The sequence below is a fragment of the Pseudophryne corroboree genome, chromosome 4 (assembly GCF_028390025.1).
Source record: "Pseudophryne corroboree isolate aPseCor3 chromosome 4, aPseCor3.hap2, whole genome shotgun sequence".
In the NCBI taxonomy this organism is placed as follows: Eukaryota; Metazoa; Chordata; class Amphibia; order Anura; family Myobatrachidae; genus Pseudophryne; species Pseudophryne corroboree.
Genome location: NC_086447.1, coordinates 343872759 through 344016937, shown reverse-complemented (window position 1 = coordinate 344016937; position 144179 = coordinate 343872759). Strand labels below are relative to the sequence as shown.

Genomic DNA, 144179 nt, shown 5'->3' with positions numbered 1-144179 from the left:
CCGAGTGTAGGCAAGTCTCTCAAGTAGCTTAGAGAGACAAGGGAGCTGAGAGATAGGGCGGTAATTTGAGAGAGCATTAGGGTCAGAATTTTGTTTCTTTAAAATGGGAGTAATCACTGCATGCTTGAAGAGTGAAGGAAAAATACCAGTAGAGAGAGAGAGATTACATATGTTAGTTAAGGTAGGGATGAGCACCAGAGACAGAGCTTTACTTATTTGTGAGGGTAAAGGATCAAGAGGAGAGGTAGTAGAGAAGCAGGATGAGAAGAGTGATGATACTTCATCTTCATTTGTGGGATCAAATGAAGAAAGAAGAGGGTTCAAGTAAAGAACGGAGCAGGTCACTGGCTGCCGAAGAGCATACCATTTCATTTCGGATCTTATCAATCTTCTCCTTGAAGTAGGAAGCAAGATCCTGTGCCTTGATAGTGGCTGGTGGGGTAGGTGAGGGAGGATTCAGAAGTGATTTAAATGTATTAAAGAGTTGTTTGGGGTTGGAGGCTTGAGCAGAGATAAATATGTTTGTTTGTCAGTGTCCAGGGCATTTTTATAAGAATGGTAGACAGTCTTATATGTGAGGAAGTCACTTGAAATACGAGATTTACGCCACAGACGTTCAAGTTTTCGTGTGAGTTTTTGTAGTTGACTTGTTAATTTGGAGTGCCATGGTTGACATCTAGGCCTACGTGGAGTGTGATGGGTAGCTGGAGCCACTTCATCAAGGGCTAGTTGAAGTCTCTACTTGAAAACCCCCCCAGAAACGGTTGGTCTTATTGTGAGGTATAACTAACCACCAAGTGCAGAGTTGCCACTGGAAGCACAGGGGCTACACAGGCATTTTACTTATGGTTTAGGAGTCCATATAATATATAGCAGTGGCGTACAGTGAGGTAAGTGACTGTTGAAGCACTGGCTGATCACTCCCCCCCCCCCATCCCACACACACCAGAAGAAAAAAAGCACAAGGATCCCCTCATATAAGCCAAACCAGCACCAGACTGAACCAGCCAGGGGTATAATGCCATAGCAGGGGAGACACTCAGTGTGGGGTCCCCCTGCCATAACATTAAACACTCCCCAAACCAGTCAGCCCAGGGCTGGAGTTCCTCAGAAAGTGAGGACCCCAAAAGCGTTATGCCCCACACCCCTGGAGGCGGTGGGTGCGGGGGTTTATGGTATGCTAATATTGTTCTTTACAGGTGGTTTATAGGTCCCAGCAAGCCTGCCCAAGCATGTGCCCATTTTGAATTTTAAAAATGATGCAGAGGTGCCATTTTTAAAATGGGTATCCGCTGCCGAACTCTGCAGAATGCCTGGCAGGGACTGGAGAACCACAAGTGCCAGCATGCCCGGACATTAAGGGCTAGCTGGCACTCATAGTCTGCCTGTAAAAAAATATTAAAATAAAAACACAACACCTAATGTTTTAATAGTTAATTATACTGCATCTTCACCTGGGGATGGCGCCATTTTAGCTCTTTTTTTATGTCCGCAACCTCCCCAGGGCTTCTGAGGTCTTCTATCTCTGGGAGCTCTTGCCTGCTCCCTCCCTGCCGGCAGGCTGAAAGCCACCGCCTCGCACTGGCTTATATAAGGCAGTTGAGGGGGTGAGACGCTGATGCGGCGGCCATTTTGAATTAAAAAAATTACACAGACACATTTTTGAAACCGGTATCTGCTACCGAACTCTGCAGAATTGCTGGCAGGAACTGGATCCTCTCGGATCCAGGTCTGCTGCCAGCCACGCTATCTCCGCCGAGTCCCACCGCCACACCTAAACACTCACAACCTCCACCGTGTCTTGTGGAGGCAGGGATGACAGGGATTTAGCGGGTGATTGGGGAGGTAGGGGTGACAGGGACATAATAGGTCACATTGAAAAACATTGAACAAGACAGCAACTCCCAAACTACTACTTCCAAGTTTGGGGCCTGTTAACATTATGGCAGAGGGAACCCATGCTGTGAGTCCCCCTGCTATAGCATCAACCCAATGCTGTTTTTCCCCCCATCAGGTACTATGCAGTATTTCTGTTTGGATGGGTTTTTCATAATTTTTTAATTTCTATTTACTGTCAGTTTTGAACTGACAGCTGAAAGCCACGCAGCCGCTGCGGCCAGTGGCAGCGACAAACAACACCCGGCCAGCGCTGGCCGGGAGTTACTCCTGAAATACAAAAGCATCGCCGCTGTGCGATGCTTTTGTATTTGTGCGGGGTCGGCGCTGACATCCGGGGCGGACTAGCCCTGTGCTGGGCATCCCCCCGCATGTCAGAAAAGATGATCGTAGCTGTGCTAAATTTAGCACAGCTACGATCAACTCGGAGTCTAATTCCAGGTCTCTGTGTATGGATTAATAAAATCCCAAAGAAACCCCAGATAAGCAACAAGTTTTCTTAATTTGTGCATAAATATTTTACTGCAATCCATTTCATTTGGCTATTAATATACTACAATATCAGTGCCCTTTAGTGTTCATTTTGTCTTGTTCTTTTCAGTTTTGTTCTGACAAGAATATTCCAGGATGAGCAACTATTGATCATCAGTGGTGTAACTTGGGGCTGGGGGACCCCTGGCAAACTCTCAAAGTGGGCCTCCTATTTGATTTCTATAAACCCTACATGTGCAGCTGTGTAGGTGCCAACAGAACAGAGCCAAACAGGAAACCAACAGACAAGGAGGGAGCTGTGCAGAGTGCTGGCAAGAGGCACTCCCAGGGGACAGATATACCAAAGGGAAGCTCTGGTTGTACACACAGGGACACCAACCTCCACAGGTGGAACCCAATGACAGAGAAGCCTCATCAGGTAAGCTGCAAACAGCGGGGTCAGGTGGGCCCAGCAGATAGCAGCGCGGCAAACAATGATCTGGGTGTCCAGAAATACATGCCATGGCTTTGGCCCTACCCAGATGTCAGAACTCAGATGCCAGAACTTAGTAGGCCCCAGGTAATTTGCCAGTTCAGCCACCCATTAGTAACGCCACAGCTGATAATTTATTTAATTGTTGTTAATGTAATATTGTATAGATTTTATATATATATATATATATAAAATATAGTTAGTCATAGTTGTTGGTGCTTGTGGAACCGGACGAGGTCTAGTAGCTAGTTGGCTGGAATCCTGAGGACGGAATAGTGCAGGCTTAATAAATGACCTGCTCATACACGCGTGACAGGTTTGGCTGAAGTCTATGGCTGGCGGCCACAGGTGATTGTTCAACTACGGGGAACTAGAACACTGGGGATACCTGTGCAATGATAGTTGAGGGACACTTGTGGTGGAAATTGATAGCTGGAAGCTGAGATTGAACCAGCAGTACAGGATACCGGGATAGCTGGAAGCTGGGATTGAACCAGCAGTACAGGATAGCTGGAAGCTGGAATTGAACCAGCAGTACAGGATAGCTGGAAGCTTGAATTGAACCAGCAGTACAGGATAGCTGGAAGCTGGAATTGAACCAGCAGTACTGGATAGCTGGAAGCTGGGAATGAACCAGCAGTACAGGATAGCTGGAAGCTTGGATTGAACCAGCAGTACAGGATAGCTGGAAGCTGGAATTGAACCAGCAGTACTGGATAGCTGGAAGCTGGGAATGAACCAGCAGTACAGGATAGCTGGAAGCTTGGATTGAACCAGCAGTACAGGATAGCTGGATAGGATACTCTAATGCAGGCTTGCAGATATACTGGAGATTGTATTGACCAGTGGCGCAGATTTGCAGATATAATGGAGATAGGATAACCAGTGGTGCAGGTTTGCATATATCCTGGAGATGAGATCACCAGCAATGCAGGATTGCAGAGATCCTAGAGATGGGAGTCAGGAAGTGCTGAGATTGGTAATGCACTGTATCTTTAAGCAGGAGATTGCAGGAGCTCTCTACAGGCTTGAGGACAACAAAGCACTGACAACTTCCCAGTGCTTGGATCTGGAATATATACCCCTTGCTCTCTGGTTATAGGCTGAAGGGATCACATGTCAAGGAAACACTACCTGGTTGGAGAGTTCTCTGCAGAGTCAGCTGATCAGGAAGTAACATGCAGTACTCCAGGCTAGGCTTCAGAGTGTACTCAGGCCCAGCAGGCCGGGAAGGAGCCGAAGCCTAACTATCCTGAAATGGATGCTATGACTCAAAGCGCGGGACACCGGACGGACCAGCAAATAGCGGACAGCGCCGCAGGTAAGTGAAAGTGTGACTGAGAAGCGATGTAAACCTCCGTTTTGTGACACACACACACACACACACACACACACACACACATATATATATATATATATATATATATATATTATATATTGTGATAAAGCACTAGTAATGTGGTACTTGGCAGACATATATGACCCATCTGTTTTAAAACCCCAGGAAAATGTATATGATTACAAGACAGACTTGGTAAGACTTTTGGGATTTCGTACAAGCCAGGTAAGGGTTCCTGGGGTTATGTATGTGGAGTAAGGGCGGGTTTCATTCATTAGGCCCATTCCGGATCTTCAAGTCTTAAGCCTGAGAACAGGCTGATTAATGCTTGCAACTGTAGAGGCTGATAAAGGTAAGTCAGGGTTTAACTCAGTATCTCACTACCTGGGGAATAGGCAGCAGGCCTGTGGAGTGACACCATGATTACTGGCTGTGAGTATTGTGCTCATGCATATGTTTTGTGGTAGGGGCGAAAGGTCCTACCACTCTGAGAGAGGAAACCATTCTGTTTAATTAGAAGCCTGGACGGGCTAGTATTTATTTTTGTATTATGTTTTCAGTACTGCAGAATAAAACTAGCTACGGCTAGATTGCATGAAAACCCTGACTGGTGTGCTGTTTCCAGGCTGCTGTGTGCTTGGAAGTTCCCATCTAGCCCATGAGAGTACACTCCTACCTTGATCTCCTCACTATATCTATCTATCTATCTATCTATCTATCTATCTATCTATCTATCTATCTATCTATCTATCTATCTATCTATCTATCTATCTATCTATCTGAGATGTGCGGCGGACACTTTTTCGGGTTTTGTGTTTTGATTTTGGATCTGGATCTTCGCTCGTGTTTTGGATCTGGATTGGTTTTGACAAAACCACTCTTTCAGGTTTTTGTTTTGGATCTGGATGATTTTTGAAAAAAACATAAAAACAGCTAAATCATAGAATTTGTGGGTGATCTTGATAATACAGTATTATTAACCTCAATAACATTAATTTCCACTCATTTCCAGTCTATTCTGTCTATCGCTTCACAGTATTGTTTGTTTTTAGGCCAAAAGGTTGCACCGAGGTCGCTGGATGACTAAGCTAAGTGACACAAGTGGGCGGCACAAACACCTGGCCTATCTAGGAGTAACACTGCAGTTGCAGACAGGATGTCCGTTTTAAAAACTAAGCCCCAAAGAGCACATAATGCAAAGAAAAAAAAGAGGTGCAAGATGGAATTGTCTTGGGCCCTCCCACCCACTCTTATGTTGTATAAACAGGACATGTACACTTTAACAAACCAATCATTTCAGTGACAGGGTCTGCCATATGACTGTGGCTGAAATGATTGGTTTGTTTTGGGCCCCCACAAAAAAATAAGCAATTAATCCCCCTATCAAAAAAGAAGCAATTAATCTATCCTTGCACAAACTGGCTCTACAGAGGCAAGATGTCCTCATCCTCTGATTCCTCGCCCCTTTCAGTGTGTACATCCTCCTCCTCACAGAGTATTAATTCATCCCCACTGGAATCCACTTAGAATGCCAAATTGATTTCTCACAAATATTTTAAATACCCGCTCTAATATATATTGTAAATGCCTGCACCTCTTACTACCATATACGATAAAAGTGCGCTGTACATCGCAAAACACTGTATCCCATAAGAGAAAGCAATACACCCACACATTATCTGAGTTCCAAAGCTCATTGATGTATATATTTGTTGTTAAAAGGATATGGATTCAATATATATTACAAAGTACAGTATACCCATAGTTACATGAATACAACTCACACAGTAAACAGTTAGAACATACAATTACATACTGTTATATGCAGTCTCAGTTACATGCCAGCGATACAATTACCATTCCCTTAAGTTATATAGATTCGTCTTTCCTTATCACTCTCTCTCTCTCTGTAAAGTAATGCTGGGACTCCATCTTCTACTGAGACCAAAAAGCAACTAACTCTGAGACCAAAAAAAACAGGAACTACCTTCCTGTGTGACCAGCAAAATGTGTTAACTAGTTTCTGGGGGAGGGGTCTCTCTCTCATTCATGATTGAGTCACTAGTTTCTTTGTATGTGCTGAACATGCTCAGCCCTTGGGGACGTCCAAAGGGGCTGGCCTGAGTTTACTGTTTGGAACTTCTATTGTTTAAATAGAAGTGATTTTAGCTTTTATACATGTAATCATAATTATCCGCTGCAATGTCCCACAATTTAATAACAAGTATCAAATTAATCTACACACCAATCTGCTTGTTTTAATAGTAAACATGACAGGTGTATCTGGTTCCGTTCAAATAATACACATTCATGACATTAATTCATTAGGTAATTTTAAATCATCATGATGTCTGGCGCTTGATATTATTATAATTATGTACTGTATGAAATAAGTGTTGAATCCATCTCTGTGGCATGTCCGTGTAAATGCGTGTGTTACCATATTTTGCTGTGCTTGCTGCGCGTATTTGCAAGTATAGCGACTTAAGTGTGTGTAGTTTGTATGTTCTCTTTATGTAATATTTTTGACTTTGACACCACCATCACAGGTCCCTAAGTACTTTCTAGAGGCAATCGCTGGTAAATGTCTTCCAGTAGCGGATCTTGCTACGGGCAAGCAGGATTTTTGCCCGGGGCACCGCCGCCGTCCGGAGGGCTTAGCCGCCGTGGCAAGATCCGCTTCCGGTGCCGGTGCTGTGTGGTGGGCGATGAAGTCATCGCGCACCCACACTGCATTGTGGGAGCGGCACATAATTGACCTCTAGTGTCTATGCGGTGCTATGGGAGAGACGTCATGACGTCTCTCCCATAGATCCGAGGAGCGGCGCCAGAGGGCAGCAGCGTTCGGGAAGGAGGAGCGGGTATTGTAAGTATTAATGTATTTTTATTTATTTATTTATTTTTTTGTAAGTGGCGCAACTAGGGGACACAACTCTACAGGAGGCACAATTCTACAAGGGGCACAACTCTACAGGGGGCACACTACTGGGGGCAATACTACTGGGCGCACAACTCTACAGGGGGCACAGTACTGGGGGCAATACCACTGTGGCACAGCTACAGGGGGCACAGTACTGGGGGCACAGCTACAGGGGGCATAACTGACCATGCCCCTTCTCCATGAAGCCACGCCCCTATATTTTCACCTGGAGCACCACAAGTTCTAGATCCGGCCCTGATGTCTTCTTGGAGGAATTTATAATTCATTTAGATGAACGTCATCTTCTCCACATTTTGTGGAAGTAACCCCTTAAACCGATCACTGACAAGGTTACCGGCTGCACTAAACACTCTTTCGGAGTACACACTAGAGGGGGAAGGGGGGAGAGGGGGAAACTTAGGTAAAATAAAGCCAGTTTGTGTGAGGGCCTCAAAATTGCCTCTTTTTACTGCCAGTATACATACGGACTGTCTGATATGCCTACTTGGATGCTGTCACCCATATAATCCTCCACCATTCCTTCAATGGTGACAGCATCATATGCAGTGACAATAGACGCATCAGTAATTGTTGGCAGCTCCTTCAGTTGCAAGATAAAATGAAGGAGGAGCTGTTGACGGGTCACTTTCCGCTTGAGTTGACAATTTTCTCACCAGCAGGTCTTTGAACCTCTGCAGACTTGTGTCTGCCATAAAAAGTGATACAACGTAGGCTTTAAACCTGGGATCGAGCTCGGTGGCCAAAATGTAGTGCTCTGATTTCAACAGATTGACCACCCTTGAATCCTGGCAAAGCGAATGAAAGGCTCCATCCACCAGTCTCACATACTTAGTGGAATCTCAATTTCTCCAGCTGCTTCTGCAAAAGCCTAATGAGAGGAATGACCTGACTTCACGTGTGGCAAGTTCGAAGGGTTGGAGAACCTTGCACAACACGGAAATCATTCTTCACTGTGCTTGAGTCAGGTGCATTCCCCCTCCTTTGCCTATATCCTAGGTAGATGTATAGGCTTGAATGGCCTTTTGCTGCTCCTCTATCCTCTGAAGCATAGAGAGTGTTTGAATTCCACCTCGTTACCACCTCTTGCTTCAGGTGATGGCAGGGCAGGTTCAGGAGTGTTTGCTGGCACTCCAGTCTTTGGCACGCAGTGGCTGAATGTGGAAAGTGGCCTGCAATATTTGGGCCACCGACAGCATCTCCTGCACGCCCCTGTCATTTTTCAAAAATTCTGCACCACCAAATTAATTGTAAGTGCAAAACATGGGACGTGCTGGAAATTGCCCAGATGTTATGGGTATGGGTCATTAGGTTGACCACACTTAGGTCGACAGTCATTAGGTCGACCACTATTGGTCAACATGCATTAGGTCGACATGCAATGACCGTATCCTGATGTAATGCAACCACAATATTGGTGGCGTTGTTCGATATCACAAATTCCCAGGACAGTCTAAGTGGGGTAAGCCAATGTGCGATGATGTCCCTCAGTTTCCGTAAGAGGTTGTCAGCTGTGTGCCTCTAATGGAAACCGGTGATAAACAGCGTAGCCTGCCTAGGAACAAGTTGGCGTTTGTGAGATGCTGCTACTGGTGCCGCTGCTGTTGTTGCTGTGGGAGGCAATACATCTACCCAGTGGGCTGTCACAGTCATGTAGTCCTTATTTTGCCATGCTCCACTTGTCCACATGTCCGTGGTTAAGTGGACAGTTGGTACAACTGGATTTTTCAGGACACTGAGGACACTTTTCTTAATGTCCCTGTATAGTCTAGGAATCACTTTTCTAGTGAAGTGGAATGTAGACAGAATTTGGTACCTGGGGTACAGTACGTCCATCAACTGTCTAAATCATACTGCACTAATGGCGGATACTGGACGCACGTCTAACACCAGCATAGTTGTTATGGCCTCAGTAATTCGCTTTGCAAAAGGGTGACTGTTGTCATACTTCATCTTCCTCGCAAAGGACTGTTGAACAGTCAATTGCTTAGTTGAAGTAGTACAAGTGGTCTCCCGACTTCCCCTCTGGGATGATGATCGACTCCCAGCAGCAGCAGTAGGCGTACCACTCAAGGATCCTCCGGAGGAATCCTGGTTAGGAGAGGACTAATCAGTCATGCCAGTGACATGGCCTGCATGACTACTTACTGTACATTCCTGACTGAGGAGGAAATTGACATTGGTGGTGTGGCTTGCAGGAGCTTGGGTACAACAGGAAGAAGGGATTTATGTGTCAGTGGACTGCTTATGTGTCACACGCCAGGGGAAGCGGCTGCCGCGCTTACCCCTGCATGCCCGCTGGTCCTCCTGGCGGTCCCCGCCTTCGGTGGTCGTCGGGTCCCGGCGTCTGGCTGGCGCTGCTCCCGGCGGTTCCCCGGAGTGTAAGCGCCGCCATTGCACCCGGCGTCACGTGGGCGGGGAGCGGGTGACGTCCTCAATCCAGTCCGCCAATCCAGATAGGGCGGGGAAGCCCCGGCGCCTGAGTATCGACTCTACTTTGGTGGTGATCTCCAGTGCTCCTGTTGCTGCTGTACAAATCTCCAAGTGTTTCCAGCATCCAGCAAACCTCCCTGCACACCATTCTGTGTGCTTCCAGCGTCCAGTGTGCTTTTCTATGGTACGGCTCTCCAGTGTTACCAGCATCCAGCGAACCTCCCTGCACACCATTCTGTGTGCTTCAGCATCGCTCTCAAGCCTCACACCATTCCGTGTGTTCCCAGCGGTTAGTGTGCTTCAGCATCGCCCTCAAGCCTCACACCATTCCGTGTGTTCCCAGCGGTTAGTGTGCTTCAGCATTGCTCTCAAGCCTCACACCATTTCGTGTGTTCCCAGCGGTTAGTGTGCTCCAGCATTGCTCTCAAGCCTCACACCATTCCGTGTGCTCCCAGCGGTCAGTGTGCTTCAGCATTGCTCTCAAGCCACACTCCATTCCGTGTGCACCCAGCGGTCAGTGTTCCTCAGCACCGCCCTCAAGTTCCGGTCATCCTGAGAATCTCTAGCATCAACCACGAACTTTGGTGGCTGCTAATTTTTGCATGAGGAAAACCTATATCCGGCCATCTCTACTCCGACCCACCTGTGGTTCCTCTTCCCGATCATTGGAAGAACCCCAGAGTTCTCAATACTCCCAACCCAGGTCAGTGACATTATGCTCTTACCCAAAGTTTCTGAACTTTACAATGACTGCTGATGAATTCGCTGCAGGTGACGTATAAGGGAGGATGTTCCTAGGTGGTTAACGTCCTTACCCCTACTTATTACGGATTAACAAAGGCAACACATGGCTTGACACCTGTTGTCCGGATGTGTGGAGAAATAATTCCACACCGAAGAGGTGGCTTTTTTGGTATTTTGCCCAGGCATGACAATGGGCTTTCTCATCCCACGGACAACAACTGTCTCCGCGGGTGCCTAATTCAAACAAACCACATCACCATCAGAATCCTCATCATCCACTTCCTCCTCAGCGCCAGCTACACCCATATCATCCTCATCCTGGTGTACGTCTACAGTGACATCCTCAATCTCAATATCAGCAATTGGACTGACGGTGCTCTTCCCAGCACTTGCAGGGGGCGTGCAAATGGTGGTAGGACCCTCCTCTTTCCATACAGTCTTGGGAAGGTCAGGCCTGGACATCGCAACCGCGGACACACTTGGACTCTCCTTGGGGATTTGTGATATCTTTGAACGCACTATTGTTTTTTCCTGTGCTTTAACAAGCTTCATTTTTGTAATTTTTCGAGAGGGAGGAGGGCTTTTATCCTCACGATAAGCTGAGCCACCAGTCATGAACATAGGCCAAGGCCTTAGCCTTTCCTTGCCACTTCGTGTCGTGAATGGCATATTGCCAATTTTACGTTTCTCATCAGATCATTTTTTTTTTTACTGATTATTCATTTTTGCTTCTTGGATTTTACATGCCCTCTGACATTGGGCATTGGCCTTAGCAGACGACATTGATGGAATTGCATTGTCAATGTCATGACTGCTGGCGGCAGCAGCAGCTTCAGCACTAGAACTGGGAACTGGAAGTGGTTCCTGATCTTCCTCTATTTTTTCCTCCAAATTGTTGTTCTCCATTTCACAGGACAGCACCCCTTTATTGTTACAGCACACAGAACAGTGCCCCTTTATTTTCACAGCACACCTGTATTCTTACGGCACACGGGACCAGTGTGCTTTTATTTGAACAACTGCACCCCTGAATTTTTACAGCATACAGGACCAGTGTGCTTTTAATTTTTAACAACTGCTCTCCTGAAATTTTACAGCATATAGGGCCAGTGTAATGTTATTTTAACAGTAGCACCCCTATATGTTTTAGAGCATACATTAGCAGTGTGCTTTTAATTTTTAACAACTGCACCCCTGAATTTTGACAGCAGACAGGGCCAGTGTAATGTTATTTTAACAGCAGCACCCCTATGTTTAACAGCATCAGGAGGACAGCTACACCCCTGTACAGCTGCAGCACCCGTAACAGCACATGAAACACCAGTGACAGCCAGGACAGCACTCCTAATACAGCACAGGTACACCACAGTGACTGCAGCAACACCCCTACAGAGCACACACTAACCCCACACCACCACCCACAGAGTGACAGAGGTCTCCCACCCTCACTCTCCAAGTCCGAAGTGATGCACGGCTGTTTATATGGAATTCAAAGTCCGTGAGAATCCGAGAGCGGGATGATCACATTTTGCCTAATTTTTGTTTCTGAGTCTAGCGGGAAGTCCCAAGCCGGACTTGGTTCCGGGCTCGGAACGGGATGTTTGGGGGATTGGGTTCTCTGTGAACCGAACCCACCCATCTCTGATATAAGTATATATGTAGCAAGTCGCTTGATTAATAAGCAAAAGCTGTGAAGACTGAATAAATATAAAAGGATCTCTCGTGATACTGAATTTCTAGCAAACTGTCCTGGATGTGAGTCAGGATAATTTCAGTCAGTGACCAAGAATCCTGCAGCCATTATCCAGCAGCCACTCAAGTCTTTTAAGGCTGTTCTGATATGCGCAGTATACACAGATACCTACTCTACATGGATACACCGAGGGCCGGATTAATCCTTGGGGAGGGGGGCGGGGGAATTTAAGTCAGGGGGCCTGTCCCTACTCCGTTGGAATTTCAACTCATTGTAAAGCTCGGCGCCAATTGTAAACTATATAAATTATATTGTGGGGGGTGGGGAGGTATGTAACGGCCATTATAATCATCTTAAAAGTTTACTGCCTGTTACCTATTTGCACTGCATTAAATAAATTAACAGGAAACTGAATGCATGTAATAAATAAAATAAACAGGAACAGGATGTGAAAGCTGGGGGCCAAAGGCGAGCATGAGAGGGGCACATAATTGTGAAGCAGCATTTTATATATACACATATATATATATATATTATACAATATGTGTGTAGATCAAGGCGGCACTCTAGGGACTTGGATAAAAAGGAGTCACATCACCCACTAGTACTGTAATATTCGCTAGGCTGTTTTAGCAGGGCGCCGTACCCTGCCCGATCTAAAAGCGGTGTACTGCTAAAACAGTCTGCCCTGTGCCTTTGCCTGTGCCCGCAGTGTCCTGTGGGTGGGAAAAGTTGCAGTTGTGGATCACTGCCAGGTGAATAGATGCAATGCGTACAAATGCTGTGTGTACAGTATATATACACACAAAGTAACGGCGGCACTTGAGTAATGCAAATACACGAGAATGTATGTGAGTAAGGAAGGCACTGTGAGTGCCGTCTGACCTACATTGTGTGTGTGTGTGTGTGTGTGTGTGTGTGTAAATATATATATCACAATATATATCACATATATCTTAATAAAAGATTACCGGCTCAGCGTTCTCCGTTAAGAGCGCCTCCGGACAACTCACATCAACAGGTCACCTCCCCTCTTTCTGTCTCTATTCTCTTCCATACCGTGAGCACTGCTGCTGCCGCTGCCTGTGAATCTCCTCCTCCCGGCTCCCACACCGCGCACACACAATCCCCGTTTTGGTGGCTGCACAATCCAAAGTAGCAGGGGCCGGTCAGCAGGGGCAGTGACGATGCTGCAGGTGCTGGGAAAGGGGGGGAGGAGGTGCGCAGGCGCACAGTCTCCTAGTCTCCTCTAGCACTGTGGGACCCATTGGTGGACACATGTAAAAAGAAAACTTAATTGGAAAGCTGTATGTGTGCTTTGGCCGGGGGCCCTCGTGGTAGGGGGGGCCCAGGGCACTGAACCCCCGTGCCCCCCCAAAGTCCGGCTCTGGATACACAATAAACTAACAATTTAACCTTCCTAGGATGTTCCCATATCAGATACACCTTAGGTGTATGCTCCATTGCAACACCCCAGGAAGGTTAAACAAACAATCTAAAGAAGAGACTATTAATGATTTCAGGTACATTCTTACTCGTAAATTATTTTATGTTCGATTTTGAAATTAATATCATAAACAGAACGCAAAAACATATGGTCAAAATCGAACATCGAATTCAATTCTGTATATCGATTTTAAAATAGAATCTTAGTAAATGTGTGATATGATGAGTGAAAAAGAATGCCGATTGATTAAATTTTACTTGATTTAAATCGAACTTAAAATCAAATAAAAATTCGAACTTTAGTAAATATACACCTATGTCTCTCCAACCTTATGATACATATGCCCCAATATGTTTTTTTTTTTTCTCCAGACAAAAATCTTTTCTTGCGCTTATGGCCTGGTTGGGTCAGAGCCGGCCCTAACCAATATGATGCCTTAGGCAAGATTTTGGCTGGTGCCCCCTAGCACCACCGCTGGTTCTTCCTCTGACCTTGCACCTCTTTCCCATCACCCCTCACCCATAGCAGTCCTTGTACCCCCTATATTTTAAATAGGAACAGTTCGCACATTTGATGCACAGCCCAAAAAGGGGCATCTTCTTGCTGGGCAGGGGCATGGCCACACAATAGTAACCCCAATTCCAATTACGCCACACAGTACTGCAACTTTATTCACATTTTATCTTGCGATAGTGTCCATAATTCATATTACATCCCACAGTAGTATCACTTTACCTTATAAACGTTACTCCTCACAGTAGAGCCCCTTATTCACATTACATCACACTGAATGCTCCTTATTCACATTACACCACACCTTATTGCTCTTTATTCACATTAGACGACACAGTAATGCCCTTTATATTTACAACGCCACATAGTAGAGCACCTTATACACATAATGCCACACATTAGTAATGCATTTATACACAATTCCACACAGTAATGCCCCTTACACAAATGAGACACATTAATGTCCTTATAAACATAATGCACCTTACACATTATGACAACCTTTATTAATGCCCTTTTACACATAATGTCCCTTACACATATGCCACACATTATTAATGCCCTTATACACATAATGACACACATAGTGCCCCCTACACATTTGCTGCACATTATTAGTGCCCCTATACACATAAAGACACACATACAGTAGTACTCTGTTACACATATGCCACACATTATTAATGCCCTTATACACATACTGACACACATAGTGGCCCTTTACACATATGTTGCACAAAATTAATGCATTTTTACATGACACACATAATGCTCCTTACACATATTCTGAACACTACTGCACCATACTTCCCAACATGACCCTCTCCAGGAGGGACAGAATGCTCTGCTCCTGGACTTCTCTCAAAATGTATGCTTGCAATCACCTGTTCCGAGATACCTTTCTTATCCATTCACCTGTTCAAAACAGGTGATGGCAATCATAAATTAAGAGAAAAGTCCAGAAGCAGAGCATGTTGTCCCTCCTGGAGAGGGTCATGTTGGGAGGTATACTGCACAACCAACCCACTAACATGCACACAGCACTCACACTTCCACTAACACTGTGACCTCTGCCTCTGCTTGGATACAGATGTGTCCTCACAAATCTTGCATCAATGCTAACGTCGGGCACTTTTTTTTTAATGAAAATGCATCTTATTTGCATTGCTATGTGGCTAGGATGCACAAGCAGCTTCTGCTGATTAAACTGATATGCAGCATGCCAATATACTGTGTGAGACTGTGGCTGTATCTGCATATGAAATGCTACCTACAGAATATAGGCATGCCGCATATCATTTTAATCAGCAGAAGCTGATGATGCCCCTAGGCATATCAAATGCCCTAGACAGTTGCCTAGTTTGCCTATACCTATGGCCGGCTCTGGGTTGGGTGCAATTGTGTCTGATATACAACTTATGTAAACATGGCACATCTATCTATCTATCTATCTATCTATCTATCTATCTATCTATCTATCTATCTATCTATCTATCTATCTATCTATGTGAAAGCCCTCACTGCTCGGATGCCAGGGAAGGAGTGCTGGGAGGAGGGCAGCGGCACGGCTCTTCCCCAGGACTCTGACAGCCTGAGCCCTGCTGTGTACCAGGGGCTGGAGCTCTTCCACTGCAGGGAAAATGTCCTCCTCGTGTGGAGGAGCTGGGCGCCAATCCGCAGCCCTGCGCCAAACCACATCCCTGTGTGACTGTCCCAGCGCGCCCCTTTCACCATGAGCCCGCCCGCCATCATTTTAAATGGAGAAGGACGACTGTGCTGCTCCCTGCCTCTGGAGTCCTTTAATCTAGCTTATAAACCCCACAGATACCTCTCCTGTGCTTACTGTAATCTTCAACATTTCAGGTTTATGGGGTATATGCAATTCCGGGCGAATTGCGGCAATTTTTCGCCCGTTTTTTAATTCGACACAATTCGACCGTCGAATTCCGGCAGGTGGGTGCCGGAATTCGACATATTCAATAAAAAACGGATTCGACAGTCCCGCTGTCGAAAAACGGCCGATTTGCCGGATTTTGATTAGATTTTTAAAAATGTAAAAAAACGGTAAAAAACACGAAAAAAATTTGCGTGGGGTCCCCCCTCCTAAGCATAACCAGCCTCGGGCTCTTTGAACCGGTCCTGGTTGCCAAAATACGGGGAAAAAAATGACAGGGGATCCCCCGTATTTTAACAACCAGCACCGGGCTCTGAGCCTGGTCCTGGTGCAAAAAAATACGGGGGACAAAAAGAGTAGGGGTCCCCCATATTTTTTGGACCAGCACCGGGCTCCACTAGCTGGACAGATAATGCCACAGCCGGGGGTCACTTTTATACAGCGCCCTGCAGCCGTGGCATTAAATATCCAACTAGTCACCCCTGGCCGGGGTACCCTGGAGGAGTGGGGACCCCTTCAATCAAGGGGTCCCCCCCAGCCACCCAGGGGCCAGGGGTGAAGCCCGAGGCTGTCCCCCCCATCCAAGGGCTGTGGATGGGGGGCTGATAGCCTTGAGTAAAATGTAAGAATATATTTTTTTTGCAGAAGAACTACAAGTCCCAGCAAGCCTCCCCCGCAAGCCGGTACTTGGAGAACCACAAGTACCAGCATGCGGGGGGGAAATGGGCCCGCTGGTACCTGTAGTTCTACTGCAAAAAAAAAAACCAAATAAAAACAGGACACAGACACCGTGAAAATACAAGTTTATTTCACACATGCCGACACATACATACTTACCTATGTTGACACGCCGACTCTGGCCACATCTCCGTCTGTCGACGTCCGGGGTACCTGAACATAAAATTATACTCACCTAAATCCAGTGCCCTGTGATATTTGTAATCCACGTACTTGGCAAAACAAAAAAACGCATACCTGCTCCACACGGACTGAAAGGGGTCCCATGTTTACACATGGGACCCCTTTCCCCGAATGCAGAGACCCCCCGTGACTCCTGTCACAGAAAGGTCCCTTCAGCCAATCAGGTAGCGCCACGTCGTGGCACTCTCCTGATTGGCTGTATGCGCGTCGGAGCTGTCAGACGCGCATCGCACAGCTCCCTCCATTAGTTTCAATGGTGGGAACTTTGCGGTCAGCGGTGGGGTTACCCGCGGTCAGCCGCTGACCGCAAAGTTCCCACCTTTGAAACTAATGGAGGGAGCTGTGCGATGCGCTGTCTGCCAGCTCAGACGCGCAAAGCCAATCAGGAGAGTGCCTCGAAGTGGCGCTTCCTGATTGGCTGAAGGGACCTTTCTGTTACAGGAGTCACGGATGGTCTCTGCATTCGGGGAAAGGGGTCCCATGTGTAAACATGGGACCCCTTTCAGTCCGTCTGGTTCGGGTTAATGCGTTTTTTTTTGTTGCCAAGTACGTGGATTACAATAAAAGAACTGGACACTGAATCAGGTGAGTATAATTTTATTTTCAGGTAGCCCGGACGTAGACATTGGAGACGAGCCCAGAGTCGGCGTGTCAACGTAGGTAAGTATGTGTGTCGGAATGTATGTAATAAAGTTATACTTTCACGGTGTCTGTGTGATGTTTTTATTTGGGTATTATTTTTGCAGTAGAACTACAGGTACCAGCGGGCCCGTTTCCCCCCGCATGCTGGTACTTGTGGTTCTCCAAGTACCGGCTTGCGGGGGAGGCTTGCTGGGACTTGTAGTTCTTCTGCAAAAAAACAATATTCTTCCATTTTCAACAAGGCTATCAGCCACCCATCTGCAGCCCTTGGATGGGGGTGACAGCCTCGGGCTTCACCCCTGGCCCTTGGGTGGCTGGGGGGGGGACCCCTTGATTGAAGGGGTCCCCACTCCTCCAGGGTACCCCGGCCAGGGGTGACTAGTTGGGTATTTAATGCCACGGCCGCAGGGCGCTGTATAAAAGTGATCCCCGGCTGTGGCATTATCTGTCCAGCTAGTGGAGCCTGGTGTTGGTCCAAAAAATACGGGGGACCCCTACTCTTTTTGTCCCCCGTATTTTTTGCACCAGGACTAGGCGCAGAGCCCGGTGCTGGTTGTTAAAATACGGGGGATCCCCTGTCATTTTCCCCCCCGTATTTTGGCAACCAGGACCGGCTCAAAGAGCCCGAGGCTGGTTATGCTTAGGAGTGGGGACCCCACGCATTTTTTCCCCCAGTTTTTTACACCATTCCATTTAAAAATAAAAAATAATAATATTTTAAAAAATATATAAATAATACTTGTGCCTCCTAAATAGACAAACCAAGTACCTAATCCCTTCTAATATAAATAGATATGCTATTACCAAAAATAAAAACACAAAAAAAACACGTTTTTTAATTTTTTTATTAGATTCCGCCAGCAAAGTGTGGCGGATTGAAAATGACGAATTTACTGTCTAAAAGCACTGTTGTCGAATTTACAATCTTCAATTGAATATACTTTTGTCGAAATGCCGCATTTGTACCATTGCAGAAATGTCGAATTTGACAAATGTCGAATTTCAAAAAGTCGAATTTGGAATGGCCGTTTTTTGGGCGAAAATTACTGTATCGCATTGTCGATTTATTTATTTTTTGGGAGAAAATGTCCCGTTTTTCGACATTTTCGGGAATTCGACCGCAATTGCATATACCCCTATGTCAATAACATACTGTACAATACATACGTGAGTTAAATTTAGATTTTTTTTAAACTATTTTATTTACACTTTACATATTAATTATTTTAAAAGTTTCCTGATTTCAGTGTGAAATACAAAATGTATCTTTTTTCCAACTTTTCATCATGAATTTTCTTTTACATTTTTTTCTATGTCTATCGCTTTAAACAGTACATTATGATGTTCTGGGCTGTGAGTGTCATTGTTCCTTTCTATACTACGGGAGTGGATTACTAGATCTACAGTACACTACATAAGGTCTACAGTCAATAGGTCTACCACTAATGCATTAGGTCACAGGATCAAAAGGTCGACAGGGTCAAAAGGTCAATGCAAAAAAGGTAGACACAGATGATTTTTTTTTGGGGGGTGTTTTGTCACTTTTCTGCCACAAACAAGCCCCATTAGTGTACCACGTACCCTCTCATGGCTCACTTTGCACGCCATGCTTCAGGCAAGGTGCCTAACCCCGCTACTGCTGCACTCGGCACAGGTTACTATTCCCAATTGTAGTCCACGTGGATAATAAAGTATGAAAAAGTGAAAAAAACAAATGTTTTTTCTTTAAAAGTGTATTGACCATATGTCATGTCGACATTTTGGCCCTTTTGAATTGCCTACCTTTTACATGTTGACCTTTTGACCCTATTGACCTAATGCATGTCTACCATTAGTGGTAGACCTATTGACTGTAGACCTTTTTAGTAGAGATGAGCGGGTTCGGTTTCTCTGAATCCGAACCCGCCAGAACTTCATGTTTTTTTTCACGGGTCCGAGCGACTCGGATCTTCCCGCCTTGCTCGGTTAACCCGAGCGCGCCCGAACGTCATCATGACGCTGTCGGATTCTCGCAAGGCTCGGATTCTATCGCGAGACTCGGATTCTATATAAGGAGCCGCGCGTCGCCGCCATTTTCACACGTGCATTGAGATTGATAGGGAGAGGACGTGGCTGGCGTCCTCTCCATTTAGATTATAAGAGACTGAGAGAGATTTACTGGAGCTGACTAGGAGGAGTACTGTTACTGTAGAAGTGTAGAGACTGAGTGGAGAGAGTTTACTAGTGAGGACAGTGCAGTTTACTTTATAATCCGTTCTCTGCCTGAAAAAAGCGATACACAGCACACAGTGACTCAGTCACATACCATATCTGTGTGCACTGCTCAGGCTCAGGCCAGTGTGCTGCATCATCTATTATCTATATATAATATTATATATATCTGTCTGACTGCTCAGCTCACACAGCTTATAATTGTGGGGGAGACTGGGGAGCACTACTGCAGTGCCAGTTATAGGTTATAGCAGGAGCCAGGAGTACATAATATATTATATAGTGAGTGACCACCAGACACACAGTGCAGTTTATTTAATATATCCGTTCTCTGCCTGAAAAAAGCGATACACACAGTGACTCAGTCAGTCACATACCATATCTGTGTGCACTGCTCAGGCTCAGGCCAGTGTGCTGCATCATCTATTATCTATATATAATATTATATATATCTGTCTGACTGCTCAGCTCACACAGCTTATAATTGTGGGGGAGACTGGGGAGCACTACTGCAGTGCCAGTTATAGGTTATAGCAGGAGCCAGGAGTACATAATATATTATATAGTGAGTGACCACCAGACACACAGTGCAGTTTATTTAATATATCCGTTCTCTGCCTGAAAAAAGCGATACACACAGTGACTCAGTCAGTCACATACCATATCTGTGTGCACTGCTCAGGCTCAGGCCAGTGTGCTGCATCATCTATTATCTATATATAATATTATATATATCTGTCTGACTGCTCAGCTCACACAGCTTATAATTGTGGGGGAGACTGGGGAGCACTACTGCAGTGCCAGTTATAGGTTATAGCAGGAGCCAGGAGTACATAATATATTATATAGTGAGTGACCACCAGACACACAGTGCAGTTTATTTAATATATCCGTTCTCTGCCTGAAAAAAGCGATACACACAGTGACTCAGTCAGTCACATACCATATCTGTGTGCACTGCTCAGGCTCAGGCCAGTGTGCTGCATCATCTATATATATTATATATCTGTCTGACTGCTCAGCTCACACAGCTTATAATTGTGGGGGAGACTGGGGAGCACTACTGCAGTGCCAGTTATAGGTTATAGCAGGAGCCAGGAGTACATATTATATTAAAATTAAACAGTGCACACTTTTGCTGCAGGAGTGCCACTGCCAGTGTGACTGACCAGTGACCTGACCACACTGACCACCAGTATAGTTAGTAGTATACTTATATTGTGATTGCCTGAAAAAGTTAAACACTCGTCGTGTGACTTCACTTGTGTGTTTTTTTTTTTTTTATTCTATAAAAATAAAACTCATTCTGCTGACAGACAGTGTCCAGCAGGTCCGTCATTATATAATATATAATATATACCTGTCCGGCTGCAGTAGTGATATATATATATTTTTTATATCATTTATCATCCAGTCGCAGCAGACACAGTACGGTAGTTCACGGCTGTGGCTACCTCTGTGTCTCTGCACTCGGCAGGCAGTCCGTCCATAATTGTAATACCACCTAACCGTGGATTTTTTTCATTCTTCTTTATACATACATAGTTACATAGACATCTTCTCTTTATCAACCAGTCTATATTAGCTGCAGACACAGTACAGTACGGTAGTTCACGGCTGTGGCTACCTCTGTGTCTGCACTCGGCAGGCAGTCCGTCCATAATTGTATACCACCTAACCGTGGTTTTATTTCATTCTTCTTTATACATACATAGTTACATAGACATCTTCTCTTTATCAACCAGTCTATATTAGCTGCAGACACAGTACAGTACGGTAGTTCACGGCTGTGGCTACCTCTGTGTCTGCACTCGGCAGGCAGTCCGTCCATAATTGTATACCACCTAACCGTGGATTTTTTTCAGTCTTCTTTATACATACATAGTTACATAGACATCTTCTCTTTATCAACCAGTCTATATTAGCTGCAGACACAGTACAGTACGGTAGTTCACGGCTGTGGCTACCTCTGTGTCTGCACTCGGCAGGCAGTCCATCCATAATTGTATACCACCTAACCGTGGATTTTTTTCAGTCTTCTTTATACATACATAGTTACATAGACATCTTCTCTTTATCAACCAGTCTATATTAGCTGCAGACACAGTACAGTACGGTAGTTCACGGCTGTGGCTACCTCTGTGTCTGCAGTCGGCAGGCAGTCCATAATTGTATACTAGTATCCATCTCCATTGTTTACCTGAGGTGCCTTTTAGTTGTGCCTATTAAAATATGGAGAACAAAAATGTTGAGGTTCCAAAATTAGGGAAAGATCAAGATCCACTTCCACCTCGTGCTGAAGCTGCTGCCACTAGTCATGGCCGAGACGATGAAATGCCAGCAACGTCGTCTGCCAAGGCCGATGCCCAATGTCATAGTACAGAGCATGTCAAATCCAAAACACCAAATATCAGAAAAAAAAAGGACTCCAAAACCTAAAATAAAATTGTCGGAGGAGAAGCGTAAACTTGCCAATATGCCATTTACCACACGGAGTGGCAAGGAACGGCTGAGGCCCTGGCCTATGTTCATGGCTAGTGGTTCAGCTTCACATGAGGATGGAAGCACTCAGCCTCTCGCTAGAAAAATGAAAAGACTCAAGCTGGCAAAAGCAGCACAGCAAAGAACTGTGCATTCTTCGAAATCCCAAATCCACAAGGAGAGTCCAATTGTGTCGGTTGCGATGCCTGACCTTCCCAACACTGGACGTGAAGAGCATGCGCCTTCCACCATTTGCACGCCCCCTGCAAGTGCTGGAAGGAGCACCCGCAGTCCAGTTCCTGATAGTCAGATTGAAGATGTCAGTGTTGAAGTACACCAGGATGAGGAGGATATGGGTGTTGCTGGCGCTGGGGAGGAAATTGACCAGGAGGATTCTGATGGTGAGGTGGTTTGTTTAAGTCAGGCACCCGGGGAGACACCTGTTGTCCGTGGGAGGAATATGGCCGTTGACATGCCAGGTGAAAATACTAAAAAAATCAGCTCTTCGGTGTGGAGGTATTTCACCAGAAATGCGGACAACAGGTGTCAAGCCGTGTGTTCCCTTTGTCAAGCTGTAATAAGTAGGGGTAAGGACGTTAACCACCTCGGAACATCCTCCCTTATACGTCACCTGCAGCGCATTCATAATAAGTCAGTGACAAGTTCAAAAACTTTGGGTGACAGCGGAAGCAGTCCACTGACCAGTAAATCCCTTCCTCTTGTAACCAAGCTCACGCAAACCACCCCACCAACTCCCTCAGTGTCAATTTCCTCCTTCCCCAGGAATGCCAGTAGTCCTGCAGGCCATGTCACTGGCAATTCTGACGAGTCCTCTCCTGCCTGGGATTCCTCCGATGCATCCTTGCGTGTAACGCCTACTGCTGCTGGCGCTGCTGTTGTTGCCGCTGGGAGTCGATGGTCATCCCAGAGGGGAAGTCGTAAGCCCACTTGTACTACTTCCAGTAAGCAATTGACTGTTCAACAGTCCTTTGCGAGGAAGATGAAATATCACAGCAGTCATCCTACTGCAAAGCGGATAACTGAGGCCTTGGCATCCTGGGTGGTGAGAAACGTGGTTCCGGTATCCATCATTACTGCAGAGCCAACTAGAGACTTGTTGGAGGTACTGTGTCCCCGGTACCAAATACCATCTAGGTTCCATTTCTCTAGGCAGGCGATACCGAAAATGTACACAGACCTCAGAAAAAGAGTCACCAGTGTCCTAAAAATGCAGCTGTACCCAATGTCCACTTAACCACGGACATGTGGACAAGTGGAGCAGGGCAGGGTCAGGACTATATGACTGTGACAGCCCACTGGGTAGATGTATGGACTCCCGCCGCAAGAACAGCAGCGGCGGCACCAGTAGCAGCATCTCGCAAACGCCAACTCTTTCCTAGGCAGGCTACGCTTTGTATCACCGGTTTCCAGAATACGCACACAGCTGAAAACCTCTTACGGCAACTGAGGAAGATCATCGCGGAATGGCTTACCCCAATTGGACTCTCCTGTGGATTTGTGGCATCGGACAACGCCAGCAATATTGTGTGTGCATTAAATATGGGCAAATTCCAGCACGTCCCATGTTTTGCACATACCTTGAATTTGGTGGTGCAGAATTTTTTAAAAAACGACAGGGGCGTGCAAGAGATGCTGTCGGTGGCCAGAAAAATTGCGGGACACTTTCGGCGTACAGGCACCACGTACAGAAGACTGGAGCACCACCAAAAACTACTGAACCTGCCCTGCCATCATCTGAAGCAAGAAGTGGTAACGAGGTGGAATTCAACCCTCTATATGCTTCAGAGGTTGGAGGAGCAGCAAAAGGCCATTCAAGCCTATACAATTGAGCACGATATAGGAGGTGGAATGCACCTGTCTCAAGTGCAGTGGAGAATGATTTCAACGTTGTGCAAGGTTCTGATGCCCTTTGAACTTGCCACACGTGAAGTCAGTTCAGACACTGCCAGCCTGAGTCAGGTCATTCCCCTCATCAGGCTTTTGCAGAAGAAGCTGGAGACATTGAAGGAGGAGCTAACACGGAGCGATTCCGCTAGGCATGTGGGACTTGTGGATGCAGCCCTTAATTCGCTTAACAAGGATTCACGGGTGGTCAATCTGTTGAAATCAGAGCACTACATTTTGGCCACCGTGCTCGATCCTAGATTTAAAGCCTACCTTGGATCTCTCTTTCCGGCAGACACAAGTCTGCTGGGGTTGAAAGACCTGCTGGTGACAAAATTGTCAAGTCAAGCGGAACGCGACCTGTCAACATCTCCTCCTTCACATTCTCCCGCAACTGGGGGTGCGAGGAAAAGGCTCAGAATTCCGAGCCCACCCGCTGGCGGTGATGCAGGGCAGTCTGGAGCGACTGCTGATGCTGACATCTGGTCCGGACTGAAGGACCTGACAACGATTACGGACATGTCGTCTACTGTCACTGCATATGATTCTCTCAACATTGATAGAATGGTGGAGGATTATATGAGTGACCGCATCCAAGTAGGCACGTCACACAGTCCGTACTTATACTGGCAGGAAAAAGAGGCAATTTGGAGGCCCTTGCACAAACTGGCTTTATTCTACCTAAGTTGCCCTCCCACAAGTGTGTACTCCGAAAGAGTGTTTAGTGCCGCCGCTCACCTTGTCAGCAATCGGCGTACGAGGTTACATCCAGAAAATGTGGAGAAGATGATGTTCATTAAAATGAATTATAATCAATTCCTCCGCGGAGACATTGACCAGCAGCAATTGCCTCCACAAAGTACACAGGGAGTTGAGATGGTGGATTCCAGTGGGGACGAATTGATAATCTGTGAGGAGGGGGATGTACACGGTGATATATCGGAGGGTGAAGATGAGGTGGACATCTTGCCTCTGTAGAGCCAGTTTGTGCAAGGAGAGATTAATTGCTTCTTTTTTGGGGGGGGTCCAAACCAACCCGTCATATCAGTCACAGTCGTGTGGCAGACCCTGTCACTGAAATGATGGGTTGGTTAAAGTGTGCATGTCCTGTTTTGTTTATACAACATAAGGGTGGGTGGGAGGGCCCAAGGACAATTCCATCTTGCACCTCTTTTTTCTTTTCTTTTTCTTTGCATCATGTGCTGATTGGGGAGGGTTTTTTGGAAGGGACATCCTGCGTGACACTGCAGTGCCACTCCTAGATGGGCCCGGTGTTTGTGTCGGCCACTAGGGTCGCTAATCTTACTCACACAGTCAGCTACCTCATTGCGCCTCTTTTTTTCTTTGCGTCATGTGCTGTTTGGGGAGGGTTTTTTGGAAGGGACATCCTGCGTGACACTGCAGTGCAACTCCTAGATGGGCCCGGTGTTTGTGTCGGCCACTAGGGTCGCTAATCTTACTCACACAGTCAGCTACCTCATTGCGCCTCTTTTTTTCTTTGCGTCATGTGCTGTTTGGGGAGGGTTTTTTGGAAGGGCCATCCTGCGTGACACTGCAGTGCCACTCCTAGATGGGCCCGGTGTTTGTGTCGGCCACTAGGGTCGCTAATCTTACTCACACAGCTACCTCATTGCGCCTCTTTTTTTCTTTGCGTCATGTGCTGTTTGGGGAGGGTTTTTTGGAAGGGACATCCTGCGTGACACTGCAGTGCCACTCCTAGATGGGCCCGGTGTTTGTGTCGGCCACTAGGGTCGCTTATCTTACTCACACAGCGACCTCGGTGCAAATGTTAGGACTAAAAATAATATTGTGAGGTGTGAGGTATTCAGAATAGACTGAAAATGAGTGTAAATTATGGTTTTTGAGGTTAATAATACTTTGGGATCAAAATGACCCCCAAATTCTATGATTTAAGCTGTTTTTTTAGTGTTTTTTGAAAAAAACACCCGAATCCAAAACACACCCGAATCCGACAAAAAAAATTCGGTGAGGTTTTGCCAAAACGCGTTCGAACCCAAAACACGGCCGCGGAACCGAACCCAAAACCAAAACACAAAACCCGAAAAATTTCAGGCGCTCATCTCTACTTTTTAGTGTAGATCTATAGACCGGATTCCCTCTACTACAGTACACTCTGCTTTTGTGTCCCAGGGCTTGACACAGATAAGTTACACAGTACTTTGACATTTTGTTGGGCAGAGATGTAATTAAGGAAACCTTCCTGCAATTAAATAATACCTTCCTGTCAGCACCATTGCCATGTGATTGAGATCGAATACAATAAAACAACATTCATCACTTGATGGACAATATGTAAGACAAAAGTGAATTGTGAAATGAAACTCCATTATGATAAAGTCTAATTGGCTACAATAATTCAGTCAGCAACCCTCCCTTCTGTAATATGGCTAAGCCTGTGTGTTTATGATCGTAGATGTATATTAGATAAATACTGTAGATATATAGGTGGATGAAGGTATATAGCTATATGAAAAGCCAAAAAATACAAAATTTCCTTTGTATAAATGTGACCTAGATGATTAAGTTAAATAAATCAATATTTCTTCCACTAACAATAGCATCGATGTACTGGCTAGGAGAGATAGACGGCGACTGCGTCTGTTATTCATTGACTGCTTTCTGCAGTAAATATGTTCTTATTAATAAGACATATAACCTATGATGTCTTATTTCTTTCTAATACCAAAATAAATTAACCTTTCAATGCTTAACATAACATTTTGTGCAAAGATACTTATTGTAACTGGTATCAGCACACTTGTAGCTCAGGATATGTTAATCGATGCAGTATATTCAGGTTGGAAAAAAAATCCATGATAAATTCTTTATTAGTTGTCCATCATATACTTTTAATATTGAAAACGTAAAAATATATATATAAAATGTGTCATATATGTACACACACCAAAAAAAAATCATTAGGAAGCAATTTTGTCTCTTTTGGATGATGGAGATCTTACTAGACCCAATATAACCATATGAAGTTTGACTATGCAGCTTTACTTAATGTAACAGCAGCCAAACATTGTCCATTAAGTCCACTGCCAGAGTCTACTGCACATTACAAAGAGGTGTTGACTGCTGCTTGTTCAGGGGCAAGGAACTGGTTGCCATGGCTCACTGGATCCTGTCTTCTCCTTACCAGATTCGGCAGTGATGGCCCCCGTGGCAGGTGCTGGTCTCTTGCTGTTCAGCACCTGCCTCCTTAATGTTCTGTCCCCCTTGCCTCCTCTGCCACCCGGTGGGCGCTGGGGCTGGCTCTCTTCCAGGTTTGTACTTGCGGTCATGTGACTGCTGATGTCACACTGACATCAAATTCACATGGCTTGGCCTATATAAACTGCTCTGATTGTCTGAACTCACCTGCATTTTGACCTGCCCTGTTTGACCATCTATTTGCCTACTTGTCTGGTACAGCTTCCTGGCCTTCCTGGATTACGTCTCCAGCTCCCTTCTGAACAGGGCTTTTTTCAGAGAAGAGGATACCCATGTGCAGCTTCTATTGTGGGCCCCCTACTCCCTAGTAGCTAGTAGACTCTGCCATAGTGCCAGAGTCTACTGCGCATGCACAGGTCTCCGGGAACATGGTGCCCGCGCCTTGTTCCCTGGGACATCTACAGTGTGCTTGCTCAAATCACTCGGAAATGGCAGCGGTGGACATTTTCTAAGTGATTTGTGCCGCACTGCAGGGCTGTCACCGTAAGACTCCGGAGAGGTAAGTATACTCTATGGGTGCAGTGGGTGTGGTGGTGGCCCCCCCGGACCCAGGGGCCCGTGTGCACTGCACCCATTATATAAACTCCTATGCTTCTGACTTGCTTCAGTCCCCACCCTAGTACTGTGTTTCCCACTTGGTTTCAGAGTTTTACAGTTTGTCATTACTATCTTCTATGACTACCAGTCTGTACACAAGTAAGGGAGCAAAGACCTGTGTATCGGGGGCAGCAAAGACCAAGGGGTAAATGTAATAGCCTGTGAACTGTAGGCATCAGCGGGTTCTGTGTGGGTGTGCTTAATGTTTTAAAGTAGCAGTCATTAAAAAGACTAAACCAGGTTGGTTTTGTTTTTTTAATGATTGCTACTTTAAAACATAGGACAGGCTTGCACGGAACCCCCTGATGCCATTTACCCCCAAACCCCCTTGCAGGTGTTCCCGGTGAAGGCCACTGATGAGTTACACTCTATGCCTCTGCTCTGGGTCCTCACCATCCTTTGTGTATGGACAGCATCCACTCTATCCTCATGAATAACATGACAGTGGATTGACTCTATACAGCATCCCCATTTGCTGCCGAATCTGCTTCCTGTAGCTCAATGGCTCCTGTAGTTCAAGCCATTAGTCTTTTTTTCAATCATGGATACCAACCTCCCGAAGTTTGATGAGAACCTCAAAAGTTGCTGGGATTTTCTCAACCAATATTTTATACAGTTTGAATTACAAGCTGCCAACTTCCTGTTAGGAAACTCCTGTACAATTGCATTAGATCCCTAGAGCATTAGTGAGGATCTTCTGCCTTTAACAGCCACCCTTTGTTCCCTTAAGTTTTTATGTACACACCAGTACTTGGGATGCTGCTAGGTCCTAAGACTAAAGATGCTGGGGCTAATATAATTGACAGGAGATCGCTGTATATAGCTGGAGTAGTAGTATAAGGTAACAACAATATGACAAGGGCAGAGTTAACTGGAGAACTATCGTAAACTACTAGATATGCTTAGGACTTTGGAGCTAGCAGTTACAAGGATATTTCAGGGTAACAATATGCAGACAGTAGATGTGGTCATTAACCATAAGAGTAATACAAATTCAGAAGTGCAGCATAATAATTTAGCACTGATGGAATTCAAGGAGAGAATACATAGATCTGCACCACGGCTTAGAATGCAGTAGCAATGGTTAAACACAATGGCTCCTGCTGTTCACAATAGATATCCTTTGCAAGGGAGGTATTTACAGCTACTAATAATTACAACAGTAGCAATAAAGTATGAAACATGAGAACCACAGTTGAAGTTCATGGCTGAGAGATATGTCCAGTGTGCACAGAAATTCAATGTATAGATAGCAGTGGTAATTAGCCAGGGATTTTAGCAAGGCACAGGTGGAATTCAGAGCAGTTAATAAGTGCACAGATCCCTAAGCATTTACTAGGAAGCAACTAAAGCAAGATTCAGTAATGCAGGTATTTAGCTAGGAGAATAGCTTCAGAAAACACAGCTTGCAAATCAGGAACTTTTTCAAAGAACAGGGGCTGAATGACAAGGCTCCAACAAGAAACTTTCACCAGCACAGCACAGGACTGCCCTATAACAGGATCAAGGACCAATCACAAGGCAAGGAAAGACTGAACCCTCAGCAGCAGTCAGCAGCCAGTTTCTAAGCATCAGTGGGGACCAGGAAACATTGCAGCTGCCTGAAGTCCCAGTTGCCAAGCAATCAGCAGGACCATCAGCCAGTGTGGAAATAGTGGCATGGCACCCCGGTCACCTGGCAACGACCAGGGCCTGCAGTGAGGATGTATCGCGACTATGGCTTATAACATTTCCTAATGGAAAAGACAAAAGTATCTTATATTATTTATTTATTGTCCAGGCAGGCCTTGTCCTGGAACTCTCTTATGGGACTATTCTTGAACCTCCTTTCAGACTCTTCAGGAAAAAGATAGGGGCCCGGATATAATGCCGCCTGAGTTCGGCGACCTTGCGGTATGCCAGCCTAACTAGGATTTTTTAAATGGGCAATCACTTACAAGGCAAGGTTTTGCTTTGTAAGTGATTGCCCCTTTAGAAAAATGTCCGAGTTCGGCCAGCATCCCGCGCGGCCACCGAATGTGGGTGGCATTACATCCAGCCCCCTATCTTTTCCTGAAGAGTCTGAAAGGAGGTTCAAGAATAGTCTTTGCCTATAGTGCTCAGGAAATGGGAAAGCCTAACTAATCAGGTGGTTAGATTAGGCACAGTTTAATATACCCAATGGAGGGACATCTCATCACAGGTTTCTATTGAAGTTACTTTGTGGTTTGCCAACTCTCCTGAGTCCTTTATGGCTTTCTTGGATACAGGAGTGAATGAGACTTTCAACATGGCTGGGATAGTCAGGAAGTATGGTTTTTCTACAATGCCCTTACAGTCTCCCCTCAGTATACTCAGAGTTTACAGAAGTAGAATTCGCACTGGGTTGGCTCATTATCAGACTCGGCTTCAGTCTCTACTGGTGGGTGCGTTCCCTAAAGTGCTCATAACCTTCTTTGTGCTCCCTGACATGAATCCAATAATTTGGGGTCTGACCTGGATGTGCATACTCTTTACTTAGTGCTTGCAACCAGTAATACAGTACCTCTATGTAAGATTAACCTGACTTGTCACTAGTCAATCTAATTCCTTGCTCCCTTCTTATCAATCCTTTATAGAAGAAATATCCAGTAAACAAGCTGCAGAAACTCTACTCCTGCATCCAGAGTACATCAAATGAATCCTTAGGGAAATGCCTCCACAAGGTTGAGTGTTCCCCTTGTCACTTCCAAATACTCATGACTTAACAGAATACATCCAACAAAACCTTAAATGGGGTTTCATTCGAGGATCTTAATTTGATAATTTCCTGAAGGTGCTGATGTGTTTTGTTTTTTTTCTTCCAAAAACTACTCCTCTGTAGTGGCCCCTATCACAACACCCACAAGAAGTTCTAATGATAATAAAATATAGCCTCCTGAAGCAGAATACACCTTCTCTCATCTAAAGCAACTTTTCACATCAGCACCAATCCTAAGGCAACCAAATGCCAACTAACTTTTTTTCTTACAGGTGGATGCCTATTCCATTGGAGTTGGGGCTGTCCTTTCACAGAAGGATTCAGCTGGAAAGTAGACTGCCTGTGGTTTCTTCTCCCACAAGTTATCAGTGTTAAAAGAACTATGCTATTGGAGATAAGGAACTGTTAAAAATTATACTCGCTTTACAGGAATGGCAGCATTTATTGGATGGGTCAAATTTCCCTTTAGAGGTCTTAACTGATCATAAAAATCTACTTACAAACAGTGCATTATCTGAATTATCACCACCCAGGTGGCCATTGTTCTGCAACTGTTTTAACCCAGTTATTACATATCATACTGGTAATAAGAATCTTAAAGCCGAAGCATTGTCCCATTCATTTTGGATCACTGATAAAAAAGTATTTTTGAGAGCAAAACTATCTTGGATCCTGCTTGTTTCTTTTCCGTGGCAAAGACATTGAGAGTTCCTTCTGGGAAAATTACTCCAGTGTGCACGTGTATCATGCTTATCAGGTCACGTGGGGATAAATAAAAACTTGGATTTGATCCACAGACATGTTTTGTGGCTGTCTGTACATCTGGATGTAAATGACTATTTGACAACCTGTTCTACCTGTGCTTAACACAAGATTCAGCCTCAAGTTCCTATAGGTCCTTTACATCCTCTACCAATTCCTGACTGTTTATGGCCCCATATTTTCATGGACTTTATTACGTAGCTACCCTCCAGTCAAGGATTTAATATATGTGTAATATGGGTAGTGGTGGACAGTTTCTCCAAAGCAACCTATTTTGTTCCCTTAAAATGATTGCCTTTGGCTCCAAAACTAGCTGATACATTCATCAAAGAAATATTCTGGTTGCACGGGTTTCCTAAAAACATTATTTTAGATTGCCAAGTGCAGTTCACTGCCAAGTTTTGCAGAGCTCTTTGCAGATGCCTTTATGTTAAGTTAAACCTCTCCTCGGATTATCATCCTCAAAAACAAGGGTAAACAGAAAGGGTGAACCAAGACACAGAGAAATGTCATTTATGTAAACGCTTTATGTCTACATTAAAGTTTTCAATGTATTTCACATTTCCCTCTGAAAACCTTTAGTTCTCAATTGGTTTACCATATCCAAGTGTTCACTTTCTGCTCTCTTAGTTGAACACCTGGAGGAGTAAGAGGTGAACAAGATTATGGATTCTAGAATCTCCTGAGGGTGCATTCAATACTTGGTTGACTCCTAGGTTTTTGGTCCAGAAGAGAGATGTTGGGTGAAATCTATGAATGTCCATGTTCCCCATCTTCTGTGCAAGTTCCATACAAACTTTACCCTGTAAACCTTACCAGATCCAGCAGCTCTTGTCCCCGGCTGTGCTCTTTTCTGGCTTTTCACCTCTATCTCCTGTGACCACCAGCCTGTACACAAGGAATCCAGCCAAAAGGCTGCGACATGCATATCAGAAACCACAAACCTCAGACCTCCTTGTGGGTGTCCATGGTGAAGGCCACTAATACGTTAGACCAGTGGTTCCCAAACTTTTTTGAATCACGGCACCCTAGAGTATCAGAATTTTTTTCACGGCACCCCTAGGCCAATAATTTCTTATTGAGAAATTTAGAAAGAAATATTAAATTAAGTAGATTGTGTTTATAGGTCATCCTTAGGCTCAATTTTGTGGCGAGGGACAAGATTTGCTTCTGTTTGTCCCCATATTTTATGACTGACAGCCACCCGCACTAGTTTTGCCTTTTATATTGACCATAAATAATTTGAATTGGTCCTGGACCACCAACCCAGGGCACCCTTGCAAGTGTCCCGAGGCACCCCAGGGAGCCACGGCACACAGTTTGGGAACCACTGCGTTAGACTCTTCGCCTCTGCCCAACTCTTACCCAGCATAACCACGTTGCTCCTTGAGCCCCAATACAACTAGATACATCAGGTTATTAAGCTCATGGTTATGTAAGCTTGCGAGCAGGGCCTTCCTACCTCTATGTCTGTCTGTTTTTACCCAGTTTTGTTCTATTACTGTTGTTCTAATTGTAAAGCGCAACGGAATATACTGCGCTATATAAGAAACTGTTAATAAATAAATAATGTCAAAGGTATATAAACAGGGTGTGGTATGAAATGTTGACATTCAAAATGTCAACTTGGGTTTTATGTTGACATGTTCACGTGGTCATAATGTCTACATTGTGCATATCAACATAGTGGGGTAAATGTACTAAGATGGGAGTTCTATTTAAGAAGGGATGTTGCCCATAGCAACCAATAAGATTACAAGTATTATCTTCTAGAAGGTCCTAGATAAATGAGAAGTAGAATCTGATTGGTTTGCTATGGGTAACATCCCATCTTAAATAGAACTCCCATCTTAGTAAATTTACCCCAGTGTTTTTACAGTGTTTGAGACCCAACTGCAGCCTATACCTAATCCTAACCGCAACCTAACCCTAACCCTAGCCCTAAACCTAGCATTGACATGTACTGTTGACATTGTGGCTGTCCACATTCACAATGTCAACATAATGATCATGTGGACATTGTGAATGTCAACATTTTCACTGTCAACATTTCGACCATATAAACATTCTGGGGGGAATATAAATGTTTGAAAAGTCGGTTGGGCGTCTGGTTTTTCCTGTCTATTAGATAGGAAAAAACAGACACCCAACTGACTTTTCAAACATTTGAATTCCCCCCTCTGAATCTTGACATTTAAATCATGTCAAGATTCTGTTGTTGACATTCTGAATGTCTATCAGTTGAAGATCCGGTGAGGGCACCGTTGCCTGGTGATTAGCCAGTGGCTGCTGCAGGTCACAGTGGAGAAATAGCTTTTAGCTGGACTGTTGCTGGGGAAATAAGACAAAAGGAGCAGCCTCCCTCCCTATCCCAACACACAGCGGCTGTAGCAATTGTGCAGCAGCAATATCTGCTCTCTCCCTGGTAGACATGAAGCGCCGGTCTTGGGAGGGAGGCTGCTGCCACTCTGTTGTTGTGTCCCAACTACCTCCCTCCATCAGCATCCCAGCTGAGAATTATACACAGGATCACATCCTCCACTGTAATCTGCAGCCACCACCGGCCAATCTCCCGGCATTACCCCACCTGTATCCGCCACTGTCAGCATTCTGAATGTCGATATAATGATTACAAGCGATATAAACACAGATGCATCATTGCTTGGAGAGTGATAAATGGAGAAAGAAAAAGTCCTAGCCAATCAGGTCCTAACTGCCATGTCACAGGCTGTGTTTGAAAAATGGCAGTTAGGAGCTGATTGGCTGGTACTTTTTAACTCAACTCATTTTATCACTTTCCAAGCGATGATGGATCTGGCCCAATGTCATTAAAACATAGTAGGTCAATTAGTGTGCAAGTGAACATATGTGGCCATTGCATGAATGATCTGAATATATTATGTATAAAATGGCAAACATGATAGGTAGTTTGTTTGTTAGCTATCATTGTTATTATTATTTATTACCATTTATTTATATAGCGCACAGATATTTCGCAGTGTTTTACAGAGAATATTTGGCCATTCGCATCAGTCCCTGCCCCAGTGGAGCTTACAATCTATGGGGTAATTCAGAGTTGATCGCAGCAGCAAATTTGTTAGCAGTTGGGCAAAACCATGGGCCTAATTCAGATCTGATCGCTCGTTAGCTAGTTTTTGCAGCGCTGCGATCAGATAGTCGCCGCCTATAGGGGATTGTATTTTAGCTGTGCAAGTGTGCGATCGCATGTGCAGCCGCCCTGTACAAAAACAGTTTCTGCTCTTTCTGAATAGCTCTGACCTTACTCAGCTGCTGCGATCACTTAAGTCTATTCAAGCCCGGAATTGACGTCAGACACCCGCCCTGCAAACGCTTTGACACGCCTGCTTTTTTTCAACCACTCCCAGAAAACGGTCAGTTGACACCCACAAACGCCCTCTTCCTTGCGAACGGCTGTGTGATTGGTTTCTTTGCTAGAACCAGTGCACAACAACGATCTGCTTTGTAACCATACGGCGCACCTGCACATTGCGGTGCATACGCATGCACAGTAGTTACCTGATCGCTGCGCAGCAAAAAACGCTAGCGAGCGAACAGATCTGAATTAGGCCCTATGTGCACTGCAAGTGTGGCAGATATAACACGTGCAGAGAGAGTTAGATTTGGGTGTGGTGTGTTTAACTGAAATCTAAATTGCAGTGTAAAAACAAAGCAGCCAGTATTTACCCTGCACAGAAACAATATAACCCACCCAAATCTAACTCTATTTTACAAATGTTATATCTGCCCCACCTGCAGTAGCGGATCTTGCCACGGCCAAGCGGTACTTTTGCCTGCGGCGCCGCCTTCCGGAGGGCGCCGGCGCCATCCGGAGGGCGCCGCACCATGGCAAGATCCGCCACTGTACCCCCCGCAGTGCCCCCCCGCTGTGCCCGCGTCTAGTTTCCATTCATGGAGAGAACCTGTGCTGTGAGGTGCGCGATGACGTCATCGCGCACCGCACAGCAAAGGTCCTCTCCATGAAGGGAAACTAGACGGTAGCGTCTAGTTTCTCTTCATGAAGAGGACCTTTGCTGTGTGGTGCGCGATGACGGCATTGCGCACCGCACAGCATAGTGGCACAGACACTAGGGGTCATAATTGACCTCTAGTGTCTATGCTGTGCTATGGGAGAGACGTAATGACGTCTCTCCCATAGATCCGAGGACAGGAGAAAAGCGGCGCCGGCGGAGGAGGAGGTCTGGAATCAGGAGCAGGGATTGTAAGCATACTTGTAATTTTTTTTTATTTTTCTTCCAGCTGCGCTACAGGGGGCACAAATGGGGGTGTAACTAACCACGCCCCCATATGAAGCCACGCCCCTATTTTTTTGCCCGGGGCGGCACAAGGGCAAGAACCGGCCCTGCCCACCTGCACTGCATATAGGGGGTCATTCCGAGTTGATCGCTCGTTGCCGATTTTCGCAACAGAGCGATTAAGGCAAAAATGTGCATGCGCATGGTACGCAGTGCGCATGCAGTAAGTATTTTAACACAAACTTAGTAGATTTACTCACGTCCGAACGAAGAATTTTCATCGTTGAAGTGATCGGAGTGTGATTGACAGGAAGTGGGTGTTTCTGGGCGAAAACTGGACGTTTTCTGGGAGTGTGAAGAAAAAAGGCAGGCGTGTCAGGATAAAACGCAGGAGTGTCTGCAGAAACGGGGGAGTGGCTGGCCGAACGCAGGGCGTGTTTGTGACGTCAAACCAGGAACGAAACAGCCTGAGCTGATCGCAATCTGTGAGTAGGTCTGGAGCTACTCAGAAACTGCTAAGAATTTTCTATTCGCAATTCTGCTAATCTTTCGTTCGCTATTCTGCTAAGCTAAGATACACTCCCAGAGGGCGGCGGCCTAGCGTGTGCAATGCTGCTAAAATCTGCTAGTGAGCGAACAACTCGGAATGACCCCCATGGTTTTGCCCATCTGCTAACAAAGTTGCTGCTACGATCAGGTCTGAATTAGGCCCTATATTCCCTAGCACATTTATACACACACACATTCATACTAGGGTTCATTTTGTCAGAAGCCAATTAACCTACCAGTATATTTTTTTGGATTGTGGGAGGAAACTGGAGTACCCAGAGGAAACCCACACAAGTATGGGGAGAATATATAAACTCAACACAGTTAGGGCCATGGTGGGAATTCAACCTATGAACTTAGTGCTGTGAGGCAGTAATGCTAACCACGCCACCATCTGTATTGTTATAATGCTAGCAGTACTAGCTTACAACAACAAAAAGTGAATGAACTATTGTATATTACTGTATCAAGGGGATTCATTCAGCATCCCAGCTGTTGGGATGCCGGCGGTCATGTTACTGTCGTTAGATCACAGCTGACATCCCAAAGTTGAGTATCGGAGTTCAGGGTTAGGGTTATGCGCTAGTGGGGGAGTTAGGGTTAGCTAGGGCGGTTGTTAGACCTAACCACCCCACCCCTGGAGGGTTAGCCATAGCCCCCCCCCCCCGAGGGTTAGCCATAGCTCCCCCCCGAGGGTTAGCATAGGGGATCCCGACCCTCGGTATTTTAGATGTATTCCATCATTAGGGCAATTTAAAGACAATGCATCCATGGACACTGTAGAGATTTACATATTGGTGGGATGATTAGTAAGATATTGTCCTGTTTGAAAGAAGAAGAAAAATATTCTAAATATAGCATTTATTCCTTTCAATAATGTTTATGAACAAATATCTTACAGTAGTCTGAAACCTAAGCACGTTTATTTCTATATACAGAACAGACCAAGAATGAACTTACTGGAATTCCTTGAATTATGTATCTTTTCTGAATTATGTTTGTGCTTCTGAAATAGCTGGTCTTGTTTGTTTGATACACCTCAGGCATCTTAGCAGGAGGTAGGGTTTTTTCTATGTAGAACTCAGGGATGTTCTCTGGTTTCTGTAACCTTTCTGCATTTCTAGCCAAAGTAGGTGCAAAGAGATTAGTTAACACACAGGAATGTATGTGGCCAAAGCACTCACTTGGGGCTGGTTCTTGGAAGATGTGTTCTATTGAAATGACTCATATCTCTGTATCACAGTCTCCCTAGTAGGGGGTGATACTAATTATAATCAGTAATAATAATAATACAAAAGTAAGACATGTTTGTGGTATGATCACTCCCAGGATTATAAAGGATTTGTAAATAAATGTGAGGGCATAATCCTTATGAAACTAGGATATCATTTATTAAGAGGTTAATGTGCAGTTACAGTGTCACAAAAGAAAGATTAAATAAAAATCTTCTATATTCTTCTGTCCCAGACTGAGAGTCTAGGAAAAGTGCAAGAAGCCAGGCAATAGGTCCTATAGTCCATGCACATATTATAGTTGAATACTGCGGGCATGATGTAATGACGGGCCAGATGTAATTCCTTGTGATTGCCCCTTTAAAAAAGACCGCTTTCTTCCAGTATCCCGCACGGCCGCTGAGCTCTGGCATCATTACATCTAGCCCTGCATGTCTAGTGCTCTGTAACACATTGTGTGGCATTTATGAAAGCTACATGGCAGAACAGTGCAATTGCAGTTACTAATGATGATGGCTGTGTCGGCCAACGTAAAATCAGTGGGCAGTGCTTGTTGCTGCTTGCACGCACACATACCCCCACATTAGTAGAAATTATACTTGCATTAGCGTGAAAAGGAGTAAATCACTACAGACGCATTGCATGTGACTCAGAAACAGTGAAATCAGTATCACTCCATATCACAAATACTGTAACGGTTGTGGTCATGAAGGAGTGTAAACTAACTGGTAAATTAGAAGTTAATGAGGTTCTGGTGTTGCTTTGTGCTCTGTCAACTCAAAACTCAAATGTTCTCTTGTTTGGATGACTTTTACTACTCAGTAAAGCTGTTGCTGACAGTTTTCCGTTATTATATGTTCAAATATTTTTAGTGTTAACAATTAACTATATATACAGTACATGTTAATATTCAGAGAAAAGAAATCCCTACATAATAGATTATAAAAAAAAAAAAAAGCCTTATTATAGAAATAGTATCCTGACTGCAAATCAACCAACCATTACATGCCAATAGGATATACCGATTGCCCACCAATCCTAACACTGACAGAGAGTATTCAAGGTTAGCAGATGTCTGTTCACCAGGGCTGTATAACCTGTTGGTGACCAAGGTCCAAGCCTGGGCCTAGATTATCTAGCAGGTGATCTGCATCATGTGAATCATTGGGGATGGCCATGGTCTAAAAGAGAAGTTGCAGAGGTAGTGCTCTCCTTCCAGCACATTAGTGGCTGGTTCAATCCCCTGGAACCATCCAAAAATACACTACACCGCAGATCAAAGCTGTGTTCATTACACAAACCTTCTCCCCTTTATTTGATCTCAACCCCTTTCCTCCTATGTACAATAAAACATGCAATCTGAACACTGTAATCATATGGGCACTACTGTTAGCTTTTCTAAACTACATGCAGGGCTGTCAATGAGTCTTATATTATAGTAAAAGAGCGTTATCGACGCATCAGGCCGACGTATCTCGAGTTAGTGGACCACATCGTGTGTGGTCCACTTACATTTACGATCTGTGTCGCGCTCTCGGGGGTTGTAAGTAGGGTTTTCAGATCTTAGGAGCAGCAGGTAAGATCTGGCCCTGTCGCTTGCGATGAGGTTGTTTAACGTTAGATCACATGTGATCTATCTTTAGCACATCGTGAGTGGTCGGAGACCTGATCGTGAGTCCAGGAACTGCCGGTGGGAAGTTGAAGGGGTATCGCATGCGACACCTCGCCCCAGTGTATGGGGGCCTTTATGTATCCACAGTTCATTCAATATTCACAGACATAGTAGTGTGTAAAATGTTTGCAATACTCCTGTTATAATAGGATTTTAATTACCTACCGGTAAATCCTTTTCTCGTAGTTCGTAGAGGATGCTGGGGTCCACATTAGTACCATGGGGTATAGATGGGTCTACTCAGGCCTGCAAGTGGGCGGGTACGGTGTACCCGTAAGAATTTTGCCACGGGTACGCCGTACCCACTCCGCCGCGCCGCTCACTGGTCTATGATGCGCTCCCCGGGTCCCGCTGCTTCTGCTGTGCGCCTCCGCATCGCCGCCTCCCCTTCTCAACCTGCTGGGAGCGTGATCATGATGTCATCACGCTCCCGCGGCTGGGGGCTGGCTGGGCGCGGCGGGACTGAGGAGGCTTGAGCAGCGGCGCCGGCGGTGAGTTAGAGACACACTCAGGTCGGGGGAGCCGTTAGGTCAGCGCAGTTTGGTGTGGAGCTGGATATATATAGTGTGTAAGTAAGTATGTATATGTATATACTGTTTTAATAGTATATATACATATATACTAGACTAGTACAGACAGTGTACTGTCTGTACTAGTCTAGTATATGTATATATACTATTAAAACAGTCAGCGACCTGGGGCAGTGTATATAAATATATATATATGTGGGGCAGTAATGTGTGTATATCCACACCGACGGGCCGCCGCACCTCGCCGCTCCCCGTCCCTCCCTCCCTCTGCTGCTCACCGCCGCTGATGTGAGGGGAGGAGAGCGCAGCCTGCGCCTCTCCTGCCCCCTAGTATCTTCGTTTAATTCAGTGACGCCCGTGAGCCAATCAGAGCTCGCGGACCGGCAGCCAAGGCTCACGGATCGGCGCTGAATTGAACTGAGCCACCCGCCAGACACTGAGGGGCAGGAGAGGCGCAGGCTGCGCTCTCCTCCCCTCACACACACAAGACAGCAGCAGCGGTGAGCAGCAGGGGGGGGGGGGGGGGGCTTCATGTATACCTGGCACTGGGGGCATGTATACCAGGCACTGGGGGCATATCTGGCACTGGGGCATATCTGGCAATTGGGGCATATCTGGCACAGGGGGGACATGTGTATCTGGCACTGGGGGCATATGTGGCACTGCGGGGACATGTGTATCTGTCACTGGGGGCATATGTGGCACTGCGGGAATATGTGTATGTGGCACTGGGGGGGCATGTATACCTGGCACTGGGGGCATATCTGGCACTGGGGGATATCTGGCAATGGGAGGACATGTGTATCTGGCACTGGGGGTTATCTGGCACTGGGGGCATATCTGGCACTGTGGGGCATTTGTATCTGGCACTGGGGGCATTTCTGTATGTGGCACTGGGGGCATATCTGGCACTGTGGGTGCATTTCTGTATCTGGCACTGGGGGGCAATGTATATCTGACACAGTGGGGGCATTTGTGTATCTGGCACTGTGGGGCAATGTGTATCTGGCACTCTGGGGGCATTTGTGTATCTGGCACAGTGAAGCAATATATATCTGGCACTGTGGGGCAATGTATATCTGGCACTGTGGGCAATATATATCTGGCACTGTGGGGCAACGTGTATCTGGCACTATTGGGGTCATATGTGTATCTGCCCCTCCCCCCATATGTGTATCATGCCCCCATTTTCATTGGCCACGCCCCATGTGGATTTGGCCACACCCATTTTTTGGCACAGTACCCGTAAGACATTTTTTCTACTTGCACCACTGGGTCTACTAGGAGCCATTGTCACTTTAAGAGTTTGAGAGTATGGGCTGGCTCTTCCCTCTATGCCCTTCCTACCAGACCCAGTATAGAATCTGTGCCCGAGGAGATGGACATCTTCGAGAGAAGGATTACACAGATAGTGGCGAGATTCACACCAGCTCACACACAAGGCAACTCAAGCTAACTAGCTTGAAACATCAGCAACAGCTGAACAAGATTACTTACCAAGTAACAAGACAGTACTTACCTAGAACTAAGCAGTACTGAACTAAATAAACACTGCAGGATAACGAAGCGCTGGGCGGGCACCCAGCATCCTCTACGGACTACGAGAAAAGTTACCGGTAGGTAATTAAAATCCTATTTTCTCTTACGTCCTAGAGGATGCTGGGGTCCACATTAGTACCATGGGGATGTACCAAAGCTCCAAGAACAGGAGGGAGAGCGCGGAGGCTCCTGCAGAACCAATTGACCAAACTTAAGGCCCTCAGCGGCCAGAGTATTGAACTTGTGGAACTTTGCGAACGTGTTCGACCCCAACTAAGTAGCCGCTCGGCAGAGTTGTAATGCCGAAACACCCCGGGTAGCTGCCCAGGAAGAACCCACCTTACGAGTAGAGTGGGCCTTAACAGACTTAGGACACGGCAAGCCTGCCGTAAAATACGCATGCTGGAGAGTGAACCTGATCCAGCGCGTCTGCTTAGAAGCAGGACACCCAATTTTCTTGGGATCATACAGGACAAACAGAGAGTCCGATTTTCTGTGACGAGCAGTCCTCTTCACATAGATTTTCAGAGCCTTTACAACATCCAAGGACTTGGATGAAATTGAGGAGTTAGTCGCAACTGGCACCACAATAGGTTGGTTAATATGAAATGCCGACACAACCTTCGGAAGAAACTGCTGACGTGTCCAAAGCTCAAATCTATCTTCATGGAAGATCAAGTGTGGGCTTTTACATGACAAAGCCACCAACTCCGACACACGTCTAGCAGAAGCTAAGGCAACAAAGTGACAGCCTTCCACGTGAGAAACTTGACCGCAACCTCCTGTAGAGGTTCAGACCAGTCCTATTGGAGGAACTGCAACACCACGTTAAGATCCCAGGGCACCGTAGGCGGTACAAAGGGAGGTTGGATGTGCAGAACTCCCTTTAAAAAAGTCTGAACCTCAGGGAGGGCAGCCAACGGTTTCTGGAAGAAAATAGATAGAGCCGAAATTTGGACCTTTACGGATCCTAACCTCAGGCCCATATTCACACCTGCTTGCAGGAAGTGGAGAAAACGTCCCAGTTGAAACTCCACCATAGGAAACTTCTTGGACTCACACCAAGACACATATTTTTTCCAAATATGATGGTAATGTTTAGACGTTACTCCTTTCCTAGCCTGTATCGGTAGGAATAACCTTGTTCGGAATGTCCTTCCGAGCTATTATCTGGTGTTCATCCTCCATGCCGTCAAATTTAGCCGTGGTAAGTCTTGATAGGTAAACGGCCCCTGCTGCAGCAGGTCCTCCCGAAGAGGAAGAGGCCTCGGCTCTTACAGCAGTAGATCCAGAAGATCCGCATACCAAGCCCTTCTCGGCCAGTCTGGAGCAATGAGGATTGCCTGAACTCCTGTTCTCTTTGAGTTTGAGAACTCTTGGAATGAGTGGAAGTGGAGGAAACACGTACACTGACTGGAACACCCACGGAGTCACTAGGGCATCCACCGCCACTGCTTGCGGGTCCCTCGACCTGGAACAATACCGCTGAAGCTTCTTGTTGAGACGAGAGGCCATCATGTCGATTTGGGGTACGCCCCAAAGATCGGTTACCTCCTTGAACACCTCACTCCCCTGGATGGAGATTATGTCTGCTGATGAAGTCCACTTCCCAGTTGTCTACTCTCGGAATGAAGATTGCTGGCAGCGCCAATGCATGTTTTTCTGCCCATAGGATGATTCTTGTTACCTCTGACATTGTAGCTCTGCTCTTCGTTCCACCTTGTCGGTTTATGTAAGCCACTGTCGTTACGTTGTCCGACTGTACTTGAACGGCCCGATTTCTCAGTAGATGGGCCACTTGGAGAAGACCGTTGTAGACGGCTCTCAGTTCCAGAATGTTTATCGGCAGGCCAGCTTCCAGACTTGACCACCTTCCTTGGAAGGTTTCCCCTTGAGTGACTGCACCCCAGCCCCGGAGACTTGCATCCATGGTTAGAAGTATCCAGTCCTGAATCCCGAACCTGCCGCCTTCCAGAAGGTGAGGTACTGTAATTGCAGCCACCAGAGGAGTGAAATCCTGGCCTTTGGTGACAGACGTTTTCTCTGGTGCATGTGTAGATGGGATCCCGACCACTTGTCCAGGCGATCCAGTTGGAAGGACCGAGCGTGATACCTCCCATACTGCAGAGCCTCTTAAGGTCACCATCTTCCTCAGAAGGCGAATGCACTGATGAACCGACACCCGGGCTGGCTTCAGGACATCCCGGACCATTGATTGTATCACCAATGCTTTTTCCTCTGGAAGAAACACCCTCTGCACCTCCGTGTCGATGATCATTCCCAGAAAGGACGACCTCCTGGTTGGTTCCAAATGTGATTTTGGGATATTCAGAATCCAACCATGTTCCTTGAGAAGCTGGGTCGTGAGAGCTATTGATGGCTCCCTGTAGGGTAGCTCTGTCTGCCGGCAAAGCTGGCAAGCCCGATATGAAGAACCGATGAGGAGGGAGATCTTGAAATTCCATCCGGTACCCCTGGGACACAATATCTAGTACCCAGGGGTCCAGGCTGGATGACACCCAGACATGACTGAAATGTCTGAGTCTCGCCCCCACCGGCCCTACCTCCAGGCTGCGCTGTCCATTATCATGCAGAAGACTTTGGCGCACCTGAAGCAGGCTTCTGTTTTTTGGATTTTGGTTGGCCCCCTCTAAAGAAGGTGTTGGCCGGTTTGGTCTTTCTTGGTTTAGAAACCCGAAAGGACTGAGATGCAGGTGAAGAAAAAAGTTTCTTCGTAGCAGGAGCTGCTGAGGGAAGAAAAGGGGACTTACCCGCTGTAACCATGGAGATCCACGCATCCAATGCTTCCCCAAAGAGAGCCTGACCTGTGTAGGGTAGGGTCTCCACAGGTCTCCTGGATTCCGCGTCGGCAGACCACTGGCGCAGCCACAGTCCTCAACAACGGATGTGGAAGAAATTCATGCAGGCATTGAACCCAGGTCTTTCATGGATTCCACCATAAAATCCATAAATCCTGAGTGTTACGGAGAAACAATTCAATGTCCCTCTTATCTAACGTATCCAAATCCTCTAGTAATGTGCCTGACCACTTTACTATAGCTTTGGAAATCCATGCACAGCAAAAGTAGGACGGAGTATCGCCCCTGAAGCTGTGTATATGGATTTGAGAGTAGTATCAATCTTGCGATCAGCCGGCTCCTTTAAGGTGGTTGATCCTGGGACAGGTAAAACCACCTTTTTTGAGAGTCTGGATACAGACGCATCCATTTTGGGTGGGTTTTCCCATTTTTTTCTATCCTCAGGAAAGGGGAAAGCAACCAGAACCCTCCTAGGGATCTGGAATTTTTTCTTTGGATTTTCCCATACTTTTTCAAATGTAGCATTTAATTCATTGAAGGTTAGCAAGGCTTCTTATTGTCAGTGAAGTAAGCCTCCTCAACCTGTTCAGGTGTTGTGTCAGTAATATGCAACACATCTCTAATAGTCTCTATCATCAACTGCACCCCTTTTGCAAGAGATGCGGCCCCCCTGAGCGCGTACCCATCACCGTCTGCCTTGTCAGAGTCGGTATCCGTGTTTTCTTGCATGATCTGGGCAAGAGCATGTTTGTGGGAACCCACAGAGGGGGGTCCTGAGGTAACAGAACCAGACCACACAGCCATAGAATTCTGTAAAACCTGATATGCAGATTCATTCTGAGCAACCCTAGCAGAAATCTGAGAAATCATAGTTTTGATAGAGAATAACCACTCCGGCTTCCTTGCTGGTATCTGTGCTACAACAGTGCAATCTTGATTACATGGAATGAGATCATCCTGAGAGGACATGTCCTCAGCTGCATATGACACAGAGTCCCTGGACATAGCTGACTGGAGACCCCAAACACTATACACACACACACACACACACACACACACACACACACACACACACACACACACACACACACACACGGTAGGTTAGACAGAGTTTCCCCCCTGAGAATGGCAAGAGAGACACAGAGATCAGAGCCAACCCACTCACAGCGCTGTTATATATAAAGGACACCCCTTATCAGCGCCCACTGTGTACTGTAATAGTTGCACAGATCTAATTCACCACCTCCCCCCCCCCCTTCTACAACCCCCTGGTACCGCACAGGATAGCTGGAGTTGCTTGGAGGGACAGCTCTGTCAGCGTCTTTGTACAGGAACTGCAGGCAGGAAAATGGCGCTGAACGCTGCTGGGTCCGCTCTGAGGAGAAGCTCCGCCACTTAAAGAGGGCGCGTCTTCCTGCACAAATTCTTTATACTGGCCTGAGGACTCCGTCGCAAGGCGGGGGATTCCGTCCCCTGTTGAGCGTCTGAGTACGGAGAATTGTGATGCTAGCCTGTGGATTCAGTCTCTGGTTAGCGTCTGTGACCAGTGTAGGGTATTAAGTCGCTGGCTCAGGACACCCCTCAAAGCGCCAACACTGTGTGCCGCTGAGTCTTCCCAGAGCGCAGCCGCTCAGAGCTGCGCTCCTACCCTTGTGCCGCCATATCTCGCCTCTTCTGATCTTCTGGCTCTGTAAGGGGGTGGCGGCATGCTGCCGGGGTGAGCGATCCCCTGTGGCGGTGGAACATTCGATCCCCTTAGGAGCTCAGTATCCTGTCAGCTGAGATAGTGGCTCAGACCCCGCAGGGCAGACACTACTCCCCCCCCCCCCCCCTTAGTTCCTCGAAGCAGGGAGGCTGTTGCCAGCAGCCTCCCTGTAAAATAATAAACTCTAAAATAAACTTTTACTAAAGAAGCTCTGTAGAGTTCCCCTAGCTGTGACCGGCTCCTCCGGGCACATTTTCTAAACTGGGTCCGGTAGGAGGGGCATAGAGGGAGGAGCCAGCCCACACTCTCAAACTCTTAAAGTGCCAATGGCTCCTAGTGGACCTGTCTATACCCCATGGTACTAATGTGGACCCCAGCATCCTCTTGGACATAAGAGAACGTGGAATGAACTGCTTGTGCTCATTATATGAGGAAGCTAAAAGATTTCTGTACAGATCATTTCCCACATTAGCAAATAAACTTTGCAGGGAACAGTATTTCCTCAATATAGATCTGTGTTGGGTTTGTCTTCCGTAACAGCCAAAACTCACACTTTTCTTTTTCTTTCACAGTAAAAATCATGGGTGGTATGTACATGTATAGCTTTTTGATGCATTTTGTTGTGCACATATACAACCTCATCAGAGAAACAGTGAAGGAGCATTTAACTATTGTTATATAGGGGGTAATTCCAAGTTGATCGCAGCAGGATTTTTGATAGCAACTGGGCAAAACCATGTGCACTGCAGGGGAGGCAGATATAACATGTGCAGAAAGAGTTAGATTTGGGTGGGTTATTTTATTTCTGTGCAGGGTAAATACTGGCTGCTTTATTTTTACACTGCAAATTAGATTGCAGATTGAACACACCACACCCAAATCTAACTCTCTCTGCACATGTTATATCTGCCTCCCCTTCAGTGCACATGGTTTTGCCCAGTTGCTATCAAAAATCCTGCTGCGATCAACTTGGAATTACCCCCATAGGGTCCAATTCAGAGTTGCATGCAAGGTAGGTGCATTTATATTAATCAAAATGACAAGTACCTGAAAAACGCATGTTGACTGCCAATTCCATCATTCATAAAAAACAAAAAAACAACCATTTAACACGTTTTAAGAACCTCCAGTACTTTGCTTATAGTCACTAATAATCTTCTGTACTGTCCTTCTATCTTACTTGCAACGTTTTGGTATTAAGGAGGGTTTTGCCACTTTTCCTGCACTCCTGCCAGGTCACCTTTTGTAGAAAAAAGGCACCACGTTGCGCGATTCCCGTGAATTACAATTTTTAATTAAATCTCACATTTGTCAGGTTCACACATGGGGGGTAATTCTGAGTTGATCGCAGCAGGAACTTAGGGGGTAATTCCAAGTTGATCGCAGCAGGAGTTTTTTTAGCAGTTGGGCAAAACCATGTGCACTGCAGGGGAGGCAGATATAACATGTGCAGAGAGAGTTAGATTTGGGTGTGGTGTGTTCAATCTGCAATCTAATTTGCAGTGTAAAAATAAAGCAGCCAGTATTACCCTGTACAGAAATAAAATAACCCACCCAAATCTAACTCTTTCTGCACATGTTATATCTGCCTCCCCTGCAGTGCACATGGTTTTGCCCAACTGCTAAAAAATTTCCTGCTGCGATCAACTTGGAATTACCCCCTTTGTTAGCAGTTGGGCAAAACCATGTGCACTGCAGGGGAGGCAGATATAACATGTGCAGAGAGAGATAGATTTGGGTGTGGTGAGTTCAATCTGCAATCTAAATTGCAGTGTAAAAATAAAGCAGACAGTATTTACCCTGCACAGAAACAAAATAACTAGAGATGAGCGGGTTCGGTTTCTTTGAATCCGAACCCGCACGAACTTCACTTTTTTTTTCACGGGTCCGAGCGACTCGGATCTTCCCGCCTTGCTCGGTTAACCCGAGCGCGCCCGAACGTCATCATGACGCTGTCGGATTCTCGCGAGACTCGGATTCTATATAAGGAGCCGCGCGTCGCCGCCATTTTCACACGTGCATTGAGATTGATAGGGAGAGGACGTGGCTGGCGTCCTCTCCATTAGAATAGATTAGAAGAGAGAGAGAGAGAGAGAGATTGTGCAGACAGAGTTTACCACAGTGACCAGTGCAGTTGTTGTTAAGTTAACTTTTATTTAATATATCCGTTCTCTGCTATATCCGTTCTCTGCCTGAAAAAAACGATACACAGCAGTCACACAGTGTGACTCAGTCTGTGTGCACTCAGCTCAGCCCAGTGTGCTGCACATCAATGTATAAAAGCTTATAATAATTGTGGGGGAGACTGGGGAGCACTGCAGGTTGTTATAGCAGGAGCCAGGAGTACATAATATTATATTAATTTAAAATTAAACAGTGCACACTTTTGCTGCAGGAGTGCCACTGCCAGTGTGACTAGTGGTGACCAGTGCCTGACCACCAGTATAGTAGTATATTGTTGTATACTATCTCTTTATCAACCAGTCTATATTAGCAGCAGACACAGTACAGTGCGGTAGTTCACGGCTGTGGCTACCTCTGTGTCGGCAGTCGGCACTCGGCAGGCAGTCCGTCCATCCATAATTGTATAATTATATACCACCTAACCGTGGTATTTTTTTTTCTTTCTTTATACCGTCGTCATAGTCATACTAGTTGTTACGAGTATACTACTATCTCTTTATCAACCAGTGTACAGTGCGGTAGTTCACGGCTGTGGCTACCTCTGTGTCGGCAGTCGGCAGGCAGTCCGTCCATCCATAATTGTATTATTATAATATATACCACCTAACCGTGGTTTTTTTTTCATTCTTTATACCGTCATAGTGTCATACTAGTTGTTACGAGTATACTACTATCTCTTTATCAACCAGTGTACAGTGCGGTAGTTCACGGCTGTGGCTACCTCTGTGTCGGCAGTCGGCAGGCAGTCCGTCCATCCATAATTGTATTATAATATATACCACCTAACCGTGGTTTTTTTTTCATTCTTTATACCGTCATAGTGTCATACTAGTTGTTACGAGTATACTACTATCTCTTTATCAACCAGTGTACAGTGCGGTAGTTCACGGCTGTGGCTACCTCTGTGTCGGCAGTCGGCAGGCAGTCCGTCCATCCATAATTGTATTATAATATATACCACCTAACCGTGGTTTTTTTTTCATTCTTTATACCGTCATAGTCAGTCATACTAGTTGTTACGAGTATACTACTATCTCTTTATCAACCAGTGTACAGTGCGGTAGTTCACGGCTGTGGCTACCTCTGTGTCGGCACTCGGCAGGCAGTCCGTCCATCCATAATTGTATTATAATATATACCACCTAACCGTGGTTTTTTTTTCATTCTTTATACCGTCATAGTCAGTCATACTAGTTGTTACGAGTATACTACTATCTCTTTATCAACCAGTGTACAGTGCGGTAGTTCACGGCTGTGGCTACCTCTGTGTCGGCACTCGGCAGGCAGTCCGTCCATCCATAATTGTATTACAATATATACCACCTAACCGTGGTTTTTTTATACCACCTAACCGTGGCAGTCCGTCCATAATTGTATACTAGTATCCAATCCATCCATCTCCATTGTTTACCTGAGGTGCCTTTTAGTTCTGCCTATAAAATATGGAGAACAAAAAAGTTGAGGTTCCAAAATTAGGGAAAGATCAAGATCCACTTCCACCTCGTGCTGAAGCTGCTGCCACTAGTCATGGCCGAGACGATGAAATGCCAGCAACGTCGTCTGCCAAGGCCGATGCCCAATGTCATAGTACAGAGCATGTCAAATCCAAAACACCAAATATCAGAAAAAAAAGGACTCCAAAACCTAAAATAAAATTGTCGGAGGAGAAGCGTAAACTTGCCAATATGCCATTTACCACACGGAGTGGCAAGGAACGGCTGAGGCCCTGGCCTATGTTCATGGCTAGTGGTTCAGCTTCACATGAGGATGGAAGCACTCAGCCTCTCGCTAGAAAACTGAAAAGACTCAAGCTGGCAAAAGCACCGCAAAGAACTGTGCGTTCTTTGAAATCCCAAATCCACAAGGAGAGTCCAATTGTGTCGGTTGCGATGCCTGACCTTCCCAACACTGGACGTGAAGAGCATGCGCCTTCCACTATTTGCATGCCCCCTGCAAGTGCTGGAAGGAGCACCCGCAGTCCAGTTCCTGATAGTCAGATTGAAGATGTCAGTGTTGAAGTACACCAGGATGAGGAGGATATGGGTGTTGCTGGCGCTGGGGAGGAAATTGACCAGAAGGATTCTGATGGTGAGGTGGTTTGTTTAAGTCAGGCACCCGGGGAGACACCTGTTGTCCGTGGGAGGAATATGGCCGTTGACATGCCAGGTGAAAATACCAAAAAAATCAGCTCTTCGGTGTGGAGGTATTTCACCAGAAATGCGGACAACAGGTGTCAAGCCGTGTGTTCCCTTTGTCAAGCTGTAATAAGTAGGGGTAAGGACGTTAACCACCTCGGAACATCCTCCCTTATACGTCACCTGCAGCGCATTCATAATAAGTCAGTGACAAGTTCAAAAACTTTGGGTGACAGCGGAAGCAGTCCACTGACCAGTAAATCCCTTCCTCTTGTAACCAAGCTCACGCAAACCACCCCACCAACTCCCTCAGTGTCAATTTCCTCCTTCCCCAGGAATGCCAATAGTCCTGCAGGCCATGTCACTGGCAAGTCTGACGAGTCCTCTCCTGCCTGGGATTCCTCCGATGCATCCTTGCGTGTAACGCCTACTGCTGCTGGCGCTGCTGTTGTTGCCGCTGGGAGTCGATGGTCATCCCAGAGGGGAAGTCGTAAGCCCACTTGTACTACTTCCAGTAAGCAATTGACTGTTCAACAGTCCTTTGCGAGGAAGATGAAATATCACAGCAGTCATCCTACTGCAAAGCGGATAACTGAGTCCTTGACAACTATGTTGGTGTTAGACGTGCGTCCGGTATCCGCCGTTAGTTCACAGGGAACTAGACAATTTATTGAGGCAGTGTGCCCCCGTTACCAAATACCATCTAGGTTCCACTTCTCTAGGCAGGCGATACCGAGAATGTACACGGACGTCAGAAAAAGACTCACCAGTGTCCTAAAAAATGCAGTTGTACCCAATGTCCACTTAACCACGGACATGTGGACAAGTGGAGCAGGGCAGGGTCAGGACTATATGACTGTGACAGCCCACTGGGTAGATGTATGGACTCCCGCCGCAAGAACAGCAGCGGCGGCACCAGTAGCAGCATCTCGCAAACGCCAACTCTTTCCTAGGCAGGCTACGCTTTGTATCACCGCTTTCCAGAATACGCACACAGCTGAAAACCTCTTACGGCAACTGAGGAAGATCATCGCGGAATGGCTTACCCCAATTGGACTCTCCTGTGGATTTGTGGCATCGGACAACGCCAGCAATATTGTGTGTGCATTAAATATGGGCAAATTCCAGCACGTCCCATGTTTTGCACATACCTTGAATTTGGTGGTGCAGAATTTTTTAAAAAACGACAGGGGCGTGCAAGAGATGCTGTCGGTGGCCAGAAAAATTGCGGGACACTTTCGGCGTACAGGCACCACGTACAGAAGACTGGAGCACCACCAAAAACTACTGAACCTGCCCTGCCATCATCTGAAGCAAGAAGTGGTAACGAGGTGGAATTCAACCCTCTATATGCTTCAGAGGTTGGAGGAGCAGCAAAAGGCCATTCAAGCCTATACAATTGAGCACGATATAGGAGATGGAATGCACCTGTCTCAAGTGCAGTGGAGAATGATTTCAACGTTGTGCAAGGTTCTGATGCCCTTTGAACTTGCCACACGTGAAGTCAGTTCAGACACTGCCAGCCTGAGTCAGGTCATTCCCCTCATCAGGCTTTTGCAGAAGAAGCTGGAGGCATTGAAGAAGGAGCTAACACGGAGCGATTCCGCTAGGCATGTGGGACTTGTGGATGCAGCCCTTAATTCGCTTAACAAGGATTCACGGGTGGTCAATCTGTTGAAATCAGAGCACTACATTTTGGCCACCGTGCTCGATCCTAGATTTAAAGCCTACCTTGGATCTCTCTTTCCGGCAGACACAGGTCTGCTGGGGTTGAAAGACCTGCTGGTGACAAAATTGTCAAGTCAAGCGGAACGCGACCTGTCAACATCTCCTCCTTCACATTCTCCCGCAACTGGGGGTGCGAGGAAAAGGCTCAGAATTCCGAGCCCACCCGCTGGCGGTGATGCAGGGCAGTCTGGAGCGACTGCTGATGCTGACATCTGGTCCGGACTGAAGGACCTGCCAACGATTACGGACATGTCGTCTACTGTCACTGCATATGATTCTCTCAACATTGATAGAATGGTGGAGGATTATATGAGTGACCGCATCCAAGTAGGCACGTCACACAGTCCGTACTTATACTGGCAGGAAAAAGAGGCAATTTGGAGGCCCTTGCACAAACTGGCTTTATTCTACCTAAGTTGCCCTCCCACAAGTGTGTACTCCGAAAGAGTGTTTAGTGCCGCCGCTCACCTTGTCAGCAATCGGCGTACGAGGTTACATCCAGAAAATGTGGAGAAGATGATGTTCATTAAAATGAATTATAATCAATTCCTCCGCGGAGACATTGACCAGCAGCAATTGCCTCCACAAAGTACACAGGGAGCTGAGATGGTGGATTCCAGTGGGGACGAATTGATAATCTGTGAGGAGGGGGATGTACACGGTGATATATCGGAGGGTGAAGATGAGGTGGACATCTTGCCTCTGTAGAGCCAGTTTGTGCAAGGAGAGATTAATTGCTTCTTTTTTTGGGGGGGTCCAAACCAACCCGTCATATCAGTCACAGTCGTGTGGCAGACCCTGTCACTGAAATGATGGGTTGGTTAAAGTGTGCATGTCCTGTTTTGTTTATACAACATAAGGGTGGGTGGGAGGGCCCAAGGATAATTCCATCTTGCACCTCTTTTTTCTTTTCTTTTTCTTTGCATCATGTGCTGATTGGGGAGGGTTTTTTGGAAGGGACATCCTGCGTGACACTGCAGTGCCACTCCTAGATGGGCCCGGTGTTTGTGTCGGCCACTAGGGTCGCTAATCTTACTCACACAGCTACCTCATTGCGCCTCTTTTTTTCTTTGCGTCATGTGCTGTTTGGGGAGGGTTTTTTGGAAGAGACATCCTGCGTGACACTGCAGTGCCACTCCTAGATGTGCCCGGTGTTTGTGTCGGCCACTAGGGTCGCTAATCTTACTCACACAGTCAGCTACCTCATTGCGCCTCTTTTTTTCTTTGCGTCATGTGCTGTTTGGGGAGGGTTTTTTGGAAGGGCCAACCTGCGTGACACTGCAGTGCCACTCCTAGATGGGCCCGGTGTTTGTGTCGGCCACTAGGGTCGCTAATCTTACTCACACAGCTACCTCATTGCGCCTCTTTTTTTCTTTGCGTCATGTGCTGTTTGGGGAGGGTTTTTTGGAAGGGACATCCTGCGTGACACTGCAGTGCCACTCCTAGATGGGCCCGGTGTTTGTGTCGGCCACTAGGGTCGCTTATCTTACTCACACAGCGACCTTGGTGCAAATTTTAGGACTAAAAATAATATTGTGAGGTGTGAGGTATTCAGAATAGACTGAAAATGAGTGTAAATTATGGTTTTTGAGGTTAATAATACTTTGGGATCAAAATGACCCCCAAATTCTATGATTTAAGCTGTTTTTTAGTGTTTTTGGAAAAAAACACCCGAATCCAAAACACACCCGAATCCGACAAAAATAATTCGGTGAGGTTTTGCCAAAACGCGTTCGAACCCAAAACACGGCCGCGGAACCGAACCCAAAACCAAAACACAAAACCCGAAAAATTTCAGGCGCTCATCTCTAAAAATAACCCACCCAAATCTAACTCTCTCTGCAAATGTTACATCTGCCCCCCCCCCCCCTGCAGTGCACATGGTTTGCCCAACTGCTAAAAAATGTCCTGCTGCGATCAACTTTGAATTACCCCCATTGCTAGTAATGCGAGATTTATGCTGCCAGTTCACTTTTGCAAGCACACTTCTGATTGAATTTAACCCTTAGAATAAAGTAGCTTAAAGTAATTTTATGAAAATGGCCAGTGGCAGTGAGATTAGCAAAGTTGATTTCATTCAAAACAATAGGGATCCGGGGATTTAATTCAAAGGTTAAGGGGCCTATTTAGCAATAGTTCATAGGGATTCACAAATACAAAAATTCATATTCTTTATTTTTCATCTTTTCTGTTGTTTAAAAGATGATTATCCTTTCTTAAACAGAATATGTACAAAGAAAACCATAATTTGTTAGTACACAAACAGGTTCTTATATAACCCACCAAGAACTGGTGGGCTGTATCATATGGTTACACAGCAAAGTTTGCCTGGGGTCAGGAGGATGGGAAAGTAAAAAAATAGAAAATATGGGGATATGTGTGTACTGGACAGTGTGGATGTAATTGGATAGGAAGTTTATGAAGGTTATATGGTTGGTTTCGGAATTTCATAAGCTTGCCTGAAGAGGTGAGTTTTCAGAGAACGCTTGAAGGTATGGAGACTAGCGGAAAGTCTTATTGTGAGTGAGAGGGCATTCCACAGATTGGATACAGCCCGAAGGATGTCCTGCAATCGTGAATGGGAGTGAATAATGAGTGTGGATGAGAGACGTAGATCTTGTGAAAGCAGGAGAGGTCAGGTTGGGAGATATTTTGACATAAGCAAAGAGATATACGTTATGTAGAGATGTACCCACTTAAGGTGATCATTCCGAGTTGTTCGCTCGTTAGCTGCTTTTAGCAGCCGTGCAAACGATAAGCCGCTGCCCTCTGGGAGTGTATTTTAGCTTAGCAGAAGTGTGAACGAAAAGTTCGCAGAGCGGCTACAAAATAATTTTGTGCAGTTTCAGAGTAGCTCCAGGCCTACTCAGCTCTTGCGATCACTTCAGACTATTCAGTTCCTGTTTTGACGTCACGAACACGCCCTGCGTTCGGCCAGCCACGCCTACGTTTCCCCAGCCACGTCTTCGTTTTTATCTGGCACGCCTGCGTTTTTCCGCTCACTCCTTAAAAACGGTCAGTTGACACCCAGAAACGCCCACTTCCTGTCAATCACTCTGCGGCCAGCAGTGCGACTGAAAAGCTTTGCTAGACCTTGTGTGAAACTACATAGTTCGTTGTAATAGTATGATGCGCGTGCGCATTGCGCTGCATACGCATGCGCAGAAGTGCCATTTTTTTTCCTGAACGCTGCGCTGCGACCGAAATTTGCCAGCAAACAACTCGGAATGACCCCCTAATACAGATACAGTTGAGATGCTTACATTAAATTGCCTGTAATTGCTCTACGTTGTGTATGCATGTATTGGCCATTGTGCAGTCTGCTAAAAATTGTGATGTCCAAATGCAGAGAGAGTTGAGACACAATTGCATCTTATAACTACTGTAACTCACTGATGATATAAGCTTGTTGTACCTTAGTGATATCCCATTTATATTATAGACTCGTAACAAGTTGGCAGTCCAAAACAGAGTATGACATAGGGGGTTATTCAGAGTTGGTTGCAATCTTGTGTAAATGCAGATTGGTTGCATATACCCAGCCACATTGCGCAATGCTATCGCATTAACAGGTGGCGGGCTGCGACGCAGCGTTGGTGGGCAAGTGACGTGGGAAACAGTGCAGTGGTGCAGGCGTGTCATGTCTGTTTTCGTGGGGGGAGGTGGATGATGTCGCCTGCATTTCCTGTGACGGGAAACATGGCGCCTGTATATGCAGCCTGGCTCCTGGCTGCGCATGCAAGGGTCGACCTCTATTTGCCACTTTCTGCTGTGCGATCATAATTGAATTGCAGTCGCATCGCTGGGTGGCGCTACACATGCTACGAGGCCTTACGGCAGCTCCCAGCATGCAATTTGATCAGTAGTAACTCTGAATAATCTCCATAGTCTAAACAATAAACATAGGAAAATCCGAAAACAAGGAATTGTATATAGAAAAACAATTTAGATTTTTTTTGTTTTTACTTAACAGCTGAACTGATCCCAGCGATATTGTCTAGCTACTTTACTGAGAGCACATATCTAAAATAGTCCAGGAAATATTATTAATGTGTATACAAGCACCATTCTAATTTTTTAAAACAGAATACACAATTATGTGCAATACATGAGTATAAGGAAAGCTGTAGACAGTAAGGGACTGATTCAGAGATAATGATAATAATAATCATAATAATAATAATAATAATAATTGTTATTTACGTACAGTGCCTTGCTAAAGTATTCACCCCCCATTTTTCATGTTTTGTTGCCTCACAACCTGGAATTAAAATAGATTGTTTGACGGTTTGCATCATTTCATTCACAGGACATGCCTACAACTTTGAAGATTTTCTTTTTTATTGTGAACCAAACAACAAATAGGACAAAATAACAGAAAACTTCAGCGTGCATAACTATTCACCCCGCTAAAGTCAGTACTTTGTAGAGCCACCTTTTGCGGCAATTACAGCTGCAAGTCGCTTTGGTTAAGTCTCAATGAGTTTGCCACATCTTGCCACTCAGACTTTTGCCCATTCCTCAAGGCAAAACTGCTCCAGCTCCTTCATGTTGGATGGTTTCCGCTTGTGAACACCAATCTTCAAGTCTGACCTCAGATTCTCAATTGGATTGAGATCTGGACTTTGACTAGGACATTCCAACACATTTAAATGTTTCCCCTTAAACCACTCTAGTGTTGCTTTAGCAGTATGCTTCGGGTCATTGTCCTGCTGGAAGGTGAAACTCCGTCCCAGTCTCAAATCACAGGCAGACTGAAACAGATTTTGATCAAGAATATCCCTGTATTTAGCATCATCCATCTTTCCCTCGACTCGAAACAGTTTCCCAGTCTACTGCTGCTGAAAAACATCCCCACAGCATGATGCTGCCACCACCATGTTTCACTGTGGGGATGGTGTTCTTGGGGAGATGGTATGAGTTGGGTTTGGGCCAGACATAGCATTTTCCTTGGTGGATGAAAAGTAAAAAATTTTAGTCTCATTTGACCAGAGCACCTTCCTCCATACATTTGGGGGAGTCGTCCACATGCGTTTTGGCAAACTCAAAACGTGTCTTCTTCTTTTTAACACTAAGTAATGGCTTTTTTCTGGCCACTCTTCCATAAAGCCCAGCTCTATGGAGTGTATGGCTTATTGTGGTCACATGCACAGATACACCAGTCTCTGCTGTGGAACTTTGCAGCTCCTTCAGGGTTACTGTACCTTTGGTTTCTTTGCTGCCTCTCTGATTAATGCCCTCCTTGCCCGGTCTGAGTTTTGGTAGCCGGACCTCTCTTAGCAGATTTGTTGGGGCACCATGTTCTTTTCATTTGAAGATGATGGATTTGATGGCGCTCCGGGGGATCATCAAAGATTTGGATATTTTTTTATAACCCAACCCTGACTTGTATTTCTCAACAACTTTGTCCCTGACTTGTTTGGAGAGCTCCTTGGTCTTCATGGTGTGATGCCTCTTGCTTATTGGTGTTGCAGCCTCTGGGGCCTTCATTTCACTAATTATGTGACTTCTGAAGGTAATGGGTTGCACCAGAACTTTTGATGGGCTTCATAGCAAAGGGGGTGAATACATATGCACATGCCAGTTTTCAAAATTTTATTGATAAAATTATTTTTTATATACATATTTTCTCTTTTCACTTCACCAACTTAGACTATTTTGTGCATATCCATCACATAAAATTCAGATTAAAAACATTTAAATTACAGGTTGTAATGTAACAAAATAGGTAAAAAGCCAAGGGGGGTGAATACTTTAGCAAGGCACTGTAACACTTTTCTCCCAATAAGCCTCAAAGTACAGTACTTTACATTTGACTTTACACCAGAAAATACAAATAAGCTTAACAAAGGACATTAGTGAAATGCTGAGTAAACAGCAAAGTCTTGAGTCTGTTTTAGAAGGTTTGCATACCTCCCAATTAGAGATGAGCGGGTTTGGTTCTCCGAGATCCGAACTCTCCCGAATTTCACCTATTTTACATGGGTCCGAGGCAGCCTCGGATCTTCCCGCCTTGCTCGGTTAACCCTAACGCGCCCGAACGTCATCATCCCGCTGTCGGATTCTCGCGAGATTCGTATTCTATATAAAGAGCCGCGCGTCGCTGCCATTTTCACTCTGCATTGGAGATTGCACGGAGAGGACGTGGCTGCGTTCTCTCTCTGAAAAGCTCCGTAATCTGTGCTCAGTGTGCTGCAAATATCTGTGCTCAGTGTGCTGCAAATATCTGTGCTCACTGTGCTGAAAATATCTACGTTCTCTGCTTGAAAACGCTCCATATCTGTGCTCAGTGTGCTGCAAATATCTGTGCTCAGTGTGCTGCATTGTGGGGACTGGGGACCACCAGTATATAATTATAGTAGTACAGTACAGTAGGCCATTGCTGTATCTTGCAGCTCTGTGTCAAGTATACTATCTCTGTGCTGCATTATTGCGAGCTGTATATAGTAGGACAGTGCAGCATTTTGGTGACCAGCAGTATACATATAGTACAGTACAGTAGGCCATTGCTGTATCTTACAGCTCTGTGTCAAGTATACTATCTCTGTGCTGCATTATTGTGAGCAGTATATAGTAGGACAGTGCAGCATTTGGTGACTAGCAGTATACATATAGTACAGTACAGTGGGCCATTGCTGTATCTTGCAGCTCTGTGTCAATTATACTATCTCTGTGCTGCATTATTGTGAGCAGTATACAGTAGGACAGTGCAGCATTTTGGTGACCAGCAGTATACATATAGTACAGTACAGAAGGCCATTGCTGTATCTTGCAGCTCTGTGTCACTTCTAGTATCCTGATCAGTGCTCAATATCTGTTGCATTGTTGTGACCAGTATGTATACTGTACTGTGCGACGTATGTTATACACCTGGTGATTTTATACATCCTGTAATCTGTACTGATCGATGTGTGAGATACACCTGGGGATTATACACCCTGTATACTGTACTGTGCAACATTTGTGATACACCTGGTGATTATACACCCTATATACTGTACTGTGTGATGTGTGAGATACACCTGGGAATTATACACCCTATATACTGTACTGCATGATGTGTGAGATACACCTGGGGATTATACACCCTATATACTGTACTGTGCGATGTGAGTTATACACCTGGGGATTATACATCCTGTAATCGGTACTGAGCGATGTGTGAGATACACCTGGTAATATCTGTGCTCAGTGTGCTGCATTGTGGGGACCACCAGTATATAATTATAGTAGTACAGTACAGTAGGCCATTGCTGTATCTTGCAGCTCTGTGTCACTTCTAGTATCCTGATGAGTGCTTAATATCTGTGCTCAGTGCCAGTTCTGCATTGTGGTGACCAGTATACTACAGTACAATAGTCCAGTGCTGTTCTCGCTGCTCAGTGTCAGTTCTCCGTAGTATCATCAGTGATCAGTATAATCAGTTCTCAGTATAATCAGTGCGCTGTTAGACGTGTGCCCGTTTTCCGCCATTAGTGCAGTGGGATTTAGACAATTGATGAAGTTATTGTGTCCCCGGTACAAAATCCCATCTAGATTCCACTTCACTAGGCAGGCGAGATTTTACCAATTAATATCAGTGATTTATAATTATTAATTACAGTGATCTTGCCAAATAATTCCAGTGATTTGGACATTTTCTTCCAGTGATTTGGACCAATAATACCATTGATTAGAACGAATAATTCCAGTGATTTTGTCATTTTCTTCCAGTGATTTGGACCAATAATACCATTGATTAGACCGAATAATTCCAGTGATTTTGTCAATTTCTTCCAGTGATTTGGGCCAATAATACCATTGATTAGAACAAATAATTCCAGTGATTTGGGCCAATAATACCATTGATTAGAACAAATAATTCCAGTGATTTTGTCATTTTCTTCCAGTGATTTGGACCAATAATACCATTGATTAGGACAAATAATTCCTGTGATATTAAGGTGTTTGTGTCGCTTAGCTTTGCCGTCCAGCGACCACAGTGCACCTCTTTTTCTCTTTTCTTTTCATGTGCTGTTTGGGGCCAATTTTTTTAAGTGCCATCCTGTCTGACACTGCAGTGCCACTCCTAGATGGGCCAGGTGTTTGTGCCGCCCTCTTGGGTCGCTTAGCTTAGTCATCCAGTGACCTCGGTGCAAATTTTAGGACTAAAAATAGTATTGTGAGGTGTTCATGGAAATTGTGGTTATTGAGGTTAATAATACTATAGGATCAAAATTACCCCCAAATTCTATGATTTAAGCTGTTTTTGAGGGGTTTTTGAAAAAACACACCCGAATCCGACAAAAAATTTTCAGGGAGGCTTTGCCAAAACGCGTCCGAATCCAAAACACGGCAGCGGAACCGAATCCAAAACCAAAACACAAAATCCGAAAAATTTCCGGTGCTCATCTCTACTCCCAATATCTTGGAAAATAGATGTGTAACTTCTCACATGCCTGAAAGGGGGCGGGCCTCTGTATAAAAAGGGACATGTCTTTGTGGGTAAACCACGATCCCGAGCCATGCCTACCATTTTCATCAGTGTGGGGGCAGGTCCAGCACTCCATGAGCTGCTGGTATGCCCTCAATCCTTATGTCTCCTGTGAACAGACGCTGTACACATGCGCACATCATCTATTCACAGCTCCAAGTGGCCCCCACAGATCGTTGCAACATGACTGACAGTCAGGCAGTGTTTGTGGGAGGTAACTGGGAAGTGATGACTCAAACGCAGGTGTATCGCGACCATTTCAGGGGTGTGCACAGCTTGCAACATTTTCATATTTTCGTACAGCTGCTGCACACTGAATTGCAGCTGCGGAGGCAGGGCCGGTGCTAGGGTGTTCGGCGCCCCCCTGCAAACTATAAATTTGCGCCCTCCCATACAAAGGGAAAGCGCACACAATGCTTTTACACATAATTCTCCCTGTAGTAGTGCCGCTTACACACATAACGCCCCCTGTGGGACATGTTCCACTTATACACAACGTCCACTGTAGTAGTGGCACTTACACACGTAACTTCCCCTACAGCAGTGACGCTTACACACGTAACACCCCCTGCAACAGTGACGCTTACACACATAACGCCCCCTGTACCAGTGACGCTTACACACGTAACGCCCACTGTACCAGTGACACTTACACACGTAACGCCCACTGTACCAGTGCTGCTTACACACGTAACGTCCCCTGTACCAGTGACTCTTACACACATAACGCCCACTGTACCAGTGCTGCTTACACACGTAACGTCCCCTGTACCAGTGACGCTTACACACGTAACGCCCCCTTTACCAGTGCCGCTTACACATGTAACGCTCCCTGTACCAGTGACGCTTACACTCGCAACACTACCTACAGCAGTGCCGCTTACACAGGCAGTGCCTCCTATACCAGTGACGCCTGCACACGCAACGCTCCCTGTAGCAGTGACGCTTACACACGCAACGCCCACTGTACCAGTGACGCTTACACACGTAATGCCCCCTGTACCAGTGACGCTTATACAAGATGCAACGCCCCCTGTACCAGTGACGCTTACACACATATACACAGTGCCCCCCACATTACACCCAGCACATGACATTACACCCAGCACATGACATTACACAGCCCCCCCATATTACACCCAGCACATGACATTATACACAGCCCCCCATATTACACCAAGCACATGACATTATACACAGCCCCCCCATATTACACCCAGGACATGACATTATACACAGCCCCCCATATTACACCCAGCACATGACATTATACACAGCCCCCCCATATTACACCCAGCACATGACATTATACACAGCCCCCCCGTATTACACCCAGCACATGACATTATACACAGCCCCCCCATATTACACCCAGCACATGACACTATACACAGCCCCCCCATATTACACCCAGCACATGGCATTAGACACAGCCCCCCCCCCCATATTACACCCTACACATGACACTATACACAGCACACATACCCCCCTCCCCTATATTACACTCTGTACCAGCTTACATATTATTATACACCCCCCCCCCCCCCCCCCCCCTTCCATATTACACCCAGTGCATATACACCCAGTGCCACAGTACATAGAGCTGACCTAAGGACAGTGTGGGAGGGAACACCCAGTGAGAGCCGAGGAGCTGCTGCTGCTGGGCTGATGATACACACTGCTGAGTGTGGTGGGAGGGGCCAGCCACAGGGAAGCAAAGCCCTGCTTCTTTCAGACGGCATCTCAGTGTGCACACAGGCTGCCTTGAAGTCTCCCGTGAAGGCCCCGCCCCCCGGCCTCTCCGGACTTGTAGCGGGGGGGCTGACAAGGTTTGCGACACACAAGGGGGGGGGGGGTAGGGGAAAGCATCATGCTGCCGGCCCTGCTGCCTGTCAAACAGTGTGACAGGCACAGCAGCCGGCAGCAGCAGTAGGGGCCCAGGTGCAGCAGCGGGGATGCAAAGCAGGTAGGCGCCTCTCCAATCCTGGCGCCTACCTGCTTTGCATCCCTTTGCTGAGCGGGTAGCGCCGGGCCTGTAGCGGAGGCATTTGCGCACATCTGAGTTAGGCCTCAAGTATTTAGTATATTCATTTTCATTGTACATATATATTGCTGATTATTGAACACACAGTATCGTCATATAGATGTTTCACTAAGGATGCAATTTTGTTGTATCAAAACAATATGAGCTGATTCTGATTCTGTGGTTTTAATGCACAGAAGCACTGGTATATCTATAATGAGTGCAAAGTGTACGGTTTCCGGAGTGGCTACATGTGACGTTACGCAGCCTCTCCGAAAATGCCCGCCACCAATCGTGTCTCCCAAACGGCGTGACGACACCCCACCCCCTCCACTGTAAATCTCACTGTGGCAGCATCCTTCCTGGATGCGGTCGCAATGTGTAAGGTTACTCACATGCACAATGGCCGATGCTCGTGCGCAGACATCCTGGATGCGCCCACTGCATGCAAACGCGTGGCTGCGTCCAGGTCGGAATCAGCCACTACATTTATACATACCAGCCCAATGCAGACAGGTGGCACTAAGAAGGAAGAAGCTGCTGTGGTTGAGCATGCGCAGCCAGCAGCTCCCGCCGAACATTCTGTATGAGAACTACGGAGATCTCTGATGAAGTAGCCCCGCAATCGCAGTAGTGGCTTTTGCTGAGACTGAAACTCAGCTGCCTCTGGCTCTAAAATATAAAATTCAGGTCATCAGGGAGGTATCCAGGTACTTGGAACCCCCCCCCCTTGTGTGCACCACTGAGGTGGGTATTTATATACACAAAATGGTTCTGGGCGTGTTATGGGAGTGCCTTGTGCGTGTCGCTGAATTGGCTGTGTACACAGGCATTTTAATCACTTACATTGCGGGTCATACTTAGATAGGGAATCTGCATCTACCATAGTGCTGGTGCAGGGTTTGATGGAAGGTGGTGTACCAATCGGTATTATAGCATCTACAGGCTTGCACAGTTAGAAGCACTGCAGGCTGAAACCCTTACCCTTGTAAACCAGGGTAAGGGCTGAAACTAGCATTAGCATATAGTCACAGACATGACTGCGGCATAAGACGCTACAGTGATTGTATACTAAGTGTACATGTACTTGTGTACATGTGACTAAGCACTTGTGTAACTCACAATCAGTCTCGGGGGCCTATTTATCACCATCTGCATCCAAGGATGCGGATGTGAGGTGATAAATCGCCCAAATCCGCACTGTGATAATTGATGTATCAGTTATCGCATGCAGGGACAGAGCTTGCGAGCATGGTCTGTCCCTGCGATGCCTGTTCACCGCTTCATTGGGGTACTTTTTGTGAACAATACCCCGATATTCTGCTGCGCATGTGCTGCCACAGCTACCAGAGCTGCTGGGTCCCCTCCCCCCCCCCCCCCCCGCCGTTTTGCAGTGTCACTTTACTGCAGCGGGTTTCACAGTGCAGCATATGGAGGAGCCGGTGATCGGTGCTCCTGTGAAAGCTGCCGGGTGCCGGGTCCTCCATATGCTGCACTGTGACCGCCGCTGCAGTAAAGTGATGCTGCAAAATGGCGGTATATTTACCGTGTCCACACTGTGGGGAGGAGGGGGGGGGGGAAGCTGCAGACAGGTAAGTATGTTTTTTTTTTTCGTTTTTGTCAGGGATCAGCCTGTGTGTCCGTCGGGTCCCTGTACAGCTTTCTCTGCCAGGTGGCAGAGAAAGTTGGGCAGAAGGCAGCAGATCCCAATGCTGCCCTGTGATTTTGCCAGCCTAAGCTGATGAAATTATCACAGGGCTCACTGCAATTTTTTTTTTCACATTTTCTTTTTAGTAAATTTAGCCCAGATCGCACTTCCCATTATAAGTATGGGAAATGCGATGTGGGTTACTAAAAAAAAAAAGTGAATTAAAGGGTTTGGAGCAGGTTTTCATAAAAACTGCTCCAAAAGCCCTTTAATACATTTAAGTGATACTAAAATAATGTGAAAATGGTCTGAAAACACCTTTTTATTCACTTTTTTTTGTAAAAATAATGTTAATAAATAGGCCTCTTAGTCATGTGTACTCGTCTCAATTCAATAGTCTCAATTGACCTCAAGAAAAAAAGACAAATACAATAATAAATTATTGTCATCTAGGGTGTTTTCCAGCATGATGTAAAGAGCCCATGTGGAATGTTGAAAAGATTCTTGTTGGAAAGACCAAGGGCTTGATACAGAGGTGCATGCTGTTGCATGTGCAGCTGCAGTTTCATTTGCACTGAACTTGCAAAAATCTGCTAATGACTCAGCTGCTGTCTTGTACACAGAGATGCCCACTGCCAGAGTCTCACATGAGCTACTCACGCACATAAGTGGAACCATCAGGTGCATATCAGTCACATCATGGCCTATGTTCTGTATTATGGCCCTCATTCCGAGTTGATCGGTCGCAAGGCGAATTTAGCAGAGTTACACACGCTAAGCCGCCGCCTACTGGGAGTGAATCTTAGCTTCTTAAAATTGCGACCGATGTATTCGCAATATTGCGATTACTAACTACTTAGCAGTTTCTGAGTAGCTCCAGACTTACTCTGCCTGTGCGATCATTTCAGTGCTTGTCGTTCCTGGTTGACGTCACAAACACACCCAGCGTTCGCCCAGGCACTCCCACCGTTTCCCCGGCCACTCCTGCGTTTTTTCCGGAAACGGTAGCGTTTTCAGCCACACGCCCCTGAAACGCCGTGTTTCCGCCCAGTAACACCCATTTCCTGTCAATCACATTACGATCGCCGGAGCGAAGAAAAAGCCGTGAGTAAAATTACTTTCTTCATAGTAAAGTTACTTGGCGCAGTCGCAGTGCGAATATTGCGCATGCGTACTAAGCGGATTTTCACTGCGATGCGATGAAAAATACCGAGCGAACAACTCGGAATGAGGGCCTATGTTCCTGCAGTGGCTTATGTGCCCGATTCAGACCTGATCGCTGGTGTGTATTTTCGCACAGTGGGTGATTATCGAACTACTGCGCATGCATTTGCACCACAATGCACACGCACATCACCAAACAGCGACAAGATGGTGCAAAAATTTTGATTTCACAGGCATTCGCCAGGTGATTGACCGGAAGCGGACGTTCGTGGGTAAAATACAGGCGTTGGGCCAATTTTCACTCCCCCAGGGCGGTGACTATCTGATCGCAGGACAGTGTAATTTGCAGCACAGCGAGCAGGTCTGAATCAGGCCCTATGTGCTGTATTATTTTTCTATCCGTGCCAATGTGTTTTATTATTTTCCTGTTAGGGCCGATAAGTGCACGTTGATAATGCACCGATCAATCAGCTCCAATATGCAAATTGACAGGAGCTGATTGGCTGGTGCATTATCACCTTGCACTTATTACTGCTTTATTATTTTTCTATCAATGCCAATGTGAGTGTGTTTTTCCCTATCTGTGTTTTCCCTATCTGTGTGTGTGTTATTTCCTACAGCGGGGTCAGTAATGCAATGTAGGGTATAGAGGGGTCGGTAATGTAGTGTAGGGTACAGAGGGGGGTCAGTGATGTAGTGTAGAGTACAGAGGGGTCAGTAATTTAGTGTAGGGTATAAATGGGTTAATAGTTTAGTGTAGGGCATAGAGGTGTCAGTGATTTTTTTGTAGGGTATCGAGGGGTCAGTAATGTAGTGGCGGGTATTGAGAGGTCAGCGATATAGTGGCGGGTATAGAGGAGTCACTAGGGATACTAATAATTTTTTGTTAGGGGGGGTCACAAAATTTATCTTGCCTCCAGGCAACTGGGATGAAGTTACGCCACTGCATGAATATACCTAAAACCTGGAACGTTGGGGGTGCCTCGAGGACTGCATTTGAGAACCTCTGCTCTAAGGGATCAATTCAATTAGATGTGAGTTTGCAAAAGTGAACTCGCAGCATAAAACTCTTATAAATACCAGCAATGTGTAAACCAGAGAAATAAGACAAAGACTAACTAGTTGAAACGCGTTGGTGGAGTATGTGAGACTTTGGAACACCACTGGTACCAGTTCTTCCAGCCAGTTTAGCGGTGAGATATCCCGGGTTAAACATCTTATGTTACTGTTGTACTGTGCTGCATTCCATCTGTTTTGCTGGTTTCCTATTCGTGGTGAATTACCATAATTGGCTTTTTAAGTAATTTTATAATAAATTTATATGAATCTTCACACGTCCCTTCGTGTTTATGCTTAATACCGAGCCTAATACGAAGCCAGGAAGTGTATGAAGACGGAAGGATGGCCTACTGAAAAAGAAACCGTTATATGGAAGAACGACGTCTTTCAAAGTAAGCACGAATGTGAGCATTTGTTTCTATAAAGATTGTACGAGATTATCCAAGATATTCTTGTACCGGGTGGAAGAGACTTCACTTTCAGAGGCTTTAAAGAAACCTTTATATGTTTTTTCTGGGGTACTTTAAAGTAAGCACACATGTGAGGAGCCTCCTTTTTCCTCAAGCACCAGGGTGAACCTATACAGATAGAAACACACCCATAAAGCCACCACAGTATAAGGAATCCTGGAAGAAGTCACCTCCTTATTACCCATTGACTCTGGGATCTTAAATTGAATCTCTGTATACCACTTGTGTTTTTTTGCATATTACCTTATGGACTTGGATCTATATGAGAACCATTTATAAGAAGTTTCTGGACTTTCCCTACGTTCTCCTATGGACATTTGACCACTGCGGCAACTCATCACGGTAACCGCACAGTGTTTGCGCCACCAGCGGGTTCCTATCCCACTGTTTGTTATTGTAATTCTTCCCAGGTGTGTGTGGTGACACACCAGGATAGGATCCCACTAAAGGCAGCAGCTAGAGTGCGCAGGAATATACCTTACATAAGTCGTAGTAAGATTTAATTAGAAATGTCGATTCACAGGAATCGCATCAATGTGGCTGCTTTTTTCTACAAAGAGTGACTTGATAGAAAGCATGAAAAGTGGTGAAAAGTCTCCTCCTGAACCCCAAAAAGTGGCAACTAAGATAGGACAGTATAGAATGTGGTTAGTGACCATAAGCAAAGTACTTAAAAGGTGTCACATGGTTTATTTTTAAACATTTTTGAATGGTGGAAATGATAGGCAACAAGTGTTTTTCAGTACAGTATGTTGTGGCACATTACAATGTGTTTTGATACAATTTTGTAAAATTGTTGGGGAAAAAATCTTTTAGCTCCAGTCTGCAAGTTCGAAACGCCTTTCTCATGTACACCTCACCTTGTCCTACATAATTTAAACATCATTTAACCCATTTTGAGCTCTTTTGAGAACAATCATAATCACCTGGAAAATGACATATCTTTGTTGGACAAACCTATCTAAAATCCTCCAAATGCATGATTGTGAAGGATGTTCCAGAAGTTCTGTGTGGAGTCCCAACATTTTAACCTACTCAGGGGGATGCGATCATAAGCACGAAAAAAGGGAAATTGCTTAAAAAATACAACATAATTTTGGAATTGAATGTAAATGGAAGTCTTTGTGTAAATTTGCAATGAAAAGAACTCACAGGACCCAACTTTGCTCCTAATTGAATTGAATGAGCCCCATCACCAGCAAAGAAAAAAAAAAAAATATCCTGCCAAAGAGCTTTTCAACCTTTTGTAAATCATCTATAATTTAAAACACCTTTTAAGGATGGACTGCTCGTGGGCCAGAGCTGTGTGCTTGCCCTCCAGACTGAAATATGCCTACCAGCCCCTGCAAAGAGTATTTCATGACTGCAAGTAATTCAACTGCAGAACATCACTATCGCAGCATTGGAAGTACTATGACTAAGGTAAGATCACATTGCCCTTCCTATCAGTGTTTCGTGAATATAAAGACTTATATAACACCATGCTCACTAAAATGAACTCTTTTCTTTGTTCCACTATGAGCAACTCAATGAAAACATAGATATACTTTATGAAAAGATTTACTGTCCACCGCAGAAATGGATATTACCCAGTACTGGATGAACAATCTCTCTCTCAGTGAATAACTTTAGCTTTTGTAAATACAGTGTAAACCTAGTAATTGTGTTCAGTTTTGGGATTGGCTCATTGCACCATGCTGTGCAAGCACCTTATCAAAAACTGAATAAATCATTCAAACAATCACATCGAAACACAAACAAAGTAGACTGAAAAGTATTTGCGCAAGACTTAAAGACTCTTTTTGAAATAGGCTGATGCCCAACTACAGTGAATGGTAAATTACCAATAAGCAAAACTAGCTTTGCTGGAATAGTAATCAATATGGTTTAAGCATATGTTGCAGAAAAAAAAAAAAAAAATTCCCCTAATTAAAGTAATTACATATCCCTGGCAGTAATGTAAAGTAAAAGGTGTTTAAAAAAAAAAAAATACCATTGTAATGATGGATTGAACAACACATTCTGACTTAAAAATACAACTAGAATGTGAAATTTTACAACACCCACTCAGTATTTTATTTACATATTTGTTTTTTGTTTTAATCTCACTTTCTTGAATTATTATATTCTGTTGCTTGTTTTTGTTGACATTTTAACATTGAATGCATTATACATTAATATCTTGATTAAATTATGTTTTTGCTGTAAAAAAGTGCACTAGAAATTAGTGATGAGCTGGTTCGGTTTCTCGGAAACCGAACCCCCCCGAACTTTACCCTTTTTACACGGGTCCGAGGCAGGTTCGAACCTTCCCGCCTTGCTCGGCTAACCCGAGCGCGCCCGAACGTCATCATCCCGCTGTCGGATTCTCGCGAGATTCGGATTCTATATAAGCAGCCGCGCGTCGCCGCCATTTTCACTCGTGCATTGGAGATGATAGGGAGAGGACGTGGCTGGCGTCCTCTCCGTTTATTGTTGAAGTTGATTGCTTTATTGCTTAATTGTGGGGAGGACTGGGGAGCAGCTGTTAGGAGGAGTACAGTGCAGAGTTTTGCTGATAAGTGACCACCAGTTTTTATCCGTTCTCTGCCTGAAAAAAATGCTCCATACCATATCTGTGCTCAGTGTGCTGCATAATATACCTGTGCTGAGTGCTCACACTGCTTAATTGTGGGGACTGGGGAGCAGCTGTATTATATAGCAGTAGTACAGTGCAGAGTTTTGCTGACAGTGACCACAAGTATACGTTGTCTGCCTGAAAAACACTCCATATCTGTGCTCAGTGTGCTGCTTTATTGTGGGGACTGGGGACCACCAGTATAATTAATATTATATAGGAGGAGTACAGTGCAGAGTGCACTGCTGTACGTACCTCTGTGTCGTCATCCATTAAGTATACTATCCATCTACATTCTATACCTGTGGTGCATTTTAGTTTTGCAGTGTGCTGACACAGTGACCACCAGTATACTATATATAGCAGTACGGTAGGCCACTGCTGTACCTACCTCTGTGTCGTCATCCATTAAGTATACTATCCATCTACATTCTATACCTGTGGTGCATTTTAGTTTTGCAGTTTGCTGACACAGTGACCACCAGTATACTATATATAGCAGTACGGTAGGCCACTGCTGTACCTACCTCTGTGTCGTCATCCATTAAGTATACTATCCATCTACATTCTATACCTGTGGTGCATTTTAGTTTTGCAGTTTGCTGACACAGTGACCACCAGTATACTATATATAGCAGTACGGTAGGCCACTGCTGTACCTACCTCTGTGTCGTCATCCATTAAGTATACTATCCATCTACATTCTATACCTGTGGTGCATTTTAGTTTTGCAGTTTGCTGACACAGTGACCACCAGAATACTATATATAGCAGTACGGTAGGCCACTGCTGTACCTACCTCTGTGTCGTCATCCATTAAGTATACTTTCCATCTACATTCTATACCTGTGGTGCATTTTAGTTTTGCAGTTTGCTAACACAGTGACCACCAGTATACTATATATAGCAGTACGGTAGGCCACTGCTGTACCTACCTCTGTGTCGTCATCCATTAAGTATACTATCCATCTACATTCTATACCTGTGGTGCATTTTAGTTTTGCAGTTTGCTGACACAGTGACCACCAGTATACTATATATAGCAGTACGGTAGGCCACTGCTGTACCTACCTCTGTGTCGTCAAGTATACTATCCATCCATACCTGTGGTGCATTTCAGTTGTGCGCAGTAAATATAGTAGTAGGCCATTGCTATTGATACTGGCATATAATTCCACACATTAAAAAATGGAGAACAAAAAATGTCGAGGTTAAAATAGGGAAAGATCAAGATCCACTTCCACCTCGTGCTGAAGCTGCTGCCACTGGTCATGGCCGAGACAATGAAATGCCATCAACGTCGTCTGCCAAGGCCGATGCCCAATGTCATAGTAGAGAGCATGTAAAATCCAAAAAACAAAAGTTCAGTAAAATGACCCAAAAATCAAAATTAAAATTGTCTGAGGAGAAGCGTAAACTTGCCAATATGCCATTTACGACACGGCGTGGCAAGGAACGGCTGAGGCCCTGGCCTATGTTCATGGCTAGTGGTTCAGCTTCACATGAGGATGGAAGCACTCATCCTCTCGCTAGAAAAATGAAAAGACTTAAGCTGGCAAAAGCACAGCAAAGAACTGTGCGTTCTTCTAAATCACAAATCCCCAAGGAGAGTCCAATTGTGTCGGTTGCGATGCCTGACCTTCCCAACACTGGACGGGAAGAGCTTGCGCCTTCCACCATTTGCACGCCCCCTGCAAGTGCTGGAAGGAGCATTCGCAGTCCAGTTCCTGATAGTCAAATTGAAGATGTCACTGTTGAAGTACACCAGGATGAGGATATGGGTGTTGCTGGCGCTGGGGAGGAAATTGACAAGGAGGATTCTGATGGTGAGGTGGTTTGTTTAAGTCAGGCACCCGGGGAGACACCTGTTGTCCGTGGGACGAATATGGCCATTGACATGCCTGGTCAAAATAAAAAAAAAATCAGCTCTTCGGTGTGGAATTATTTCAACACAAATGCGGACAACAGGTGTCAAGCCGTGTGTTGCCTTTGTCAAGCTGTAATAAGTAGGGGTAAGGACGTTAACCACCTCGGAACATCCTCCCTTATACGTCACCTGCAGCGCATTCATCAGAAGTCAGTGACAAGTTCAAAAACTTTGGGTGACAGCGGAAGCAGTCCACTGACCACTAAATCCCTTCCTCTTGTAACCAAGCTCCTGCAAACCACACCACCAACTCCCTAAGTATCAATTTCCTCCTTACCCAGGAAAGCCAATAGTCCTGCAGGCCATGTCACTGTCAAGTCTGACGAGTCCTCTCCTGCCTGGGATTCCTCCGATGCATCCTTGAGTGTAACGCCTACTGCTGCTGGCGCTGCTGTTGTTGCTGCTGGGAGTCGATCGTCATCCCAGAGGGGAAGTCGGAAGACCACTTGTACTACTTCCAGTAAGCAATTGACTGTCCAACAGTCCTTTGCGAGGAAGATAAAATATCACAGCAGTCATCCTGCTGCAAAGCAGATAACTCAGGCCTTGGCAGCCTGGGCGGTGAGAAACGTGGTTCCGGTATCCATCGTTAATTCAGAGGCAACTAGAGACTTGATTGAGGTACTGTGTCCCCGGTACCAAATACCATCTAGGTTCCATTTCTCTAGGCAGGCGATACCGAAAATGTACACAGACCTCAGAAAAAGACTCACCAGTGTCCTAAAAAATGCAATTGTACCCAATGTCCACTTAACCACGGACATGTGGACAAGTGGAGCAGGACAGACTCAGGACTATATGACTGTGACAGCCCACTGGGTAGATGTATTGCCTCCCGCAGCAAGAACAGCAGCGGCGGCACCAGTAGCAGTATCTCGCAAACGCCAACTCGTTCCTAGGCAGGCTACGCTTTGTATCACCGCTTTCCATAAGAGGCACACAGCTGACAACCTCTTACGGGAACTGAGGAAGATCATCGCAGAATGGCTTTCCCCAATTGGACTCTCCTGGGGATTTGTGACATCGGACAACGCCAGCAATATTGTGCGTGCATTACATCTGGGCAAATTCCAGCACGTCCCATGTTTTGCACATACATTGAATTTGGTGGTGCAGAATTATTTAAAAAACGACAGGGGCGTGCAAGAGATGCTGTCGGTGGCCCGAAGAATTGCGGGCCACTTTCGGCATTCAGGCACCGCGTACAGAAGACTGGAGCACCACAAAACATTCCTGAACCTGCCCTGCCATCATCTGAAGCAAGAGGTGGTAACGAGGTGGAATTCAACCCTCTATATGCTTCAGAGGATGGAGGAGCAGCAAAAGCCCATTCAAGCCTATACATCTGCCCACGATATAGGCAAAGGAGGGGGAATGCACCTGACTCAAGCGCAGTGGAGAATGATTTCAACGTTGTGCAAGGTTTTGCAACCCTTTGAACTTGCCACACGTGAAGTCAGTTCAGACACTGCCAGCCTGAGTCAGGTCATTCCCCTCATCAGGCTTTTGCAGAAGAAGCTGGAGACATTGAAGGAGGAGCTAAAACAGAGCGATTCCACTAGGCATGTAGGATTTGTGGATGGAGCCCTTAATTCGCTTAACCAGGATTCACGGGTGGTCAATCTGTTGAAATCAGAGCACTACATTTTGGCCACCGTGCTCGATCCTAGATTTAAAACCTACGTTGGATCTCTCTTTCCGGCAGACACAAGTCTGCAGAGGTTCAAAGACCCGCTGGTGAGAAAATTGTCAAGTCAAGCGGAACGTGACCCGTCAACATCTCCTCCTTCACATTCTCCCGCAACTGGGGGTGCGAGGAAAAGGCTAAGAATTCCGAGCCCACCCGCTGGCGATGATGCAGGGCAGTCTGGAGCGAGTGCTGACATCTGGTCCGGACTGAAGGACCTGCCAATGATTACTGACTTGTCGTCTACTGTCACTGCATATGATTCTCTCACCATGGAAAGAATGGTGGAGGATTATATGAGTAACCGCATCCAAGGAGGCACGTCAGACAGTCCGTACGTATACTGGCAGGAAAAAGAGGCAATTTGGTGGCCATTGCACAAACTGGCTTTATTCTACCTAAGTTGCCCTCCCTCCAGTGTGTACTCCGAAAGAGTGTTTAGTGCAGCCGCTCACCTTGTCAGCAATCGGCGTACAAGGTTACTTCCAGAAAATGTGGAGAAGATGATGTTCATCAAAATTAATTATAATCAATTCCTCCGTGGAGACATTCACCAGCAGCAATTGCCTCCAGAAAGTACACGGGGACCTGAGATGGTGGATTCCAGTGGGGACGAATTAATAATCTGTGAGGAGGGGGGTGTACACAGTGAAAGGGGTGAGGAATCGGAGGATGATGATGAGGTGGACATCTTGCCTCTGTAGAGCCAGTTTGTGCAAGGAGAGATTGATTGCTTCTTTTTTGGTGGGGGCCCAAACCAACCAGTCATTTCAGTCACAGTCGTGTGGCAGACCCTGTCGCTGAAATGATGGGTTCGTTAAAGTGTGCATGTCCTGTTTATACAACATAAGGGTGGGTGGGATGGCCCAAGGACAATTCCATCTTGCACCTCTTTTTTCTTTCATTTTTCTTTGCATCATGTGCTGTTTGGGGACAATTTTTTTGAAGTGCCATCCTGCCTGACACTGCAGTGCCACTCCTAGATGGGCCAGGTGTTTGTGTCGGCCACTTGTGTCGCTTAGCTTAGTCACACAGCGACCTTGGTGCGCCTCTTTTTTTCTTTGCATCATGTGCTGTTTGGGGACAATTTTTTGGAAGTGCCATCCTGCCTGACACTGCAGTGCCACTCCTAGATGGGCCAGGTGTTTGTGTCGGCCACTTGTGTCGCTTAGCTTAGTCACACAGCGACCTTGGTGCGCCTCTTTTTTTCTTTGCATCATGTGCTGTTTGGGGACAATTTTTTTGAAGTGCCATCCTGCCTGACACTGCAGTGCCACTCCTAGATGGGCCAGGTGTTTGTGTCGGCCACTTGTGTCGCTTAGCTTAGCCATCCAGCGACCTTGGTGCGCCTCTTTTTTTCTTTGCATCATGTGCTGTTTGGGGACAATTTTTTGGAAGTGCCATCCAGCCTGACACTGCAGTGCCACTCCTAGATGGGCCAGGTGTTTGTGTCGGCCACTTGTGTCGCTTAGCTTAGTCACACAGCGACCTTGGTGCGCCTCTTTTTTTCTTTGCATCATGTGCTTTTTGGGGACAATTTTTTTGAAGTGCCATCCTGCCTGACACTGCAGTGCCACTCCTAGATGGGCCAGGTGTTTGTGTCGGCCACTTGTGTCGCTTAGTTTAGTCACACAGCGACCTTGGTGCGCCTCTTTTTTTTCTTTGCATCATGTGCTTTTTGGGGACAATTTTTTGGAAGTGCCATCCTGCCTGACACTGCAGTGCCACTCCTAGATGGGCCAGGTGTTTGTGTCGGCCACTTGTGTCGCTTAGCTTAGCCATCCAGCGACCTCGGTGCAAATTGTAGGACTAAAAATAATAATTTGAGGTGTGAGGTGTTCAGAATAGACTGGAAATGAGTGGAAATTATGGTAATTGAGGTTAATAATACTATGGGATCAAAATGACCCCCAAATTCAATGATTTAAGCGGTTTTTGAGGGGTTTTTGTAAAAAAACACCCGAATCCAAAACACACCCGAATCCGACAATAAATTTTCAAGGAGGTTTTGCCAAAACGCGTCCGAATCCAAAACACGGCCGCGAAACCGAATCCAAAACCAAAACACAAAACCCGAAAAATGTCCGGTGCACATCGCTAAGTAGAAATAGATAATCCTGGGTTTTCATTTTCCATTGTTGCTCAAAGCCATGCTGAACTGCAGGAGGCACAGTGTGTTAGATTTTAAGCATGATCTGTCTGTGTGTACCCCCCACAGCGATAGCGATGAGCGGCCCCGTGCGGCGCTATTGCTGGTGTTAGATTGGCCTGCATGCAGGCTCAATCTAGCAGGTCGCTCATTTCTCCCACTGGGTGAAATGAGCGTCGTCGTCCCCCGCACGCTCAGCACACATTGCGCTGTGCTGAGCGGAGGGAGAGATGTGTGCTGAGCGGTTCGCTCAGCACACATCTGCCCGTGAATACGGGCCTTTATATATGAAAGAGATTCTGACCCAGGTTTGCTTCTCAAGACAGGGACAGATAAAAAAATGGGATGGATGGGACTACAGCTCCAGGCCGCCACATAAAAATAGGCCCAAGATTCAGACCTGTCTCAAGGCCGTAGTCCTTCCAGTCAATGAGGAAGTGGAAAGCATATTTAGATAATACAGGGACTTTAATAAAAAGCCAATAATGACGGCCTTTAAAAGTGTAATTGTGGAATGCTATAAACAAGCTAAGGAATGCTGCTTTTAGGACTGTAGTATTTTACTGAAAGAGTTTCAGCCACAACAAGACTGCAGTCAGGACTGCCAGACACAGGGGGTGTAGCGTAACACTATCATTAAATATTTGTGCGATATTCCCCAAAATCAACTTTTTTGGGAGGTATCAGCATCTATTAAGTTTCCCCCAGGTGTACTATGGAGGGGGAGGCACTTGATATACTGGCTGTCGGGATCCCGGCGCTCTGCATACCGGCGCCGGGAACCCGACAGCTGGTATACTGACTACTGAGAATAGATAAAAATGATTTCTGTGCACCACACCCAGCGCAACAGATGGACAATGGAGGGCGGCCCTAGGGTCAGTTACACCAGTAGGATGTCTCTCCCTAGACACCAAAGATACAAATGAAATGGAAAATTAGGAATAAAATACCACAGAGCGCCACAAATTCGATACACAGTGTGGGAAATATACAATGTGGAAAATATACAATACGTCCCTTATGTAGCTGGGTTCAATTTCAGATAACCAGACTTGTCTCCTCATTCATGGGTATATTCACATGTAAAATATGAAGAAGAGGATACCATCATGTGCAGACAGTATAAAATTTAATGAACATCATGCAAGATGTAAACATATAACAGAAGTTAAAAACAGATAACAGCTGCAGTAGAACCACAAAATAATTACCAGATGGTCTGAGAACCCTATAAAAGTTCTCAGACAAGCTCTTAAATCACCAACGACCACCCGGATCAGGAAGCTGGGAACGGGAATCTGGTCCTTATTAAGCCGGATCGACTAGCTGATAGGATGTGCAGAGTATCCAACGCGTTTCAACTCCTTTCCGGGTGGTCGTTGGTGATTTAAGAGCTTGTCTGAGAACTTTTATAGGGTTCTCAGACCATCTGGTAATTATTTCGTGGTTCTACTGCAGCTGTTATCTGTTTTTAACTTCTGTTATATGTTTACATCTTGCATGATGTTCATTAAATTTTATACTGTCTGCACATGATGGTATCCTCTTCTTCATATTTTACATGTGAATATACCCATGAATGAGGAGACAAGTCTGGTTATCTGAAATTGAACCCAGCTACATAAGGGACGTATAGTATACTGACTACTATTCTCCCTCTTTGTGTGTCCATGACACCCCTGGAGGAAGAATAAATAGTGTGGCGCACGTAGTGCGCCACCGTGCCCGCAGCGTGGCGAGCAAAGCGAGCCTGCAAGGTGCTCTTTTGCGCTCGCCCTGCTGCCAACATTCCAGTTGTTGGGATCCCGGCGCTGGTATGCTTTCGCCCTGGGATCCCGACAGTTGGCCTATGATAGTACACCCCTATCTAATTTACAAAATCTGCTGTCATCCCTCAGTTGTCATCCACAAATGCAGCCCCCAAACGTCTCTATGGGGCTGTTGTGCTGCCAGATTTACCTATAGTAGCCTATGGGTTTACTGTTTCACAAATTTTTCTCTCCATCGCCCCCCCCAGTGATACATGCGACTGCCAACAGCTGTGCATGCTCAGTGCTTCAGAGTTGGCAACAGGAATCTTGGGGCCCTGTACACTGGTTACTTTGGGGGCCCCCACCTCTGCAACACCACCCCCAACCCCACTACCATTGACCGCCACACCTATGTTGATATTAAACCACAGACTGAGTAGGCAGTGGCGTCACAAGGTGGGTGCGGGGGGTGCGGCCCTGAAGGAGTGACACCAAAATGTCGGCTCCTCCACAGTGACAGGAGCCAGGTGCCGCAGTGTGAAAGTCTGCTACAGTACCCAGCTCCTGTCATAGAAGAGGAGCCGACAGCGCTGGGAGGCTGTCTCCGGGGGGCATCCCAGTACAGCCAGGCAACTTCGGAGATGCAGGGAACGCCCCTGGAGTGATGATTCCACAGGGCCATGCCCCCTTCGTGTACGAACAAACCCCCTTTTGCTGTGAGCCCACCCCGAGTGATGATCATGTAAAACCACGCTCCATTTTTATGGCCACGCCCTGTTTTGACACGAACGCGCACCGGGTGTCACCACACCCAGTGACGCCTCTGTGGGCAGGAGTAGGACAAATAACAGGGGCAAATTCACGAGCCAACAGACATTCACTTACAGTTTGGGGCAGATTTAATTAGCCAATGAGGAGGTGTACCCTTTGTACCTTCCTGTCACTGGGCATGGATAACTTTACGCTATCACACTGCTTCCAGCCCTTCACCAGGGCCCATCTCCTGGCAAGAGATATTGGCCCTCATTCCGAGTTGTTCACTCGCTAGCTACTTTTAGCAGAAATGCAAACACAAAGCCGCCGCCCTCTGGGAGTGTATCTTAGCATAGCAGAACTGCTAACGAAAGCAATTTCCTTGCAGTTTCTGAGTAGCTCCAGACCTACTCCTAGATTGCGATCACCTCAGTCCGTTTAGTTCCTGGTTTGACGTCACAAACACGCCCAGCGTCCGACCAGCCACTCCTCTGTTTCTCCAGCCACTCCTGCGTTTTTACCTGGCACGCCTGCGTTTTTTAGCACACTCCCTGAAAACGGCCAGTTTCCGCCCAGAAACACCCACTTCCTGTCAATCAGCAGAGCGATTGAAAAGCTTTGTTCGCCTGTGAGTAAAATAGCATAGTTTTGTGTAAATTTGCTTAGCGCGTGCGCCCTGAGATGCATACGCATGCGCAGAACTGCCGGATTTTAGCCTATTAGCAATTCTACTAAAATTAGCAGCGAGCGAACAACTCGGAATGAGGGCCATTGATCACATACACATTAAAATGCTGGCTAAGATAAATATGCCCCTTGATCACATTGTCAATACAAATGTGCCCAGTATTTATTCAAACGCATCATCCAGTATTTTCCCTGTGTGCAAACTAAAGTAGTATTTTCATCATAACATAACTTGCCCAGGTGTAAAGTTGCACACTTTAGATGGGTGTGCATCTAATTGTAAATTAGGCCATGTATTTATTTATTCATTCAATTATATATTTAAGGCAATAGGACATAACAATAGATTAAACTCTAATGTAGTGTAATAAATAATGTGACTTAATAAAAAACAACAACAACACAGTGACCCAGAGCCAGGTTAAAATTAATTCCTAAATATTGACATTAATTTATAGTACTGGGGGTCTCATTGTTAATTATTTTCTCTAATAGTCTCCATAAAAGCATGTCTTAGAAAATTCACAACTTGCTGTATAGCCCAGTGACGTGCGGTGAGGTCAGCAGCTTAGCTGGGGAGGCACTGGCAGCTGACACAGTCTTCACCCCGCCCCCTGAAAAAAAAAAATGTAGTCCCCCACACATCACTAAAACCAGCACCCAGCAGAACCAGCCAGGGGGGATAATGCCATCGCAGGGGAGACACTCAGTGTGGGGTCCCACTGCCATAACATTGATCAGCCACCAAGCCAGAGCAACAACAAGCCCCCCTCCCGAGCAACAACCAGCACTGGGCTGATAGCCCCGTGCTATGCCCCGCACCCCTGGTGGCGGTGGGTGCGGGGTTCATTGTATGTTAATATTGTTCTTTACAGGTGGCCTACAGGTCCCAGCAAGCCTGCCCCAGCATGCTGGCACTTGGAGAACCACAATTGCCAGCATGCCCAGACATAAAGGGCCCGCTGGCACCTGTAGTCCACCTGTAAAGAAAATATTAAAATAAAACACCACACTGTCTCAAAAAAAAGTTTTATTAGACAGGGTCTTCACCTGGGGGTGGCGGCCTTTAAGATCTTTTGTATGGCCGCCGCCTTCCCAGGGCTTTCGCTGTCTTCGCCTGGTGGGTCGGCGGCCGTATAGCTCTTTTTGCGCGGCCGCCAACCCGCCAGGGCTTCCGCCGTCTTCACCTGGCGGGCCAGCGCCCACCAGGGCTTCCGCTGTCTGCGCCAGGTGGGTCGGCGGCCGTATAGCTCTTTTGCGCATCCGCCAACCCACCAGGGCTTCCGCCGTCTTCGCATGGCGGGCCTGCGCCCACCAGGGCTTCCGCCATCTTCGCCTGGCGGGTCGGCGGCCGTTTAGCTCTTATGCGCGGCCGCCAACCCACCAGTGCTTCCGCCGTCTTCGCCTGGCGGGCCTGCGCCCACCAGGCCTTCCGCTGTCTTCGCCTGGTGGGTCAGCGGGCGTATAGCTCTTTTGCGCGGCTGCCAACCCACGAGGGCTTCCGCTGTCTTCGCCTGGCGGGTCGGCGGCCGTATAGCTCTCTTGCGCGGCCGCCAACCCACCAGTGCTTCCGCCGTCTTCGCCTGGTGGGCCTGTGCCCCCCAGGGCTTCCGCCGTCTTCGCCTGGTGGGTCGGCAGCCGTATAGCTCTTTTGCTCATCCGCCAACCCACCAGGGCTTCTGTCGTCTTCGCCTGGGTGGCAGCAGCCTGTAAGCTCTTTTCATGGCTGCTGCCCTCCCCAGGGCTTCTGATGTCTTCTATTCACCTAGTGGGCGGCAGCCTTTAAGCTCTTTTGCATGGCCACTGCCCACTAGGACTTCACTTCTCTTCTTTCTTCTGGAGCTCTTCCCTGCTCCTTCCCAGAAGACAAACTGACTGTCACAGCTCATGCTGGCTTCTATAAGCCAGCCCCGGGGGGCGGGCCGATGACGCAGTGAGCCGTGATTGGCACGTGGCGGCCATCTTGGATTTCAGAAATGGCTCTGCAGCGCAGCCGCGACATTTTTGAAATTGGAAATGCCTTCACTGTGGTGCCTTAATGGTGGCAGGGACTGGATCCATTATCCAGACCTGCAGCCAATGTCCGCTGAGTCCGGCCGCCGATACCCGTGATGAGCACGTGATGAGCAGGCACATATAGTGAATTTTATTAATTAAAAAAACTAAAAAAAAAACTCATGTTTGGAACTGGGATGGGAAAGGGGGAGGAAGGTCATTGATATAATATTTTTCTTCAGGACTTCCATTAACTTAGTAGCGCTGCAGTTGTGGCGCTATTAAGTTACTGAAAGACCTGAACAACAATAAACTGGTAGTGAGTGTGACAGTGTCAGTGTGTGAGTGTGTAACTGAACACTTACATGCACTGACACTGGCTGGCCTGGCACTAGCTCTCTTCCTCCCTGTACAGCAGCAGCACTGACAGTGACAGCCGAATGCAGGTCACTGTCAGTGCTGAATTTGCCGCCCACTGCCCAATCACATTGTCAGCAGTGACAGGGGCGTGCTTTCATATGGGCTGAAAGCACGTCCCTGCTGTACTGAGGCACTTGTATAGGTGCCACTTACAGTAGGTTTTTTAATGGGCTTTTACAGCCCTCTGCTTGGCCCCGCCCCTGCCCGCCTCCTGCTTCCTGCCGTTTACAATGGGCAGCATGAGGCACCGCTCTCTGTGCCGCACAAATGACTTTTTAAATACTGAAAATTATTAGTTTTAAATAAGAAGATACTTATGACACAGAATATGTGTCATAAGTATCTTCTTTGTATTTTTTTAATCCTTAATGACAGGGAAGGCACTGCCTCCCCTGCCTCCCCTGACTGCACATCCCTGGTATAGCCTCTTGTCCCTGAGTTTTGCCCCTTTCGGTAGTTGGTGAACCTTTGTTTGTCTCACAGCCAGTTTCAAGCCCATACTGTATCTGGGAGGATTCTGAGTTGGGAGCAAACCAAAAAACAGAGCAAGTACCTTTGCACCTTGGCAAAACTATGCAACACTGTAGGTGGGGCATATGTAAAATGCGCAGAGTTTTAGATATGAGAAGGATGTGTCCCAGCTCAAATCTAAATTGCAGTATATAATTGAAGCTGTCCAGTATTTGTGGGCTACATGTAATAGCAGCCATTATTTACCCTGCATGCAAACAAATACATGTACATGGGGGCTAATTCATACCTGATTGTAGATGCGCTAAATTTAGCACATCTATGATCAGTAACACTGACATGCTGGGGGGGGGGGGGAACACACGCCCAGCACAGGCGATGCTTTTGTACTTGAAGAGTAGCTCCCCACCAGCGCAGCACATTACACCGCACCATAGTATCCGTCAGTCAAATTACACCACACATTAGTATCCCTTATACACATTATGACATGTTAGAGCCCCTTACACAAGTTGTGCCAGGTAGAGCCTATTATACACATTGTGCCAGGTAGAGTCTTTTATACACATTGTGCCAGGTACAGCCTCTTATACACATTGTGCCAGGAAGCCCCTTATACACACTGCACCAGGTAGAGCCTCTTATACACATTGCATCAGGTAGCCTTATACACATTGCGCCAGGTACCCCCTTATACAAACTGCACCAGTTAGAACCTTTTATACACACTGCATCAGGTAACCCCTTCTAAACATTGCACCAGGTAGAGCCTTGTATACACATTGCTCCAGGTAGCACATTGCACCAGGTAGAGCCTTTTATACACACTGTGCCAGGTAGAGCCTCTTATACACATTGCACCAGGTAGCCCTTATACACATTGCACGAGGTAGCCCCTTATACACATTGCACCTGGTAGAGCCTCTCATACACACTGTGGGGGTCATTCCGACCCGATCGCTCGCTGCAGTTTATCACAGCTCCGCGATCGGGTCAGAACTGCACATGCACTGGCGCTGCAGTGCGCCGACGCATGCCAGATGCCCGAAGTCCATCATTGCCTAGCGATTGCCTCTGATGCAAAGGTGGTTGCTGGGTGGGAGGGGGCTGGTCCGGCCAACGCAGGCGTGGCAGGACCGTTGGGGGGGTGAGCTGCGGTGGCTGCATGGCGTCACATGCAGCCGCTGCGACCAAAGGGCAGCAAAGAGGTTCTCCCGGCCAGCCGCAGGAGCTGCACTGGCCAGGAGTAACTCCTGAGATGCAAAAGCATCGCCACTGTGCTGGGCGTCCCTCCGCATGTCTGAGTGCCTGATTGTAGTTGAGCTAAACTTAGCACTGGTACGATCAACTCAGAATGACCCCCAGTGTCAGGCAGCCACTTATACACATTCCACCAGAAAGAGCCTCTTATACACATTGCACCAGGTAGTTCCTTATACACATTACACCAGGTAGATCCTCTTATACACATTGTGCCAGGTAGAACCTTATACACTTTGCACCAGGTAGAGCCTCATGCACACTGTGCCAGGTAGAGCCTATAATATACATTATGCCAGGTAACCCTTATACACATTGCACCAGGTAGAGCCTCTTATACAGATTGCACTAGGTAACCCTTATACACATTGCACCAGGTAGCCCTTATACACATTGCACCTGGTAGAGCCTTCTTTACACACTGTGCCAGGTAGAGCCTCTTATACGCATTGCACCAGGTAGAACCTCTTATACACACATTGCGCCAGGTAGAGCCTCTTATACACGTTGCTCCAGGAAGTCCCTTATACTCAATGCACTATGTAAATCCTCTTATACACTTTTCGCCAGGTAGAGCCTCTTATACACAATGTGCCAGGTAGCCCCTTATATACATTGCACCAGGTAGCCCCTTATACACATTTCACTAGGTAGCCTTTCTCTCTCTTCTATATATATTTATATAGAGAGAGAGAGAGAAAGAGAGAGCAGAGTGTTTGTGTGCCATCCACCCTGTTGCCTGTGTCCACTTACCATGCAACCAGTGGGCACGGCATTAGGTGCCCCCCCCCCCCCCCCGAGCTCCTGCTCTCTTGCCCACATGCTGGGCGGAAGTGAGCAGTAGGGTGGGGGGTGGACTGCGTCCAGCAGGGGGCGATAGTGAGTATCAGGGGGTGGGGGTGGACTGCGGCCAGCAGGTGTGCATGTAGCAGGAGGTGGAGTGTGGTCAGCCAAGGCAGAGTGCAGTCAGCGGGTGGGTGCACTTACTTTGGAAGGTGTCGGTGGGGTGACTGTGGCCGCACCATCAGGCCGCAGCACTCGGCCGCCTATTCTGCTAGTCCGCACCTAAAACCAGTACTGGTTGGTACAGTAAATGTCCCTCAATATAAGTAGAGGGAGGTTAGTACTAAGCTGTGGTAATGTATGCCAAATTTAGTTTGTGTGATTATATTTTCTTTTAAATACAGTGTCACATGAAATGCTCTTAAATCAGAAGAGCTACAGTTATGAATATATGTAAAACTTTGAGTAGCTTATCCAGTTAGTGACTACCAATTACAGTAATTTTCCAAATGTGGCAACTGAAATGAAACCCTTCTTATCTGTTGTACAAAATACCATAAACATTTATATATGTATTGTGTGAACTGATAAATATGTTAATTTCTAAGCATTTTTAGATCATTTTAACAGGTGAATTTTTGCTTCATTGAGCATAGATTTTTCCCCCCAATTAAATCTCCCCTTGACACGGTCTGTCAACCCCCCTATCTCTCCCTGAAACTCTCTCTCTCCCTGGCACTGTCTCTCTCTCTCTCCCACCCTCTCTCTGATACTCTTTCCCTGGCACTGTCTCTCCCTCTCTCTCTCTGCCTCACTCTCTCTCTCTCTTCTGCTCCCCTAAGGGGCATTGTACTGACAATGGCAAGGGGTAAGGAGGCCCTGTCAAGAATTTGCTATGGGGCCTCAAAGTTTTAGTTACACCCCTGCCTCTATCTCTTTTTACATTCCCCCTCTGTGTCTATTATCAGCCATGTTTCTCTGTCTCCCCATATGTCTCTCTTTCTCTACCATTAGTGTTTTTGTATTCCATGATCCCCCCTCCCCCCCACTCCCTCCTATCTGCTCCCACAACCCACTGTCTATGTGCATCACACCTTCTCCAGACTTGTCATCCATTTCTCCCCTTTCATGGTTTTCTTTCCTTCTCTTCTGTTCAATGTGATAAGCAAAACAGATGCTGGTGTTTACCGGTCAACCCATCGTGATTCCAGAAACTTTGGGAACTGCTACCTTAGGGTTAATTGTTTTTGTCAAAAGCCAATGAACCTACCAGTATGCTTTTGGATTGTTGGAGGAAACTAACGCAAATAACACATACATACTGTGCACAGTTAGCAACTTGGTCAGGTATTAAACACATGTCCTCTGATATCTACCCCATGGTCCTTACGGAGTCCCCAGCATCCTCTACGGACTAGGAGAAAAAGATTTACCGGTAGGTTTAAAATCTTATTTTTTATGAGTAAAACTGACTCATTATATGCAGGGCTATAACTAGGGTGGTGCGGCTGGTGCCATTGCACAGAGCAGGATGACCTGGGGGAGGAACCCACTATGCTCACCCGCCACCGCAACACCCTATTGCCAGGTGTCCACTGTGGTATGCTAGCACTACAAAATATACAAAAATACAATATTGCAAAATACATCAAACACTGCCTGTCACCCATTGACTGTCACTCACTGTCTCTCCCCAGTATCACCCACTGCCTCTCCCCTCCTTAGTGTCACCCACTGCCTATCACCCACAGCCTCTTTCCAGCATCACCTACTGCCTGTCAGCCAATGCCTTTCCCCAGCATCATCCACTGCCTGCAACACACTGCCTCTCTGTAGTGTCACCCACTGCCTCTTTTATTTGTGGGAGGGAACAAATGTATAGTTTACAGAGACGCGGAACCCACTAGTACTGTCCCTGTGATGTAGTACACTAAAGGCGTGTGTGCCCAATAAGGGGCATGACCTTGGGAAAAGGGGTGTGGCTTCATGGAAATGACACAATCACTAGCCACACCCCTGTTTTTGTCACTATGTGGGCCATGGCCCCAGTCCCTCTGTCTCCCAGTGAATAGACTCTGTGCACATGCTCACAGCATCTATTCACCGCTGCTTTGCTAATCAGAGCAGCAGGAGAGAGAGGGTCTCCCAGTTGCCCCACACACCTCGGGACGCTGCGCCCCACGGGTGGGACAAGCAGGACAGTTCCAGAAAAGAAGGACTGTCCTGCCAAAATCGGGACAATTGGGAGACATCACTTAGGGTGACCTATTTTTATGGATAATTTCACTTTTTTTTCTAGGGTCTTATTACTGTTGCCAAACAATGCTGCACACCAGGTTTTGCCAGTTGTATTAGTCTTACATGTGTCTGGAAAACTAGATCAGATCTTATTCTAATCTTTCTTCATTGGTTATCAATGCTATGAGACGGAGGAGAGACATTAAAGGACAAGCATGCTGATCATCTTGGCATAAAGTAAATGTCTGCTTTGAGTTCAGGAGGAAGATAGCCTAAATTAACCTAACTCATTACGTGCATATGCCAGACCCCTTAGCTATAGCTATAAATGATTAAATATGAATTGGGCAACAACTGAATAAAAGAAAGCCAGGAAAAAAAAGTCTGACTTCTTAGGCTCCAAAACAAAAGATGAAAGATTAGGGGCACAGTAGCCCAGAATCAGATGTGGTTGGCGTTGCTAACACTGCTGCTTCCTTCAAAGCAGAGGTGATAGCTCTGTGTGTTAATGCAGCAGGAGGCATCTATTACAGGCAGACACCTCCTGCTGCAGTAGTAACAGAACCTGCGTCCTAAGACGCAGCATCAGATCTCTCACTCACCATCGGGCGGCTTACAGCGCAAGCCGCCCATCGCAGAGGACAGGAAATATCTGCGCAACCATGAGGATGTCTGCCCTCTTACCTCCCCCTAAACTGCAGTTTAAACACCTCAGTTTTTCAGAAATAGAGGCCGTCGCCGCCCCCTACCCACCCCCTAAAATGGAATCAGACTGTCAATCACAGACAGTCTGATGCCAGGATGCATGCTATGTCGCAGGATCCATTTGTACACACGCAGAATAGGTCATGCGCAAAGTATTGATAATCTGTACTTTGCGCATCCCATTCATTAGCTTCAGGCTCTAAATACCCCCCAGTTAGCCTGGGATTACTGTGGGTAACATGGGCAGGAATAGCTTTTTAGCTGCCTGAAGTAGCAATGAAATGGTGCTCTTCTCCAGTGGCAGAACTTGAGCTGGTGCATTGCACTGGGGCCCTGTGCTATCAAGGGGCCCAAAGTCTGCAGCATTGTAATGCGTCAGACTGACTCATTATAAGCCGCCTGCTGCAGTGTGCTGCCGCCGGAGCGAGAAGAGGAGCAGAGACGCAAATATGGGGGCAGGGGAGGAGGAGGAGGAGGGAGGGGGACTTGGGAGACGTAGTGGCGCACTATAATTCTTAACTACGGTGGCGCCGCAGCTGTCCCTCTCGCTCCATGTTGGCTGGCTGCTATGAATGCTGGGAGGAGGGAGGGACAGACAGGAGCCTGAGCCAGCGGAGAGAGAGCCAGTGAGTAACAACATGTAGCTCTCATGGCACACTTATCTATCTGCTGTATATCTACCTACCTACTGTCTATCTATCTATCTATCTATCTATCTATCTATCTATCTATCTATCTATCTATCTATCTATCTACTGTCTACCTGTATCTACCTACTTTATATCTATCTGTCTGACTATCTATATAAAATTTTATAGGCCATCACAAGTGCCCGCTACATATACAGTATATATATTTCTCTGACGTCCTAGTGGATGCTGGGAACTCCGTAAGGACCATGGGGAATAGACGGGCTCCGCAGGAGACTGGGCACTCTTAAAAGAAAGATTAGGTACTATATCTGGTGTGCACTGGCTCCTCCCTCTATGCCCCTCCTCCAGACCTCAGTTAGAATCTGTGCCCGGCCAGAGCTGGATGCACTTAGTGGGCTCTCCTGAGCTCACTATAAAGAAAGTATTTGTTAGGTTTTTTATTTTCAGTGAGATCTGCTGGCAACAGACTCACTGCTACGTGGGACTGAGGGGAGAGAAGCAAACCTACCTGCTTGCAGCTAGCTTGTGCTTCTTAGGCTACTGGACACCATTAGCTCCAGAGGGATCGAACACAGGGCCCGACCTCGATCGTCCGTTCCCGGAGCCGCGCCGCCGTCCCCCTTGCAGAGCCAGAAGACGGAAGATAAAGATGAAAAACGGCGGCTGAAGACTCCTGTCTTCATTAAGGTAGCGCACAGCACTGCATCTGTGCGCCATTGCTCCCATAGCACACCACACACTCCGGTCACTGTTGGGTGCAGGGCGCTGGGGGGGGGGGGCGCTCTGGGCAGCAATTAGTTTACCTTTTGGCTCAAATAGCACATAATACAGTGTATAACACTGTATATGTGCAAAAAACCCCGCCATTAACATTATAAAAAGCGGGAGAAGCCCGCCGCTGAAGGGGCGGGGCTATCTTCCTCAGCACAGCCAGCGCCATTTTCTCTTCACAGCTCCGCTGGAGGGACGCTCCCCAGGCTCTCCCCTGCAGTGTCCAGTACAACAAGGGTAAAAAAGAGAGGGGGGGCACATAAATTTAGGCGCAAATTGGTCTTAATAAGCAGCTATTGGGAAAAATCACTCAGTATAGTAATAATCCCTGTGTTATATACCGCTGTGGTGTGTGCTGGCATACTCTCTCTCTGTCTCCCCAAAGGACTTTGTGGGGTCCTGTCCTCAGTCAGAGCATTCCCTGTGTGTGTGCGGTGTATCGGTACGGCTGTGTCGACATGTTTGATGTGGAGGGCTACGTGGAGGCGGAGCAGGAGCCGATAAGTGTGATGTCGCCCCCTACGGGGCCGACACCGGAGTGGATGGATATGTGGAAGGTATTAACCGACAGTGTCAACTCTTTACATAAAAGGTTTGATGACGTAACAGCCTTGGGACAGCCGGCATCTCAGCCCGCGCCTGCCCAGGCGTCTCAGAGGCCATCAGGGGCTCAAAAACGCCCGCTAGCTCAGATGGCAGACACAGATGTCGACACGGAGTCTGACTCCAGTGTAGACGAGGATGAGACAAATGTACAGTCCACAAGGGCCATCCGATGCATGATTACGGCAATGAAAAATGTGTTGCACATTTCTGACATTAACCCGGTTACCAGAAAAGGGTATTATGTTTGGGGAGAAAAAGCAGCCAGTGACTTTTCCCCCATCTGATGAATTAAATGAATTGTGTGAAGAAGCGTGGTGTTCCCCTGATAAGAAACTAGTGATTTCTAAGAGGTTACTGATGGCGTACCCTTTCCCGCCAACGGATAGGTTACGCTGGGAGACATCCCCTAGGGTGGACAAGGCGCTCACACGATTATCTAAAAGGGTGGCACTGCCGTCTCAGGATACGGCCGCCCTAAAGGAGCCTGCAGATAGAAAGCAGGAGGCTATCCTGAAGTCTGTATATACACACTCAGGTACTATACTGAGACCTGCTATTGCTTCAGCATGGATGTGTAGTGCTGCAGCAGCATGGTCTGATACTCTGTCAGACAACATTGATACCCTCGACAGGGATGCTGTTTTGCTAACCATAGAGCATATAAAGGACGTGGTCTTGTATATGAGGGATGCACAGAGGGACATTTGCCGGCTGGCATCTAGAATTAATGCAATGTCCATTTCTGCCAGGAGAGTATTATGGACTCGGCAGTGGACAGGTGATGCTGATTCTAAAAGGCACATGGAGGTTTTGCCTTATAAGGGTGAGGAATTGTTTGGGGACGGTCTCTCGGACCTCGTATCCACAGCAACAGCTGGGAAGTTGACTTTTTTACCTCGGGTTTCCTCACAGGCTAAGAAAGCACCGTATTATCAAGTACAGTCCTTTCGGCCTCAGAAAGGCAAGCGGGTCAGAGGCGCATCCTTTCTGCCCAGAGGCAGGGGTAGAGGGAAAAAGCTACACCAGACAGCCAGTTCCCAGGAACAAAAATCCTCCCCTGCTTCCACTAAGTCCACAGCATGACGCTGGGGCTCCACAGGTGGAGCCAGGTGCAGTGGGGGCGCGTCTCCGGAACTTCAGCGACCAGTGGGTTCACTCACAGGTGGATCTCTGGGTTCTACAAGTGGTATCTCAGGGATACATGCTGGAGTTCGAGGCGACTCCCCCTCGCCGTTACCTCAAATCAGCCTTGCCAGCGGCTCCCAGGGAAAGGGAGGTAGTGCTGGCGGCTATTCACAAGCTGTACCTTCAGCAGGTGATAATCAAGGTTCCCCTCCTTCAACAGGGACGGGGTTACTATTCCACAATGTTTGTGGTACCGAAACCAGACGGTTCGGTGAGACCCATTCTAAATTTGAAATCCTTGAACACTTATGTAAGGAAGTTCAAGTTCAAAATAGAATCGCTCAGGGCGGTTATTGCAAGCCTGGAAGAGGGGGATTTTATGGTGTCGCTGGACATCAAGGACGCTTATCTGCATGTCCCCATTTACCCACCTCACCAGGAGTACCTCAGGTTTGTGGTACAGGACTGTCATTACCAATTCCAGACGTTGCCTTTTGGTCTGTCCACGGCACCGAGGGTATTTACCAAGGTAATGGCCGAAATGATGATACTCCCTGAAGAAGGGAGTTATAGTTATCCCGTACTTGGACGATCTCCTTATAAAGGCGAGGTCTAAGGAGCAGCTGTTAGTCAACGTAGCGCTTACTCGGGAAGTGCTGCAACAGCACGGCTGGATTCTGAATATCCCAAAGTCGCAGCTGATTCCTGCGACGCCTCTGCTGTTCTTGGGCATGATTCTGGACACAGAACAGAAGTAGGTGTTTCTCCCGGTGGAGAAGGCCCAGGAATTGTCATCTCTGGTCAGAGACCTCCTGAAACCAAAACAGGTGTCGGTGCATCACTGCACGCGAGTCCTGGGAAAGATGGTAGCTTCTTACGAAGCAATTCCCTTCGGCAGGTTCCATGCAAGGATCTTTCAGTGGGATCTGTTAGACAAGTGGTCCGGATCGCATCTTCAGATGCATCGGCTGATCACCCTGTCCCCGAGGGCCAGGGTGTCTCTGCTGTGGTGGCTGCAGAAGGCTCATCTTCTCGAGGGCCGCAGATTCGGCATACAGGACTGGGTCCTGGTGACCACGGATGCAAACCTCCGAGGTTGGGGGCAGTCACTCAGGGAAGGAACTTCCAAGGACTGTGGTCAAGTCAGGAGATTTCCCTTCACATAAATATTCTGGAACTAAGGGCCATTTACAACGCCCTGAGTCAAGCAGAACCCCTGCTTCAAAACCAACCGGTGCTGATTCAGTCAGACAACATCACGGCGGTCGCCCATGTGAACTGACAGGGCGGCACAAGAAGCAGGATGGCGATGGCAGAAGCCGCAAAGGATTCTCCGATGGGCGGAGAATCACGTGCTAGCACTGTCAGCAGTGTTCATTCCGGGAGTGGACAACTGGGAAGCAGACTTCCTCAGCAGGCACGACCTCCACCCGGGAGAGTGGGGACTTCATCCAGAAGTCTTCACGCTGATTGTAAATCATTGGGAACGACCACAGGTAGACATGATGGCGTCCCGTCTCAACAAAAAGCTAAAAATATTTTGCGCCAGGTCAAGGGACCCTCAGGGGATAGCTGTGGACGCACTAGTGACACCGTGGGTGTACCAGTCGGTTTATGTGTTCCCTCCTCTTCCTCTCATACCCAAGGTACTGAGGATTGTAAGAAAGAGAGGAGTAAGAACTATACTCATCGTTCTGGATTGGCCAAGAAGACCTTGGTACCCAGAACTACAAGAAATGATCTCAGAGGACCCATGGCCTCTGCCTCTCAGACAGGACCTGTTACAACAGGGGCCCTGTCTGTTCCAAGACTTACCGCGGCTGCGTTTGACGGCATGGCGGTTGAACGCCGGATCCTAACGGAAAAGGGCATTCCAGATGAAGTGATTCCTACGCTGATAAAGGCTAGAAAAGACGTGACAGCACAACATTGTCACCGTATATGGCGAAAATATGTTGCTTGGTGTGAGGCCAGGAAGGCCCCTACGGAAGAATTCCAGCTGGGTCGATTCCTGCACTTCCTACAGTCAGGAGTGACTATGGGCCTAAAATTAGGATCCATAAAGGTCCAGATTTCGGCCCTATCTATTTTCTTTCAAAAAGAACTGGCTTCACTGCCTGAAGTTCAGACGTTTGTTAAGGGAGTGCTGCATATTCAGCCCCCTTTTGTGCCTCCAGTGGCACCTTGGGATCTTAACGTTGTGTTGGATTTCCTGAAATCCCACTGGTTTGAGCCACTTAAGACCGTGGAGCTAAAATATCTCACGTGGAAAGTGGTCATGCTATTGGCCTTAGCTTCGGCTAGGCGTGTGTCAGAATTGGCGGCTTTGTCGTGTAAAAGCCCTTATCTGATCTTCCATATGGACAGGGCAGAATTGAGGACTCGTCCCCAATTTCTCCCTAAGGTGGTATCAGCGTGTCACGATCCGGGTATCTGGACGCCATTTCTTACCCATCAGATGCCTCCTAAGGCTGGCTCAGCGCTCCAGGACCGGATCCCATCTGTTATCCTGATGTGTACATTCCTGTATCCTCTCCTGTCACTCTGGGACACTGTCACAGTAAACGCCATATTACACCTGGCATGGCGTCTCCCGCAGCCTCCGCCGCCGTCCCTGAACTTCTGCATGCAGAGTGTCTGAGTGGCGATTACGTCAGCCGCGGCCTCCGCTGTGTCCGCGTGGTTGGATGTGCATCTGTCAGCCTGGCGCCTCCTGTCTCCAGTGGCCGGCGCCGCCATTACTGTTTTCATTACCACATGGATTACAAACCAAACTTCCCTCCAAGTGTCTGCATGGGCGCAGCCATCTTGGATTTTGGCAGCTGATCATTTACTCCAATCTGTTGTCAGTATTGTTAATCTGCATAATTGCCTAGCCAATCCCTTCCTTGCTGCAGGTATAAATACACTGTGCATGAGCAAGGAAGGCGTCAGTGCTTTGGTTGTCAAACCTAGTTCCTGTTTGTCTCTCTCCTGTGATTGTCTTCCAGGTTCCAGCTCCTGTCTCAAGACTTCCACCATAGAGACCCGCACCAGCATTCTACCTGCGGTGTAGCCTGACTCTCCGATCCATTGTGGATTCATCTATTTCCAGCTACAACATTACCTGCTTCCAGCCCAGCTTCCAGCAGAGTACAGCTTCTCTTAAAGGGCCGGTGTCCTTTCTACACTTTACCACTCTCCACCGGTATTATTATTTCTCCGCTCTCAAGTTCTACATTTCATTCATATTGCATCGCTCTCAAGCTTCATTTATTATTTAACTGGTTCCAGCCAGTATCCACTCCGTGCTAACAACAGTCTGGTTCCAGCCAGTATCCGCAGCAGCCGTTTTATCTTCAGCAACCCAGCTTTTCCTGGAACACCAGCTGGTACAATCCTGGGTTATCTCCATTGCTACAGTCGGGCCTGGTAAGGACTTTCCATCTAGAAGATTATAAGAACTATCTCACACTACCAGTACCCTGTGGCTCCTGCCATCCTGTAGTACCCAGGAACTGTATTTATTCTTTGCTGACTTTTATGTTTTCTTTTACTGCTGCTGTGTTGCGGAGTTGTCATAATAAACATCATTGACTTTTATCAAAGTTGTCGTGGTCACGCCTTCGGGCAGTTATTATTCATGTTACTTACATGTCCAGGGGTCTGATACAACCTCCCAGGTTCCGGTACATCTCAGCCCCTACAACTGAGGCTGCCTCCCGTCAGCTCAGGCCCTCAGTTGTGACAGTAAGCACTGACCTAATGAATCCAGCCGGAGACCAGGATCAAGCGGCCAGGCCGATGCAAGAACTGGCAGCCCGACTAGAACATCAGGAGGCTACACAGGGCCACATCATCCGCTGTCTCCAGGATTTCTCTACTCGGCTGGATGGGATTCAGACAACTCTCCATGGATCAGGCGCGTCTGGTGCGTCAACCACAGTGACTCCAGCTATAACCCCACCCACCTTACCCATTTCTGCTCCACGTCTTCATCTTCCAACGCCAGCAAAATTTGACGGATCTCCAAGATTCTGCAGGGGATTTCTCAACCAGTGTGAGATTCAGTTTGAGCTACAACCTGGCAATTTTCCCAGTGACCGTACAAAAATTGCCTACATTATTTCTCTTCTCAGTGGCTCAGCCCTTGATTGGGCATCACCGTTATGGGAGAGGTCCGACACCCTGCTATCTTCCTACACTGCCTTCGTGTCAACATTCAGGCGCATCTTCGACGAGCCAGGCCGGGTAACCTCAGCTTCATCCGAGGTTCTCCGTTTACGCCAGGGGTCACGTACTGTAGGACAATATCTGATACAGTTCCAGATCCTGGCATCCGAACTGGCATGGAACGACGAGGCCCTGTATGCTGCATTCTGGCATGGCTTGTCTGAGCGTATTAAAGATGAGTTAGCTACCAGAGACTTACCCTCTAAGTTAGATGAGCTAATCTCACTCTGCACGAAAGTTGATTTACGTTTCAGAGAGAGAGCAACTGAGCGTGGAAGATCATCTGCTCCAAAATCTTCTGCTCCTCCTCCTCGCCAACTGTCACCAACTAAAGATGAGCCCATGCAAATTGGCCGTTCCCGTTTAACTCCTGCTGAGCGCCGAAGACGTCTCTCCGAGTCTCTCTGTCTTTATTGTGCAGCTCCGTCTCACACCATTAATGCCTGTCCCAAACGTCCGGGAAACTCCAAATCCTAGCTCGCCAAGGAGAGGGCCGGCTAGGAGTAATGATCTCCTCTCCATCTCCTCAAGATTGTAATCTCCCAGTCTCGCTTCAAGTTGCTCAACGTTATCGGAACGTCATTGCCCTCCTTGATTCCGGAGCAGCTGGGAACTTTATTACCGAAGCCTATGTTAAACGGTGGTCCCTACCCACCGAGAGACTTCCTTCGTCCATTTCTTTAACTGCCGTGGATGGCAGCAAAATTTTTGATGCAGTTATTTCTTTAAGGACTCTACCAGTTCGTCTGAGAGTGGGAGTTCTTCATTCCGAACTTATTTCTTTTTTAGTGATTCCAAGAGCCACACATCCTGTGGTCCTGGGCCTTCCATGGCTCCGTCTTCACAATCCTACAATTGATTGGACGACTACGCAAATCCTGGCATGGGGTTCCTCCTGTGCTGAGACATGTTTGTTTAAAGTATTGCCTGTCTGTTCTTCCTCCCCCAGGTCGTCTGATGTTCCACCTCCTCCATATCAAGATTTCACGGATGTGTTCAGTAAAGCTTCTGCTGATATCCTTCCTCCTCATAGAGAATGGGACTGCCCGATTGATCTCGTTCCAGGGAAGGTTCCACCTCGAGGCCGAACTTATCCGTTGTCTCTGCCTGAGACGCATTCTATGGAGGAATACATTAAAGAGAACCTAGCAAAGGGGTTCATTCGACCTTCTTCTTCCCCAGCCGGCGCAGGCTTCTTTTTTGTAAAAAAGAAAGATGGTGGTCTGCGGCCGTGCATCGACTACAGAGGTTTGAACGACATTACCATCAAGAACCGTTATCCTTTACCCCTGATTACTGAGCTCTTTGACAGAGTTAGCGGAGCTACCATCTTTACAAAGCTGGACTTGAGAGGTGCATACAATCTCATCCGGATCCGTGAGGGTGACGAGTGGAAGACCGCCTTTAACACCCGTGACGGACATTATGAGTACCTCGTCATGCCCTTCGGATTGAGCAATGCTCCAGCTGTCTTCCAGCATTTTGTCAATGAGATCTTCAGAGACATTCTATACCGTCATGTCGTGGTCTATCTAGACGATATCCTCATTTTTGCCAACGATTTAGAGGAACATCGTTTTTGGGTTAAAGAGGTTCTGTCCCGTCTCCGTGTCAATCATCTCTATTGCAAATTAGAGAAATGCGTCTTTGAAGTCAAGTTCATTCCGTTTCTAGGGTACATTGTGTCCGGTTCCGGACTAGAGATGGATCCTGAGGAACTACAAGCAATCCAAAATTGGCCGGTACCCTTAACCCTCAAAGGGGTCCAGAGGTTCTTAGGGTTCGCCAACTATTACCGAAAGTTTATACGAGACTTTTCCACCATTGTGGCGCCTATTACTGCTTTCACTAAGAAGGGTGCTAACCCGTCCAAGTGGTCTGAAGAAGCCATGCAAGCATTTCATCTTTTAAAACAAAGGTTCATCTCTGCGCCTGTTCTGAAACAGCCTGACATCGACTCTCCTTTCATCTTAGAGGTGGATGCCTCCTCCGTTGGAGTAGGAGCGGTGTTATCTCAGAGGGCTAAAGATGGCCATTTACACCCTTGCAGTTTCTTCTCCCGGAAGTTCTCTCCAGCTGAGCGCAACTATGCCATTGGCGACCAGGAGTTGCTAGCCATCAAGCTCGCTCTAGAAGAGTGGAGGTATCTGTTGGAGGGAGCTTCTCATTCAATCACCATACTTACAGACCACAAGAACCTTTTATATCTGAAAGGCGCACAATGTCTCAACCCTCGTCAGGCCAGATGGGCACTTTTCTTTTCCAGGTTCGATTTTAAACTCCAGTTCTGTCCGGGCTCTCAGAATCGCAAGGCCGATGCCCTTTCCCGCTCATGGGAGCAAGAAAATGAGTCAGAGTCTTCAGACAAGCATCCTATTATAAATCCGTTGGCATTCTCCACGGTAGGGATGGACTCTACGCCCCCATCAGGGAAAAGTTTTGTGAAACCGATGCTAAGGAAGAAGCTCATGCATTGGGCCCATGCTTCCCGTTTTGCCGGACATACAGGTATCCAAAAAACCCTGGAGTTTATCTCTAGGTCCTATTGGTGGCCAACTCTGAAAAAGGACGTCTTGGAGTTTATTGCATCTTGCCCAAAGTGTGCTCAACATAAGGTATCCCGCCAGTCGCCTGCGGGGCAACTGGTTCCACTATCTGTTCCCCGTCGACCTTGGACCCATTTGTCGATGGATTTTATTACAGATTTATCCATGTGCAACAAGTTCAATACCATCTGGGTGGTAGTTGACCGGTTCACCAAGATGGCACACTTCATTCCTCTCACCGGTCTTCCGTCAGCTTCCAAGTTGGCTCAAGTATTCATACAAGAGATCTTCCGACTCCACGGTCTTCCTGAAGAAATTATCTCAGATCGAGGAGTTCAATTCACAGCCAAATTCTGGCGAAGTTTATGTCAAGTCCTCCAAGTCAAGCTAAAGTTTTCTACGGCTTACCATCCTCAGACCAATGGTCAAACCGAGAGGGTGAATCAGGACTTGGAGGCCTTCCTCCGCATCTATGTGTCCTCCTCTCAAGATGACTGGGTTCAATTACTTCCCTGGGCCGAGTTCTGTCATAACAACCAGTATCATTCTTCATCTGCTTCAACACCATTCTTCACTAACTTTGGATTCCACCCTAAAGTCCCTGAGTTCCAACCGCTTCCAGCAACTTCTGTTCCCGCAGTGGATATCACCTTGCATCAGTTTGCCAATATCTGGAAGAGCGTACGATCAGCTCTGCTCAAGGCATCGTTCAGGTACAAGAAGTTTGCGGATAAGAAGCGTCGAGCAGTTCCTGCTCTCAAGGTGGGTGATCGGGTATGGTTATCCACGAAGAATTTGAGGTTAAGAGTTCCCAGTATGAAGTTTGCACCTCGCTATATCGGTCCTTTCAAGATTGAACAAGTCATCAATCCTGTTGCTTACAGACTTCAGTTGCCTCCCTTCTTAAAAATACCCAGGACATTCCATGTTTCCCTGTTGAAACCGCTGATCTTGAATCGGTTTCATTCCTCACTTCCTCCAACTCCGAAAGTCCAAACTCAACGAGGCGTTGAGTATGAAGTAGCCAAGATCCTGGACTCACGTCACCGTTACGGTCAACTACAATATCTTATTGACTGGAAGGGTTATGGTCCTGAGGAACGTTCATGGACCAATGCTTCTGATGTCCATGCTCCTGCCTTGGTCCGGAGATTCCATTCCAAGTTTCCTCAAAAGCCAAAGAAGTGTCCTGGGGCCACTCCTAAAGGGGGGGGGGTGCTGTCACGATCCGGGTATCTGGACGCCATTTCTTACCCATCAGATGCCTCCTAAGGCTGGCTCAGCGCTCCAGGACCGGATCCCATCTGTTATCCTGATGTGTACATTCCTGTATCCTCTCCTGTCACTCTGGGACACTGTCACAGTAAACGCCATATTACACCTGGCATGGCGTCTCCCGCGGCCTCCGCCGCCGTCCCGGAACTTCTGCATGCAGAGTGTCTGAGTGGCGATTACGTCAGCCGCGGCCTCCGCTGTGTCCGCGTGGTTGGATGTGCATCTGTCAGCCTGGCGCCTCCTGTCTCCAGTGGCCGGCGCCGCCATTACTGTTTTCATTACCACATGGATTACAAACCAAACTTCCCTCCAAGTGTCTGCATGGGCGCAGCCATCTTGGATTCTGTCAGCTGATCATTTACTCCAATCTGTTGTCAGTATTGTTAATCTGTATAATTGCCTAGCCAATCCCTTCCTTGCTGCAGGTATAAATACACTGTGCCTGAGCAAGGAAGGCGTCAGTGCTTTGGTTGTCAAACCTAGTTCCTGTTTGTCTCTCTCCTGTGATTGTCTTCCAGGTTCCAGCTCCTGTCTCAAGACTTCCACCATAGAGACCCGCACCAGCATTCCACCTGCGAGGTAGCCTGACTCTCCGATCCATTGTGGATTCATCTATTTCCAGCTACAACATTACCTGCTTCCAGCCCAGCTTCCAGCAGAGTACAGCTTCTCTTAAAGGGCCGGTGTCCTTTCTACACTTTACCACTCTCCACCGGTATTATTATTTCTCCGCTCTCAAGTTCTACATTTCATTCATATTGCATCGCTCTCAAGCTTCATTTATTATTTAACTGGTTCCAGCCAGTATCCACTCCGTGCTAACAACAGTCTGGTTCCAGCCAGTATCCACAGCAGCCGTTTTATCTTCAGCAACCCAGCTTTTCCTGGAACACCAGCTGGTACAATCCTGGGTTATCTCCATTGCTACAGTCGGGCCTGGTAAGGACTTTCCATCTAGAAGATTATAAGAACTATCTCACACTACCAGTGCCCTGTGGCTCCTGCCATCCTGTAGTACCCAGGAACTGTATTTATTCTTTGCTGACTTTTATGTTTTCTTTTACTGCTGCTGTGTTGCGGAGTTGTCATAATAAACATCATTGACTTTTATCCAAGTTGTCGTGGTCACGCCTTCGGGCAGTTATTATTCATGTTACTTACATGTCCAGGGGTCTGATACAACCTCCCAGGCTCCGGTACATCTCAGCCCCTACAACTGAGGCTGCCTCCCGTCAGCTCAAGCCCTCAGTTGTGACACAGCGTTTCATTTGAACCAACCTATTGTGGTGCCTGCGGCTACTAGATACTTGGAGGACTCCAAGTTACTAGATGTAGTCAGGGCTTTGAAAATATATATAGCCAGGACGGCTGGAGTCAGAAAAACTGACTCGCTGTTTATCCTGCATGCGCCCAACAAGCTGGGAGCTCCTGCTTCAAAGCAAACTATTGCGCGCTGGATCTGTAGCACGATTCAGCAAGCTCATTCTGCGGCAGGATTGCCGCATCCTAAATCAGTAAAAGCCCATTCCACAATGAAGGTGGGCTCTTCTTGGGCGGCTGCCCGAGGGTTCTCGGCTTTACAGCTTTGCCGAGCTGCTACTTGGTCGGGTTCAAACACATTTGCTAAGTTCTACAAGTTTGATACCCTGGCTGAGGAGGACCTTGCCTTTGCTCATTCGGTGCTGCAGAGTCATCCACACTCCCCCGCCCATTTGGGAGCTTTGGTATAATCCCCATGGTCCTTACGGAGTTCCTAGCATCCACTAGGACGTCAGAGAAAATAAGAATTTACTCACCGGTAATTCTATTTCTCGTAGTCCGTAGTGGATGCTGGGCGCCCGTCCCAAGTGCGGACTCTCTGCAATCCATGTATATAGTTATTGCTTAACTAAAGGGTTATTGTTATGAGCCATCTGTTACTGAGGCTCAGTTGTTGTTCATACTGTTAACTGGGTATGGTTATCACGAGTTGTACAGTGTGATTGGTGTGGCTGGTATGAGTCTTATCCTGGATTCCAAATCCTTTCCTGGTAATGTCAGCTCTTCCGGGCACAGTTTCCCTAACTGAGGTCTGGAGGAGGGGCATAGAGGGAGGAGCCAGTGCACACCAGATATAGTACCTAGTCTTTCTTTTAAGAGTGCTCAGTCTCCTGCGGAGCCCGTCTATTCCCCATGGTCCTTACGGAGTTCCCAGCATCCACTACGGACTACGAGAAATAGAATTACCGGTGAGTAAATTCTTATTATATATATATATATATATATATATATATATACATGTGTATATAATGGCACTCACTGTTAGTTAGTTAGTTAGTTAGTTAGTTAGTTAGCTAGTAATATCTGTCTTCAGTTCAAAACATAGAAGGGTTGCCATGGTACGTTCCTATGTGGTTGTTTTTAAGTGGTGGAGGTAATACTTAGTAGCACTATATAGGTATTCACTTGATTAGACTACCGATCACGGAGCTAGGTTGCTCCATTGTATATTCGCTGCATTGCAATAGTCTCTGTTTCTCTTTCTCCATAGTAACGGTACCCCTGGCAACGGAGAGCCGGCGCGCGCAGGCCAATCAGAGAGGACGCAGCGGTGAACGTCATCACGCCCGCTGCGTCCAACCGGAAGTGTTGTGGGACACGGCTCCTGGCCCCAGAAGGATGCCGGCAATGGAGGGGAGGCAGTCTTATTCACACACCCTTTAAAAGGTAAGGAAATACAACTGTAATGTTAGTTGGTTTTTGTTTTACACTACACAGCGTAGCACCTTGACAAAAACGCCCAGGAGGCGTTGAAACGTTGGTGTCCACTATGCTTGTCATTGTTTGATTTACTTTGAATACACTTCTTATTTACCTAAATCCGTGGAGTGCCGCCTGGTTCTTTATGCATGGAGGAGAGGAGCAGCAATCCATCCCAGAGAGCCAGCAATTGCTATATATATATATATATATATATATATATATATATATATATATATATACTTGAACACAGCGGTATGTGTGCAATATCCTGGCTGTCAGGATCCGTGTGCAATATCCTGGCTGTCAGGATCCCAGCAGCCGAAATACCGGCGCCGGAATACAGAAAACCTTAGTATCCCCACACCGAAATCCCGACAGCCAGGCTACCGAAGGTAAGTATACTGGGGACGTTAGTATTACGCTATCAGGGTAGGGAGATCAAGGTTAGGCTGCAGACAGGGGCAGTTAGATTTCGGCACTAAGGGGTGAGGGTTAGGTTTAGGCAGTGGAGTGTGGAGGGTTAGGTTTAGGCACTTATAGGGGAGGTTAAGGTTAGGCTGTGGTCATGGAGGGTTAGGGTAGCGTGTTAAGTTATACCCCTTTCACACCAGAAATGCAGGGGCAAAACCCGGGAATTCTGCCACGGGATCATGCAGGGACATTCCCGGGTTGGGCCCGTTTATACCAGCATTTGGAGCCGGGACATCCCGGGTCGGCACCTTTCATACTGAACCCGGGATAGCCTTGCATTTTCTGAGAATGGGTGTCTCAGAAAAAACACAAGACCAGGAAGTGCCCAGAATAGCCAATTAGCATCAGCAAAGGCAACCCGGGAAGGTGGGACATGGGGTGGTCTTCTGTTTGCCGGCGGTCGGGCTCCCGGCGCTCAGTATACCGGCGCCGGGAGCCCGACAGCCGGCATACCGACAGCTGGCATACCGACACTTATTTTCCCTCGTGGGGGTCCACGACCCCCATAGAGGGAGAATAAAATAGTGTGGCGCGCGTAGCGCGCCACCGTGCCCGTAGCGTGGCGAGCGCAGTGAGCCCGCAAGGGGCTCATTTGCGCTCGCCAAGCTGTCGGTAAGCCGGCGGTCGGGCTCCCGGCGCCGGGATGCTGGTCGCCGGGAGCCCGACCGCCGGCCAGCCGTAGTGAACCCGGGACATGTACCTGCACCATTCACACTGTCCAGGTTCCAGGGACGATCCCGGGACCAACCCTGGTCGATTGCAGGGTTGAAATGCAGGGACAGAAATCCCGGGATTTTGTCCCTGTACCCTTTCACACTGAGAAATTTCCCGGGTTGATGCGCGTTCATGTGTTTTAACCCGGGAAATTTTGGGCTGTGTGAAAGGGGTATTAGAATACATAACTCACCCCTGTTGAGATCTTCATCATCAGGATGCCAGCGTTGGTATTCTAAGCACCAGAATCCCGCACGCAAAGATATTCTACCCAACCCAACATAGCTAGTGTCATCGACGTTTTGATGCTTTAATGCCTCGTCATCAGTATATAAAAATGGCATACAAACACTAACCTTGCAAAATGATACATAATGACATCCAAAGAATCCATAATAAGAATACATAGTAATATCTACTGTATATAGATAATACATCAAGAACATGCAGCATATGATAGAAACATATATAATCTCATCATTATGTATTCTTATTATAGATATTACTAGTATGTGTTCTTATTATGGATTCTTTGGATGTCATTATTTATAATTTTGCAATATTGTATTTTTGTTTATTTTGCTGGATTACTGTATGTTTTAGAAAAGTATTGTTTGTTGTAGCGACGGCAACTGGCTGATGATGATGATGGCATCAGTGGGCATCATCGCACCTGGCTCAGACACCAGAAGCGGGACATGTTGTGATGGTGGTCAGTATAAGGTCAGTGTTTGTTTGCAATTTTTATATCCTAATGATGAGTTATTAAAGCTTAGAAACAATAGCTGTATTCTAGTTTTCTTTATTCAAGTGACGCAAGTGTTTGCATACCCTCCAACTGTACCTTTTTGCCAGTTACAGTACCTTTTTTTTATGGTTTGTACTGATTTTTGACTCTCCAAATTCCCATTGAAAGTATAGGAAACGGGGCGTGACCACACACTTTTACCAGTGGCCACGCCCCCTTTTTGATTTTGTACCGATTTTTATTTGTGAAATGTTGGAGGGTATGCGTTTGTATTGGACCCCTCACCAGGGATACCTAGGAGGGCACCAGGATCAGAGATCATTTCAAATTCTGGGTACTGCCCTTTGGAACTGAATGGGGGGTTATTCCGAGTTGATCGTGGCTGTGCTAAATTTAGCACAGCTACAATCAGGCACTCAGACATGCGGGGGGACGCCCAGCACAGGGCTAGTCTGCCCCGCATGTCAGTGCTGCCCCCTCCCCCCCCCCCCCCGGGAGAACCTCTTCGCTGTATGGGTCGCAGCGGCTGCATGTGACGTCACGCAGCCACCACGGCCCGCCCCCCCAATGGTCCGGCCACTCCTGCATTGGCCAGACCACGCCCCCTAAATGGCGGCAGCCCCCTCCCGCCCAGCGACCGCCTATGCCTGTCAATCAGGCAGAGGCGTTTGCTAGATAACGTTGGCCTTCGGCCATCTGGCATGCGCCGGTGCACTGCGACAACGGTGCATGCGCAGTACTGACCCGATCGCACTGCTGCGATAAACTGCAGTGTGCGATCGGGTCAGAATGACCCCCATAGTGCTGCAAGGTAGGGGGCGCCGTTGGCAGCACTTGACAATTATCTGGTTAAAGTACTTTCACTTGCAGCTTCCCCTCTTTTTAAAGCCCAGCAACTCCTGACCCAACCCTGTCTCCTACCCCACCCCTTCCATCGCTAATTCCTTTACAATAGTCATGAATTTAACGTGATAGCTCTTTTTTATTCCATAACACTGTCTTTTATTACATTTCAAAATGCTGACATACAGGGTATGGGTCATTAGGTCGACAAGATTTAGGTCGACTGTCATTAGGTCGCCCACTATTAGTCGACATGCACTAGGTCGACAGGGTCAATAGGTTGACATGAATAAGGTCAACATGGAAAAAGGTCAACATTAGTTTTTTTTACTTTTTTTGGTGCCGTTTTCTTCGTAAAGTGACGGGGAACCCCAATTAGTGCACAGTGTCGCTCCGCTGCCGCTGCGCTCGGCACAGGTTACTGTTCCCAATTGTAGTCCACGTGGATCGTAAATTATGAAAAAGTTAAGAAAATTAAATAAATGTAAAAAACTCACGTCGACCTTGTTCATGTCGACCTAATGACCATGCCGATCTAATGACCATGTCTACCTAGTGCATGTCGACCAATAGTGGTTGACCTAATGACTGTCGACCTAAGTCTTGTCGACCTAATGACCGTAAGCCGGCATACAGTACCCAGGAATCTAACCCATCGCCTGTGGCATTGCAGTCAGACACTAGTCATTGAGCTATCTGCCCTTGCATAGAAAGCTAGAGAATTCTAACTAATTAAAGCTTACTTGTACTTTGTAAAAAAACGATCAGCTTTGCAGCTGAGCAAATCTATGCAGTGTGTGGCTTCAAGGGATTGGGTGTGTGGCTGCACACTACATAGATCTGCTCAATTACAATGCTAGGATTTTTTTTTACAAAACACAAGTAGGTTCATATTGTTAGGAATCTTATAGTTTCTATGCAGGGTTAAAAAGACCAATGAGTAGGAAGTTTTACTGGATTGCAACAGGTTATAGGTTTGAATCATAGGTATGGCAATATATTGAAATACTGTATGTGATTTAATAAAGGTTATTGTAATTGTGTGTATATATATATAAATAACAAAAAGTGGGAAGGGGCATCATAGCATGAGCTTTCTCTGGGATCAATTTTGTCATGCCCTTTCCCCACGAGGCATGCTCCCTATTGGAAAATTGATGGCGGTGGGGGGGCGGTGGGGCAATTCTCTTTCTGGTACAGGGCACCAAAAAGTCTAGTTATGGCTCTGTACATATACAGTACTATTTCTCTGGAAAAATTGGTTCGGGAACTACAGGTCTGGGTGTGGCGCTATTAAAAAAGCTATAGATAGATGATAGATGGTTGGATAGATAGATATATATATATATATATATAGTTTTTAGAAAAGAAGGCACTCAAAATGGACTTCAAAATAAAACTTATCTTGTGGAAAACACATTTTGGCCCAGGACAGGTTCAGGAACCCAGTTCCTGATATGTCATATTTAGTTTGAGATTCAGGAACTGAGTTCCTGTTGGTACCTGCCGAAAAATAGCACTGTGTGTGTGTGTGTGTGTGTGTGTGTGTGTGTGTGTGTGTGTGTGTGTATGTGTGTGTGTGTGTGTGTCCATGCCACCTTTGATTAGGCCATATCCCCTGAAAAGTACCTGGGCTTAGCCAGGTTCTCTACTGCCCTGGCTGGGAGTCATGCCATGCTCCTATGAATGGGTGCTTCTGATGTGCTAGACACGTACCCAAAGAGGAGTGGCCATGCCCTCAGCATGCTGTGGCATACCCCCTCCAGTGGGGGCAGGGGGGCCCAAGAAGTCATTGTAATGGGGCCGAGAATTTCTCTTGGCAGCCCTGGTGGCCAGCACTCCTTTTTTAAATATATATATATATATATATATATATATTTATTGCAGAAACAGGCGGCACTCTCGGCGTTAGGAATGAAGACAGACAGGCAAGTCTGATTTTTCAATGTTTCAATGTCAAAAGCGGCATTTTCGTCAGGATAAAATAACAGAAGGTACTACTCACCCATTTATCTCCGTCTGGTGGTCCGTGGCGCCAGCGGCCGTCGCATCACGCTCCGTCCAACAGCGACGTCATCACGAGGTGCCGGCTTCGGCGTCAGGGAACACCTGGACCGGAGCACACTTAAAAAACACCTAAAATGTGCAAACAAAAAACAGTGTTATCTACACAGCACAATGTGGGCATTACATGTAACCTTTTTTCTGAAACAATGTTGATTATATCAATATAAATGGTAACATGAAGTAGCTACACTGTAAACTTTCACAGTGGCTAATGCAAGGAGCCCATGATTATGCCTAGAGAGCTGGCAGAAATCCACAATGTGTCAACAGTTAGTAAACATGAAAAAACAAAGGCAAGCTGGTTAAAGCTATTGTGAAGCAATATATTATATGTGTCCCCCCACATTATTATAAGTAATGATGGGCTAAATAAAGGCCGATAGGCCCATCTGTTCATTTAACCCTCGAGGGGACAATGTATCTAATACAAATATCCACTTGGCCTCAGCTTTAAGTAATAATTGAGCACGGTCACCCCCTCGTTTGAGCGGGGGAATATGATCAATTATGCGATGTCTCAAGGCAGCTACTGAGTGTTTGGCATGCAAAAAGTGTCTGGGAACAGGTTGATTTAACTGCTGCTCTGATGGAGGCCCGAAGACCGGCCATCCGTTCTTTAAACATGCAGTCAGTTTTCCCCACGTAGTGGAGACCACAGGGGCAACTGAGTAAGTAAACCACATATCGTGTGGTGCAAGTTACTCGATGACGTATCTTACATTTTTTGCCCGTAAATGGGTGACAAAAAGTGTCACCCGTCAACATATGGCTGCACGTAGTGCAGCCGAGGCACTTAAAGCATCCTGGACATGAGGATTTAAGAAAAGTGGTGATATTACTCTTTTTGGTACTTTCAACGTTAGTTTTAACTACAAAATCACGTATGTTTTTCCCTCTACGATAAGCAGGCAATATACGTGTACTAGGCTGAATGCCTATTTTTTTATCAGTTTGGATAATGGGCCAAAAAATTTTCGTGATCTTGCTGATGGTCAGATTTTGAGTGTTATATTCATTTACCCAAATTAATCTATCAATATTCTCAGGTTTTTTGTTGGAAATTAAAGTTTTACTTCTGGGAATTTTCAGTACTTTCTTCTTAATAAGGATGAGATCGGACTGGTTATAACCCCTTTGCGTGAACTTTGTGATCATATTATCACATGCTGTTTCAAGTTGTGTCTCATCACTGATGATGCGTTTAAGGCTCAGCATCTGTGAATAGGGGAGACCTTTACGCAAAGAGACAGGATGGTGACTGGACGCTTGTAAGAGGTTGTTCCTATCTGTACTTTTAGTGAACAAGGCCGTGTCAATTTTGTCATCCCTGAGTGAAATCTGTACATCTAAAAAGTTGATACTTTGCTCATGTATGGTGTATGTAAATTTCACTGGGGAATTTGATGAATTATGTACATTGAGTATGGATTCTAACAGGCTCCGCGGTCCTGTCCACAATAAAAGCAGATCGTCAACAAATCTCAAGTATAGTAATACATATGGTTTGGTTGCTTCATTGGACAGAAACAACCCGTCCTCAATCTGCAACATGAAACTGTTCGCAAACGAGGGTGAGACGTTGCTACCCATGGAGCATCCGGCAAGTTGTAAATAATAATTGTTGTTAAATAGGAAATAATTTCGCTGTAAAGTCAATTGTAGCAACTTCAGAAACAAATCGATGCCAGGTCCGTTGTATGATGAATTATTCCGGATCAATGATTCCACAGCCTTAAGTCCTTCTGTGTGAGGGATGCATGTGTATAAATTTTTCACATCAATAGTTGCCAATATACAATTGCTTGGAATAGATTGGATGGCAGAAAATTTGTTCAAAAGGTCTGTTGTGTCCTTGAGGCAGTGATCTATCGATTGTATGCATGGTTGCAAATAATAGTCCAGGAAGATGGAAATTTTCTGGAACAGTGATCCTCTTGCCGAGATTATTGGACGTCCCGGAGGGGACTGGCTATCCTTATGTATTTTAGGTACCGAGTATAAAATCGGTACCATTGGGAACTTTGTGATCAAGGCCTCATTCTGGGCAGGTGTTAAGTCCCCATCCTTAACGGCAAGTGATAAGGTATTATCAAGTTCCTTTTTAAAGGAAGCAGTGGGATCGGATGGCAATTTGCGATAGATGTTAATATCTGATAGTTGGCGGTCTAATTCAGAGATGTAATCATGGACATTTTGTACCACGATTGCTCCCCCTTTATCCGCCGGGCGAATAACTATGTCGTCATATTTACTGAGGTTGGTCAGGGCTTGCCACTCTGCTTTAGATAAATTTGAATGTAGGTGTGTATCTTGTTGGATGGCAGTTTGAACTTGATGACCCACAGTTCTCGAGTAGGTTTTGATAGACTGATTCTGAGATACGGGATCAAATTTAGACTTGACCTGAAGAGCCGGTGGTAACGACGTGATGTTAGGTGTTGTTGATGAATGTTGGAAGAAGTATTCTTTTAAACGAAGTTGGCGTTCCAATTTATATTGCTCAACTTTCCAATTAAAAGGGTCTAACTTAGTCGTAGGAACAAAGTTAAGTCCCTTTGATAAAACTTGTAATTCCGTAGGAGTGAATTGACGGTCTGACAAATTGAAGATCATCTCCGTTTGGAGTATGTTGTTCTTCTTCCTCGTCATCCTTTTGCATTGCCCACCTCGCCTCGTGAATTCGCGCCTGGGTTTGCTAGTTGTGCCCGCGTTCGAACCCCTAAAGGGGGGCGACCTTGGCTTGGAGTTTCAGCTTCGCTGGCCGTCGCTGTTCCCTCAGTGGAGGAGTCTGTATCCAGATGGTGTGCATTGAAGCGATTGAATGGACGTCTCCTTGAGGGTCGTTTAACTGTTGAGGTACCAGAAACCCATGGGTAAACTTGTCTTTTGGTGTAGTCATTGTTGACTATATCCAATTTATTCCGTTTGTACGAAATTAAATCTTTTTGATATTTGTCGAGTTGAACAGATAGTTTTTCGTACCAGTTAGTTGAGGTATCAGACTGTAAGGTTGATTTATGGGTGGTCTCAAAGGTCTCTATTTGTGTCCGAATAACCTCTTGCTCCCGTGTAACTTCTTCGATGACCAAAAGAATTAAGTCATAGGAGCATTTATTTAATATGGAGACCCATTTCTTGCAAAAAGCCACATTAAATCTTCCTATGGTAGGAATGTTTTTAATGCGGAAGCCCCTGGGTATTTTTCCTTGTCGATGGTAATCAGACAAGGTTACTCCATGATAATAAAAATCTATTTCTCGACGCTTCAGTTTGAATAATTCCCTAAATAGATGAATATTGTCCGGTGTTCCACCGGTGGCAGCCAGGTTTTCCTTGAAGCGTATATTAGTTGCATCGATGTCAGAATAACTGAACGTTTCACCTGGTGTTAAATCTACAGCTGCCAGTAAATCCTCCAATTCTGTGTCAGTGTGTGTCAACATCGTGGACTTATACAGAGCTTTCCGTGTAAATAATAAGAAAAGTGGTGAAAGTGTTAATGTCCAATGGACATGTGCTGTAGTGCTCCACAAACAAAGAAGTCCAGACGTATAATATTCCTGGGGCGGGTGCCCTTGTATGGCCACAAACCTGCACGGTCTCAGTGGTCAAAATATAGAAATACAAAGTCCACGGCACTCCCAAATCCCGAAGGTATATGCAATTTTGAAATAGTAATGCCGGTGCCCTCCCAATGGTAAACAGCGCTGCTGTGTCCAGTGATATATATTGCAGAAACAGGCGGCACTCTCGGCGTTAGGAATGAAGACAGACAGGCAAGTCTGATGTTTCAACGTTTCAATGTCAAAAGCGGCATTTTCATCAGGATAAAATAACAGAAGGTACTACCGGCATTACTATTTCAAAATTCCATATACCTTCGGGATTTGGGAGTGCCGTGGACTTTGTATTTCTATATATATATATATATATATATATATATATATATATCCATAGAAATGTCCGCACTCACGTCCAAAAAATCATCACCATGGGGTGCTGCTCATGATAACCCCGAAAGGGTTTCACATATACCAGGTGTGTTGGAAAATCCAACAGAGGGCACTCACCAGTCCATAAGAGTATAAAGGTTTATTGATACATTATAATCACCAATAGTGTGTCGACGTTTCGGCCCCTAGGGCCTTTCTCAGGACAATCAATGGAGACATCCAAACAGCATGCCAATTACACACATAATGACACTGCCTACCGGGTCCCCTTATATAGCCCATCAAATATCAATCAACAATGTAATCAACCCAAATAGGATACCTGCAGTGTGATTCAAAAACCCCCCGTTATGTATATAATATAACATCCTGGACTCACAGAGCAAGCAAGAATCAAAATGCATATCACCGAGATATGTCATTATTCAAACACAGGAGACAGCTGTGAACGCTGCGCCGCGCGTCCGGAGCTACCGGAAATACGTCATCCGTATCGCGCGTTACCATGGCTACAGAGTTGAACCCATAAGCGTCACCGGTAACCATGGTAGCGCGGCGCACATTTTAATGATGTGCTAACCGCGCACTAGAGCGTGTCATACTTGCTATTCGTAGCCAGGGTAACCACATACAACTAGAGATTACAAAACCCGGAAATGCTAAAAAAACGTATAAGTCTAGATTGCGCTCTATGTTGCTCCCCACAATAACTAGACCCAAATTAGATTAGGGTTCACACCTATATCGCAATGTGACCCAAAAGTTAAACTGCCCTAATATCATACATGTATGATGTGGTATACAAAATATGCCGCACTCCAATAGTTTGCATAGTATATATAAAGCAGATTATAAGCATAGTAATTACTTCACATTGAGAGAATTAACTCAATATCATATAGGCTCTATATCAGTAAATCACATGATATCAGACTGTATCAATAAAAAACTAGAATACAAAGACAGGGTAATAATACTGCTCATAGGCTGCAGATATATAGACAGTACATTAGGATTAATCAGTTTATCAATATCTATATCATAACAAAGGTATTATCAATCCCAAAATCCCTCGGCAGAATATCACCGATAAGATGTGGGGATCAAACATGAAACCATTAAACCTAATAGCATAGCACATAATCAAAGATGATGCTACAGAAGAGGACCCGGCAGAAACAATACACCCAATAGTACCCCCAGATTAAAATTTCAATATATGGTGATCACTGTCACCAACACCAAACCAATATACCAATAAAACAAACAATAATATAAACAGTAACCCTGTGCCTCTAGGGAAAGGGGTCAAAAGTTGACCTCTGTTCTACACTACTTAATGAATGAATATGTTAAGTGGATTGTTCTCATTAAGCCCGCGTGGAGTTATGGTGTCCAGTCTATGAATCCACCTTGCTTCACACTCTTATGGACTGGTGAGTGCCCTCTGTTGGATTTTCCAACACACCTGGTATATGTGAAACCCTTTCGGGGTTATCATGAGCAGCACCCCATGGTGATGATTTTTTGGACGTGAGTGCGGACATTTCTATGGATATATATATGGATCCCTAGCTATGAGCCAGGATTTCTTTGTCAAGCACCCGTTACTCTATGATGAACCTTTTGGATTGGTGACTATATTTGATTCTCTATTCCTTTTTCAGTGGGACATTTTAGTATGTCGGATGCATAGCATGCTGGCATTATGAGCCACCTAGTATACCTATATTTCTAGGTGTTTTAATATTTAACATTTAATATAGCCCTGTGCCTCTAAGTTTTGTCCTTACCAGTGCCAGACTACAGTAATAACATCTAATTTTGTGTGATATTCTCTATCTTTCTCTTCTCTTCTCTTACTTCCTTCCTTTCTTGTTGTTTTAAATATTATTGAATATGTCACAAGCAGGGACTAATGTGGTCGATGATGACTTATTGAGAATAGCTGAGAGTAATTTTTTATCGCTCACAGATGATGACGCTGAGAGAATATATTTTGACCATGTGGAATTTACTGAATTGCCTGCTGAAACTTCAGCTGATTTATATACAAAGTTGTTAAGAATGAGGAAACGAGAAATCGATCTTGTTCTACATGGTCAATTCCTTAGCGAGTACCATCGAGCTAAAAGGATACCTAGGGGTTTTAGGGTACAGAATGTACCCACACTGGGCCGTAACAACCCAGCGTTCTGTGCCAAATGGTGCTCGGTCCTCAATAAGTGCTCATCTGACCTTATTTTATTGGTCATTGAAGAAGTTAGTTCCGAATTGAAGAAATTACGAGGAGAGATTGAAACATTTAAGGGATTATATATTAAGAAGCTGACAACTGATAAAACTGAACCATGGCTTGAACGTTTGAAAAGCCAGATTGATGCTTATCAGCAGGAATTATTACAGTTTAAAAGGAAAAAACTTGAAACCGTCAATACTGACTACAAGTTACATACAGTGTACAGATGGCTAACAGGTAATCAGGGTGATACTAGGGGGAGACGGTTTTTCCGCCAATATAGACCTAGAGATGCCACACAGGGAGGTGCAGTCTCGGCACAATCTTCCTCTGACGGTGAGACGACTGACTCCAATGATGGTAGACGATTTAGACAACAACATTTTTTAGAGACAGGTACACATGTATATCCCCCCTTCAGAAGAAGAGGCGGGTCCGGAGCCACCAGAGGCGGGGTGGATACCATAAGAAGAAGTGGCAGGAAACCCAAGATACCAACCTGATTTTTAACCTTTCATCTCATACCCTTACTGAAGCTGAATCATCGGTTCTATCACTAGGTTTATCATTTATCCCTACCACTACACACGATGCATTTTCGTGGTCAGTTGATAATTATAAGTTTAGTCGTAAACTACGCCTTAGAGAACAGTTTGGTACCACAACTGTACGAGAGCAGGTAGCTCCATCCAAATGTAAGAAACCAAGCCAATATGATCCGATTTCCTATAATGCCAGTATTAAGACCTTCACTAGGATGGCTGAAATTGACAAACAATCTAGTACCATCACAAAACCCAAATACTATAATATGTCTCCAGCCCAGAGGGAAGCACTTAAATCCCTTAAGAATAATAAGGATATCACCATTCGCCCTGCTGACAAAGGCGGGGCAGTGGTGATACAAGATTGGGTACAGTATGATAGGGAAATCCGATGTCAATTGGCTGATAATACCACATACAAGCGTTTAAGTGGGAATCCAACTAATAAGATCAAAATACTTATTGATAATACTATTGATTTGGGGCTACAGGCAGGGTGGATTGACAGTGATACAGCTGGATATTTAAAAGTTGAACACCCTATAACACCTATTATTTATACACTGCCTAAAATCCATAAGCGGCTTGAAGATCCTCCGGGTAGACCGATTATATCGGCCCGGGGGTCTCTTTTACAGCCCCTGGCAGTATATGTGGACCAATTTTTACAACCCTTAGTGTTGAATACCACTAGTTATGTTCGTGATACTACTGATTTTCTTCTTAAGATTAAGGATCTTGTAGTTCCTGACGGTGAAGTTTGGTTAGTAACCCTTGATATTCAGTCGCTGTATACAGTAATACCACACAGTGATGGCATTGATGCTATTAGGCGACATTTGATTAAAGCAGCTCACAAACAATCTCCTATTGAATTTTTGACCAGCCTGGTTGAACTGGTTTTGAAGCAGAACTATTTTTTGTACGGTTCTACATTTTTTGCCCAAGTAAATGGCACGGCCATGGGGTCTAATTTGGCGCCGGCATACGCCAATTTATATATGGCCATATATGAGCGTAATTATATCTTTCGCCAATTTGGACATAAATGTTTAATATATGTTAGATTTATTGATGATGTTTTTTTGCTGTGGTCTGGCACTGGGGACGAAGTAACTAAGATGGTTGAAACGCTTAATGCGTTAGATGAACCAATTAGGTTTACTGTTAACATGGATCTACACTCTGTAGACTTCTTAGACGTAACTGTGTGGAGGGAGGGTCCTCGACTGTGTACCACTTTGTTCCGTAAGCAGACGGATAGGAACACATTGCTACAGGCTACGAGCCAACATCCTCCCACTCTGAAGGAAAGTCTACCGATTTCCCAGTTCCTGAGGGTACTCAGAATTAATTCCTCTAATGAACTTGCTCAGCTACAGATTGATGAGATGAAGTCCAGGTTTATGCAACGAGGGTACTCACCTAACACACTTGAGAGATGTATCAAGAAAGCATATCATCGGTATAATCATCCAAAAGATAAAGTACCTAAGAAGGCTACTGATAATCGGATGATACATGTGAGCACATATGATCATACTTCACAGATTACCAAGAAGATATATGAAAAGAATTGGCCACTTTTAACTACTGATCCAAGTTTGAAATTACGAGGTATTAAACCCCCGATGTGTGCATATAAACGAGGTCCCAATCTGCGACAACTTTTGATGCGTCCCACTTTGCAACCAAATGTGGGACCATCGAGTTGGTTGCGCTCTGGAAGGACCGGATGCTTTAAGTGCAAGGGGTGTACCACATGTAATTCCATGGTCAGTGGTAAGGACTTTCGCCATCCACATAATGGCACCAAAATCTCCATCAAACATAATGTGACGTGTACCAGTGCTTTTGTGGTTTATATAATTATCTGCCCCTGCGGACTCTACTATACAGGGATGACTAAGAGATCCTTTAGGGATAGGATGGCAAATCACAGATATTCCATCAGACAAACCATTGAATTGGGCAATACTGACAAACCAGTTGCTAAACATTTTCTTCTTGCTAATCATCAAGTAGCTGCATTGCGTTGTATGGTCATTGACCACGTTCCTGAACCCATACGGGGTGGAGATCGTATTCTAACTTTAAAAAAGTGTGAAGCAAGGTGGATTCATAGACTGGACACCATAACTCCACGCGGGCTTAATGAGAACAATCCACTTAACATATTCATTCATTAAGTAGTGTAGAACAGAGGTCAACTTTTGACCCCTTTCCCTAGAGGCACAGGGTTACTGTTTATATTATTGTTTGTTTTATTGGTATATTGGTTTGGTGTTGGTGACAGTGATCACCATATATTGAAATTTTAATCTGGGGGTACTATTGGGTGTATTGTTTCTGCCGGGTCCTCTTCTGTAGCATCATCTGTGATTATGTGCTATGCTATTAGGTTTAATGGTTTCATGTTTGATCCCCACATCTTATTGGTGATATTCTGCCGAGGGATTTTGGGATTGATAATACCTTTGTTATGATATAGATATTGATAAGCTGATTAATCCTAATGTACTGTCTATATATCTGCAGCCTATGAGCAGTATTATTACCCTGTCTTTGTATTCTAGTTTTTTATTGATACAGTCTGATATCATGTGATTTGCTGATATAGAGCCTATATGATATTGAGTTAATTCTCTCAATGTGAAGTAATTACTATGCTTATAATCTGCTTTATATATACTATGCAAACTATTGGAGTGCGGCATATTTTGTATACCACATCATACATGTATGATATTAGGGCAGTTTAACTTTTGGGTCACATTGCGATATAGGTGTGAACCCTAATCTAATTTGGGTCTAGTTATTGTGGGGAGCAACATAGAGCGCAATCTAGACTTATACGTTTTTTTTAGCATTTCCGGGTTTTGTAATCTCTAGTTGTATGTGGTTACCCTGGCTACGAATAGCAAGTATGACACGCTCTAGTGCGCGGTTAGCACATCATTAAAATGTGCGCCGCGCTACCATGGTTACCGGTGACGCTTATGGGTTCAACTCTGTAGCCATGGTAACGCGCGATACAGATGACGTATTTCCGGTAGCTCCGGACGCGCGGCGCAGCGTTCACAGCTGTCTCCTGTGTTTGAATAATGATACCTATCTCGGTGATATGCATTTTGATTCTTGCTTGCTCTGTGAGTCCAGGATGTTATATTATATACATAACCGGGGGTTTTTGAATCACACTGCAGGTATCCTATTTAGCTTGATTACATTGTTGATTGATATTTGATGGGCTATATAAGGGGACCCGGTAGGCAGTGTCAGTATGTGTGTAATTGGCATGCTGTTTGGATGTCTCCATTGATTGTCCTGAGAAAGGCCCTAGGGGCCGAAACGTCGACACACTATTGGTGATTATAATGTATCAATAAACCTTTTTTTTTTTTTTTTTCCTCCATTGCTCGCTTCCACTCCACCATGTGTTTTTCCTGTAATGTTTACCTCCACTGATTGCACACCTTTCCATTGTGCCCTACATGCAGGGTACATCATACTACAACATAAGCATCAGTTTTCCCACATTTGACCTTGGCCCTTGTATGGCTCACCTCCCACAGTGTAACCTCCAAAGTGCGCCCAACATGGCTGCCCCATATGGTACACTTGTGGATTGGATGAAAAATACATAGGCCTGATGGTTTTGATGGAACCCTACTCTGAACTGTAGGATTCTGAAATCACCCCCATTTTGTGTCATCACTTCTAGGGGTGGACTATCCCACCCTGGGTAATCCTACGCCGAGCACCTAATATGGCTGCTGCACCTGGTACCTTGTGAGGGTGGAATACACAACCCTTGGAAGTTATTACCCAAAATGCCTGCACCAATCCTGCGTTATGCTTTCTGTGGGCTTAAGGTTTTCTTTTATGTCTGTTGCTTGTCAATTGTTGTATTACTCAAATCCTCTGTATCATGTGCATTGTTTTTGATGTCTGTAAAGCGCCTTGAGTCCTGTTGGAGAAAGAGCGCTATATAAATAAAATTATTATTATTATTATTATTATTATACTCTTATGGACTGGTGAGTGCCCTCTGTTGGATTTTCCAACACACCTGGTATATATATATATATATATATATGTATATATATATATATAGTTATCACAGAAAAGGAATCCGGGAAGCCGCACTGACACTCTCAGAAGTAAGATCCAGGTGTCCGGTCAATAAAGTTAATATAACATCTCATATCCACGTAGCAACATAGACAGGACCAGCACACTGTAATTTTGTCAAAATGCCGTATTTACTCCATATAAGTGAATAAAGATACAAGGCTCGTCATATACTCATCGTTTGGCAAGCACAGGGAAACACAGTAGACCTCCCAAACAGCCGTTTTCGGACTTAATCCATCATCAGGGGAACAGTAATCAAAGTGCCATAGTGCGTTGTGCAAAGAATGCCTGTATAAAGTGCCAAAACCATGTTCACTTGTGTGCTCTATTTAAGCACACCTAATGACGCTTACCTGCCACACCTGAAGTCACCGTCATCACTCCCCGCCGCTCAGAACTATCTCCCCGCCCGGCCGGGACCCACCGCCGCCGGAGCGCACGCCAATGACCCACATGGCCGGAAGTCCGGGTGCGCGACACGCACGCGTCGCCCAACCGGAAATCCGGACCCGTGGAACGCACCACCTGCAACTAATGCCTCTATAGAAACGTTTATGAGGCTTGTACGGAGTGAAACTTTATCCTCCATACAAAACACTAGGCTACGGTTCTCTAATATGTCTAGACAGGAAACGGAGGCTGTTAAGAGCCTACGTGACAATCCAGGAATAGTCATACGCCCCGCCGATAAGGGCGGGGCGATTGTCTTAATGGATAGACAGGATTATATTGATGAGATATCACGCCAACTCTCTGACGTTACATGCTATAAACTTCTGCCCGGTGATCCGACTGAGCATTTTAAGAGAGAGATTGATTCCATCATTCTCTTGGGTAGGTCTAATAACTGGATTGATGAAATGATGGTTGACTTTTTGACACAAGAATTTCCTATAATCCCGTTAATTTACATGCTACCTAAAGTGCACAAAACGCTAGATAAACCTCCGGGTAGGCCCATAATATCCTCGAGGGGATCTTTGGGTCAACCTATATCCCAGTACATTGACCACCATTTGCAACCGGTGGTCCAGACCACACCTTATTACATCAGGGACACTACAGACTTTTTGTGTAAATTAAGAGCCACCGGTCCACTGGTACCTGGATGTATACTGGTGACACTAGATGTCACTAGTTTATACACGAATATTGGTCATGAGGAAGGCATTGCTGCTTTCAGAAATGCTGTTGGCCACAGTCCACAGTATGAAGGTCCACCATTGGAATTTCTAATGTTATTGATTGAAGTGGTTCTTCATAAGAACTACTTCTTATTTAATAATTCATTTTTTTTGCAGCTCAAGGGTACGGCGATGGGGTCTAATATGGCCACATCCTACGCCAATATTTTTATGTACCAGTATGAGTTATTACATATCATGGGCGATCCCATATTTTCACGGCATATACAGTTCTATGTACGTTTTATTGACGACTTATTCATGCTGTGGACTGGTGGACAGAAACTATTAGATGATTTTGTTGATAAGCTTAACAAATTACCGGGATCTATCAAATTCACCAGTGCCAGTAGTGATGTTGAGATTAGTTATTTGGATGTTTTGGTGCGCATACAACATGGGACATTGACGACTGGCATGTATAGGAAGCCCACTGACAAAAACTCTCTCCTGCTTGCGTCAAGCTTTCATCCGGTAGCGTTAAAGAAAGGACTACCGTACTCGCAACTGATTCGGGTCGCAAGAATTGTCTCTGATAGAGCTGCATTACCTGAGGCCCTACAATCTATGGGTGACAAATTTGTTGATAGGGGTTATGATGCAAGGGAAGTGAAAGAGGCGATAACCCGTTGTTTGCAACTATCCCGGGAAGAACTATTGAAACCCCAACAGAGACCAAAGAGTAATAGAATGGTGTATGCCAGCACATATTCGATTTCCTCAAGTAAGGCTCGTCAATCTATCTTGAAACACTGGCATATATTGCAGACCGATCCAGTGATGAAACACTTCTGCGAAGAGACACCTTTATTTGGCTACCGTCGTAGCCATAATCTGAAAGAGGAGGTGACCTTTTCCGACATCAGCCCCAGAGTGGGTAGGGGTAACAGATGGCTGCAGTTACAAAAGGGTGCCTTTAAGTGCCATGGCTGTGTGAATTGCAGCTTTATGATGACAGGAAAGACATGCAGTCATCCTACTAAAGGAACAGTGTACCCGTTACGATGCCGGATGTCGTGTGACACTAAATTTGTGACATATATGATCCTTTGTCCCTGTGGGAAAATCTATATAGGGAAAACGATACGGATGTTGAAGGAGAGGATAGCCATGCATAGATCCTCTATAAAAAAGGCGTATCAGAAAATGGATGGAAGCACGCCACCGGTGGCTAGACACTTTGTGGCCATGGGACACAAATTAAGTGAATTTAAATTTATGCCTATAGACCATGTACCACCTTTGAGAAGAGGAGGAGATAGGCATAGACTGCTATTACAACAGGAATGCCGGTGGATTTACATGCTGGATGCGATGGTCCCTAATGGACTAAATGAGGAATGCTCATTTGCCTCTTTTTTGTAGGACTGGCGCTGGTGATAGATTGAAGATCCCATTAGCGATATATGGTTATGTATAATGAACAAAAATGTTGATTCTGGGCTTAATTAATAGGTTGTTTCGTTATCATTCTCCATGTTTTAGATAGTACATGATGTTAGCTCCGTTAATACTATCCTGCATCGTGGTATCTTATGGTTTTTCCCCCCTTTTTCTCCCGATATTGAATGGTGACATCCTATTAACCTATGGACCTGATGCAGGATAGTATTGAGGGGTGTTCACTTAGTTAGTTAGGTGGTGAACACGGTTATGGTGTTTTATATGTTATTCATATACTGTTATAGACGCAATCTGTGGCACCGGGTCCCGGGCATGCACCCTGGTTGCTCAGAATGTGGTTGCCTTGCGGGGCTGGTGGCTGCGCCGTCGGTGGAGCGCATGATGCGTTCCACGGGTCCGGATTTCCGGTTGGGCGGCGCGTGCGTGTTGCGCACCCGGACTTCCGGCCATGTGGGTCATTGGCGTGCGCTCCGGCGGCAGTGGGTCCCGGCCGGGCGGGGAGATAGTTCTGAGCGGCGGGGAGTGATGACGGTGACTTCAGGTGTGGCAGGTAAGAGTCATTAGGTGTGCTTAAATAGAGCACACAAGTGAACATGGTTTTGGCACTTTATACAGGCATTCTTTGCACAACGCACTATGGCACTTTGATGACTGTTCCCCTGATGATGGATTAAGTCCGAAAACGGCTGTTTGGGAGGTCTACTGTGTTTCCCTGTGCTTGCCAAACGATGAGTATCTGACGAGCCTTGTATCTTTATTCACTTATATGGAGTAAATACGGCATTTTGACAAAATTACAGTGTGCTGGTCCTGTCTATGTTGCTACGTGGATATGAGATGTTATATATATATATATATATATATATATATATATATATATATAAAAGAAAGAATACCTTAGATGCGCTACCACATATAATGAGGAGATATATCCTTGATACCCTTATAACGGATACACTTCTGCTTTAAAATACATTAATATATTTAAAATATTTTATTCATATAGGGTAGACGTAGGAAAATCATTATTCTTCTAATAACCAACATGGATTCCTCAGAATAACTTTAGCACCAGATAGATCCTCTAATAGATGTACTTTATGAAAGTATCATGCACTTTTCATTCAATAAATTGGACTCAAAAAGGAACTTGTAATACAAGGTGTCTGCTTTCTCCCTCTGTTCAGCAGCATACAATAATTATTTGCCTATGTCTATGTGGATTAAGTTTACTATCAAATTGATTACCGATTTACACCCCCGAAGAAGTCCGTTAAAAATAGGATTTTAATACCTACCGGTAAATCCTTTTCTCTTAGTCCGTAGAGGATGCTGGGGACACTTCAAGAACCATGGGGTATAGACGGGATCCACAGGAGACATGGGCACTTTAAGACTTTCAAAGGGGTGTGAACTGGCTCCTCCCTCTATGCTCCTCCTCCAGACTCCAGTTATAGGAACTGTGCCCAGGGAGACGGACATTTCGAGGAAGAGGATTTATTGTTAAACTAAGATGAGATACATACCAGCTCACACCTCAAGCACGCCGTACAACATGGCATTCATCAACGCAAGTCAACGGCATGAACAACATCAGCAACAGGCTGACTATAAATGTAACACTGAAACAAAGGGGGGTGATAGAGTCTGCACAGGATCTCTCAATCTGAAAATTTACTAATTTATTTGATATAGGATAAACCTAAACTATCACGTTAACCAACATATGGCCATGTAATTGAATAATTCATGCCAGGCACTAGGTTGGTGGTGCTCCCCGAGGTAGTTCAGTAAACTAGTACAGAAAAATTGTATGGTTCCTGTATAGTACAAGGAATACTAATAAAAGTTATATTTTAAATACCATAATATTACACAATTTACTACAAAAGTGTGCCCCAGAAAAGACGTGTAGTCTTTCTTTTTTTCTTCCTTGGCTCCTGTACTATACAGGAACCATACAATTTTTCTGTATAAATGTAACACAACAGGAGTGTAACCATAACTAACAACTGCAGATACAGTACGCACTGGGACGGGCGCCCAGCATCCTCTATGGACTAAGAGAAAAGGATTTACCGGTAGGTATTAAAATCCTATGTTCTCATACGTCCTAGAGGATGCTGGGGACACTTCAAGAACCATGAGGTTTATACCAAAGCTTTAGAACGGGAGAGTGCGGATGACTGAGCAGCACCGATTGACCAAACATGAGGTCCTCATCAGCCAGGGTATCAAACTTGTAGAACTTCGCAAAGGTGTTTGAACCCGACCAAGTAGCCGCTCGGCAAAGTTGTAATGCCAAGACCCCCTGGGCAGCCGCCCAGGACGAGCTCACCTTTCTGGTAGAATGGGCCTTCACCAATTTCGGTAACGGCAATCCAGCCGTAGAATGAGCCTGCTGAATCGTATGACAGATCCAGCGCACAATAGTCTGCTTGGAAGCAGGAGCCCCAATTTTATTGTGAGCATACAGGACAAACAGAGCCTCTGTTTTCCTAAACGGAGCCGTTCTGGCAACATAAATTTTTAAAGCTCTTACTACATCGAGAAACTTAGATTCCAGCAAGGCGTCAGTAGCCACTGGCACCACAATAGGCTGGTTCAAGTGGAATGATGAAACCACTTTCAGCAGAAACTGCTGACGAGTCCTCAATTCTGCTCTATCTTCATGGAAGATCAAATAAGGGCTCTTGTGAGACAAGGCCGCTAATTCAGACACCCGCCTTGCAGATGCCAAGGCCAACAGCATGACCACTTTCCAATTAATGAATTTCAACTGTACCTCCTGTAAAGGTTCAAACCAATGAGATTGAAGGAACTGCAACACCACGTTAAGATCCCATGGTGCCACAGGGGGCACAAAGGGAGGTTGTATGTGCAATACGCCTTTCACGAAGGTCTGAACTTCTGGAAAGGAGGCCAATTGTTTTTGGAAGAAAACCGATAAAGCCGAAATTTTAACTTTAATTGAGCCCAACTTTAGGCCCGCATCCACACCGGCTTGTAGAAAATGGAGAAAACATCCTAACTGAAATTCTTCGTAGGAGCTTTCTGGGATTCACACCAAGACACGTATTTTCTCCATATACGGTGGTAATGTTTAGACGTTACTCCTTTCCTGGCCTGAATAAGAGTGGGGATGACTTCCTTGGGAATACCCTTTCGGGTAGGATCCGGTGTTCAACCTCCAAGCCGTCAAACGAAGTTGCGGTAAGTCTTGGAACACGCACGGCCCCTGCCGTAATTGATCCTCCCTCAGAGGAAGAGGCCAGGGATCTCCTATGAGTAATTCCTGAAGATCTGGATACCAAGCCCTCCTTGGCCAATCTGGAACAATGAGGATTGCTTGAACCTTTGTTCTTCTTATGATCTTTATCACTTTTGGAGTGAGTGGAAGCAGAGGAAACACGTACACTGACTGAAACACCCACGGTGTCACTAGGGCGTCCACTGCTATTGCTTGAGGGTCTCTCGACCTGGAAAAATATGTCTGAAGTTTCTTGTTGATGCGAGACGCCATCATGTCTATTTGAGGAATTCCCCAAAGACTTGTCACTTCTGCAAAGACCTCTTGATGAAGACCCCACTCTCCTGGATGGAGATCGTGTCTGCTGAGGAAGTCTGCTTCCCAGTTGTCCACTCCCAGAATGAAGATCGCTGACAGAGCGCTTGTATGTCTTTTCGCCCAACGGAGCACCTTTATGGCCTCTGCCATTGCAGCTCTGCTCCTTGTTCCGCCCTAGCGGTTTGTGTACGCCACTACTGCTATGTTGTCCGACTGAATCAAGACGGGCCGATTGCAAAGAAGATGTACCACTTGCAAAAGGCCGTTGTGAATGGCCCTTAACTCCAGAACATTTCTGTGTAGACACATTTCCTGGCTGGACCATTTTCCTTGGAAGCTTTCCCCCTGCGTGACTGCTCCTCAGCCTTGGAGACTCTCATCCGTGGTCAAAAAGATCCAGTCCTGGACCTCGAACATGCGTCCCTCTAGGAGGTGAGAGCTGTGTAGCCACCACAGGAGTGAGATCCTGGTCTTGGTGGACAGGGTTATCCTTCGGTGCATGTACAGATGGGACCCGCACCACTTGTCCAATAGGTCCCACTGAAACACTCTCGCATGGAATCTGCGAAACTGAATGGCCTCGTAGGCCGCCACCATCTTCGCCAGCAACCAAGTGCATTGATGGATCGATACTCTAGCAGGTTTCAGAATTTGTTTGACCAGGTTCTGAATTTCCAGAGCCTTTTCCACCGGAAGAAAAACTCTCTGTAATTCTGTGTCCAGAATCATTCCCAAAAACGACAGCCATGTCGTCGGAACCAACTGCGATTTTGGCAAGTTTAGGAGCCAACCATGTTGCTGCAGAATTGTCAGGGAGAGCGTAATGTTCTGCAGTAATTGGTCCCTGGATCTCGCTTTTATCAGGACATCGTCCAAGTACAGGATAATTGTGACTCCTTGTTTGCGCAGGAGAACCATCATTTCGGCCATTACTTTGGTGAAAACCCTCGGAGCTGTGGATAGACCAAACGGCAACGTCTGAAATTGGTAATGACAATCCTGAACTGCAAACCTCAGGTAAGCCTGACGTGGAGGATAAATGGGAACATGTAAGTAGGCATCCTTTATGTCTACCGACACCATAAAATCCCCCTCCTTCAGACTGGAGATCACAGCTCGGAGAGATTCCATCTTGAATTTGATTTTTTTAGGTAGAATTTGAGGGATTTGAGGTTCAGGATTGGTCTCTCGCAGCTTCCTTAAGGTAGACTGCAGCATCCCTGATATGACCTAGTGTCAGAAGAATGCTATCCCTATCCAGGGTATCCAATTCAGATGACAAGTTATCTGCCCATTTTTCGATAGCACTACTCACCCACGCCGATGCAATGGCTGGTCTGAGCAGTGTACCCGTGGAAATATAAATGGATTTCAATGTATTTTCCTGCCTACGATCCACAGGATCCTTTAGGGCTGCCGTGTCAGGGGACGGAAGAGCCACCTTTTTGGACAGCCGTGATAAAGCTTTGTCCACAATGGGGGGTGACTCACATTTTTCCCTATACCCAGAGGGAAACGGATACGCCACTACAATCCTTTTGGGAATCTGAAACTTTTTGTCATGCTTTTCCCAAACCTTTTCACAAAGCGCGTTCAGTTCATGAGAGGGAGGAAATGTTACCTCAGGTTTCTTCCCTTTATACATACAGACCCTAGTATCAGGAACAGTAGGGTCCTCAGTGATATGTAATACATCTTTCATAGCCACAATCATGTACTGAGTGCTCTTTGCCAGTTTTGGATCAAATCTGGCATCACTATAGTCGACACTTGAGTCAGTGTCCGTGTCGGTATCCGTGTCTGCCAGCTGGGCAAATTAACGTTTTTGTGACCCCGAAGGGGTCTGGGCTTGAAACAACACATCCTCTACGGATTTCTTCCAAGCCTGGTTCTGAGACTCAGATTTATCCAATCTTTTATTAATCAGAGCCACATTTGCATTCGAAGCACTCAAAACATTAACCCAATCCGGTGTCCGCGGTGCCGACAGGGTCACTCCCACAGCCTTTTGTGTCCCTAACACAGTCTCCTCCTGGGAAGAGCACTCCGCCTCAGACATGCCGACACACGTGCACCCACCACACGCAGATACACTAGGCCTACAGGGGTCAGACCTACAGTAAAGCCTGTCAGAGAGACACAGAGGGAGATATAGCCAGCTCACACCCCAGCGCCCAAAACCCGGTCTGAACACTACAGACAATGTCCCAGACCTGCAGCGCTTTTATAAACTAATATAATGCACCAAAATCGCTGTGCCCCCCCCCCCCCCCCCCGTTTTTCACACTGTTACTTGTACAGCAGTGTGAGGAAGGACCAGTGTCTCTGCAGCCTTGTGAAGAGAGAATGGCGCCGGGCTGTGTGCTGTGAGGGCTAAGCCCCGCCCCCATACTGGCGCGCTTCAGACACGCTCATTTTTTAAAACTTTTTACACTGGCGGGGGTCCGGACAGCGCCCAGGCACTATGTCCGCTGTTGCCAGATACAGATATGAGGTGTATATGCTGCCCCGGGCGCCCCGCGCCCTGCAGTGCTGTTGCGTGTGGGAGCATGGCGCGCAGCGCGGCCGCTGTGCGGTACCGCAAAGCCGTCACTGAAGTCTTCTTTTCTTCTTCTACTCACCTGTCTTCTGACTTCTGGCTCTGCAAGGGGGGTGACGGTGGGCTCTGGGAATGACCCCCTAGTGTCCTGTAGCCAAAGAAGCAGAGCCTTTAACTCACAGAAGTAGGTCTGACTTCCCTCCTCTAAGTCCCACGAAGCAGGGAGACTGTTGCCAACAGTGCTCCCTGAAAAGAAAAAAACCTAACACAAAGTCTTTTCCGAGAAACTCAGTAGAGCTCCTCAGTGTGCATCCAGTCTGCCTAGGCACAGATTCTAAACTGGAGTCTGGAGGAGGGGCATAGAGGGAGGAGCCAGTTCACACCCCTTTGAAAGTCTTAAAATGCCCATGTCTCCTGTGGATCCCGTCTATACCCCATGGTTCTTGAAGTGTCCCCAGCATCCTCTAGGACGTATGAGAAAGGACGAAACGCGTTGGATCATCTACAGACCAGCCTGCGAACTCTGTGGGGCAATCCACCTTATGAGCTCATACCCGCAAGGGTAGGTGGACACAAATTAACATCATAACCTCACGAACAAGCAGGTTTTATATTATAATTGCATACAAAATTAATTGTATCTAATGTATTGTATACTATTTATGTGAAAATTATATATTTCTTTGTTCACCTAATATGAATAAAATATTTTAAATATATTATTGTATTTTAAAGTAGAAGTGTATCCATTATAAGGGTATTAAGGATATATCTCCATATTATATTTGGTAGCTTTCTTCTAATTATTCTCAGTCCCTACTAGCAGGGGACTACCTAAAGGGTGTTGCTATATAGTTCCTGGCGCATGAAATAGGGTATTGTTTGTGTATATATATATATATATATATATATATAAAATTTATTTGTATTTATTTTATTTTTTTACATAAGGAAACTCCTCAGCACCATGGATTTGTATTCTAGTTATCACAATGTATTTAGCTTTCAGTATGACACTTCCCACACTTTGATATACTGGGGTGTCCACTCCGGCCGTAAGTAGAAAAAGGCGGTGGTAAATCGCCTCAGAAAAGTGCTATATATAAAATAGGGATAGGGTGTTTGGAGTGACCTCTGGTGTTGTGTATTTCATAAAAAGAATATAAAAGAATGTAAAAGTATATAATATTCATTTATTTAAAACATTAAGAGACAGCAAGATGTTAAAAAATTTCAAAAAAAGAGAGAATACCACACAAGATAAAAAGAAGGTTTAAAAAAATGGTTTCTTTAAAAAATATTTAAGTATCCAATCAGTGTACAACATATAGGGGATAGAAAAAGATTGCAAAAAATGAACAAATAAAGTGCTTATCTGTACAGGTGAGGTATGTTCAGGATTACCAACGCGTTTCATCCTGTGGACTTTGTCAGGGGATGGAGAGGGGCCGAGATTAAGCTAGTATTTATACCCTGTTCAATTAAGGAATAAGGGGATGACCTCACTTCCTGTCCAGAAGTGGGAATGCAGATAATAATAGATTATGTATCCGTTTTTGTATTTAGACTACACATAAGGCAAGAGGGGACAATGATTAACAAAAACATATTGAAAGAATGTAAATATTCAGTTTATATAACCTATAAATACACTATGAAATGTGAGAGAATGGGACTTCCTGTCCCATTTTCGGGAACGTCACTTCCGCCCTCTTCTGGTATCCCCTGGGGCGGACTGGGCATGTATGTTCAGTAATAGTTCCATTTCCGCATTCCATGCTCGTAGAATGCACGTGTGTTTCCGGCGGCATACTCCTGGTGTTCGTTTGTTGTGTTCTATTGCCGGAAGTTTTCCTATTCAGATAGTAATAGTGGCAGACATTTTGTTGAATATACCATCTGTTACACTGTATATTTAATGCAGGGAGGTCTGTCCACCATTTTCTGAGAGTCCAATTCATAGTAATAGGCTCTGTGTTCACTCCGGCGCATATATAAAATGGGGAAATTATAAGGAATCGTTTCAGTGTATGATAAGGGCGCAATTAGTAAATTGTACAATAAATCTTAGCCACATATTAATGTTCATACTGTAATACACAAAATACTATATAGGCTTTCAAATTTGATTAGTTATTAACCTATTTGATGCATTATTTAACATTATAGTAATAAAGTGCTGATAATGTTCTCATTATGGGCTATGTCTAATATGTAAGTATCAACTTAGGTCATATGTGCATCACCCATAAATGGCCTACAACTCCCGGTCATCTCGAGTGGTCCCCCATCCTAGTACTGACCAAGCCCAACACTGCTTTGCTTCCAAAATAGGACGAGATTGGGCGTGCGTATGGTTGTAGTGATAAGGGTGATGCACATATGACCTAAGTAGAAACTTACATATTAGACATACCCCATAATGGCAGTAACACATAGACATATATAACTGTAACAGAAACATCTGAGCTATGCCTGATTATATATGGAACATTGTGTAGAATTTTGAGGGGAAAAATGAACTTACTCCATTTTGGAATAAGGCTGTAACATAACAAAATGTGGAAAAACCAAAGCGCTGTGAATACTTTTTGGATGCACTGTGTATGTGTGTGTATAAATATATATATATATATATATATATATATATATATATATTTTAATAATATTTATTCGAGTTTTAGGGGTTCAGAGCATTTTTCTGCACCTGGGCCCACCACTCACTAGTTCCGTCACTGCTCTTCTCATGCTTTGCACAAACTACTATGAACATTTTCATATTAGTAGTGTTCTCTTTAAAAGTCAAAATTTGTCACTATGTATATCAAGAAGGTAGAAAGCACACATTTAGTTATGCATAAAAATGTGCAGTTTTTACATTAGCTACCCAGATTGTTTTGCCTGTGACAGCTGCCAACACTACATAGCAGTGAAACTAAGGTGTAAGGGCTGCTGGACTGGATAATACGTATGTACTGTGCAGTGGGGTTGGGGCCTCGTTACCAGCGGCCGGGATCCCAAAGGTCAGCATCCCGACGCCAGGATCCCGACCGCAGGTTCTACTCCCACTCTATGGGTGTTGTGGAATAGTCTCTTCTATTCGGCATGCTGACTGTTGGCATTTTGAGTGGCCGGGATGCAGGAGGAGTTATTGTGACCGTCGGTCACATAACTACATCCCGTGCAGTGTTATATATTTGCAGTATCATTATATAGTGATAGTGAGACTTGCAAGTATTGAAGTACATTGTGATATTATGTTACTGTTAAATCCTGCAGATTTATTGCAGTTCCAGCTTTGATTTTGCTAACCTTGAAATATTTTGCAGACAATGTTTTGTTCTAAATCCATTATTTTTCAAATCTGGTCCTTCAAGGCCATTAACAGTGCATATCGTTCTGTTGTCCTCAACAAATATTTCACCAGATCTCGCCTAAGAATGGGTACCTGAAAATATAAAGTGCCACCTGGATGTATACAGTGCAGTGGTTTTCAAATTCGATCCTCAGGACCCCAAACAGCTCACGTTTTCCAGGTCACCTATCAGGTGCACAGGTATAGTCATTACTCACTGACACATTCTAATAGATCCACAGGTGAAGCAAGTTACTTCACTTGTGTTTCTGTGAGGAGACCTGGAAAACAGGCAATGTTTGGGTTTAAGAAACTGTAATGTAGTGGGTACCACAGCAAACATCCCTGGATGAGCTGTTAAATACAATTGGGCATCACTTAATTTCTTATTGCCGCAAAAAGCAGTAATAACAGATAATAATTATTGAGTATAAAACCCGAAAATTAATAAATATGCCCCAGAATCAGAATTAAATAATTAGTACCAAATGGTATTTTATGTTAGAAATACATTGGGGATAAACCCCTGGTGTCCCCCAGCACACCGAGCTGTACCTGTACCAAGACATGAAAGACTATATATATACATATAATAGAAATCCAGAGGTCTTAGTTACATACAGTTTGCAAACGTATGATAAGCCACCAGGCCCCGACAAGGCTCCTCTGATGCTGGTGGTCCCTAACTCTAGGTCTGGGCCCGGGGTGCAGAACCCCATAAACCGGCAAAGGCCGGCTACCCCAGGGCAGCACAACGCGAGAAGGTAAAGTGTTAGTATGTGTTAATAAAAGGAAAACAAAATCTATATACAAAAATTAATATACTAGTGAGAGTGTAATTAAAAGACCAGAAGGATTAATAAATGTGTTAAGGGGGTGCTAAATAAGATCTCGCAGTGTGCTACCCCAGAGCAGTCCAGCCCCACCAATCCAGGGGGTACCGCACCCCAGACCCACCCCAGGTACTAATAATAATAATAATAACAACCCTTCCGGGTAATATAACATTACGCCACATGATAATGGCATCTGAGCAAATGTATCCGAATTGAGAGCTAACTCACCTGAAGATACTCCCGGGATCTCCAAATGGCAATACAGAGACCAGCATGCCCTCCAAACACTGGTCCCATCCAAGCCCCTCATACTGACAGAACAAAATGTAAGTTGCTCAAATCAATTAGGAAGTACAATTCAGGTGCATGAAAGGGAGGGCGTAGTCTGGCTAGAAATACATTGGGGATAAACCCCTGGTGTCCCCCAGCACACCGAGCTGTACCTGTACCAAGACATGAAAGACTATATATATATACATATAATAGAAATCCAGAGGTCTTAGTTACATACAGTTTGCAAACGTATGATAAGCCACCAGGCCCCGACAAGGCTCCTCTGATGCTGGTGGTCCCTAACTCTAGGTCTGGGCCCAGGGTGCAGAACCCCATAAGCCGGCAAAGGCCAGCTACCCCAGGGCAGCGCAACGCGAGAAGGTAAAGTGTTAGTATGTGTTAATAAAAGGAAAACAAAATCTTTATACAAAAATTAATATACTAGTGAGAGTGTAATTAAAAGACCAGAAGGATTAATAAATGTGTTAAGGGGGTGCTAAATAAGATCTCGCAGTGTGCTACCCCAGAGCAGCCCAGCCCCACCAATCCAGGGGGAACCGCACCCCAGACCCACCCCAGGTACTAATAATACTAATAGTACTACTAATAATAATAATAATAATAATCTCGTAGTCCGTAGTGGATGCTGGGCGCCCGTCCCAAGTGCGGATTGTCTGCAATACTTGTATATAGTTATTGGTTAACTAAAGGGTTATTGTTGAGCCATCTGTTGAGAGGCTCAGTTATATTTCATACTGTTAACTGGATATAGTATCACGAGTTATACGGTGTGATTGGTGTGGCTGGTATGAGTCTTACCCGGGATTCCAAATCCTTTCCTTATTGTGTCAGCTCTTCCGGGCACAGTATCCTCACTGAGGTCTGGAGGAGGGTCATTGAGGGAGGAGCCAGTGCACACCAGGTAGTCCTAAAGCTTTCTTTAGTTGTGCCCAGTCTCCTGCGGAGCCGCTATTCCCCAGGGTCCTTATGGAGTTCCCAGCATCCACTACGGACTACGAGAAATAGATTTACCGGTGAGTAAAATCTTATTTTTTAAGTGCCACACTGCAACCCAGCACACAGCAGCTTGTGCCAGGCTGAAATAATACAGATACCAGATAGTAGGATCTTAAAGTGATAATCCAGGTGGTGGATAATCCTGGATTATCAGATTAAGTTCTTACTATCTGGACTCCCCTTTGGCCATAAATGGACAATTCCTAAGGCTGACAGCACATCAAGGGATGATTCCAACTGGTCTGGTAATATTGCTGACTGTTATTATTTGGTGGAGGTCCTAGCCTATAAGGACTCATTTACAGGAACCTTTTTGGTGGATTGGCTGAATTAAAAAAATATTTCAATTGGTTGGCAGCTTAATTCAAACAATTTCTATGGCGTTGTTTACATTTTATTAGCTCTTATCCATATGCATACCCTTTTATATATATATTTTTGAATGTTTATCTGTAAATAAATTGTTTATTTTTTATTTTAACAAACCATCCAGATTATTTATATCCGCACAGTCAGCGCTGGTCTCTGTATTGTTTCTGCTGTATCTATTTAAGGGAATTTGACCATCCCTATACCAGCGGCTGCTGACAGCGCACTTGTATATAGCTATACAATTTGTGCCAGTCTGAGGAGAAAATCTGCTGCTGCTGCCAGGTAAGGGGCGTGGGACCTGTAATTAGTAGCCAAATCGGCACCCCTGAGTGAGCCTTAAACTCTGGCACTGATTAGTGCCTAGTGACTTCCTTCTATAGGGAGAGATTTCAAATTTAGAGCTAACATAATGTCACATGTGTGTTCCTATAGTATCCACAGCCACCTTGAGACAGAGTCACCTGTAGCTGCAACCTAGGGAGGGCACAGCCGCAGCAGCAGAGGGAGAGAGGAGATGCCGACTGTCCCCACAGAAGCCAGGAAGAGGGCCTGCTGAAGCCAGTAAGATGGAGCCAGGCTCTGGAATGCTGTGGTACCCTCAGAAAACCAACTGAACCATCTTTAAACTATCATATTCATATAACGTAAGACCATTCCACATTTATACTCATATCTCCAGTCTTGCCACCCTTCTACCTTCCTTCTTGTTGCACGGAGTTCTTCACTTTTTACATAAAAAAAAAAAAAATATGCAGTATATGTCTAAGGTTATGTAACACAAGCAAGAGAAACACTGTTATGCATTGACAGCTATTCCAGGTCATTAATTCTGTGTTACCCATAACAAAACTTATTCAGTCTCAGCCTGCAGAAGATCTGGAATTCCCATTTGCCTGCTTTAAACGTAGATTTCCTAACATGCACAGGCTTTGAATGGTAAATCATTTAAAGAGTTGACATGGTAAGTTCAGATAGTGACAAATGTGCAAGGATGAATCTCTGCATAAATGAGCTCTGACATTCTAACAGCACCAAAGAGAATTTGTTGGCTACAGTTTAATATGAATCTGAATGTTATAACTTCTATTATATTGTGTCTGAAAAGTACTTTGCACAAGGTTTGCCCTTGGAAAAATGTCAATGAATAAAATAAATAACATGAAAGTTGATCCATACAACAATTCTTTTGTCTAATTATGACTGAAGGCAATGTTTAGATGGTCCTTAGGGAAAAAAATGGAATTCACGTCATATCCACTGACAGTTCCCTAGCAATTAAACAAAGTTAGTTTTATCACAGGATAACATAGATGTACAGTAGGTTCATGGTTTATGCACAAGGCAAATTTACAGTAATAATATGAAAAGCAGTCAATGGGTCTACAAGCTACACATGGTCACATTGATTACCACTACCACTGACACACAGTACTAGTGCCATGGGTTGGGTATGATTTGCCAGCATTCAGGAAGCCGGCGGTCAGAATACCGATAGCAGCATCCTGATGTTCAGAATCCCGACAGGAGAAGGTAAGTATACTTACATTCCCACCCTGGACCCCTGACACCCCTCTCCGCAGCCTAAGACTAACATTCCCTTCCTTCGCTGCCTAACCCTAACCCATGGTGCATAAACGTAACCCCCCCTTCCCACAGCCTAAACTTAACCCTCCCCTCGCAGCCTAACTCTAACCCTTCCTGGGGGGTGCTTATACCTAAACCCCCTCCCCGCAGCCTAATACTGAACCCCCAGGGTGCTGCCTAACCTAACCCTAATCCTCCCCCCGAAGCCTAAACCTAACAACCCTCCTTCCCATGGCTTAGTGCTTACCTTTCCAGTGCAGCGGTGTGTGGATGTTCAGAATTCTGGCGTCGAGCTGGAGACCCTATTTGGGATGCCGGTGTCTGCATTCTGAATAGTGGACCTAAAAATAGAATTTTAATTACCTACCGGTAAATCCTTTTCTCGTAGTCCGTAGAGGATGCTGGGGTCCACATTAGTACCATGGGGTATAGACGGGTCCACTAGGAGCCATTGGCACTTTAAGATTTTGAGAGTGTGGGCTGGCTCCTCCCTCTATGCCCCTCCTACCAGACTCAGTCTAGAAACGGAGATGGACATCTTCGAGAGAAGGATTTAACACAGATAGTGGCGAGATTCATACCAGCTCACACACAGAAAGCAAACCAAGCTAACAAGATTGGAAACTCAGCAATCGTTGAAACAGTACTTACCAAGTAACAATGCAGTACTTAACTAAAAACAAAGTTGTACTGAACCAGAAAACCACTGCAGGAAAACGAAGCGCTGGGCGAGTGCCCAGCATCCTCTACGGACTACGAGAAAAGGATTTACCAGTAGGTAATTAAAAGCCCATTTTCTCTTACGTCCTAGAGGATGCTGGGGTCCACATTAGTACCATGGGGATGTACCAAAGCTCCCAGAACGGGAGGGAGAGCACGGAAGCTCCTGCAGAACTGATTGACCAAACTTAAGGTCCTCAGAGGACAAAGTATCGAACTTGTAGAACTTTGTGAACGTGTTCGACCCAGACCAAGTAGCCGCTCGGCAGAGTTGTACAGCCGAGACACCCCGGACAGCCGCCCAGGAAGAACCCACCTTACGAGTAGAGTGGGCCTTAACAGACGTAGGACACGGCAAGCCTGCCGTAGAATACGCATGCTGGATAGTGAACCTGATCCAGCGAGAGAAGAAGCAGGACACACAATTTTCTTGGGATCATACAGGACAAACAGAGAGTCCGATTTCCTGTGATGAGCAGTCCTCCTCACATAGATTTTTAGAGCCTTTACAACATCTAAGGACTTTGAAGAAATTGAGGAGTCAGTTGCAACTGGCATCACAATAGGTTGGTTTATATGAAATGCCGACACAACCTTCGGAAGAAACTGCTGACGTGTCTGAAGCTCAGCTCTATCTTCATGGAAGATCAAGTATGGGCTTTTACATGACAAAGCCACCAACTCCGACACACGCCTAGCAGAAGCTAAGGCCAACAAAGTGACAGCCTTCCACGTGCGAAACTTGACCTCAACCTCCTGTAGAGGCTCAAACCAGTCCGACTGGAGGAACTGGAACACCTCGTTAAGAAAGTCTGAACCTCAGGGAGGGCAGACAACTGTTTCTGGAAGAAAATAGATAGAGCCGAAATTTGGACCTTTACAGATCCTAACCTCAGGCCCATATCCACACCTGCTTGCAGGAAGTGGAGAAAACGTCCCACTTGAAACTCCACCATAGGAAACTTCTTGGACTCACACCAAGACACATATTTTTTCCAAATATGATGGTAATGTTTAGACGTTACTCCTTTCCTAGCCTGTATCGGTAGGAATAACCTTGTTCGGAATGCCCTTTCGAGCTAGTATCTGGTGTTCATCCTCTATGCCGTCAAGCTTAGCCATGGTAAGTCTTGATAGGTGAACGGCCCCTGCTGCAGCATGTCCTCCCGAAGAGAAGGAGGCCTCGGCTCTTCTAGCAGTAGAACCAGAAGATCTGCGTACTAAGACCTTCTTGGCCAGTCTGGAGCAATAGCTTGAACCCTTGTTCTCCTTATGAGCTTTAGCACTCTTGGAATGAGTGGGAGTGGTGGAAACACGTACACCGACTGGAATACCCACGGAGTCACCAGGGCGTCCACCGCCACTGCTTGAGTGACTGCGCCCCAGCCATGGAGATTTGCCTCCATGGTTAGAAGGATCCAGTCCTGAATCCCAAACCTGTGGCCCTCCAGCAGGTAGCCACCAGAGGAGTGAAATCCTGGCCTTTGGCGACAGACATATTCTCTGGTGCAGGTGTAGATGAGATCCCACTTGTCCAGGAGATCCAGTTGGAAGGACCGAGCATGAAACCTCCCGTACTGCAGAGGAGCCTCGTAAGAGGCCACCATCTTCCCCAGAAGGCGAATGCACCGATGAACCGACACCCAGGCTAGCTTCAGGACATCCCATTGTTTGTATCACCAACACATTCTCCTCTGGAAGAAACACCCTCTGCACTTCCGTGTCGAGGATCATTCCCAGAAAGGACAACCTCCTGGTTGGTTCCAAATGTGATTTTGGAAGATTCAGGATCCACCCGTTTTCCCTGAGTAGATGGGTCGTGAGAACTATGGACTGTAACAGCTTCTCCTTGGATGATGCCTTTATCAGCAGATCGTCCAGATATGGAAGTATGTTCACCCCCTTTCTGCGGAGAGCCATCATTTCCACCTTCACCTTGGTTGGTGAATACCCTCGGTGCTGTGGAGAGGCCGAATGGCAGGGCCTGGAATCGGCGGCAAAATTGGAACGAGGAGGTGCGCATCCTTGATATCCTGGGATACCAGGAATTCCCCCTCCTCCAGACCTGATATCACCGCCCTTAGAGATTCCATTTTGAACTTGAACTCCCTCAGGAAGGGGTTTAGCGATTTTAAGTTCAGAATGGGCCTGAGCGAACCATCCGGTTTTGGTACCACGAAAAAGGTTCGAATAGTAACCTTTGTTTTGCATATGGAGAGGAACTGGTACAATAACCTGTGCCTCCACCAACTTCTGGACGGCTTCCTGTAGGATAGTCCTGTCTGCCAGCAACGCTGGCAAGCCTGATTTGAAGAACCGGTGAGGAGGGAGATCTTGAAATTCCAGCCTGTACTCCTGGGATACAATATCTTGCACCCAGGGATCCAGACTGGACGGCACCCAGATGTGACTGAAATGCCTGAGTCTCGCCCTCACCGGTCCCACCTCCAGGCCGCATGGTCCACCGTCAAGCTGAGGACTTTGGCGTACCCGAAGTAGGTTTCTGTTCCTGGGAACCCGCCACAGCAGGTTTCTTGGATTTTGGCCAACCTCCTTTTAAAGAAGGTGTTAGATGGCTTGGCCTTTCTTGCTTTGGCAGTCTGAAAGGACTGAGAAGCAGCTGAAGAAAAGGGTTTCTTCATAGCAGGTGCAGCTGAGGGAAGAAAAGGAGACTTATCCGCTGTAGCCATGGAAATCCACGCATCCAACGCTTCCCCAAAGAGAGCCTGACCTGTATAGGGTAGGGTCTCCACACATCTCCTGGATTCTACGTCGGCAGACCACTGGTGCAGCCAAAGTCCCCTACGAGCTGAGACAGACATGGAAGATATCCCTGCAGCCATGGAATCCAGGATTTCATGGATTCCACCGTAGATCATGCAGAATCCTGAATGTTACGTAAAAACAATTCAACACTTTTATCCATTGTATCCAAATCCTCAAGTAACGTGCCTGACCACTTTACTATAGCTTTGAAAATCCACGCACAGGCAATAGTAGGATGTAGTATCGCCCCTGAAGCCGTGTATATGGATTTGAGCGTAGTGTCGATTTTGCAATCAGCCGGCTCTTTTAAGACGGTAGATCCTGGAACAGGTAAAACCACCTTTTTTGAGAGTCTGGATACAGACGCGTCAACTATGGGAGGGTTTTCCCATTTTTTTCCTATCCTCCTCAGGGAAGGGGTGAAGCAACCAGGGATCTGGAATTTTCTCTCCGGGTTTTCCCATGCTTTCTCAAATATAGCATTTCATTCTTTAGATACAGGGAAGGTTAGCAAAGCTTTCTTATTGTCAGTGAAGCAAGCCTCTTCAACCTGTTCAGGTGTTGTATCAGCAATATTCAACACATCCCTAATAGCCTCTATCATCAACTGTACCCCTTTTGCAAGAGATGCCGCCCCCCGCAGCACATCCCCCTCACCGTCTGCCGTGTCAGAATCGGTATCCGTGTCATCTTGCATAATCTGGGCAAGAGCACGTGTGTGGGAACATACAGTAGCGGTCCTGAGGTAACCGAACCGGGCCAAACTACCATAGAGTTCTGTAAAACCTGAGTTGCAGGTTAATTTTGTGCAACCCTAGTAGAAATCGGAGAAATCATAGTTTTAATAGAGGATAACCATTCGGGCTCCCTTGCTGGTATCTGCGCTAAGACAGTGCAATCCTGATTACATGGAATGGGATCATCCTGAGAGGACATATCCTCTGCAGCATATGACACAGAGTCCCTGGACATAGCTTAATGGAGACTACAGACACTCCACACACACACAGGGGAGGACAGAGGGAGTTTCACCCCCAAGAATGGCAAGAGAGACACAGAGATTGGAGCCAACCCACACACAGCGCTTTTAAGGTATAGGGAGACCCCCAACCAGCGCTGACTGTGCACCTTAATAGGTTACACAGTCTTTATACAGCCTCCGCCCCCCTTCTACAACCCCCTGGTACCGTAAGAGAAAGCTGGAGTTGAATTGGAGGTACAGCTCTTCACTAACAGCGCTTCTGCAGGCAGGAAAATGCAGCTGAACGCTGCTGAGTCTGCTCTGAGGAGAAGCTACACCCCCCTCATGGAGCTGTCTTCCCGCTCTTCTGGAGATTATACTGGCCTGAGGAATTGTGCTGGCAGCGATCCTGGGACCCCGACAGGCTTGGAGGTCAGTGTAGGGTGTAGGCTCTGGCTCAGGACACCCTTCACAGCGCCGCACTATGTACCGCTGAGTCCTGGAGTGCATTTAGTACTGCGCTCCATACCCTGTTGCCACCATCTTCACACCGGTCCCCCGCTTGCTAGGGGGGGCGGTGACCAGGGCCGGCTCTAGGCATGTTCGAATAGAGCGGCCGCGCAGGGCGCCACCCTTAATGGGCGCCGCGCGCTGGCGCCGCCATATTCGATGCTGGAGCCGGCCCTGTGTGTGCAGCATTTACCCGTCGCGCTGTGTGTGCGCTATGCGCGCTGCGCGGCGGCGGTGTCTAACGTCAGACGCCGGCGCGGCGCATAGCGCACACAAGTGGCCGCCCGCACCCGGACCCGGACCCAGGCTCAGGCTCACTCTCACTCGCCCGGCCGCCCGCCCGCCAGCACTCCCACACTCGGACAGGCGGACAGCAGTACTCCTCCCCAGCGCCGCAGGTATTTTGGGGGGGGGGGATCCGCACTGTGGGGGCATTTATCTGGCACTGTGGGGGCATTTATCTGGCACTGTGGGGGCATTTATCTGGCACTGTGGGGGCATTTCTGGCACTGTGGGGGCATTTATCTGGCACTGTGGGGGCATTTCTGGCACTGGGGGCATTTCTGGCTCTGTGGGGGGCATTTCTGGCACTGTGGGGGCATTTCTGGCACTGTGGGGGCATTTATCTGGCACTGTGGGGGCATTTCTGGCACTGGGGGCATTTCTGGCTCTGTGGGGGGCATTTCTGGCACTGTGGGGGCATTTCTGGCTCTGTGGGGGCATATCTGGCACTGTGGGGGCATTTATGTATCTGGCATTGTGGGGGCATATCTGGCACTGTGGGGGCATACCTGGCACTGTGGGGGCATACCTGGCACTGTGGGGGCATATCTGGCACTGTGGGGGCATTTCTGGCTCAGTGGGGGGCATTTCTGGCTCAGTGGAGGGCATTTCTGGCACTGTGGGGGCATTTCTGGCACTGTGGGGGCATTTCTGGCACTGTGGGGGCATTGCATATCTGGCTCCGTGGGGGCATATCTGGCTCTGTGGGGGCATATCTGGCACTGTGGGGGCATATCTGGCATTGTGGGGGCATATTTTGCACTGTGGGGCCATTTATCTGGCCCTGTGGGGGCATTTATCTGGCTCTGTGGGGGCATTTATCTGGCTCTGTGGGGGCATTTATCTGGCACTGTGGGTGCATTTATGTATCAGGCACTGTGGGGGCATTTATGTATCATGCACCGTGGGGGCATTTATGTATCAGGCACCGTGGGGGCATTTATGTATCTGGCACCGTGGGGGCATTTATGTATCTGGCACTGTGGGGGCATTTATGTATCTGGCACTGTGGGGGCATTTATGTATCTGGCACTGTGGGGGCATTTCTTGCACTGTGGGGGCATTTCTTGCACTGTGGGGGCATATCTTGCACTGTGAGGGCATTAATGTATCTGGCACTGTGGGGGCATATCTGCGCTGTGGGGGCATTTATCCATCTGGAACTGTGTGGCCATTTATGTAGCTGGCACTGCTGGGGGGCATGTCACGTGTAGCTGGCACTGCTGGGGGGCATGTCATGTGTAGCTGGCACTGCTGGGGGGCATATCATGTAGTGTTCCCGCTAGGCGTCTGTGGCTGGGCAGTGTGTCTCAGTACTCTACCTGGCGCAATGTGTCTAACGTGCTCTTATAGGCGGTTCTACCTGGTGCAATGTGTATTAGCTGCACTACTGTGTGGTGTAATGTGAATTGCCACTATAATGTGGCTACGCACCTTCCCCATGAAGTAACTCCCCTAAATTTTTGCTGCACGCCTTCGGCGCGCACTGTCCATGCTTTAGCGTGTGGAAATGGGAACAACAAGCATTACAGTATGTACATCATTTTGCCCACCTAACTTAAAAATGTGCCCTCCCTGTGATCAGCAACCTGCCCTAAAAAGTGAACACTATCACGTGTAGCTGGCACTGCTGGAGGGCATGTCATGTTTAGCTGGCACTGCTGGGGGACGAGACCACGCCCGCTTTTTCAGGAGGCCACGCCCACTTTTTCAGGAGCGCGCGCCTACGGCGCGCACATGGGGGGGGGACTTTTACATTTTCTCGCTCAGGGTGCTAGTAGGCCTGGAGCCGGCCCTGGCGGTGACTAACTCACCACCGATCTTTTGGCTCTGTAAGGGGGTGGTGGCATACTGCTGGGGTGAGCGATCCCCTGTGGCGGGGAACGTTCGATCCCCTCAGGAGCTCAGTATCCTGCCAGTGGAGATAGTGGCTCAGACTCCGCAGGGCGGACACTACTCCACCCCTTAGTCACACGAAGCAGGGAGGCTGTTGCCAGCAGCCTCCCTGTAAAATAATAAACTCTAAAAAAAAACTTTTGCCAGAGAAGCTCTGTAGAGCTTCCCTGGCTGTGACCGGCACATTTTCTAAACTGGGTCTGGTAGGATGGGCATAGAGGGAGGAGCCAGCCCACACTCTCAAAATCTTAAAGTGCCAATGGCACCTAGGGGACCCGTCTATGCCCCATGGTACTAATGTGGACCCCAGCATCCTCTAGGATGTAAGAGAAAACTACAACTCCTTCCACTAGCATGCACGTGGCCGCCCCGCATGCCATGTCCTCCTGCCCCTAAAATGTGAGTGCTTTGCTAAACAGTAAAGCGCTCACATCTTTATGGTAGCCCCCTGCCTGAGCATCCTAGCCATGAAGGCAGGCGCAAGACTCCCATGTTTTGGGTCACAGCGGCTGTGTGTGTCGTCACGCAGCTGCCGCGCCACACCCCACGAACGGTCGTGATCACACCCCTCAACGCCACTTCGGCTCCCATAAAACACTGAAACTCCACCCCGTCACACACTTAGACTGCGGTTGAATGCCACTGCAATTTAAGTTGTCATACATGCACGCAGCGGCATGCACACATGCTCAGAAACTTCAGCGTATGATGCTGAATTAGGCCCAGTGTCAGGATTCCAGCATTGAGATACTGACCGCCGGGATCCTGACCGGATCCCAGGGCCATGGGCAGCAGCTGTTTAAGAGAGGAGTGGGCCCATGTACAAGCTCTGTGTCTTCTCTATTACCCATGTGCAAATCTACGGGAAAATAGCTGCCGCTCCATTTTCCCAGTTATTTCAGCTCCGGCTCAGGACTACAGAGAGATGAGTAGAATTACATGGGTGCAGGGTATGCAATGTGGCCGCCTCTGAATCCAAGGGCCTGTTTGAATTGCGCACACTGTACCCATTATAGATACATAATTCCCTCCGGAGCACTAAATGTCTGGAGTTTATAAGTTGTCAACTGTGTTCTTGTGGGTGTTTTTAACACTCCTCACTTGTCAACATTTACAAATATATAAGGGGACAGTACACAGAGCTTGCGGGGGATCTGTTTTTGGTAAGATCAACACAGAGGACAAGTGGACACCCAGTTAGGTTAGAGGGGAGGAAATTTCGAACACAGAGACGGAAAGGTTTCTTCACAGTAAGGACAATATGTATTTGGAATTCCCTGCCTGAGAGAGTGGTAATGGCGGACTCGGTCAACACTTTTAAGGATGGGCTAGGTAAGTACCTAATGGATATTGATATACAGGGTTATGGTGTGTAGTCACGCACTATAGTTATTAAAAAAAAAAAAGGATTAAACACAGTGGCCTACATTAGCAACAGACTAAATTAGTCCTAAAAATAATACAGCATAGGAGACCACAAATAGGTTGAACTTGATGGACAAATTGTCTTTTTGGACCTCAAAAATGATGTTACTATATTAATTTCTCCCATTATCTGGAAGATTAACTGACACTTGACCAATTGCGCATTAATGTGTTTATGTGTGTTTGTATTTAAATTGTATGCTTTAGTGGAACAGGTAGTCAGGTAAACTATTCGTTGTTATCTTGAAATTGCTTTATAATATTGTGGCAAATTATAATAATGAGAAGGAATTTAACAGTCGGGCAGGAAGGGGTGAGACCCTATGTGAGGTGAGTAGTGTGGTGATCGGGAGGAGGGGGGATTGGTGCTGGGGCTGCAGATGATGCATGTACAGTAAGTAGGAGGCAGATAACCAGCTCAGCTGCTCTATACATACTGCATGTCAGTGGAGGGGTGGGGTCCTGGGCTCGCCCATCCCTCACCCCGCACAGGCCCTACCCAGACCCCTCCAGCCAGCTGGTGGTGGCTACTAGCCTCCTCTACCACCAGACTGCCCGGGAGCTGTGTGGGGACTGGTGAATTAACACGTGTCAAGAGAGCCGGATTAAGTCTCTGGGGGGCCCAGGGCACTTAAGACAGGGGGGCCTCTCCCTTATGTCAGCACCGCACCCTTGGCTGTGCCCACTATGCCTCCTCCCCATTTGCATTATATATATATATATATATATATATATAAAATAAAATAATATATATATATATATATATATATATATATATATACTGTATGCATAGAGATGACAGATGGCACTCTACAGTCTTGTTAATAGTTTAGAAAAGTGCTGGGCTTGCGCCCTTTGTCAGGCATATTATGCCTGACTGTGAACGCAAGTCCGAAATGTAGGAATAAAGGACTTTTTTTAAACTGTTGACAAGGCTGCAAATTGCCGCCTGTCATCTCTATGCATCTATTTGGTCTACCAACCCTAGGAGGACACCACAGCAAGTAAACCTGTCACCATTTGTGGTGTGCCAAATACATGGAGCTGGTTTAATATATCAAATATATTATATATATTATATAGGGTGGATGTGATGAATTGCTGGGAAAGGGGAAAGAGACATCTCTCTCTATATATATATATATATATATATATATATAATGTCCAGAGAAATCCGGCACTCCCTCCGTCCCCACGGTATCCAAAAAGTTTGCTCCTGTGCCCTCCTCTTTGAGTGGCTCTTCCAGTCACTCATCGATACCTTGCAGACAGCGGCGGCACTCGGAGACTTAGAATAAAGTGCATAAATCTTTTATTGTAAATATTCTTTACAATAAAAGATTTATGCACTTTATTCTAAGTCTCCGAGTGCCGCCGCTGTCTGCAAGGTATATATATATATATATAGAGAGAGTTCTGGATGGAACGGCACTCAGAGGCTTTTTTTGCAGCAAGCGTGTATTAAAAATTCAATAATACATCAGTTCAATGAATCAACGTTTCGGTGCCGACACGCACCGTCGTCAGGATATGATGTATAATACAAACATGTAAAGACAAACACATACAACATATAATGCTTAACTCACCCTCCTAAGTACCTGTGTAATCACCATTTACCTGAGCTCCGGGCGGGTGTTCGGCGCCCAGACGTGCGGGGGCGCTCGGCGATAACGTCATCCCGTTGTCCAGACGTGGCTGTGATCAGCGGGGCGCCTGTACGCTGCGTCCACCGTCGTCAGGACAACCCCTGCAGGCGTGTGTGGTAACTAGGGACGCACTCGCGTCTCCTCGCCCTCACTGTCCCGCTGGCTGTATTGCCGAATGCCGCTCCTTCCCAGCTCTATTGGAAAAATAAAAAGTTAAAAAGAAAACAGGCACACCCAGTGGGCATTATGTGTGATCCATATATAAAGATCAACGTGCACTATACTGATGAATATATATACATTATGAGATCCTCAATCATTAGGTTATATAGAATTCTTTCCCCAAATATGCATATATTGTACTTAATGTTAAACATGCCCTATCTTTAGCCCTAAAATTAATTATATATTTCCTATGTGAGGCTATTCCAACAAATCTTCTCGTTTAGGCCCCTGGGGGCCACAGTGTCCAGTCTCGTAATCCACCTGGCTTCCAAGATTAATAGTTGTTTGTTTCTGTCCCCGCCCCGTCTGCTCATTGGTAGATGGTCAATGATCATATATCTGACACTTGATAACGTGTGTCCACTTTCCGCTAAGTGCTTGGCTACTGGTTGGTCACTGTTGCCACTTTGGATCGCTGCTCTTATTGCCGATCTATGCTGGGTGGCTCTCTCCTTGAAGGGGCATATGGTTTTACCCACATAGTACGAGCCACAGGGGCATCGAATGATGTATACAACGTAGGCCGTGGTACAGGTCACCGCATGCTTGATGGGGATGTATTTCCCGCTGTGTGGGTGTCGGAACGCCTTTCCTGTATCCATATGACTGCAAGTGGTACAGTGGATACATTTATAGCACCCCTTTCCGATGTTGGGTGCTCCCTGTTATCGGATAATTGCTAAATCCGGTTATATCGGTGCGTACCACCCAATTCTTGATGTTTCTCCCTCGACGGAAACTTGTCATGGGTTTTTTGTTTTAAAGCCCCTTAGGTCAGTATCAGTGCTGACTATTGACCATAGGGCCTTGGTGGCCTGCTGGATGATACTGCTACTGGTGGTATAATTTGTTGGCCAGATTATACGATCATCATTCTTATTTGCCTTTTTGCGGGTATGCAGCAGCTGTTCCCTAGGGACTTGTAAAACTTTTCTTTTGTGCTGTAGAAGCAAATCTTCTGGGTATCCTCGTTTCAGGAACTTAATCATCATCTCATCCAGCTGTTTGTGTAATATTTCCTGGTCACTGTTTATACGGGCAACCCTCAGCATCTGAGAGTACGGAAGCCCGGACTTGAGGGCTATGGGGTGATGGCTGTTGTATCCTAATAATGTGTTACGGTCAGTGCTCTTACTGTAAACAGATGTAACCAATCTTCCCTCTCTGTTTACCAACAGGACATCTAAGTAACTTATTTCTCTGAAACTGTATTTATAAGTGAATTGGATAGGTCCCTTAAGGGCATTGATGGATTCCACCAAGGACACCAGTGTATCAGCTGTTCCAGACCAAAAAATGATGAGGTCATCTATATATCGCAAACATAATTTTGAATGTTCCATAAATAGTGGATTGCTGTAAAATAAATGCTGTTCCTGTGCGTACATGTAGATGTTTGCATATGTTGGTGATACATTAGATCCCATGGAGCATCCGGATACCTGTAAATAATATCGTCCATCAAAAAGGAAATAATTTCTGTGTAATACCAGGCTAAGAAGCTGTATGACGAATGCCACATTCGGCCCTGTGTACTAATTACTGTTCCTGATGAATTCCTCCACGGCCCTTGAACCAGCCTCATGAGGGATGACTGTATACAGGCTATGTACATCCATTGTGCACATCAGTAAATCAAATGGTGCTGACATAAAGTCATTAATACGTAACAGGAAATTTGTGGTATCTTTCACATAGGAATCTTCCTGAGTGATGCACGGCTGTAATAACGCATCCAGATACTGTGAGACTGGTTGATATAATGACCCCATAGCTGATACTATGGGGCGTCCTGGGGGATTTTCTGTATCCTTGTGGACTTTAGGAACAGTGTATAATATGGGGGTCACTGGGTGCGTTTGTGTCAAAGCTTTTAACACTCTTTCAGAAATGATCCCCTCTTATTGTGCCTGTTTAAGTATGTTATCCAATTCACTTTTATACTTATTTACAGGATCCCTTGGTAATTGGGTATACACC

The 144179-nt window shown here is 46.1% G+C and overlaps 1 long non-coding RNA gene across 1 annotated transcript; it reads left to right on the top strand.

Annotated features, from left to right (window-relative positions):
* The first annotated feature begins 61854 nt into the window (after window positions 1-61854).
* On the top strand, window positions 61855-131335 carry LOC134911408 (uncharacterized). Its single transcript, XR_010176542.1, has 4 exons — window positions 61855-62005; window positions 99705-99880; window positions 101725-101824; window positions 130614-131335. It is a non-coding gene; the product is annotated as an uncharacterized LOC134911408 (long non-coding RNA).
* The last annotated feature ends 12844 nt before the right edge of the window (window positions 131336-144179 follow it).